The sequence below is a fragment of the Melanostigma gelatinosum genome (assembly GCF_949748355.1).
Source record: "Melanostigma gelatinosum genome assembly, chromosome: 23".
Classification (NCBI taxonomy): domain Eukaryota; kingdom Metazoa; phylum Chordata; class Actinopteri; order Perciformes; family Zoarcidae; genus Melanostigma; species Melanostigma gelatinosum.
The window spans coordinates 7,860,443-8,004,621 of NC_136656.1; the positions used below are offsets into that span (position 1 = coordinate 7,860,443).

At 42.7% G+C, this 144,179-nt stretch overlaps 1 protein-coding gene across 1 annotated transcript; it reads right to left on the reverse strand.

Annotated features, from left to right (window-relative positions):
• Positions 1–4,255: 4,255 nt before the first annotated feature.
• Positions 4,256–111,460, reverse strand: LOC306796813 (phospholipid-transporting ATPase ABCA1; the record flags this gene model as incomplete). Its single annotated transcript, XM_079295880.1, has 49 exons — positions 4,256–4,384; positions 8,600–8,843; positions 16,444–16,536; positions 17,573–17,676; positions 19,049–19,183; positions 19,872–20,013; positions 21,346–21,452; positions 22,872–22,934; positions 27,562–27,685; positions 27,928–28,057; positions 28,932–29,055; positions 33,903–34,047; positions 34,286–34,401; positions 35,488–35,665; positions 38,416–38,585; positions 41,018–41,092; positions 42,821–42,926; positions 43,557–43,651; positions 51,400–51,589; positions 52,200–52,298; positions 55,014–55,141; positions 58,235–58,374; positions 59,016–59,048; positions 59,234–59,341; positions 60,172–60,220; positions 62,080–62,297; positions 64,145–64,223; positions 65,272–65,486; positions 70,297–70,434; positions 71,204–71,343; positions 72,034–72,165; positions 73,008–73,179; positions 73,911–74,027; positions 74,287–74,491; positions 77,526–77,747; positions 80,716–80,938; positions 86,510–86,686; positions 87,486–87,691; positions 90,166–90,363; positions 93,401–93,517; positions 93,833–93,972; positions 101,097–101,267; positions 101,377–101,467; positions 104,370–104,567; positions 105,523–105,650; positions 107,491–107,618; positions 107,777–107,918; positions 108,173–108,266; positions 111,395–111,460. 49 exons carry the CDS (start codon positions 111,458–111,460, stop codon positions 4,256–4,258), a joined length of 6,744 nt encoding a protein of 2,247 aa, XP_079152006.1.
• Between the last annotated feature and the right edge of the window lie 32,719 nt (positions 111,461–144,179).

Below are 144,179 nucleotides of genomic sequence, written 5' to 3' on the forward strand. Positions count from 1 at the left end.
GTCTGAGTCAAACCTGATTTTCAGTTTCACTAAATTAGAGAGCTGTAAAGCAGTTGCCAATGATTCTCGACCACAACATCAGCTGTAGGTTGATATTAAAACACACGACTAATGCGCCTGAACACCTTGATGGCACGAGGCCTGTTGAAAGACGATCAGCCCACCGCTTGCACGGTGGAGACCTTTCAATTATGGAGTCGTCGACATGTTTTCTTTATCTTTTTTTAAATGATTGCAAATGCAATAAGGTCAAGGACTGGTACTAAAGGGTGTGCCGGTCTGTTTTACAACAAAAAATATTTGACTTTTTAACATGAAAAGTTAAAAATAGAGTTGGGTTTTAAAAAGCATTGATTGTTTCACGTCTATGTCGATATATTTTGGCTGTCACTGGTTGCTATTTCATGTTATCTAATTTCTTTGTTTCATATTGAAAATTTGAGGTCTCCATATTCCAACTGAAAAACAAGCATTTTAACATCTTCCAAGATAAAAAAGATGATGAAAGATTTATGACCTCCATCTTTCACATGGTGCAGGTTTCACATGGTTTCCCTGTGGGGGTTTCTCCGGCTTCTACTCCCCCCACCAGCGACCATGAATAGGATAAGGTTGACATCATGGTTTACAATTAGCTCAAAGGCTACGCCAGAGAAAACGAATGAAAGCGACATGAAAACACAATCACTAAAAATAAGGGTTAGAAAAATCCCTCCAGACAGACAGAAAGTAACAAGTTGCTCTGAAGAGTCTGCAGTGAGATAAACAGGCAGCATATCACAGGAAGCCTGAAGCAAGAACAGCAATCCCGGAGCACAGAGCGTGATTACAGTCTGTAAGGGTGGCAGGAGCTTTCTGTAAAGCTCGCCTGTCGAGCAGATCATTGATCACAGATCATCTCCTATAACTCCTGTAATCTTCCCATTCCGGCTGACAACGCCTTTCATTGTGTTCTTGTGACTTGTAACACAGAGACTGGCAAGATGTCGATGCCATGGGAGAGATTATCATGTACAGAATGAGCTGTGAAATCGTGTTATCGGTGCAGTAAGTGGGGGGGGTTTGCGAAACTAAACAAAATCAAAGTCAAATCATTTGAGGAAAGACGAGGATACACTGCCGACTGTGACAAACTTTCACTCCAGAAAATATTGCTGCAGCATTCAATTTACTGAAATGGAAAATACCTTTCATGTGTCATTCTGGGTGTTATTTTTCCACTCTTATCATTTCATAGCAAATCAAAAATGCTTACTTCTGCACCAAAAGAGGGAATTTTCTTTTGAAAATGGTCACCATGGACAGCTAAATAAATATTTAATGAAAGGCCACCAATGCTTTGAATGAAGAAAAAAAAATCAACTCAGCTCAAATGAATTAACAGCCCGCACACCCAACACTCCTGCTCTGTAACGTGCCCTCTGCTCATAAACCCTGGGGGTATTACACTCGGACGAGAAGTGCGAGGGAATAATGGCGGAATGTGACAAGTGAACTTACCTTAAAAGACACGAGTTTTATCGCCTCTGTGAAGTTCCCACCTGACTGATTGCCTCTGGCAGTGTGCCCCAGAGCGTGGCGCTCTAATGAGCAGAGAGAGAGAGAGAGAGAGAGAGAAGAGAGGTGTGATACATGCAGAAAGCCTTAACATTAACTCAAGACACTCAAGTGAAAGCAACAGCACTGTATGTGGGATATGTGAGCGGTGGATTTGAGGGAACAATAGAAATCATATCAGTCATTGAAGCTCACACGAACAATTGGAGGATTTACCAATTCTTTTAGGCAGTTAATGACCCGTGAAATCCAGCTCTTCCCTGAAATAATCTTAAGGAAATTCATTATATTGCATATAAAACGTGAGTATATTGTGTATATAGCCTATTGCATATGTCATTAAGTGTCTTTAGTGTCCATTCAAATATCATGACACAATTTCATTCAATCGACCGTAGAAGCCTAGAAGACATTATATTACATCTGAAGTCATCCTCCTGCTGCTTGGATATCCTACCAACACACTTTTTCAAAAATATTTCAAACTGCATGATCACTGATCTTTTACAAATTGTAAACACATCCCTTCTCTCAGGTGTCTTCCCACAAGCCCTAAAAACTGCAGTTATTAAAGCGCTCCTAAAGAAGGCTAGTTTAGACTCCGCAACGATGAAAAATTATAGGCCAATATCAAACCTCCCATTTTTAAGTAAAATAATTGAAAAAGCGGTTTTCCAACAGATGACCGACTTCTTGGCCGTAAATAACTGCTTTGATGTTTTCCAGTCAGGCTTTCGACAGCACCACAGCACTGAAACTGCTCTTGTTGAGGTTTTCAACGACATCCACTAAACTGCTGTTAAATCTCCTTTTCTTTTGCCTTATGTTTTGATGCTTTCAATGGTTTTATGTGAAGCACTTTGAATTCAGACCTCAGAGAGGCCGGGTTAGAGTCCCGAGGCGGGGTTGGAGTCCCACGCTATACAAAAGAACTGCACAATATATCGCCATTTCCTTCGGGACCGAGTTCGTGCAAGGCGTACACTATAAAACGCAGATCGGCAGAGATCTTTTCCAGACGTGGTTTGTGTGCGGGTAGTTGCAGAATTGCGGCAGTGTGTGGTTGATTGCGTACAGTTCTCAGTTCTTACCCCGCTTTGAGGAGACAGCTGCTTATCCAGGTCATCAGATGATTTATGATCCTGCGACAATGGAGCAAATCTGTTTTGAAGTTGCAGGCTTGGTTGTTGTGGAGGTGTTTTGCAGGTTTTACTTTCCTTAGCCGTCCTTGGCTTTGTCCGTCTGGGTGCAGGGGTTGAGGAGGAGTTCTGCCCGTGTGCTAGTGCAGGCCAGCCAGTCGCATCACAAATCCCAGGGCGCTGGGCTCTGCCTGTTAGACGTCCTCCCACATATTCTCTCTTCGGCTTTGCACCGAGAGAGTTCCAGGGAGGACCACCATCCGAAGATTCATTATCTGCTCTCTCCTCCTGTTTCTTGGTAGGCCTGGTTATGCTAGTTAGCTGTGTCTTAGCTAGCGTTTGTCCAGTGTTTTGAGTCCATGGTAGAGTGGTATCATTCCCACACAGTCCATTTACCTCCACGTTTACTTCTAGTCGGTGGATTTTTGTTTCCAAGACTGCAATCTTCTGTAGGAGTTTGTAGTGGTCGTGGAGAAGGGAGGCATCTTGCTGCTACTTAGCTTTAACTTAGCTGCTAGTTAGCATTAGCTAACAATCCAAATAGCTCGACGACTTTCTGGATTTGTCTTCACTCAAACGTTGAAGAGTGATATATGTGATATATCTGGCAAGATATATGTGATATATCTGGCAAATTGAAGCAAGAAAATGCAAGCAGAGGCAAGCAGAGGCAAGAGCAAGCGGCAAAGCGACTGCACTCTCTCATCAAGGTCAGCTGACGATAACCTCAATGTTGTACAGTACAGAAGAGAATGTAGCGACGAACTATTCTCTCGATTTAAATGGAGATATTCCTGAGTCAAGATTGCACAAAAAACATGACTTGACGTTTTTATTTCGTCTGAGATAAGCAGTACAGACCATTTAACAGCGATGCATTTTATAGATAACATATTATAGATAATTGTATAATTGAATTAAAATTCTAAATGACAGCGGGTGAGTAATTGATAAACAAATGGGTTTTATGAGTGACGCATTCCTTTAACATTTCTTATCAAAATCAATCATTAAAGTGCCTTTTAGAAAATCCCAACATGAGGTAGAAGCTAACTGTGGATCAATGTGCTTTAAGACAAATATTCTTACATTCGTCGCTTGTTGATATTTATTGATTCATATAAATATCAGCGTCAGTGACCTAACATCTGACCTGATAACACACACCTAAAACATCAGGGCAAGCTCCTCTTTTTTATTCAGTTTTACGTTTCAAAATATGATTATTATAAACAAAAAATCTCAAACAATTTAATTAGAAATTCAATCCTGGGATATCCTAAATATTGTGCAAAGTATGCTGCTTTCAGAAGACCATGTAGTCCTCCACTTTGCTACGGTCAGCAATATACTTCAGAGTAAATCAAAACTGGCGTAGGATGTAGGTTTGCATGTGAACGGTAGGGTTCTGTCCCGATCGATATTTTGGGAGGACAGAATTATCCCTCCCAAAATCTTAGTTTAGAGCCCATCATTCTGCCCGTGGAAATGACACCAATTTAAGCTTGTTTAAAGTGTATTGCCGGCCCCCTGTAATGGTAACGTGTGTAACGGGGAAGTTACGCCGTCTCTGCTTCTTGGTAGGTCTTCACAGACTTCATCGGCAGCTCGTCTGAAGTGTCCACCGCGTTGTCATAGGCCTGAGAGTCCTCGTCCCCTTGCTGGTGCCTCGCAAAGTTCACAAAGACCTGGAATAACAACGAGGAGAAGAAGCTAAAGGCAAATGGAAGATAAAGAACTTAGAACACACACACAATGCTGAAGGGCCTGTGGACATTTCTCCACCCATCTCATTTTTATGCTCCCCCCCACCCTCTGCCTGGAAAACAAACAGAAATAGCAGCACAGACAACGAGGCGCATGTGAATGAGTTGCCAGACGAGGGCTATGAAGCATCACGCAAGCGTCTCGGCTCACACAGTGAATGTCAGTTCGACATCTTTGACCAGCTGAGAAAGAGAATGAAACAATCATTCTTCTCTCCGTGATACCCATTTAATGTCAGACGGAATCAATCGTACGGCGTTCATAAACAGCTGCGTGTGCGTCATCGCTGTAGGTCCAGGCTTTTTTGTTCTATTTGCATTAACTGTCTGTCGTGATAAAGCCACACAAAGATTTTTACTCCCATCGGAAATAAAGCAGCAAAAAGGGTCATAAAAAAAATAATAAAAGCATTGCTTATGAAAAAGCAATGCTTTTATCATTTTTTCAAATATGTTCAGTGGCCGTGTTAACGTAAAAGGACATGAGAATAAATATTGTATTTAAACGCCGGGAAAAAAAAAATCATCCAGACAAATTGAAAACAAATACTTTTTCACAGCTACGGAGGCAATAAATGAAATGGGATATAAAGTAAATGCCTGTGAAAGGGCATCGATGAAGAGAAATGAACAATCGTGTCCTGTCAGGCTTTTGTTTTTGAGAGGCTCAGCTCATTAAGTCAGCGTAAGAAAGATCGATCCCGTCAGCCTTTGAAGCTTCTGTTTTTATTAATTAGCCAATTCATGTAATCGGTTCCCTTACATTTTAATGTTAATGACAAAGAGAAAAAGTCTAAACTTAGAAAATTCTGTTTTCTGAACAAAGGAAGAGGCTTGCTGATTACTCTGATGTATTGCCGTCGTCACTGCTGTGTCATATCTCGTCTTTGGCAGCAAAAACGTGGCATTTCCGTTCTTGCACTCTTGTAGGCTAAATGAATGCATTTACATCGGAACCTTTACAAACAGTCAGACATTTTTCGATAAGATCCATTTCACGCTCGTGTCCGTGCATATGGACCTCGAGCCCCGACACACTTAGCTTAGCTCCTTCTAAAACTAACAATAGAATGCATATCTGTGTACTGAATAAAGGTACTGTAGGCAGATGCTTTATCATAATGTAATATGTAAAGTACATCTCGGGGTGCATGGCAGTAATAAGTGAGACGATGTAGAATTGACCATCAGACAGGAAGTCCTGCTCACAGCCTTGCGATAGTGGTGCACAGTTGTGCCGCCCAGCTGAAGCATGTTGGGAGTTAAAGGCCTTGCTCAAGGGCTGCTTGGCAAATTCCGCTCGCTCACTATTCCGACCCAGTTGTTACACAGGGGACAGATTGTTTAAACTTGGGATTTCATGGAAATCCACTTTGGTGCTTCCATTCAGAATCCGCAATGCACAGATTATGGTCCTTAGTTCACTCCAATGTAAAACAGGCTTTTGCCACTTCATGTACTGTACTTCCAAAAGCTTGAACGAAATACAGACAGATACCGTTTGTTCCACTGAATTGGAATGTGGTACCTACATATGTAAAGCTTCTTGACCTCAAAGCTCGTGGAGCTGCTGGCTGTAGTTGGTTGCATTTAAAGTAAGCAGACTACCTTGTAATGGAGGAACAAGCCATGCCTGCAAAACGCCTGAGACGAAAGTATGCCTGTGTGTGTGTGTGTGTGGGTGTGATGTGGGAACATCAGCAGTATGTATCAAGGTCACAGTTGTCAAGGCATCTTATCAGGGGAGAACAAGTTAGAGGATAAGAATGACAGTAGCAACAAACACAGCCTCCACCCATCTCTCTCGGCCTCTGACCCTGCCACTGGCTGGCATTGGCTTGATGTGCTGAGGCATGCAAAGCATTTCACATTCATAGTCAAGGCTGTATATTTTTGCAATATAATTCACGAGTACTGTTTGTATTTACGTTTCTGTAAGAATCCTAATATGGTTGAAAAAAAGTGCTTCAAAAAAAAAAGAAAAGAAAAGTGCAACTTAATTCATTCCTTTGCCTTCTGACTTTCTGTATTTAGCCAACCGCTCGTGACCTGAACGTCATGCACCGGTGCCGTTGCGGTTGCCATTTTCTTAATAACAGATGGACGCCGGCATTAATTACATTGCAGAGGGAACATTCGGCTGCTTATTTGATGCCTGTTGAGGCAGAACAGAGCAGGGGAAAGGACGCAAATCACCCAATAAACCTCTGCTGTATATCAAAGGAGCTCTTGCAGAATGCAATACGGCTATTCCGACATACATGTCATCCACACATGTTCATGCTCAGCTGTTCAATACCACACCACCGGTTTTGTGTTACACTTTGAGGGTCATAAAGGGCATAAGTGTTCCACTGGACCATTGTCCCCACATGAAGCAGCAAATACTTCACAGTCCAACCACACGATCTGCTCCGAAAAGACAGCTTAGAAAGTCACATTTTCCGTTGAAATGCTCCATCTGCTCTGCACTGTCTTGGCCATCAGTGTTAATGCCTGAGCTGCAGGCTGTGTGGATCAATATTAATTGTAGTGCACGTCTTGTGTTTTACTATAGGTCAAGGCTCCTCTCTATAAATCACCAGCTGAGAGGTGACAGTCTGGGTCTCCAGTCCTCCCCCATGTGTTTTAATAACGTGACCTCCTGGTCAAGGTATGATTTATTGACTGCCTCTTATCTGGTAAATATTGACCAGTGCAGAAATGTGGGGCGAGTTGACGGAAAAAGTTCAATGAAAAAAATTGCACAAGGTTGGCAATGCGGCTGAACACCGATGATCTTTGAAGTAAAAGCAGAGTTCTGTTAAAAATCCTTCCAAAGGAACCTGACTGCAAACCGGGCGAAGTTAAAGCATTTCGCTTATCCAATAAATCCCTTCTTCATTTCTTAGTGGTGGCTAATTACCCTCTGAAGGGCATGTTCGACTTTAATAATGCGACAAAAGATGGTTTTATGTTGAATTCGGGGGTTCTCCGCTAAGACGATCAAGTTGATAATGAAATGCTTCACATTCCTGGAAGTCTTTATATCACATCATTTGATTTAATCACAACAGTGCCACAGCGCAAAGAATTGCACGGATGAATTTTGTTTTGTTTTTAAATCAGAGGAGATCCCCCCCCCCCCCATGGTGGAGTGGACCAAGAACCGTCTGGACCCCTCGGAGGTCATCTCCCGCCTGGTCTTCTGCTGCTGAGCTAATGGCTTGCAAGGCTTGAGTGGCTGATTGCATCAGTTCCTTGGGGCCATTTGGAACACAAGGTGAAGCCAGCCCGTAACCCGCCAGGGTTCAGTTTATCTCACCAATCAGGGGGTCTAGATAGTGCACTTGGACTGGAATTACAAAAAAAAAAAACAGGAACTGGCTGCGGGAGCTTTTTATATTTAAAAAAAAAAGAGACTTCAGTCCAGATTCTTGATCAATACTGGGAGCTGGCGGCTGAACTAGCTTGGCTGCACAAACTCAGTGTAGTCCTCATTGGTCAGTCTGACAGCCTAAATGGGAGAGGACAAAGCGTAGGCAATGACAGATTTAAAATCTTATCCCGAACCGAGCAGACTTGCATGAACTGAGAGCACTTAAAATGCTGCAGGCAGCGACACTTGCCCTAACTGAGCTGGCACTCCTCAGAATTACAGCGGTACAATGACCGTGGCCACGGAGACTCCGCAGTCTAAATTCTGCCCGTGTCAGAAGTGAAATTTGGAGTCTAATTGAGCATCCCCCTGCTACTGTACAAGCAGCAAAAAAAACGATGTTCTTCTATCAAGAACAATACATGACAGTACATTTGGGGAAAGGAAAAGTGTGTCACCAACTCTTTGCTGTGAACAAACCTTTTATAAATAATCAAGTGCACGGTTTGTTTTTGCTCCTTTTGTTCTTTTCAGAGCCTGCCAGGTCCCCAATGCACAGCCACAACTGTGCAAAGCATGCGTACAAGACACAAAAGCATGGATATTCTCCATAATAAGCAGACGTATATCTTATCTCAGCCTGTATATTTATATGCCGTCTATCATCCGTTCACTTACATCGGTCAGTTGAGGAGAAATGTTGAGGCAGTATGTGGGTAGACAGTGACTCCACATATCTAAGTTAAAGCGGAGCCATTTTCACTTTCTTTGGGCCTTACCTGATCGAGCGTGGTCTGGGACACGGAGTAGTCCTCCACACCCAGCCTCTGCTGATGGGCGGTGAACTGGCTGAAGATGTTGGCCAGAGCTCCCTGTGTGTGCGGGAAATGATACTGCAGCGTGTTGTGATGCTTCTCCTTCAGGACGCTGCCCAGGAAGGACTGCTGGACGAAGTCCTCCACCGGCTTCAATGCAGGAGGAGAGCCACCAACCCTCACGATCACAGTGTAGCCATCACCAAATCTAGAACAAGAAGCCACAGTTAGCCCTTATGAATCACTAGGGGGTTGTTTTTGGCTTTTTGATGTTAAGAGCATTTAGGCTGTTGCTTATGGCATTCATTTTGGCAAGGGTGTCCTTTAAGGACAGAAGAGCAAGACATCGGGTTAAGCTTTGTGGAACTGCGAACATACATGCCACGCCAGCGGCAAATTGCTCTCGGCTGGTCACCTAAATAATGAACTTTTCTTCTCTTCTGTGATCACGGCATGAATAATAAGGAGGTGCGCTGAAAGGAAGAGACGAGGCGGGACGGGAAGCAAAAAAGATGACGAAATATAATCGCTCTCATGTTGTCTGGATGGGGCGAGTTGGAGGAGCGGGTGAGCCACGAGCACCCTCAAAGCAACAGCAGCGAGACGTCAACGGTACGTCGACGCTGCCAGGACACGGATCATTTCTGTTTATAACTTAAATCCTTTTAATTGAGGGTGAAGAAACCCACATTACTCTATCAAAGATCAAACTATTAAAGAAAATATCAAAGACAAATATCAAACACAAGTTATTACAATAACTTTGTTCAATGCTTAAAATCCTTTCAAGGGGCATTTGCACAATCCCACATGAAGTATTTCATGTGTTTTAATGACAGCCACGTTTAAAGTCTTCAATGTACTCACAATACATTTATATCAAGTGTACAGCAACCAGCCAAAGAGCTGCTTCTGTGACTGTGTGTTCAGCTATCTCATAACTTCGACTTTCTATTTCATAACTTCGACTCTCTATCGCATAACTTCGACTTTCTATCTCATAACTTCGACTCTCTATCGCATAACTTCGACTCTCTATCGCATAACTTCGACTCCGGGGATATTTTTATTATCAAGTCTATCTTTTAATTCATATATTTTTTAACTTTTTTTTTTTTTTTTGCTGGCAGATTCGCAGGCCACATAAAATGACGTGGCGGGCCCGCGGGCCTTGAGTTTGAGACCCCTGCTCTAATTGTTTCTTTTGTTTTTTTGCCTCTTGGCGTTGTGGAGGGCCGACAATCTATGAAAATGCTGAAAAAAAAGAAACTAACTGTCTCAGGAATCTTTAACAAAAACTCCGACATCATTGGTAGTATATGATCAGTAATGCAGAGAGGATATAAAGGCCTGAACAGCCGCAGTTTTGAAAATGTGTCAACATGCTGTACCGGTAGAGCTTTACAACATGAACAACATTCACGGACATAAAATATTGTCACAGATGAAAACACGCCACAGCTAAGCTCTAAAGCTAATGAGCATTCTGCGTCTTCCCAGTTGTATGCGACGTCTGGCGAGTTCCAAATAAGACTCTGTGCCTTGTTATTCCGTCGTTAGCACTCTTATGACCCATTGTTTTCTGCCACATTAATTCCCTAATGTTGGATTTACTCATGGAAATGTCCATTGTGGGCGAGTACGGAGCAACACGCAACGAGAGTCAGAGGCTCCCTCAGTGGCAATTAGAGATATGGTTACTAAACTGCAGGCCCACACAATCCCTAAGGGAGTGAGAGTGGAAGTGAGGCTCTGTGCTGGTACTGAGGAGAACAATGAATGGACCCCATGGGTAGCACAGTCCCTTTAGTTAAACCCGACTGCTCGTAAATAGTGTAACTTTGCATAAATTGTATATGGGAATGCTTATCGAATATTCACTTTCATTAAGAACGCGTGAGTGTCTTTTTTAATGCTGCTTTCAGAATCATGCCAAGGCAGATTGACTGGCAGGTCTGAACCCTGCTTATCTGGAGTTTCCTCGTGTTATGATTGGACGAGCCAGACTACATCTCGTACCCGATGTCAGAGGTATTGTGACATAAATCTCGAGGGATTTGAACCAATCAACCAGCTGTATAATAATTATATCACCATGCTCAGTGATCTCTGCCTCCTATGGGTAAAACTATGGGTGCCCTGCATGCAGCAGCGTGTTGGCACTTCATTAAGCAGCTGCCCTTCAACCGTTCCAAATTACACTCCACGCTGACCTGAGCCCTGCTCTGCCTTTCTATGAAATACCTTTCTTTCGCGGGGCGTTCATTGTGTACTTAGAGCTTCGTCATCTCAAAGTGCAAATGGAAAAGCATGATTATTATCAGAGAGGCAGGGGTCTCTGCAACTCCGGTATTATCGTTCATGACAAATTACACCATCGTAGCACTGCTTTGTCCTTCTTTAGGAAGCTCCCTTCAGTTGAAACTCTTTCATTTGTTATTTTCATGACTACATTCATATTTGCCAATATAATTAGGCATAAAGGGACGATAATAATTAGGAATATTACACAGTATTTGTTATAGTGGAGAAAAATTGCAAATCTTTCTTGGCAAAGTCCAAAAGACGAATATATAATTGTTCTTCGAATAAATCTCCGATTCAAATATTGTACATTTTGAGCCCAAATTGGCTTTGCCAGGTACAGAGTAGTCCTGTGTGAAATTGAGAGTCCTGTAAGTGGAAAAAGTCAAATAATTTTCAGTGCACGCTGTCAAACCAAAAAATCAAAAAAATCATTGTGTGCAAAAATATCTTTGTGCTCTTTATGCCAAATGAAGATCTAAGAACATCTTACATGAGCTGATAGAGCTGTGGACATGAAACACAGCATTCCTTCACAATAAAACCGCTGCAAAGTCTGTGCTTTACGCCATTCAATCAACAGCAATGGGTAAATGGGACAGGATTGTGAATAACTGGGCTACGAAAAAAATTTCTGATGATTTTTTAGAAGATTCCCCACAGTCTGGAATCAGACACCACCACCAAACACATCGAAGCCACCCTCACACATCAAGCTTAATTCATCATCCAATCAAGACCATGACCATCATCCTCTTGTGTTTATTACAGCTGCCGGCTCAGGAAATGTGCTTTGTCCAAGGACTGAGCCAAGCTCAGCCAAGATGCAAAAACATTTGTATATGCAAAACAAATCCAATAAGGCCAGGATGCATTGTGGCTAAAGGGTTGGCGCTATGGTTCGGGGTGTACGTGAGTAATGAAATGCTGCTCCTCGGTGAAAGTAAGAAAGAGCTGATCAATTAGCTTTTCCCTCATTCTGTCTCCACGCCTACCTTATTTGTATGCCTGCCTTTCTTCTCCGTCTGCAGCTATACACAGGGGCTTCAGGCAGCACTTTTGGAGGAAATATCTTTCTTTTTATATTCATCATTTTTACTCTGCCTCCGTGTTCAAAACAAAAAAAACAAGATCTTTCATCTTTGATACGCATTGCCTGTCTTCGCCCTCTCCTCAAATACACTCTGCCTGTGTGAGGAAAGTTAGGCGTAGATATCTTTAAACAACTTGAAACAATTAATCAGCTTTTGGCTGGCGACTGGTTTGATTCGAAAGCTAAAAGCAAGATATTTGCAATTTGGGGTTGAATATAGCAAAAGAGGAAGTAATGAATGGATTGTGTCATTGCTGCACCACGCTGTCACGACTAATCCCTTCATATTGTTTTACATTCGGTACATGATACAGCAGCTCGACACAGCATGGCAGAGACACTGCAGTTCTCTCCTTCATTTTCATTCTTCTGCCTCAACCCTCTCCTCCAAACCCTGGTCTTCTGGAAAGCCGTTCTTCCGTGTAATTTAAAACAAACAACAGCCAGACACAGATAAGGGCATGACGGCAGCAGAAAATAATTTTGCTGCCGTCGAGAAAAGGTCACCCTCGCCACTTGCCAAACCTTGTGTTTGTGTCCGCAGGGGGGGGGGGGGGGGGGGGGCGGAAGTGGGGCAAGAGGTCACGGCGGGGCTTTGGGTGTTCCGACGCTTTGACCAGGCAGGAAGTCATCCAAACAAAAAACTCCCTTAGTTCCTGGAGGGGGAGCTAACAGAGGCTCCCGCAGGAAGTATGAGGCGAGTTGGGTGGATGAGTCACCTTTGTCCAATCAGAGAATTGTTATGATCGCGTTGATTCGTCTAAAATGAACGTGTGGAAACTAATGACGGTCATGTGCTTGCTCACCGGGCGCCTATGACGACGTAATAAGCTCATTGTGGTTGGAGCGCGTGCGTTAAATCAGGGCCTTCGCGTAATCATGAGCTTTCAATGTGAGAAGTGACATTGAATGTACCTTGGATAGTAGTTTTGCAGTCGACAGCTTCGGATAAAAGGTAGATTGGACCTTGAGTGAAGATTATTGCGTTGAAATGAAACTGTTCAAGCTGTCCTTCCTGGTAGTTTTCAGAGGTGACAGTCTGCTTTTATCTTCAAGACAAATTTATTGTGTTTGTATATTGTGTTTGAAAAGTAATTTCACATGAAGGCCATCATCTGCCCTGTGCAATTACTAACACAGGACTTTCGAACATGCACAGGTCACCCAATATAAATCATCCATGTAGCAATGTATGCAAGCTTGCCTTGCTTGTAAGCTATGATAGAAACTGATGGCAATACAAGAACTATTCTCACCAGGTGTCAAGGATATTATATATATATATATATATATAGACAGCTCTCAGATATGTACAGTACATATACAGTATACAGTGCACCATCTGTGTATGTCAACGTTCTAGCAGCCTTAATTACACCTACTTTGCTGATGCATCATAAACCGTAAAGAGAATTATTTTGTCATCCATCTCCGCCGGTGACACACACTTGAAAGCCACAAACTATTTCGTGAATGGCAAACCTGCAGAGCTGATGCAGAGTGAGTGGGAAGCAGTTTGTTGGACAACTCAACGTCAACTTCAGGGGATTGATCCAAACTTTCAGACACCACTCTTGTAAAAAAACGCTCCAGTGCCCACAGCACATTGCCTTAATGCACTTAAGCCACTTTTACCCTCCACTTTTATATCATGACGTGCTTTAAGGAAGGAGGAAATAAGACTCCAAGCTGTGGTGCGTGCTTACTCCAGGTACTTTATGAAGAGGGGATATGAATGATATCAATCAGGGGAAAATCTGGCATCGGCTAGCGGGTGTCCTTTCTAACTGCCAAGATTATAGGGGATCTTTGAAGCTGCTTTTATTGGTTCCTCCACTTCATTTGGGTTTACCTAACACCTGGGAGCTTTCATACCAGCACACTGCTGTACTAAAGCACTATTTACAGCCTCTCACACATTTCTTTTACTTCTTTATGTCAGCCTTTCATCAATTCCTAGAAGTGTGATTGAGTTGCGCGACGGAGGAGGATGTTTTTAACAGCCATGGAGGACGACAATGAAGGGGCTTTTTAAAATGGCCGCCCCGATGTTCAGAATTCACCGCCCCAAACCAATTCTTCAGCCCCTCTCACATGCCGACCACCTCATCAGCAGTTTAAACGGACTATTTGGGATCATTTGGGGGGCGTGATTGATATGCAGAGGCGGTTAAAGTAGCAGAAGGGCATCTCAGTGATAAAGAGAGGGTCACCACTGAACTAAAGGGGGCAGCACTAACAAGCACTTGGATGGCTGGGGTTGGAAGCCTTGCCACCTGAGAGTAGCAGAGGGAGGACTAAATAAGGGTAATATGGTGAGAGGCTTTTGACGGAGAGGAGGCGATCGGGGGAGTGAGGGCTGCGAATGTGGGAGAGCGAGCAATAGGGGGTCAACAATGTGAGAGCTTCCCCCGCGGTGAGATTCTGCACTTCTTTCAGGGGCCTGTGATGAAAAAGAGATGGAGACGTTGGTGGCAGGGGGAAGAAGCACACCCCCCCCCCCCCCGGCCTCGCAGGTCAACCGCTCACGCCGTGTGACGATGGCGTACACCACCCGCCTCCATCGGCGTGCTTCCCCTCGCTACTTCAGCCCCGCATGTCGGATGGAACTCTTCCCATCTGCAAGCTGGCAACAGCTCGAGCATTTGTGAGAAGCAGCCCTCACATCTCACATCATGGAGTGGGACGTGAGGACAAACACAAAACATGTTCAGTGTTTTACCCCACAAAGCTGGATTGATGAGGCTCACACCGACTTAAATGATGGCGGATCACATGCTAAACTAGTTGTGTGTGTGTGTGTGTGTGTGATGGAGGGGCAACATGGCAGCACAAACATGTGGCGGGATAGTGACGGGAAAAGAAAACAAACGGAAGACAGCCCTTAATTGCCTTTTCAGTCATTAACAGGGTCCCACACCTCATGAAACATTAATTACACCAAGCGCTGAGGAGATAGGGACGCTGAATTAGAAATTATTCACTGCGTGGCAAGAACTGAGCGATCGCATTTCAGCAGCATGCAAATCGTCCGTGTGAGATATAAAACAAGCGCGGCAAAATCTGTGTAGACGTCATGCTTATCTGGCTTCCTCTCGCTGTCTCGTGAAGTGCGATTCCCTTTTACCCGATAGCGTGTCAAGTGAAGTAGGACATGTACAAACCCGATGTTCTCCTTCCCTAATTTCCCCTAATCCCTGGCACAATTTTAAGAATGGTCTGCTCCTCCCCTCATCCCAGGTGTATTGATCTTTCTCTCCACATCTCCCTGTTGTGTGTGTGAAGCTCTTGTGTGTGTGTGTGTGTGTGTGTGGAATGTCCTTCCTCTTACGAAATCGCACAATGGAGTGGTAATAATGTCACCAGACTGTACCTAAGGTAATGGATCGGTCTCGCTGCTACATGCAGGGCCCGGGACATAAGTGCTGGCCTTGGGAAATGTCAGATGAATATCAGAGAGGAGGGCCGAGTGCTGCGAGTTAGGGGCAGCGAATATCTGTTATGGGAACGTAACAAAACCCATTAAGAGACATGCACAAAGCCTATTAAGGATGTGCATCATGACAGGGATGGTGGAAATAGAATTTATGGGTCTGTAGAGGAACACATGTGAAATTGAGATAATGGTGAAAGACTTGGGACACTAACCTGAGGCCCACAGACCTGACTGTCTGCCTCATCTATGGATCCTTTCATGTAAAATCAATACAATCATGTTGATAAGTCTCCGCGAAAAGTGGACCAAAATATATGGGCCATACAGAATATGTGGGATTATTAAAATGAAGCTTCATGGGAAGTATAATAATGGATAATAACCGCCTCATGAAACTTTACATTCACAAACTACATATCTAGGGCATGAAGAGGGTGCATGTCTTTTGACAATAAGAACAGAAGTGCGCACCATGAAATTAATCTTCAGCTTCCCAACTTCTATGTGGCATATACCTCCCCCTAAAGATCCCCTGTATCCTCCTAAAGAAGACAGAAATGTGTTTCTGGTAAATAGTGATGGCATAGAAGAGGTTAATCCATACAAAACCAAAGTGTAAAAACATGCCAGGCAAGCAGTTTTCAGTCTTTCTTCTAAGATAAGCCCATTTGTTTCTGCTAGGCAGGAAAGAAAATGTGTATACATTAAAAACGTTGACGTATTTGTGCATCTCCCACAGAGTCCTTCTCAGCTGCAGTGATAAATGATGAAAGAAGAAAATGCATCATTTCCTTTTTCTTCCATGAAAAACCTGGGTCATTTTCTTTTTATTACTAATATACATACAGTATGAACAACAGAACGCCTCAGTCTGACACAGGGGTTTCTTTCACCTCAATGTGCTTCAAAGATTTTTTTTTCATCTTTTTATTCTGCTTGGTGTCACAAACCCAGTCGCAAAAGAAGGACGCTCACCTGCTCTTCAGATGCTGGATGCTTCCGAGGCATTTGAAGCGACCGTTGACCATGATGGCCATGCGTGTGCACAGTGCTTCACACTCCTCCATACTGTTGGAAGAAAATGGGTGTTATTGTTGAGAAGCAGCAAGAATATGAGATGCTGGAGTCTCCTGCTCACCAGATGAAACTGGTCTTCTTAGTATGATGGGGGTCTTTCATCGATTTCTGTAATAACCGACATTATTTTGCTGAAAAATATCTCTACCGATTCACTGAGACCCTTTCTTCTAATTTACAGTTGAAGTTTGGATTGGAGCATTTTTACATGTCTACTTTGACACCTTAAATGGACGACAAATTTCGTAATTAGAGGGACAGGAAGGGCCCATCTGTAGTTCTTATCATCTCATTTTTTTTCTCTTTCGGCGATGGGCTGGAGCCATTTGTAGCAGCGACACCTGTGAAGCCTTTCTGAAGAATGGCCCAATTAGGATTATGACTCTGTAAAAGCTGGTGAATCTGCCACTAAACAAAACACAACCACCTGGTCATGCCATGGACGATCAGCCACATTGCCTTGGTGGACAACAAACGCTTTCATTTCTCCATGAGGGGAAAACATGAAATACAATAAACAAACAACAGCAGAGATTATTCACATGCACACTGCTAGGGGCACGAATGATTTAAAAACCGAGGCTAATTGGGAAATAGTAAAATGAATAGGCATGCTAATTGTTAAATCTTCCAAGTTTTAAGTTCCTGAAACATTTAGGAATTTCATCTTTTCCCCCTCACTCTAAACACTGCACAAGAAAATATTGGGACCAACTTTGCTCCGGGAAGTCTTGGAAAATGAAAAGACTCCAGCAAGGATGTTGACAGATTCTCTATTCAATGAGGGGAAACAAGCTGCAGTCAGTCAATACGCCCTGATGCTTCATGAAAGCTTCATATGTTTCTGGCAGGCAACACGAACTGCCACACAGAAAACAACTAAAGTCGAACTTAATCAATTTCTAGCGACAATATTTGCAGCCCACGTTCATTTTACGGTCCGGTTGCTCTGCTATCCCTGGCGAAGAATTAAAATATTTTCCTTTATCTTTGCGGGTGAACCAGTAGATGGAGAGTGACGTTGCACCTGTGTGATGTGAGAATGACTGATCGTCCCTCTTTGATGACGCTTAGGAGGCAGTCCCACAGGAAGCGCCGAGCTTTGGGGTCCATCCCAGTTGTTGGTTCATCCTGTAAATGAATGCAAACTCTTTACTTTAACAGATGTTTTTTTTTTTTAAACGTGCGTGTTTGAACAGACGGGAGAGGAAACACCTGAGTCTACCTGTGTACACATAATGGAGACACATCCTGAAGCACTCACCAACATAGCACAACACACACACAGAGTCTCAGTGACTTGCTGTTTCTTTTTCCTCAGGGCTAGTCTGTCCATGCATGATTAGAGAGTGACAGCATTCAGTCCATTGGCTGGTTTTCGTTCCAGGCCTGGTTCTCTGTCACCAGCAGAATCCTACAAATCCCGTGGGGTATTTCCATCACCGTGCCCAATGTGTCCCAATTGTGCAAACCCTACGTGGCACAGCCTCAAGGCCGCCTCGACTCCCCGGGCTAGCACACAATACTGAAGCTGACACAGACAACACGTTATCCCACCGCCTCAAAGCGAAGGCTAGCCCGGCTCAGGCGAGTACATAGCCCGATGGGCTAGCACTGAGCCAAAAAAGGAGACATGGTTGGAAAGATTATTCCGGAAATGTAATTCATTATGGATTACTCATCACCTGACTACAATTGTTATTAGCAGCATAATCTGATGGGTTACTTTGAATCACGCAAAGTAAAGCATTTATTACAGTTTACAGGCAGCAAATCCAACAGCAACAATGAGACATATTGCATGATATCTGTGCGCATGAAGTAATATTACAATCTATTGGTGTGGGACATGGGATAACAAGTAGAAATTGCAAAAACCCTTGATGAAAATTTGATTGCAGGAACCCCCCCCCCCCCCCCCCCGGAGAGATTTACGGTCAGTAAGTTTCTCCCTCACAACTACGCGGACATAACTTCCCAATGCACATTAAAGCTGCTTAATCGAAGGCATGTGATGCAGTGTATTCTGAGTCACACCTTCTTTAATCTCCCGTCAGTGAGAAAAGGCTCCTGCTCTCACGTTAAAGTCCTGATGAATTGGAATGTCATACGTGCCAATACTGTTCTGTGTGCTCTGCATTTGTTTTTTAATTGGTTCTCTCTTGAAAAGAAATGATTAAAAGATGACCAGTGAGTGACCCTTGAAAAGTACACCTCTTCCCCCCCCACACGTAATGTACTTGTAATCCTTGGGGATATTCAGTAAGGAGATAACTCCAGATAACTACTCATTTCTAAAAGCATATATTATCCCGAATTCCTGTTCTGCATCATCTCCTTACTGCGAGTCCAGTCTTGGTGTGCTTGTTAAGAGAAAATGAATTGATCTTCTCCAATCCAAACATCTGCACAGCATCAATATTCATTGAAAGTATTACACTTTTAAGTCTAAATAAAACAGCTGAGTATCACATTTCTTTACCACGTACAACACGTATCTCACCAGGAAGATGACTTGAGGACAGCCGATCAGGGCTATCGCTGTAGACAGTTTGCGTTTGTTCCCACCACTGTAGGTTCCTGCCGACTTGCTGGAATATTTGACCAGCCCCAATTTCTGGATCCCCCACTCGGCCACCTTTTTAAGAGAGACATCAGAATGATCAAACCTATTGTGGCGTCCAGAAGAGTGTTCACATACAGAAACAGACGTTGTAATACACTGGGGCTGAATTTGGATCGAGAATTGCCACCAAAACAAATCCCATCACAATGGGCCACAGTCAAATTCAGAGTGATGCCAGCAGTGCAGAATTGGGTCCCTTTTGCAGTGCAGCTACGAGATCAAAGCCCTGGCGCCGGGTCTGTGGCCTATGGCTGCCGCCAGCCTATTCCGCTTTTGATCTCCTCGTTGTAGAGGAGGGCGGTGCAAAAGGAGTGCAGAGAGGCCGCATAGGGCCGGCCACACCACTGGGCATGGTGAATAATGCAGAGCCATAACCCACAGCTGCTGCTTTTCCACCACCGGCCATTTTTCATGATGTATAGCTTCTGCCATCGAGGTATTCTATCACTTCGACATCAGCTCGCCCCTACATGTATTTTGATGGTAAAAATACAACAAAAAACACACTGGAAGCAGATAAACATGTCTTAAAGTCGCAGACCGTCTGTATTTTATTTCTTTCTGAAATATGTACAATTCTATATTTGCTCGTTATTTTCATAAAAACATAGGGCTTCACAGCACCAGCCATTAGTAGAACAATGCCTTACACGGTTTCAAATGTGACAGCACTAGCGGTGTGAAAGGATGTAATGGTTACCATGGTGACCTCTTTTTCTGGTACCCCTCGTAACCTGGCGTAAAACTCAAGATGCTCTCGTCCAGTCAGCAGTTCATCAATAGCGTCAAACTGTGGACAGTAGCCCATGTGCTGGTGCACGTCCCTCATCTCTGTTCGTATGCTGGGGAAGAGAATACAATGAGAGATTTGGCCAAAAGGCATACATGTCATCTATGTTGCCTGTTTCATTTCAAAGAGAACTGAGATTAAAAATAGAGTCATCAAATTTTCACATTACCTTGATAAGAAAGAAAGAAAAATGGGAGCCGAGTGTGTTTTACCGAGCAAAAGAGTGGTTCATTTTACACTCTGTTATCGATCTGTCCACTTGTGGTCTCAAGTCAGCGTCCCAAAAGCAAAAAAAGCAAACTAACTGCTACCAAACAAACCAAAAACTTGACATAATTTCATTTTGAAAGCTATGGCTTCATAATTTGCATTTGAACATGTGAACTGAGGAGAAAAACAATCGTGGTAAATGTGTGGCTGAGAGGCCACTGAACACACACAACAACAACAGCCCATTGAAAAAGTGTTCTTCGGTTTGCTTTCTATAACCAGAGACTGCCAATGTTACACCGGCAAGCTTTTGTCTTTTGCATTCTACAGACAGCAACACACCAGGTGGTGAGGAGATGGAGAGGAACTATTCCTTGTGATAAGAGAGACAGTTGTTGAAAAGATGCTGCTTCGCAAGAGCTGAAAACAGATGCGAGTACGCCCACTCTTCTGTTTTTTAAACTCTTCAGTTTTTCTTCCCCCTCAAGGTCTCTGGATGCTTCTTTGAGCTCCGTTAGCTACATTCATCAACATTAACGTTGTGTTCGGCCTTGCTTTATTCAGCTCTCTTTCTTTGTTGAACACAAAGTCAATTACCAGATGTATAAATGAACAACTAGCAACCGCTGTGATGCAAAACAACAACCGCAGCCTACAACGCATGCTCGGATGTGCAGCCTTAGAGATGCAGGCCGAGGCAAAGAAAACAGTTTCTTCCTAAAAATAAGGAAGAGCAAGCCTCCCTTCGCTCAAGTGCTTGACATGTACAAAGATTTCTTATGACTGACTCTGTGAGGCAGAGACAAAAACACAGCAAGGTACAGGGCGAGGACGTGGAAAAGGAATGAAATGTGTGCACGAGGCAGAACGAAAGCCAGAGCAGACGTTTCAGCGTTTCTGAGAACATCGCAGTGAGATGACATGAGAGAAGCAAAGTTGAAAAGGCAGCGATGGCAAAATGTATAAAAGATATCAAAACTAGCAAGGAAAAAAGGAGCGAGAATGAGAGAGAGAGAGAGAGAGAAAGCCGAGTTACGCAGAACAAGAGAAGCTAAGAAAGCGTGCGAGCTATAAAAAGCATCCACCTCCGTTCGATCCCCCGTATGAGCAGCCATCTTGGGTGGCTAATTATGATGAGTTACTCTCGGTGCGCTCGTGGGAGTTCGCGCCTCACCTGTATCCATTTAGGAAGGCCTCTCCACTGGAGACTGGGATGTCTCCCGTCAGCATCTTGAACGTGGTGGTTTTCCCGGCCCCGTTGATTCCCAGCAAGCCGAAACACTGCCGGAGACAACGGCGAGACGTCACGCGGCGTTTTGCAGACACAAGCCTCATTAGAAAACAGACCGCAGACAATGGTGCCGGGTGACATTTCAAATACTCTGCATGGAGATGAGCTGTCTTTTGAGTAAACACTACCCATTAACACCTTTAATGAAGTGTGTCTCTATACTGCCAATATGTGTTCACAACATGCAGAATAATTGAAACGACAATTTCTATGCACGACTGGTTCAGTGTTTAGCAAAAACAACAAATCGATGTCCTGATTTCTGTACATAAACAAAACAACACACTAAATCAACATGGCAGGAATTAATACTGTAAAAAAAAAAAAAAAACAGCCCACCCACAACTTCCTGCCTCTGTACATTTCTACAACAAACACGGTTATCCCGCTCCATCTTTTCTCCCTGATACTGCCGATTTTGACTTCCCCCTGGAGGGAATGCGGCAGGAAGTCGTCTCTACGGTCACGTGACCCGCCTTAGGCGCTCGAGCTCCGGCATCAATATTTGATTTCTGTCATTCATTGTTCCCCGCTTGTTCGTGACCTGTGCCTGTGAATGCATATAGCTGAGGACTAAGCGTGATGTAAATAATGCATGGAAATGCAGTGTGTGATCAGTAGAGCCCTGTGAATCACGATATTCCACTGGCATTTACATTGGGCTTTGAGTAAACAGTTGGCCGGGAGGATTGACACCGCCGGAAAGTCCAACGAGCACGACCGCCTGTCAGCATTTGAGATTATGTTTAAATAAAGCTTCCAGCGGTACAGTGTATGGGCATGTAATGTACAACATGTCAGAATGAGGAAGGATGCTTTACATTGACAGTACATCAATTTCACACAAAGGTTCTGAAGTCAAACACTGTGTAAAAGTTCACTTTCGTTGTGTTTGGTGGTTTCCCACTGCTAACTTGGCAGTGTTGTGAACGAAACGTCACTGGGTCCTCATTCCTCCGCTTCATAGACTCCGTTGCTCCGGCAATGCTCTTCTACGAGCCCGCGTGTGCGGGTTTTTAGCACACACATGCTTTGGCAGTAACACAATGGCAGAAAACAAAGCCCGATAAGGAGATTAGCTTTTCTCCTAACGCCTTCTCTGAGCAGCATTTGGAAGATATTTTCAATTCCACTCAGTAAAAAGGCAAGACGGATCCAAACAACAACTCAAATCTGCAAGTAAATAACTGGAAAACTGTAAATCAAAGCCCAGACAGAGTATATCTGCTCATTGCTCCCTGCGTTAACATCTTGTAAATATTATCATCAATTTCAAATTGTACTGATTTGTTGCTGGTGAATTTTGAAAGTGAATCAAATGTTCGGGAGCTAGAAAGTCGTCTTACATGGACGCCAATCAAACAGACTTATAGGCATGAAGAGGTGCGATTCAGCAGCATTTGGCTCACCTCTGCGGCGGGTACTCCCACACATAGCCTGTCCACAGCAGGGGTGCCCTTCCGAGAGTACACCTGCAGGGAGCAGACGATAAAATGAATCAACCAGCCAGAGAGAGAGAGAGAAGGCGGGGGGGGGGGGGGGCAGGGACGGGTGGGGAGCAGACAGTGAGGAAGACAACAAGAGAGGATAGCATGACGAAATATGGAGCGATCGCCCAGAGCAGTGGGGAAGAGCAGAGATGGAGGGAGCAGGTGGGAAAAGCAGAAGGGAGAGAGAGAGAAAGTGGAGGAAAAGAAGTGATCAAGAAGGGATCATTTGCAACATTTAGAGCCATCCAGATGGGAAAAGGTAGTAAAAAGAAAAGTTAAGACACTTCCACAAGAGGGGAGAAGAGGAGGACATGAACATTAGTATTTGTGACTGCATGACAGTATTCATGAGGAAATCTGTCTCCACTTTGAGTCGCACTTCAGTACCCTCAATAACCTTCAGCACACTCACAAGTCTCCCAATAGTCCATGTATGGACACCAGCTTTACTGCAGCTGCATTGAGCGGTGTCAATATACAGAGATGACTTTGGTGAAAAAGGAATGTGGTCCTTGATCTGAAACGTACTTAAATAAATCTATTACACATGCTATAAGTCTACAGCCAAACCAGGGACAGTGTAGGGTCGTGATGTTGAACTTAAACAGCTGCCTGTCGCTGCTGGAAATGCGGCTGATAAGAGCGTAAAACTGAGAGGAAGTTACGGGCAGTGAAGCTGAAACGCTCTGCACACAGCACCCTTTATCGATGTGAAAATATTGAAGATTGCAGCTGTGACAGCTAACACATTTAACATACTGTTGTTAAGCTTGTAATACCAAGATAACATAGCATATTAGCATGCTATGTTAGCATTAATCACAAAAAACAACAGACTTTTAGCTTTAAAGATATCCTGTTATAAACTGAAGTCATTTTGAGCTGTTGGTGTTGCTACAGTACATGAAGTTAGTTCATCTCATCAGGCATTAAGACACAGCGTATTAGGGGTGGGGGGGAAAAATCTATACAGCATAGTATCGCGATATTTTGCGTGAGGATATTATATCGATACTTTATGATATAAACTATTTAAAAAAAAAAAAACAAAAAAAAAAAAAAAAACATCAATTGCTTTTTCAGGCCACTAGATGGTGCTGAGTTGTTTTCTGGTGAGGTCAGCAGAGGTGCCGGGTCTGCTGCGTGATTGGTAGGAAGTTGGTCGAAACAAAGATGGAGACGTCAGAGAAAGAACTCGGATAAAACATGTTGTTGACACAGTTTTCCTTTGGGGACATCATTTGAAGTTGAAAAAAGTAATAAATCGCAATATATGTAACGCGTAAAAGTATCGTGATAATATCGTATCGCGAGATCTCTGGCGATTCCCACCCCGACAGCGTATAGTGACCATGAATATGTAAACCAAATTCCATGGTAATCCAAACGGAAAGACGGTTAGACGGATCAACATTGCCATCCCTAAAAACTCCTGCCATTGCTAAAAAAAAAGAAAACTACACCACACGGGATACAGAATCCCATCTCTCAGGGGAACACAACGGCTCACATTCTGATTATACGTCAGTATCCTGCTGAGATCATGCAGCGGCACTGGAAACGAGAGGGTGATTGATGTTGTGCCGCATCCACATCCTCCCCCGCTGACCAGCCTCGTGCATGTACATTTGCATTCCAGTCTGCATCATCGGAAAAAAAAAAGAAGAAGAAACTCCCACTTTAAGAGAACATGATTTCTACATTCAACACAATGAGGTATTTAACGCACCAGGTATTTTTCCACATCCGAGACGACTGGTATGTTCGGGTTTGACATGTTCTCAAAGTGGTTTGAAAGCAGCGTTGTCTTACTCCAGCGCAAAAAAAAAAGACAAGACAAGGCCTTTGTTGTGACAGTCAAGACATTTAAAATTCTAAATCAAGGACAGCACTGTGCCCCTTTGGGTTATGAAAGAGTGACGACTGTTGGCCGTTTCTCGATGAGCGCTGTGCGTGTTTACAAGCCCGCGCTGTATATGCGAGTGTCGAGAGACTCAAACGGTGAATGTTAGCGGCAACATACATTTCCAAGTACGAAGGATACATTCCCCGTGCAGAATCTTTCGACCGTGTTGTCCACCATTTAAAAAGCGCTCCATTCAGAATGCTACCGGGCAAAAGTAAATTTAGAACTGCCACTTCAAACCTGACAAACAATGACATTGCATATATTACACAGTTGGCACATGAAACGCATTAGATAAAAGCAGGCGTTGCACAGATCCACCATTCTTTCAGTGCCATCTGGCAGCTGCACTCAGTACTTATCAACCTGGCTTACGCGCGCTACTTTTTAGTGACAGTTTGCAGTGCTAAAGCCACATCAAAGCAGCGGATACATGTATGGAGGAAGGCAATTAAAGGATAATTCCCCTCTGACTCGAGCGCCGCAGCAGCTGCCATGATAAGCGGGCTGACGTCTAATCAAGAGACAGTTGAGAGGATGTGATGCCGGCAGTTTTGGAAACCTAAAAATATCGATTTACGTTCGAAAATCACACGCTCCGAACGCCGAATGCTTCGGCTCAGGTCGTAAACCCCGACGCTGACACTGCTTTGTTCAAAAAGAACCCTCCAAGGTCTATTCATTCACAGCAGTGTAAGGTGTGTATACAACCTTTTTTTGGGCTGATGTACCCCCACAGCCCTACACGATTAGCTCACGTACCCCTTCACAAACACCACCTGCCATTTTCCTTATCGCTTCAACCATTACTTTTAACTATTTATTCGAACCCTTCTTTTCTCTCTCGCTCACCAGATTACATAATTCCTTCTCTTTAAAGTGAATATTTTGATATTATGGACAAGAAAAAAGACCAGTATCCACTCAAAAATCCATATATACATCAATATTCTGTCCCACAAAGGCAGCCTTTATGTCACCATACAACACACGAGTCTCATCCAAACCTTTGATGTGCCCAGAGTAAATACAATCACTGGAGTTGCACCTCGGAATACTTGAAGTGTACTTGAAGTAGTCCAAGGTGCAACTCATCACTCTTTAGTGTCCTGAACTCAAACAGCTGTCGCGAGGTATTGTAAAACTTCCTCTGTCAACTTAGTGAGTGACTGGAAGGTTAAAGCGACAGCACTGGGCCTGGAAAAATGCTCACAGGCGGACACACTTCCATTACGGTCTCCATCGATTACAGCGCCGACGCTAATGCGGCAGCTACGTGGAGGCTAGCAGGTGGGGGCGCCTTGCAAAAGTCTCCTGTTTAGAGCAGCGGGAAGAGGAAGGGGAGGAGCAGGACTCTGACACATGATTGATGGGCTGTCGATCGCTTCAGAGGCATGCTTAGATTTATGACAGGGCTCAGCCTGTGGCACATGGCCACCAAAGCCAATGCGCTTATTGATCAATTTGTTATCTACATCCCAAATGGATGGGGCACAGCTGTGGTGGGAGGCAATGAGGGCACTACAGGAAGAATCCTGATGCCTTCTGCCACTGTACTGCTGTTTCTGTGTGATGACCGAGTCTCATCTCAGTGAAATATTGTCAACAGCAGACAATCAAATCTTGTTCTTAACTTTCCGGCGCCGTTTTAAGCTGTATTTACTGGGGAGATTTGAGTGTTTTCCCAAGTTTGCAGAACATTAAAAAGTTCTCTCGACAACTCTTTGCTGGTAAAGGAACCGTCCGCACCACACGGTTTCACCTTGCGAGATGATTTGTAAGACATTACCCATCCGGCTGATTTACCCAGCGCTTGTTCGGTAATTACCCGATGGAGTGCGGAGCACGTCTGTGTCCGTGAGCAACGAGTGAAAGATTAAGTATGGTGAGACTGCGGAGACCGAGGGAGTCGAGGAGCGAAGAAGGGTGGTAAGAAGCAAGATGCTGTTCGATCGCCCAGCTGTCGGCACCGGAGCTGCAAAGCAGGCTGCTGCGGTGACACTTCCTGCTGCCAATGCCGCCCGCAGGGAAGAAACACCTGCCGATGGATGAAGCGTTAATCTCGGCTGTGTTGAGGCGCGCACCGCCACGGCGCGCTTGATTTCACCTGCCGCGATGTGGGAACGGGCCAGAGCTGGATACGAGTGCGGACCTTTACACCCCTGAAATGCAATCTTGTTTCGTTCTGATGCTCGCTCGTGATGTTTGTGAAAGTCCACAGCTGCACAGCTGCAATCTGTCTTTCTCATTTGCCTTGCAAACTGAATTATGCAGTGAACAAGAGTAAAAGAAAAACCCCAGAAAGGATGAAATGGAAAGAGAAGATAAAGGAACCGTGTGGAGGTGGGCTGTTGAATTTTCTGGTACCTAAAAAAAGGTGAAACGCACATATATCACATGACTTTGTACACTGTGGGGCCAGGTGGTAGATGGGTGCTACCTCCCCTTTAACGATCAGCAGCCACACCACAAGATGGCCGCCGATGCACCAACTACAGCTCCCAGAAGGCCTCACCGCTCGCCCAGGTGTGGGTGTTTAAGCCAGCTGATTGAGGCAGGACTTAAGAGCTGCAGGAGGAGAGGAGAGGGGGAAGAGAGCACCACGGCTGGAAGGAGCGCCGAGGACGAACCTGGACTGGAGAACGGCGAAAAGGAAAGTGCCGAGCCAGACTGAGGAGGCTTGAAAGTCTGAATATACAACACCTTAGTGAGGTCGCAGATCCTCAGAAGGTCTTTCTGGGCCTTGCCTTCATACAAGCGCTTGCGTTCCCGAGCGACATCGACATCCTCCTCCTCCTCTGCAGGTAATGGTTTTCCTGAAATAAGCCTGGCAGAAAGAAGTCAACCACAGTTGGCATAACACCGTTTATTAAAATGAACATGACCTCGCATGACTAATTATCTCGGTCAACGTTTAAGCTCGATGAAACGATCTCAGCAATTTTGGGGCGAGGGCGTGTTTTATTATTGATTGAAAACACGGAACTATAAACAGTAAGAAACATCAGTCTAGTGTACGGAACTTTCCTCGGGCAGTTTTGAACGACTTTAAATCTGAAATACTTTTACCTTGGTTTGCAGAAACACTTGTACTGGATGAGGATTGTGATGGCAAACATGACGGCTCCCTGGATGGACATGGCGCAAAGGTTCTTTCCCACCATATCCCAGCTCAGCGGGTCCTGGAAACGGTCTTCCCCTGTAGCAGGGTGGGAGAAAAAAAAATAAAAAATACACAGACAATGGGAGGTAATTAAATGCTTTATCGCTGTGTGTCAATTCATGTTAACATCCAGCCCGTATCTACAAGCTCAGCGTATGATTTAGCAGACATGTCTTCAAAAAAGGAATAAGCAGATGTGTGTTTTCCTTTCATGGACAGCCAAATATGTCTGTCAAAAGTGGGAGGAGCGCTGGCATTTGTCAGGTCTTTGAAGTGCTTTTGAGACATATTCATTGCTGAAAGCCAGCTGGTTAAAATGCCACTTAGCCTTAAAAAAAATAAAATGTAAAAAAAGTGCTGTCATGTGCGGAAATCAATGATATCCTGTACTTTTCATGTTGAAGCGTCTTCTTTTTTTGGCAAATGAACCCTCAAGTAAACCGGTGACGGCACCCCCCCCCCCCACTCTGATCATTTAAAATTCTGCTCTGTCTTTCCTCCCTCTCTCAGATTCTACAACCCTTGAGCCCGAGGGGGCAGAGTAAGTAGACGAGTAAAGCGAAAGTGCTTGCAGTCTCATTCTCTGGTAAATAGCAGCTCTCCACACTGGCCCTTTTTTAGGTTGTGATTGCTTTCCCGTCCTGCCCTCCCGCCACCGTCGCAAATGATTCCTCAAGCCCCTATTTCCTGCTCCATCTCTCTACAGGTAAGACCGCTCTTCCTCTTTCATGTGCCTCTCGATGGCCTCTTCAACCTTTCCTCCACCTCCACAAACCCGGTCCCCTCTTCTCTACGTCTGCTGTGTAAATGGACCACATGTAGGGTGGAATAGAGCTCTGCAGGAGGTTTATGGAGCTGTGTGATGCTACAAACATACAGTTATGCTGTCATCGTGGTGGTGGCCTCTTACCAAAACTACTGAAGAGGGTGGCCATTGCCTGGTTCTTGGCCATGTCAATTAGACCTCTGCCCAGACAGAAATGTGGGAATATCAGCAGCACGTTTTTCACGATGTCATTGATGCGGGTGACATTCTGTCGAGGAAAAAGCACACAAACACACAAACAAGATACAAATGAGTGTATAATGTAACAACTTTGACTGAGATTGAGACTTTGACTAATTCCCCGACTGGGAATTAGTCAGGCACAAGCCTCAACATGTCTTGATTTTGAGATTCAGCAAGCATTAGGGAACATACTGTGTGCTCTGTGAGGTAGCACACACACACACAAATTGATGAGGTGGTGCTCAGGTAGGGAGATGTTCATCCTTAAAATCCGAACTAAGGGTGGAAGGAGCACCCTGAGACCAAAAAGACACAGCTGGCAAAAGACAAAACTGCGCGCGTCTGTTCTTTCTTCTGATACTGTGTACAAGAACTAAGAGACAGATACAGACAAAAAGCCAAAGCATATTGTCTGTTTCACAAGGCATACATAAAAAAAAAAGTCTTATCTTGACAGGGCATTTCCAAGCTACAACTTCTCCTTCTCCCCAAAATTGTTGCGTCCATTTCTCTCCTTTCTGAGGCTGCAATTCAATGGCGGCCGAGTAAAGCACAAAGGGAATAATGAATTGAATGAACACACAATGGACTGGGCGACAGCAAACTGGCTCAAATCAGGACGGCGGTACAGTGAGTCAGGGAGGAAGGTATGCGAGAGGGAAGACTAAACACACGACTACGTTTGGTATGTTCGAAAGCAAGTTCATGCATTATGCAGAGGCTACTGCTTCACTGCAGCATAGTCTTCAAGGCTCTTGCATACATGGAGAAAGAACATAAATTCATCATTTTTTGGTTTCATTCCAGATGATGGCAAAATATATTCATGGGTATGTGTACCTGCTCTGTGATTTATGAGTTTCACTGAGCAAGCTTTCAATTGGCAGTTGAGGAAGAGTACATGAAGCTGTCTACCTTCTAAACAAAAAGTAACTTTACTGGATTTCTGTCTTTTCAGATGAATATTTCAACATTTCGGGAGGTCTGATTATTTGCTTTCTTGCACAGTGAGATGAGATTGTGAATATGTAGCCGGAGCCAGCAGCTGGTTAGCTTAGCTTAGCGAAAAGACTGCAAACAGGGGAACGAGCCTGGCTCCGTCCAAAGACAATAAAGTGCATCAACCAGCATGTCTAACGTTTACTACTTATCATATATCTTGTGTTAGTAACTTCCTGGAGTTTGCACAGGTTGCCTGGCAACTGGTCCCTGCCAAGAAACAGTCAGGCCGTGAAATGGCTAATTGTCACTTTCGTGAATCGCTTGTGGGTGGATTGTGTCACCCTTGGACAGAGCCAGGTTCGGCGTTTCAAGTCTTGATGCTACTTCTTATGGCCGTAGTTTTATATTTAGCAGACAGACGGAAGAGTGGTCTTGATCTTCTCATCGAACTCGTCACGCTCCTTAGTTCCATAACTTCCTCTTTTCTTCTTCATTGCATTGCTTCTTCCCCATAATGGAAGAAAAGGCATGACCAGATCTGATCAGAAAAGTGACAAAGCTGTACAGTCGCTCCAAATTCGAGAAGAAAAGCTCTGCTGACGTCATGCTTGCAAAGTCTTTTTGTCTCGGCCCCATCTTGGACGGTCTAAAATTGACATTAATGCAGCAAAACAATGTGAAAAATAATTTAATCTATATTTCTTTTCATATTCCATGTCAAAAAGAAGAAAGGAATCAAACTTGAATGGAATTCAAGATAGAAAAGTGGCCACATGCATATGAAGAGATGACTCTAAATTTCTCTAAGGCACATCATGAGAGTGTGTTAAAAAGGCCCCATTGATCACGGTGTCAAATCAAACCTTCAGATGTCTGCCAATGTCTTCAACAACAATGCACCACTCCTTTTATCTTTCTTTAAATGTTTGCTTGAAGACTAAAGGACACAAAGAAATGCAATGGCAATTCATAGCGTAAGAGTAAAAAGAGCACCGTTGCTCGGACCACACCCGTCTTCAAACCCGGCCTACATTTTGCTCCGAACTAATGTAAAGTTGTGCGTATGCATCTAACGGGGTTGTGACACTAAGACGGTGACAATATGTGACCAAAGACAGACCGATACACAAACACCTGGCAAAGTACATTTTGCCATGACGACTCGCAAGGTGCCTCGGCTGGCAATATGTTTCAGATAATGCCAATAAAGCACAACGCTGACATTCTTTATGTCTAATTATTACAATAGCTCATACTAAGTGGAGCTGAGGTGCGTTCAGGCACTTTAGCAATTCCCACAAACAGATTACTCCTAAGTGTGTATTTCTCAACCAGTTTGTTCTGTTGACTTTTATCCAGTTGATATGCATTTGTCCTTTCATTACAGCAATTATTTAAAGATGGAAACTAAAACAATATTTGCGTCAGTTCAATGTAACAGAGGAAACATTCATTATTCAGAGATAAAGAAAGTCGAATGCGGAAGAGTGCGAGACCTAATATGAGATCAGCACATGAAGTAGAACATCTTTTCTTCACTGGTTGTTCATCAAGGAGATCTTAGAGGCTCTTGATTTGGGGATGATGAAATGCCAGACAATGTTCCTCCTTACGTTTGTGCTGCACGCCTATGAATCATTCTCAAATGGTTCTGACGGCGGTACGGTCTGCGAGCCGCTTATCTGACCCATATCGCTACATGTGGTTGTTCCCACAGCACGGCTTCATTCATAATGCTGGGAATCACAATGAGAGCAGTCTGACACAATGCGAGGCTCAGTCGGCTGTATTCTGCAGATGATATTCATGTTTCAGTTCTCGTGGAAAGGTGGGAGCGCTTTCAACCACCGAGCTCAAGCATTTTGATGGTAATCTCGCGAAATGATTGCTTTGCTTGTAAGACCATACTTGTTGTTTTTTAGAAGGGGTAGAGAGTTAACTGGACTTAATCAGCAGGAGCCCTTGCTTCTGTCACGCTATATAAAAGGACTGATTGTAATGCCTATTTTTAAACACCCTGCTGATAAAGGATGCAGGACTCTACACAATTACACTACATGAGGTAGGTAGTACCTGCCCACACTTTTATGTTTATCCTGGAAAATCTATCCGTGCCTGTGGTTATCTAAGAGTGGCACGTGGTGGAGGTATTGACTCAGACACTGCCTCAAGCATACAAGGCAGGCTGGGATTGATGCAATCCACAGGGAGCTGGACAGTCCTGAGGGGGGAAAACTAAATCTCCCATTGGTCTCGAGACAAAACTGGGGCAGCGCGTCCGTAACACTGCAGCTCTGTTTCCTCTCTTAAAATAGTGCTATGCCCAAAAGGGATCTAGATCCACCCCTGTGCTTGAAAACAGAGAACAGATTGAGGCCTGTGGCTTTGCTTTTGAGTGACATTGTTTAACTAATGCCACCGCTGAGGAGTCTTAAAAAGGACGAGACAAAGCTTTGAAACGGTAGACGTCGCGAGAGGGGAAAGACTCGTTTGAGCTGTCAGATGTAGGGTCTACCCTTTCTGCCCGACTTGGGCACACTGTTGTATCTAAGCTGTCTATTTTGTGAAGAGTCTTTTCCCTGAAGATGTCAACGCTGAACAGGGGACACATGGAAACTTGGAGAGTTGTGACATTGGTTGATTGATGTTGACCCGTCGGGCTCTCTTATCGGCAGTGAAATCAAGTCAGATTAGCAGAATTACCACGGACCTCTGTCCCCGTCAAGTCTCAGAGAAGCACTATCTCTTTCCCCAACGTCTTGGACAAGAGAAGAGCACAATAAATCTGTCCCCTTTACACTGCCATGGGCAACATGCTGGCCATTAAATTATTTCCAATGGCACCCTGTATGAGTAATACGCTGCTCTAACGTCGTATCAATAAATAAAGTGGATGCAGAGACAAGGAAATGGCAACAATGACAGACAATGACAGACAAGACTTGCCAGATGAACAATACAAACTGATAATGAATGTTTGTGATGATGAAATCACAATGCAAATGAGGAGGCAGCCTCGTTAGGAGACGAGAAACCTCCATGCCATCGACGAGCGGCGCCAGAGGAAACATCGAGTCGGAGGCGGGAGGCGGGGGGGCACATTCTCCCAGACAACATTACGCTCAGTCTGAAGTGTGGGCTCAGCGCTGTGGGAGACATTCCGATGAAGCATCAGATGGATAAGCAGCTTGTCAAGGGAGGGGAAACGACATTGTGTCTGTTGGCAAGGAATGACTGATCAGCACGAGGCAACAAAATAAATCCTAAAGTAGGGGATGTGTGCTAATCACGTAAATAACATTTAAGTCCTATTTAGTTCAGAGACCAAAAGAAAAAGAGAATTTTCTTAATCATTACAACCTGTGAGGCACCGAGGTCCCATTGAGAGCTCAGGCTGTGAAGCAAATTGTATAGTCAGAATAGGCTAATTTCTCACTGTTTTTGTATTTGTTTATTTAATTTCCAATCAAAAGTAAAATGACTGACAGTCACCATAACCTCTGTCTCAGTCTCTTTGTCTTCCTAAGCTCTCCATTACTTATGCAGGTCTTTTTTTTTTTTGGTGTCTTTGTCTTTTGATTCCCCTGAGACCCGAAGCAGCTTGCAGTTCAAATGAACACTTGCTGAAAGATGGATGAGGAAAGTTCTCCGAAGACCCAATTCTCACCAAACGGTTAAACATTAAAGAGAATCGGGGAAATAACTCCTTTGAAAAAAAAATCCTTGAGATGATAGAGGAAATAAATTAAAAGTTATACCAGGTGGGTATACACTTCACCCACACGTATGGAAGCCTTTGCCTTGAAAAAACACAGCGTTTATCCATGATTCAAGTCAATTAGCCATCCACTGCTATAGCCCCCAAATATGTTTTTTTATATCCGTGAGTCTCTTCCAGTATATGTGTGCACGTGTGTGGCAGCTACTCACATCATCATCAAAGAGCTCCATCACAAAGGTCGCGATGCTGCCGTTAATGCCAATGAAGAGGTTGAGGCAAGTCAGCACCACGTAGGCCGTGCTGGGCACGCTGAAGATGAAGGAGGCTGGGTACATCATGGGGGTGATGGACCACCTACAGAACACAAGACACTGTCACACACCAATGCCATGCTCGTCAGAAGTCACGAATGCAGACGACCAAGTAAATTGCACAGTTTTGCAACAACCACGACATTGCACTCATGCTCTGATCACCACCAGGACACAGCAACCAAAGAACAACCCGCCCTCACTCTTGAACTGGCTGAAGATAAAAAAAAATGTAAACAGGAAATTTAAGGTTGGACGTGTCGACTTTGTAACGTACTTACCCATAGAAAATAAGCAGCAGAATCAAAGCAGGCAGGTTAGGAGGTGAAACGTAGGCTTTTTGTTGGAAGCAGAGGAAGATCACGATCACAATCAAGCACGGGACGATGTAGTTACACTGTGGGAAGGAACATAAACAAGCACACGGAAGAATAAGCAGCTACCCCCATCAGAAGTAGAGGCCAGTGTAACATTTCTCTTCGTTAGTGGCGGCTTAAAAACATGTTCAATCATTTACATTATCCCCCCCCCCCCCCCCGCCATTTGTTTTTTTACACGGAAAGGACGTGTAATTATTAAGTAATATCATTCGCACTCAAATGCATCCCCCTTCAATTTTATAATTAATACCCTGAATAATAGACCCATCTAATTCTCGTGTTTGAGGCAAGTGGTCCCAATGATTTCGAATTGTTTTTTTCAACTAAGACTTATATTGATTTAACATCCAAAGAAGGCTGGAAACAGCTTTTACTTCTCGGTGTAATTTCCCATCGTTGATGTCGTAAATGATGTAGTATAGATTAAATACAAACAAAGCATCAAGATACAATGACACATGTTTATTTACAAATAACAGAAAAAGTTGAAACTGAAATATTAAGGGATTCTTCAACCTGGATTCCCTGTAATATCATCCTTGATCGAGTGTGTATACTAATGCAGAGAGCTTCAGGCTAGACTCATTAGACCGGCTCTTTAGGTGCATTTGTCTTCCACTCAGACAGCATTTATCCCCCATAATGATGAGCATCCTGGTGCCATTTCTTTACCAAAGGTAGCTGATAAAGTTGTTTACTCCCATTATGCCTCAGGGAAACTGTCAGAAAGCCTGTTGAGTGTAACCAGCGGGGGCAGCCAGCATCGATAATTACGCCTCGGCCAATAACTGTTGCTTTGGGGGAGCTTTTTCCCAGAAGCCAGCGGTGTCAAAGCCACATTATCAATTACTGCAAATGGGTATTTTTTGTTTTGTTACATTCAGCCTGAGCTGGATAAAAATCAGCTGGATAGTACAGCAGAAAGCATCACAATAAGGTAAATTGAGGCCTACAGCACTGAATGAGTTGCATTATCACGCATATCTTGTCGTTTTAACACGGATTTTATGACTCGCGTAAATAAATGGGAATAATATTTTGCACTTTAAGAAGTTATGATCAATTAAGAGGTGATAAAGCAGCCTGACGAAGCTGATACTCACCATGTCCCAGGCAAAATTGGCCAACCAGTAGACAGCTGGGTTCACTCCACTGACAAATTGCAGATGTTTGGCTTTGTTCACCCTCTCTTGGATGAGGAAGAGGACAAAGCTGGCCGGGATGAAGGACATGGCAAAGATAACGCAGATGGACACCACCACGTCAGTGGAGGTCGTGGCCCTGTGATTGAATGGAGCAACAGCAAACAGGAAGTTGAGTGGAGAGCTAATAGTGTGTACCGCGACACTGACAATGAAACACCAAAATAGGAGCGGAGATGTCCAAACCGTCAACAAAATGTTTGATTTCTGTGACGACTCAGACGTACAGGATGCGTTTTGGATCTGTAAATATCCTTTTTGATGTGAACAAAGAAGGCCACGAAGATGAAAATGATTCCATTACAACACAGGTAAATAGGATGATCACTTAAACAACGTTTCAGCAGCATTTGGCTCATTTCCTGTAATGCAAAAAAACACATTGCAATAATTAGGATGCATTTTGTTTCACCTTCAGAAATAATCGATATAACTAATGTCTCAGGCGTGTGTCAGTATGCATGACTTCATTAGACATAAGCACTGCATAGATTAATGGAAAGCAGTTCATATATAATAAAAAGGCTTTAAACGGTCATGAGCCTTCTGAAACCGACAGCTTCACCTTTAATCCGTATCTCCAGGTAAAGAGAATACAGGAGCAGATATTTAAAGACTTCTTATACGCAACAGTCTCCTTCTTTCATGTTTAAAACAAATGGTCCCTTTCTCCTCCAAGACGCTGACCTTCGTTTCACTCCGTGGTATTCTTTAAACCATCACCTTCGGCCCGGCATTATCTCTTCCGTGATTTCCTGCCGCGTGATTAGCATATTTAAATAAGTCACCCTGCGTGGGCAACATCATCAGGCACAATTAAAACATATACACATGAAATGACTCACCGCAGTGGGTGCCGGGCCCACATTTCAACAGGTTTCAATCGGCTATGTGCTCTGGTTGGGTGGTTTGATAATGAAGGGGACACAATGCTGTGAATGATCTAACCCTGAATGCTTGAAGCCGGTTAATTGCTGCGAAGACGAGGACAAGCAATCTGCTAATTAACTAATAATGGAAGAGCAAGAAAGATGAGCAGCGGGAGTTGAGCTTTACATGATCTATTGCTTTCCTTTAGGTTGTTTTTTTAATGACAAGGGCTGCAGGGCGCAGTCTTAAATGTTAAAGTGTAGAGGGGGGGGGGGCTGAAAGCTTGAGCTAATTACCAAATCTGAAGCTCCTGGCACAACATTCGGGTTGTCATTTGTATTATACAGTATTATGCAGATAACATAGAGAACCATTTCAATTTTGATAGAGGCATATTACAATTAATTTGGTCGCTCAACCGTAGAGGGTTTTTAAACGGGATATGTTTTGCAGATAGCGTGCAGGAATCAGAAAGACTATTCATTTGAGTGCAGCCAAATTACACATCAAATTCAATTCGGGGCGGAAGAGCAGAGGTTTTTTGTCAGTTGCCAAATTGATATTCCTGAGCAATTAAGAAGTGATACATATTGTGGATCTCCAAATTTAAATGGTGGCAAAGTCTGACATTTGTGAAAATGAGAGAGAAGTGGAAGGTCCTATTTTTGCGCCAATGCAGCTGAAACAGAGACATTGAGCAAATGAAGTGGTAACTTGGATAGTTGTACGCATCGACTTTCTTTCGAGAGATTTGACTACAAATAAAGCTGCTGCTAAAAAACAACAGTTCTTCACATTGTCATTTGATCCACTGTTCATATGAAACCAATTGAAGTGGATCTTAAAAACACCTTAATTCCACAGTGCTTAAGTCATCTGCTCAAGATGTCTCTGCACCTCTCGTCTGCAGCCTGCGCACTCATTCGCCAGTGAAGAAGTGTCCAAACCTATCTGGAAATCACCGTTCGTAAATTGCAGTCGTCACAGTCTGCGCAGAGAGAAGTGGAGAGGAAAAGAGGCTCATCCTGAATCTATCGCAGGCAGGCCGTCGTAATTATCCCTCAATTATCCCTCAACTGTGCCGCGGCGTCCCTCTCTAACTCAGGGCTGTCGTCGGGCACCCGATCACTTCATAAATACCTGAGGATTGGCCCGGAGCGACGGCGGAGTACGGAATAAAACTGCTGCTGTGTGCTGATCGGTAGCAGCCACTAGATTGCCGTTGCAATGTCAGGAGTTGTGGCTATGGCACTGTACGGCAATTTGCTGCAGTTTCTTTCCTTTAAAAGTGTTGATCAAAATATCTGAACAGACTAAATATCAACGTTGAGGAATAGACACCAGCTCAGAAGAACTGGTAGCAATCGCAAAACAGTACACAGAGATCTGTTGGATCCATATGTTGTGATTTAGCACGTCATTAATCTCTGACTCTCATGGGGAGCTGCTCTACTGCTAGCCCTGGGATAAAGCAGAAAAAAAGGGGTATATCCTCATAAAGGGCTCATACAAATCCCTCATCCATCTATCTGTCTGTCTGTCTTGCGCATTCTATTGTATCGCCTCTTACTCATCTGTTCTCCCTTTGTCTATGCTGTCGCCGCTTCTCTTTCTCCCACTCCGCTGCTCTGTCCCTCTCTCACAATGTTATGCAGCGGCGCTAAATATTGAATCCTAAGGAGGAAAAATAAGATGCAGTTTCCGTAAATAAATGCAGCACACGCTGTAGACAGCGTAGAACATTTTGTTTAACACGATTAGATGCCGAGCACACGCTATCCATATAGATTTGGAAATGTTGAATCACACATTTTAGAGGCCTGGTTCCGTCCTACCCTGTTTTCTCTGACCTGGACCACCACGAGGCGCGTGTGATGAATTAATGACGAACAGACGGGAGTTTTCCACAAAGCTAAAGCTCGTCAGCATCTCCCCCTTTAACCCGGTCTGATGACTCACATGGCTGCATGGGAGAGCTGCTCCTTGGTGAGGTTGAGGGGGTGATTGGACACAGAGATGCCATACCGGCTGGGATCCTGTCCCGCCGGCAGGTTTCCCCTCAGGATGGCGTTGTTTGCCACACTGAGGAAGGACGCCATACCATGCCACGCCTCGTTGTAGAACCACACCTGCAGAAGTAGAGGCACGCATCAACACTGAGAACAGCATGTACTGTACGGGCTGTGCGCTTTGTTACAATCAGCTTTTGAGAAGAGCTTATAAGACCTCTGTGCCACCGTCACGGCAACAGAAAGTATGTCGAATGACCTATAAAACCTTGTTTTTTCCCCCCAGATGAAGAAATGGAGAACACATTGCCAGTGACGAGTTGCCGTTGCCATTTTAAGATGCACCAAGGTTAAGGCGCATTACTGTCGGGCTACTGTGAATTGACCCATGTATTTTTGTAAGTGATAAAAATTGATTTGTGTCCACTTAGTGCACAAAACGCACTCTGAAGAGAGAGTGGTCAAAGAATCACTCAAACTATTTTCGGGGAGCCGTACTGATGTGTTGAATGAAAAAAGAAATGTTTTCTAGCTCAATTGCTTCTTCTCATAGACGAGTAAAAGGCCTGCAATGGACGTCAAATCCCAACGCGGCGTAGCATGCCAGCTGCAGAGACGGAGTAAAAAGATTTTTGCACACTTTCTTTTTGAATGCAAGTGATTCTCTGACTCTGCGGCTGCCGGGGTGGAGAAGAAAAAGAATGGATGACAGAGAGTGGGAGAGAGAGGACTCCCCGCTGATAGTGCAGCGCTAATTAAGAGTGGATGGCGGTTGAGTGTCAGCCTAACATAACACTGCATCACAGAGGAGAATGTGGAGTGCACACACACAGATGTGAACGCACACACACACACACACACTCTTGCATGGCAACCCCACATTACATTTTCACTTCTGAAACTTCAAACGTCAACTTATTTTGGGGAGGAGCAAAACTCTGGTCTCAGTATATGAGACTGAAATCTTTGTATGAGATATTAACTTGTCATTTTTATTGATTGGTTGAAGACAAAATTAAAAAAAACTTTGGGGGGAGATACTATGTGCTGGCGGGGCAAGTATCGGTATTCGCAATCTAACATATAAAAATATATTCACTTACAAAAGGCACCCACAGCACTTAAAAAACATGCAACTCAACCGTGTAGTACTTAGTGTGCCAGTGCTCCACTTACCTGACAGAGCAACGTTACAATTGAATGCTCAACCTTGAACAGACGTGAGATATACTTCAGTACATTGAGCTGATTATGTCATTGTGTTGCAATGTACTACTTTAGAGGACTACTTGGAGTGCTGTTAATAAAAGCTTTACACGTGTAATATCTAATTCAGTTCTAATATGTTGCAATGCAAAAAAAAGTAAATGTTTAGAATCCCAATATGTGATCTAATATGTTGTTAAAATTCGCTGCGATTACTTTTCGGTGCAGCTACAGGGTGCCTTGAAATCGACCGTCTGCTGGTAAAATCATGCTGAATATTTTGAACACAGCCGAGGGACCCCACAGGCACTGACCTGAATATGTGGCTGAGTCCAGCTCCGTGCAGTCATTTTGCCAGCTGCGATGTTATTAGTGTTAGAAATTAGTAGTGGCAAAAAAAAGAACACGATGGCAGAGTGGCGGCGTTCCCGTAGGCAGGCCGTTTGTGGCCGTTTGACTCCAGAGAAGTGAAGAAATGCTTGGTTGTAACGTTATCCAGAATTCAGCTTCAGAAGGCTCGACCCAGCATCCAGCAGCCAAAGTGAAATGCAGTCAACGGCCCTATCTCGAGCCAGTGTTTGGTTTGTCTGTTCTGGGCTACTGTAGAGACATGGCGGCTATAGCTCCATGTAGAGGAGCTGCTCCATCTGTAAATATACACTTTCTAAGGTTGTTATTTACGATTATTAGTTAAGATTCGTATCTTCAGTCGATTATAGCTTGGGAAGACAAAGTTATGAATGTTATAATTTAATTTCTGCTAATAGATCCCTAAATGCGACACACTGTTCCTTTAAGTCGGAATTTGAACACAGGACTTCTACTCGGAATGGGAGTATTGTTTTGCATTGGTACTTTTACTTAAATTAAGGATGTGTGTACGTCTTCCACCACTGATGTAGTCAAGTTACACTTAATACTCAGCTTTTAGACCGCATTTCATGTCATTGCGCACCCTTTCCCATTCTCTACAAAAGGTTAAGGACATAGTATTTGCATTAATAGACTGCGCCATCATGCCATACCCTACCTTTACAGCAATCTACTCATAAACCAAGGTGTCATCATTAAACTGGCCCCTCCTGATTTTGCAAGAGATTAATTATATAGGCATTATAATTTATAATTAAGTAAATTGCACTGGTAGAAAGATGAGTAGACAGGTTTTAGGTGGGTATGCACCATGACTGTCTCTGCCTATATCCCGTTTCTCTTAATCACCGGCGTTCCTCCCATAAAAATCTGAACGGCACCTTCCTTGTTTCACCTCAGAGGTCATTAAGCTTTAATCGCAACATCGTCTCAGGCAGCAGAGCAAAGCGAGCGCACCGCAATTAATATATTACCTTGAGGTTGTCCCTGGTTCCCAGCTTCTTCAGCAACGTCTCAGCCTTCTGGAAGATCTGGCCAGTCACATTGTCCTAATAAAGACGAGGAAAGCAAGACGACAACAGTTGGAGACTTAATAATTGGATACACTTGGAAAAACACCACTGCTCTTTGAAATGCAAAGCGTGAGGCAGAGGGAGACAAGAATTAAGAATTCCCGGGAGCACTTGGGTGTGCTGAGACACTTATTTTCCTCAAGACTTGGGAGAAATGCACTACGCTCATGTTGCATGTGGGATGAGGGCTTGAGATGACAGGCGATTTCCAAAGTGTCATGTCGATAACATGCTGTTCAGCCCAACCATAAGTGCACAGAGCACACTACTCATGTGATATAAATGCAAATGGACCTCCTGTTGGACCGTGCCTTCATAGTGGGGGGTGGGGGGGGGGGGATGTGGAATGGAGTGAGGAGGAAAAGTGCAGGTGACATCTGGGGAGAGAGGTGGGGGGGGGGGGGGGTAGACCAAATGAGGAGAAATATCAAGAACGACATCCCGAGAATGCAGGAGTGTGCTCAGGTGCAAGTGCTTGTCTGCTCTGTGCGAGGGGGGAAAGGAACAGACACAAAAGATATCGCCGTCCCCATGACAGCTACCCACGGACAAGGGCCGAGGACATCATACCACTTGTGTTCTGACTTTTTCTACCCCACGATCCTTCACTCAGCCAATCCTACACCACATCATGGCATTCTCAGCCATTTTGAAACACTTCAAGAGTCTGCCGAGCAGGAGAGAGCCAGACAATTCCCAAGGACAGCGAAGCACTTTAACAACGCGCAATGCAGAGCTGGGACGGCTAATGCCCCGGCCATTAGGGTTACATCATCGCTGCTGCACGAATTAAAGTCACATTAGCGTCGAGATCCAGGAGACGGAAACGGGAGTCCGTGTAGGGATGAGACGGGAGACGCCTGAGGGCAAAGCAATGTGCTGATCTCAAAGTAGTTTGAGAGTCCAAACAATTTTAAATGTTCATGAGAGACTGTGTGTATGCAGGAGAGAGAGACAGGTGCGTTGGCATGTAGTTCAAGAAACACGGTGCCGAAGAAAAAGTGTATGAATGTTCATACATGAATTGAATTGAGGTGGTGAAAGTAGATAAAAGATATAAAAATACAAGAGCAAAAAGGTTTGCAGGATTCCTCCATTTATTCAAGGCAATGCACATACAATCATAGCCTGTTGCCATGGACACTCGACTGAATGGAGTTGAAGAATCTAGCCCTCCTCTCCTCTTTCATTCTTTTTTTGTTGTCAATCATTCAAGAATACTGCGGGGGTCCAAAAGTCCCTCACACAGAACATCACCTGTGCCCAAGAAGCAAAGCCAGCTGAACAAAAGAACGCCATGCTCCAATTAAGAGCAGCTCACTCAGAGAGCTGCTGGCAAACTGCAGAATTGGCAGGATAACATCGGCTTCTGAACCACTTCTTCAGGCACGAAACCAGTTGAAACATTTCGTGGCGGAGAAAGAATTACAATGCAACACAACGACCAACCATTGCCAGACTTCAAAAAAAATAAAAGGCGTAAAAAAATAATTTTTTAAAGATTAATAACCTCAAGAACTTTTTTTTTCAGTGGTTTCAAACAACATGGGTCCCCCTGGAACGTACACTAGATCAGCACACTGGTGACTTGAGGGAGGTGTTATCGTTCTAAGTTTTAGCGTTGCAGATAAACAAATAAGACGACTCAAATAATGCTGTGGAATCAAAACGTTTGACTTGCGAATGCCAGTATTTATTACATACCTGAAAGGGACCGAATAGGTCTTTTATGTCCCTGAATGAAGCTTTGATTGCTGCCTCGCTCACACGGACTTGGGAGTTGACGGCTCCGACAGAGATGCCTCCGTACCTGGAGTGGCGGTAAAAAGCAGAAAGAGAGGGGGGTTCAGGTGGAGGTAAGGGGCATGGATTTTTTACACTTGATCTATCTCGCCACACACACACACACACACACACACACACACACACACACACACACACACACACACACACACACACACACACACACACACACACACACTCGAAATACAGACATCCTGCTTTGTCGACTTTGTGACAAGAAAAAAAAAAAAGCAACCCAAAACCAAAGTGCCTGAGCAAAGTCACTCGTTTAAGTACGACAACAAATAAAATATGTGCATGCACTGCGACACCCTGATTTTTAAAACCTTAAATGATGCAGCATATTCAAACTGGAATTACCGCCTCAGGGCTGAATGTTGCACTTTACATCCAAGTCCGTCCAAAGCATTATAATGTCACAATTAAACGTATTCATTCTTGAGTTTTGGCAAGAAACATTGGTTCAAAGTGCCGTTGACCTTTGACCCCCCAATTCAAATCAGTTCATGCTCGAGTCCAAATACGTCATGTTAACACGAATGGGACCTACATATATGGGGATGGACAACCAGACAACCAAAATAAAAACGTTAAAGAAAAAGTTGATCCTCACAACTTTCACATTGACATGTTTTACCTTGTTTTACCCGCGCTTTCATAAGTCTTGACCAAGAAGTCCGTCATGTTCCGTCCAGTTAGATTCAACAATGTGTCCGTTGTGTTCTGGATCCTCTGTCAGAAAGAGGAAAAAACGAAAAAACACAAAAAGTTGAAATGTTGGAATGCTGAAGAATAAATCAAGACTATTGGTTTGCCATTTGTCATTTTTGTAATAGTGACCTCGAGGTTAAACCTGCATACTTGATTTTCGGGGAACTTGGTAGCACAACAAGCTGTAAACACACAACTGACGTAGCATCACCTTATTAAGTTGATATATCACCTTATTTACACATGCAGCAGATACAGAATTTCGGCATGTTTCTGGCAGCATGATAAATGTTACTCCAATATTCACCCTCGTTTTAGCCCTCTTTTGGTTTCCGTCAACTCCTGAGAAAAGAAGTATCTGGCTCTTCAGCGCGACATGCTACACTAACTTTGTCTGCTGATGGTGCTGGGTCGGGAGCATACAGTGGATCGGAACTTTTTCCGCTGCCTCCTGCTGCTGAAAACGATGTTCATGAGAGCTGCGAGAGAGAATCAAAACACCGCAGTTGCCAAACCAAAACAACAAGTTGAAAGATGGCAAAATGCTCCGTAGTGTGACGCCACATCATATCATCCGATGTCATTGCAAAGTGTCGCTGAGAGCAGCTTTAAGTTCAAGATGCAGAAATTGTTTCAAAACCTTTTCAGAAATTCCGAAAATGGAAAGCTAATCTGAAGACAATGACTTTCGCAGATACTGGAGCACTTAACCGTGGCGGTAGTGTAGCACCATGAGCTGAACGGCTGACCGCAGAGAGACTCAACTGCTCAGCCACCCGTGAAAACTCACCCAGCGGACGTAAAATCAACAAAACTCAGGCGCAAGAACACTTTGCAGGCGATATCTGTTCGCTGCACTGTGGAACATATTCTCCTTATCATAATAGACAATTATGACTGGCTAGAGGGCGGCCTGGCTTAAATCTAGACCCCCCAGCCAATGCTGTGTCGCATGTCAAAGAATCCTAATTAGATGCCTTTCTGTGGATAAATGGGTACATTCAAACATCCAATTAGGGGAGGGTGCGACACACCACCCTGAATGCACTCCACGATGCGTAGACTGATACACACACACACACACACACTCCTGCCGACACCAAGCTGCTTTAGCCTTGCTTATTTAGAGAGGTGACGCGGTGCTAATTAGCGGCGTGATCCTTGATAAAAGAATTGAGACCCCCCCGACTGCAAGGCCATTTACCAGCGTACCCCCTAGTTATGCTGGTTATCTGTCCTTCTGCACAAACAGCTCGACGTGCAAGCTTTTGGGTAGACCAATTCTTTATCGCATTTAACATCCAGTAGATACATGGCACGTGGCATGGCAGTGTCAGGCGGGTGTGGAAGTTGCATTAAAGCAAAAAGAGGAGATGAGAGAAAATGCTGGAGTAAAACAAGGAGGAGGAGACGAACATAGAGATTTTAGAAGCCAGATTAAAGACAAATAGGATAAATAAGACAGCAGAGCGAGAGCAGAGCGGGGATGGAAACGCAAGTTAAACATCGGAGAGCCGAGCACGGGAGGAAAAGAAAAGGAGGATGATAACTGGAATCACAAGGAACAGAACAAACAGAAGGAGAGAGCAGTGGAGGAAGAGGACCCATCTGGCTTATGAATCAGAGATAAGGAGGACGAACGGCACATCCACCTTGGCTTATCTCTGAACAAACATGCTTCTCTTTCAAAAAGCCACAGGAACTCGGAAACAAACAAAACCAAAAAAAAAATAAGAGCTTCCACACTCCGCTGTGTGCACATTGAGTTATACAGGAGCATGCAGTCTGTGCGGGTCTAATTATTTTGGCCGTGTTCCATATCCCCCATCAAAAAGACTGGAATGGGAACATGACGCGATTGTGCAATACCCGGGCCTGCGTCTCTTGTTCATTACCTGGGAACAGCTTCAGAGTGCTTGGCATTCTGTACGTGACATCAGTTCTCCACACAACACAATGGCAGCTTGATAGCTTGGGAGGCAAACAGGGGTGAGGGAAATGTAAACTGAGGAGTAATCAAATCTGTTGAATGAGCCGGCATACTGGAGCACAGGAGAGATAAGAGACTGTGCTGTGTTCATGTTAATCTTGGCACGTCGCGCTGCACCTCGAAGGTAAAATTCAAATTTGAAAAGCAATGTCGGGAAAAGCAGATTCTTCTGTGATTAACATGTGAAGTTGCCAATTGTCCTCTGACTAGGATTTTGCAAGGGATGATCAGGTTAATTGGGTTGTTCCATGCAACGCAAAACATATCTGCAAGTGTGAAGTTTTGACTTACAGATATAATCATGACAACTCATTGTGACATGTCTCAGGAGCTGCATTTCATCGTGCTGTGTGCGATTATGTCCACTGTTGATCACATCGCAACGACCATTTCAAAACGGAGCCGAACAAACAATGGCATCAGATAATGGCTGGAGCAGTGTGGGAAGCACTCGCCGGGTAACGCTCAGTCATCAACCACTGCTGCGGGCTATTCTGTCCCAGATCACGAGAGATTGAGTTGCACACATCCACGCCCGATGACAGATTTCTCATCCGGACCCTTTCGGTTCCGTTTATTCACAACAAAGGATCAGCACCGCCTCCGTCCACCATTTGCCTCACCTCACAATTCAATGACCTTTCTGCTTTTGAGAGAACATCTCTCGCCTTCTGCTGAGAGAGAGAGGGGGGGGGGGGGCCTCCGGACAGGTAGTTTTACACTAAAATGGATATGCGGGTGTTGGGAGCGAAAGTGACAAATCAACAGGCCCCACAGCAGAGAAAGGATGTCTCAGCCTGTTGTGTTGGCCAGGTTGAGTATTGGCTGGCGGGGGTCTCTGCAGTTAGTTGGTATTTGTTCTTTGCCAACAGCTGTTGTTGGAGGAAAAAAACACCGCCCTCAGATTTAAAGTTGACAGATTCGTCATGGTTTCAGTGAATAAATGACATTAAATGGCAAAAATATGTCTGCTCTGAGGATTTTATGTTGTGAATGTACACTCCAAACAGAGGTGCATGAAAATATTGAAATTATTATTGTAGATGATGCTGCATTATAAAATAATAATTCTCTTTTCCTGAAGGTACAACAAATAGCCTCGCTGTAAAGACTTATTGACTGCCGACGCAGTTTTTCTCGCCCCCTCAAACTGACAGACTAAAGTAGATAAAGGTGTTTGTATTTCCTATGCAGAACTTCTGCTTTTCCCCACACAAATAGTCAGCCAATGCCCGACTTCAACGCACTGATTGATGACACCAAGCTAAGTCATTTGCAAACAAGCTCTAGTTAGGCCAGCCTCCAAATGATAAATACATCAATTGTAATTCCGCGAAACGCGGCGGCTTTAACAATTCCTCCGCACACATCACGGCCTGTTCATCTACGGAGGTTAAATATCACCAGTGAACGAGAGTCAATACCTCAGAATTGATAATGGGCTGACTGTTGCCTGCCATTTCCATGGAAACAAAGATTCCACACTCCCTCCTGCGGTGATGTGTCCATGTTTTTTCCCCCCTCTCTCGTCTTTTCTCTCGTTTCTTAAGGGCATATTGGGAGGATGGGCGGGATAAAAGATTTTTTTTTTTCAAATAAAGTCACGCTGGCACACTTTGTCATGATTTATTCAGCAGGGGAAGCTTTCAGGTCAAAGGGAACGCATCCTCACAATGTGCTCAGCTTCTGTGGGTGGTCTCTGCATTGAATTTATGGCCCCGATGCAATGGAACACAGTCCACAGGTAAGGAAAGCCGCAAACAGACTGCACATTTATATCAAGCACCGTGTTACAATCATATATTCATATCGATCACAATATTTATCCGACCTCACGAGCAACGGTTCTCTGCGAAATTGATATTCTCTGCAGAGTTCATGCTGTATATCTGAGCATGACAGCCACACTAACGTTTCCATCCCGTGACCTTACGCTCCATTTCAAACTGTAAACTGTGGCTTACGGCCCGCTGGCCGATTGGACGTTAACAGCAGGAAGGCAACGAAAGTTGGAGAAATGTGGAGGGGTTAGGGGTATACAGTTACACACTAAACTAGACTAACGAGCTGGGTGTCCTTTCACGAACATTGAAAAGGGAAAAAAAAAAGACCCCACGCTACCATTTCACCCTCATAATCACACTGTTTCCACCATATTAACTCACGCACTACCCCCAGTGGTGTAAATCTTTCACGGTTTTAGATGAAGAAATAAAAGGCTGCAAAGCTTGCTGTCTTTCTGTGTTCCAGAGACTGACCCCAGCCACATAAATACAGTCTTTCATTATGCAAAAAGAAGGTGATGGACAGAGAAACGTGACCACTTAAAGCCTGTGGATTGCATGCAAAATGTTTCCCCCCTTCCTCACTTGTGTTCTGCTACATTATCGTCTCTTGTAGGAGCTTCTTCTTCGAAATCTGCTTTAGCCCACAGTGGGAGATGACTGGCAATAATCTCATTATGACTCAATGTCCTCAAGGTTGTTCCAATACAAAACTGAGAGTTCATTCAATATCCTTTTACAGGATCTGGATTGGATGTTGTAAATAAAGGAGAAATGATGCAAGTGAATGAAACAAGACGTAGACAAGCATTGGCCTTTATAAATGGTCTTTTTTCTATTGAGGCTAAGTGTACTAAAAGTGCCAGCTACGTATAAAATGACACTATAAAGCAGAAATCCCGCAAAGTAGTGACAACTCACAGAATACCAAGAAATTGATTCAGGCCGAGAAACACTTAAATGAAAGAATGAGCGAGGTCGTTTAAAATGGGAGAAGCAGGTGGAAAGGAGGAACAGAGCCAAATTAAATAGAGGGTTCGGAAAAAAAAGACCTTGACGGAAAATTGCACGATAAAGAATGAGACAAAGATACAAGTAGCGCCTCAACAAATGGGGGTTATCCTCGACAGTGCTGTCATCAGCTCGGGACGAAACATCAGGGCAAAGAAAAAGGTCACACAAAGGGCACCTCTCTTGTTTGGCCGTCTCGACAATCATCCTATAAGCATGATACCTGGACAGTTGCTCCTTTAAAGGGGCCTCTGTGTTGTCTGTGTTCAAATATTTGGGGAGGGGCGGGGGGGGCGATACCATGACAATTGTGAGACAAAATCACTTTGAATATATCTGTGTGACTGTGAGAGTTTTCTTAACTGGGCCAGAATGTATTTTTTTAACACTCCCTCACTTCCCTTAATAACTGAGACATGAAGGCGCTTTGCTACTTCACAACTTTGCTTTGCAAATTAAACTTACAATGCCTTTTAAAAACGTATGTAATATGCATAAAAGAGCTGACAACTTAAAAAAACTGAACTTGTCAGGCAATTTCAGCCACAGTGAGGCATAACTTTGTAACTGTCGATTGTGTCATTGGCACATTTATTTGACATAATGGTATTTTAAATCTATAAATAAAATGATATTAACACAAAAGGCTTTAGGCCACGTTGCTGTATTTTAATTATTATGTGTAATTAAAGCAAGTAAAATCAGTTTTCTTCAACAGCGTCACTGGAAAGTCAAATCCCTTGTGAAATATATCCCCACATTACTACAACACATCTGCACTAATGTTACTTGAACATGTAAAGCTCCATCTCAGCCTAGTGTGGTTCAGACTTACAAACTAACAAAACACACATTTCCCACCGCTCTTCAAGTTAAGTGCATGTGTTTATTCACGTGAAATGTGATGCAAACTCTTGGTTTTACTGTATAATGTCGTTTATAAAGTAGCTCAAGCAAGTGAAAACCTAACAGTGACAAGAAAGGCACTCTTCACTACAGCTACTGTGTCAGAAATCCAGGTGTGCTTTGCAAATGAAACCGTGTGTAGGCTAAGTGGGAAGCGTTGATAAGGTTGTCCGCTCTTGATGTGCAATCGAGAGAGAAGTGTTCAACCCCATGAATATACTGAGTGCTGAACATGACAACTGCAAGCTGTAGAGCCAACCATCATCACATCTTCCTCTAAATAAAGGTCACCACTGTGACTGTTTATTCACTGAAGTGGATTTTCTTTTTGAACAATAGCCCACAACATCCCTTCAAAAGCTGATGAATACATATGACGCAATACGTATTGCTTTTGTTTTGCACCTACCTACACACACACACACAGGATTATCTGCCACACCCTCCCACATCTGCAATCCGATTATACTGAACCAAGGCCGTCCAAATGCAATGGTGGTTCGCAGCCAAATCTCAGGTATCAGACAGAAATCAGGCCTGACCGTGAATTAACCGCCATCGTTTTTTGTCAAAGTCGACCCGAGCCTGAACCACAGCAGCCGTTTTCTACAAGTTATTAACAATAAAACTGTGATTTGAATGTCAACGTTACGAATGAAAGCTTTGAAGCTTCAAATTACAAGTCTTTTCGGTGCAGTAAAAAGACGTGATACGATCTCCAACGTGCACCTTCTCTTCCCAAATGCATAGCACAGCCCAAAAACTGTTGTGCGCTTCATTCAAGGCCATGGGGATTGTGAGAAATTACAGCCCGGCGCGGCGGGTCGGGTCCAATTGGTTTCTGGCAGAGAATCAAAGCCCTAATCAGATAGCAGAAGTCCCCCCCCGCTGCTTTCCTCTTCATCGGGGGGAAACAACAAACAACAAATGCTTAACAGTCTCCAAGGCGGAGAAAATATTGGCAGATTTAGGTGGGGTTAGGAAGGAGACATTGAAATCTCTTAAGATGCAGGCACATGCCACAAAGCCTGAGTATACAGACATAGCCGTTTCTAATAAAATGACTTTGGGTGGAGGTGGCAATATCTCCTTACAGTCTCTCTCAAGCTTAGATTTCTCATCATCATTGGGAGACAACAGTGCAAACCATTTAGCTCCAAATGAGCGACTTTCTCTTCTCTCTGTGACGTGATTGGTTCAGTCAGCAGGTTGTGGCTAGGGGGCAGGGATGCGGGGTCTCTAACTTGCCCAATCGATCTAGGCTTGGATCAAGTCTTCTCAGGTCAGACCGTGCAACACTCCCCATAGCTGCATTTAGCCAAGCATATATTGTTCAAGCAATGGCCGATGAAAGATTGGTATTGGCTTCTGGAGGTTGGGACACGCAAACCTCCCAGACATTTTAATGTGGGCAGAAAAGGTGAAGTCATTTGCAGAGTCTATACTGGCAGTGCATGCGATGCAATGTCCTGAAAGGCGCGACAAGGTGAGAGGTCGGCATATCCCTGAATATGACAAACGATGGATATATTGTAACGGAATTTGTAGCAGGTATGGGGAACTGGCTGAATCCCTGGCAATGTCCGATTCAGTGTATTTGCAGTGGAATCAATTTTGGCCCTACTTTCATGCACGCACATTAGCTCAGAAGAGGGAGGCGGCACAAAAGGCTGATTTACATTTTGCAATGCAATGCAAATTCCTTGTTAGTAAGTACCTTTACATTTTCAAATCAAAATGATGCTGACTGGGACTTTCAGACAGCAAGCCAAAAGGCTTCCATGATAAGCATTTTTTATTGTACTGTTGTGTCATTGATTCATTTTTTTTTTTACACTTAAGACCATTCCACTCTCTTGCTGCAGTATGTCCCACTGTGACACACATACAGAGCACAGGGCGCACAGGAAGCCAGCAGCGGTACCCCTGGTTCAGGTCTTGCTCAACCTCAGACAGAGACTGACACACTGGCTGTTTGCAGAGCATTAAATCTATGACCCTAAAGTTACGTAATGCTGGCTCCATTTACCCCCCCATCCTGTCACCAAATGGTGCAAGCCCCAGATTAAGAGACTGACCTGAGGTGGAGGGAGCCCTCCTGCACCGGGTGGGCAGTCGGGTAACATGATCGTCCGTTTAGGCGTGCTGCACTGACAGGGGGGGGAGGGGTTAGACATGCTCCAATTCCCGTTGAGGAAGATGTCAGTGACGGACTGATCCACGGATGGAGTGAACCAATCAGAGCCACTGGAAGAACATGGCAAGTTCCTAAGAGCAAACAATGGAGGGGATAAGAGTGTTTAACTGGTAATAATGCCAACCACATACACACAGCAACGGTTGTGTAGGATGGAATAACAAAAAAAAGAAGCTTCAGAAGTAGTGAAGGTATATATATTTACTCGCATGCCACAGGAGTGGTGACACGAGTGTGTGGTTTGTGTTTGAAGAACTTCAATAGAGTCGGATGCACAAGCTAGTGTGAACTATGTGGGCTCCAAGCTAATACTGTCAGTCCATTTCATATTTAGGTTGATAAAGGTATTCATCATTCCACTTATTCTGATCAGGATGATCTGGAGAGTGGGCGAAAAGCGAATCATTTATTGATCAAATGGAATTTTAGAAACGTCTGTATGAATATCATGCCGAGCACTCCTTTACAATGCTCTGGGATACTTGGCTTTTTTTTACAGCTTGTTCCATTTCTGCAGCATTTCAGAAGGCATGCTCTGACCTGCATGCCTCCGTGTTTTTACTCATGTGACCACGAGCCACACATACACAGCATGTGAAGCTCAACAGTACCATTTGGCACATGACTGCATATGCATACCCGAACGCTATTCTTTTGGCTCTCTTGAGTAGAAACACTTACGGTATTGGGTCTCCATTCATGCAGCGAGTCCCAAAGCCAGGCTGGTTGACCAAGGTCTCCACCACCTTAGACACCTCCACATTAGCTGGCCCATCATTGCTGTAAATAACGGGGGATACAATCAATACAAATGCGTTGGACTTTTGTCACAGTTGACAGCAAGGATTATTTGAGATGATAGGCCCTGAAATATCAAACCAGACAAAATTATTTCAGTCAAGTGTGTGATATTGTCCACTCATGTACAGGACAAAATGCATTGTCACCATTAATTAGGGTTTTCCAAGTATTCTAATCTGTCTTCCATCACGGTTAGGATTCGACACGTTTTATAATCCGTCTCCCTTCACAGACGATGAATATTTTACAAGTCATCTAATCTGTCTTCCACATTGGCAGAGCACAGGAGTTTAGATGATCATTCATCTTAAACGTATCTCGACATCAGAGAAGGCCTGAAAGGAAATGGCGTGCATCAGGGAATCCAATGTTGTGCATTTCAAGTAAATACTCAATGGCACTGCAGCATCCAACTGGGACTATCTCAATCAGGAGCGAGAGAGAGAGAGAGAGATATTTGAGTTTGCCAGCTCTTTTCTTTGGGCCAAGAGTCAAAACATTCATTCCCAAAACACCATTGACAGTTCAGGGATTCACACTTTTTCTTGACGGTTGGAGTCCAGCTCTGTCCTCGCGAGTGTGCAAGCACATTCCGAGCTGAGCCTGTTCTGCGTACAGTCTCGGCTCTTCACTGCCTTTCATTGTTATCCGAGTCTCCTGTGCATAGCTGCGCCCCGTGTCTCAGTTAAACAATCTTCCCCCTTTCCAATTCCATTCTCATCACTAACCACACACATCCTGCCCTTTATCTTAAAGGTACCGTGGGAGTTAAAGCACAGTCTTTCATAAAGACCAACGTGATGGCCTTCTGCCAGCAGCGGGCCACAGCCCAGCCAGCCATTTGGACGAATACAGTGTTCACTGTCTCACTTAGAGGAGTCTCCATGAAGGTCACACGGTCACTTCCTTGGCCACCAGTGAGCGCAATTGAAGTGGCCCGATTGTAAAAATGGATTATGTGCAGCCATCTGTTTTACAATTAACGATGGCTGGGTTACCACATTATTCCAGATAATAAAAACTGTTGGACAGTTCCAAAATGAAGACTTGTGCATAGACACAGAAAGAGTGGAACGAGTGAATAGTTAGTGCATCGAGTCAAACATCACAGGAGCAAGAGACAACATTTGAAGAAAGTCAAATGAAGGCTACATTATATTACAGGAGTAACACCTTTGGAGAATAAACCACAGTGCCACAGTTCACATGATACAATAGTGAGCTTCAACCCCTAAATGATGTAAAGGAAGAAAAGCGCAACATTGCACTTTTAGACAAAGCTGTCTTTTTTTTTTTGAAAACCAAATGTTGTGGATCGTCTTCAGATTCTAGCTTCAACTTCAAAAGAGAGAAAACAAAGTTGTGCTTTGGAGAACCTTTTACAGAATGGATCACCACCAATGATGACAGCAGCAAAGTCCTCAAGTGTTCAAATTGCGAGAAGACTGTTTCAGCAAAAAAAAAAGAAGTATAAAAATAAATACGCCAGCAAATAGTAATGCAAGTCGCCCATTATCAGATGTCAATGTAGTGGACTGGTACTATGTGGATACAACCAAATACACAAAATAAGGGTGAAGTGTAATTTGCGTTAAGTATCATGCCATAACAATTGTTCTTTACAACTCAGCAAAGTATTCACCACTATGTTGAATGGAAACAAAAAATGGAAACAAAAGTGCATAAATAGCGTCAACAAAAAAAGTGCTAAAATAGCATCACAAATAATCAGTTTCAGGTAACCGTGTATTGTGTCTTGACATCATCAAAGTGAATTCCTACCAAGTGCTGCCAGGGGAAATGAAACACCTGCAGGGTGGATAAGCAACGACAGCTTCATGTCAAAAGAACAGAAGTGTGAATACACGGTGTCAAGATCAGTTTGATGGTTTGGACAGATGTAACCATTGATGCATATTATAATTCAACTTTTTCCCAGCACCTTTTTGTTGTTACAGAAAAGGAAGAGTGATGTTGCAGCAATTGTGAGCCAACTACTGAGAATATGGAGAGATGCTCTGTACAAAATAATATTTGAAATATCTCCACTTTTTTCTTATGGTGGTCATTATTATGCACCATACTTCATTGGGTGATATTCTATTCATAAAAAGGCATTTGATCTGTGTGATCCTTTGCAATAACTCAAGTTTGTACTCAGTGGGTGTTGAAGCCGACCAAGGCCGTGCCTTGGTCGCCAAGTATGTGTCTTCTTAATGACAGAGTGGCAAGCTGCCACCAAGGAGGGGACGCTGTCCAGATTGATGACCTCAGCAGTACAAAAACCCCTCGGTGATCAAACAGCATGAGCAGCACTGTGACATCTTTTTTTCTTTGATTCTCTGTCGTCAAAGCTTAACTTTCTTACAGCGTATTGTTCATCTACTCGTGCTACTAAAACTAGGCAGCTCTTTTTGTTATTTAATTGTTCACGCCCCCTCTGCCTCTAATAACAGCAAACATCATTTCCTATTAGAATTTTTCCCTGGAAACATCTTGTTGCCTCTGGGTAATTATATTATCTGATGTATTACACCATTCAGCAACATTACAATCAAAAAGAAAAGCATTGAAGATGGTTGTTAACATTCACAACTAAATTAAAACCAGTGCTGAACTGGGTCAGAATGCCATAATGAACTAGAACAAACAAACCTTGACAATTCATGCTGTGCGATATCATGATGTGGTTACCTGAAAAAGGTGGTTTGAGGCAGATCGTACATCCAAGGTTGCAGCTCCAGACTCGGGTATTCAGTGAATGGTGGGACGATGAGCGAGAAGATCAGAGACAGGCACACGAAAACAGCAGGCAGGACCACCTAGGAGGTAAAAAAACTGCTGAGGACATTTATCCTGCTACATCTGTCCTCCTCCAAAGTAAAATGTGACATGTGACATTTTTCAGGGAAATAACTTCCAAACCGGTTGACTTCATATTCACCGAAACCAAATGAACAAAACAGCACGAACGAGTAAAAACACAAAGTAGCTGAATGCGACGGCTACAACGATGACTCAGGGAACCTGAGAAACTCTTCTTCCTCGTGGAGCTACTGTGCATTGCAGAGTATGCTCGTCATTTTAAATGCTGAAACAGTTCCTGTCTACACGGGCGGTACAGATGTTTATCTGTGCACTGGAGGCACAACAGCACACGATTCAATGTGAGATCAATTTCATCACTCCCCCCCCTTCACTGTCATTATGTGCTACAAAATGACTGATGCAATCCACAATAACGCGCTGTGATAATGTGTGCACATTAATATGCTCGACACCCACTTGTTTGGGCTCTTCTGCACGCTTTATGAGTTTGATGAAACACTTGCAACACTGCCACCGTCATCTGGCCACTCGGATATAATTACTTTCTCAACATTCTCTTGTCTTTTGCGTGTTTGTCCTACCCAGCACCCCCCCCCCCAATCCTCTCTTCTCCATCATGTAATTCTCTTTTCATTTCATTGTTAGAGCTGACAAAAGGGTCAGCGGGAAAAATGCAAGCTATTCTTTAACGTTTAATCACTTGTAGGTCGGCAGCAGGGGGAGGTTTGCGTACACTTGATTAATTGCAGGGCATGCAATTTGCCCGGCCAATTCAAGATGCTACAATTGAAAACCCGAAATTTGCTGCTCGGAGCGACGGCCGCGGAAATGTGCTTGGGTGAAAGATAAAGAGCAGCAATGAGAGTGAAAAACTAAATGGCAGACGGCAAGAGAAAGAACGATTCGTTTTCTCTCTCTCTCAACAGTAATTGCAGGTGAAAGCTGGTATTTCTGCCATTGAGAGAAATCTGTAAAACAAAAAAAAAACCGGGGAGAGGTTATCATGCTCACTAAGCCAAGGCACTCCGATGAACAATGTATGCGTTTTCTCAAATTCAGTGGGAAGTTAAAGAGGAGGACGGGATTATATGCAAACTGGGTATAAACACAATTAAGAGGTGTTTTATTTCCTGCAAAGTCCAAAGGCTCATTAGATTCAGTCAGCTTCTGCAACAAACATTGATGTCTTCCCTCTTTCATTTGTGAATTCAATGCTGCAGCTTGCGTTACAAGTGCACAACATCATGGGATACTTTCACCGACGTGTTGATGTGGACTCTCCTTTTCTCAGCGTTCAGATAAAACACAACAAATAGTTCGTCAACCTATTGTTTCGAGCAGACGCAAATAACACAGAAACCTGAACAAATGAACGCTTAAAGAGCCAAGCTGCAGCCATAATTACAGAAAAAAAAACACGCATTCTGAATTTAAAAAACGTAAATCATCTGCAGCCCTACGGCAAGGTAGCTGCAGCTGGGAAAGGTTGTTGTAGTCAGTTCAGTTTGAGCTCCAAACACCAGAACCCATCAACTCATTCACCGCAGCACAACCACTAACTGCTTCTCCCTGATTCTGACATTGCCAGCACCCCCGACGTCCCCAACTTTCATCCCCATAAATCACTGCTTTTGTGTTACATGCCATAATCTCTTTTATATCCCCCTAACCGCTTGTATTCGAGGAGATTACCTCACCACACAATCATATCTGCCGACAATGGGAGCTGTTGACATGGGGGGGGGGGGGGGGAAACCCTTCGCCAAATGAATAAAGAGGGAGAGGTAGGAGGTGCGCCCTTGCAGAGAATGTGCACCTTTGTACATGCACACTCACATCCTGCTAGCCTGCTCTGCGTCCCCACTAAAGAGGGACGTCCAAGATTGACAGTGACTAATGGGGATCGGTACTGCAGCAAATTAGAAGAAGAACCCAGACACCTCAGAAAGGTGAAACATTGTTCTCTCTCTCTCTCTCTCTCTCTCTCTCTCTCTCTCTCTCTCTCTCTCACACACACAACAGAAGCAGCACAAAGGAGTGAGCCTTTTCAGTTGTGATAATTTCAGCATCATGGCAGCCGTCATAACTGACGGCATTACAAGACATTCACAAACAAACTCTGAATCTAGACGGGCGACGTGTCAATACAATTTAAGTCGCAACACACTTTTCAGAACTTGCGGGACAAAAATCACTCGAGTCCCTTGGAAATTGCTACTTGGCAAAATTGGTTTCGACTTGTTTAAATGATGCCCATTTATTGGTTTTGACTTTTGAAATCATGTTGACGAGGAGCAAAATGATACAGACGTGCAACTTAATCGGCTAACAGACGTCTGTCGTCTCTGTAATTGTTAAGCGATCACATTTAATACACAGCTGACGAAAACACATGATTAGCACACAGTGAAATGAAGGAAAAACAAATCATGTGTGTCACTTTGCCTTTCTGGGTGGCAATCACAGCGACCAGGGGAAGCTGGAGGTACTCGAACTGAAGCCAGCAAAAACACCTTTCATCGACTCAATGTATTAACAGCTTCCCGCCCACACCAGGCATGACTCTGGTGGGACCTCATGAATTGACCATACTTGGGATTAAACGATTCTGGTCCCCAGCTATCGACACTTTTCTGCTCACAGAAAAGTGATTTACGGAAACCAAAGAGAAGAATCTCCCCCACAACGGCAAGCAACAGGTTGCTCATGCCGTCTGCAGCCTCCGTGGTCCCTCAAGTATTCCTTTGGGAGTCATGATGATGATTGTATGTGCAGTTCACTGATGGCATTACATCATTCTTGGCGCCGCTCTTCACATTTTTCTAACTTTTTCCTTTTCTATACACTACACCTCTGTGTCGAATTGCTTCTCGCAAAACTTAAGTTCCACGACTCTGGAGTAAATCAAGATGGATGACACGGCTTTGCCCTGAAGATCTTAAATGAGCTTACTCTATCATATTTGTCATTAACCGATTCTGGGAAAAGGCAACATGTAATTCATACGGTCCTACCTCGATCCTCCCCCATGCAACCCTCCTTGTGTAACCCTTCAATTCATCAATATGACAGACTGAGGCCATTACCTGGGCAACGAGTCCCTTGCGGCTCCTTCGGGCGTGGTGGAAGCGCTTGATAAAAAGCGCCAGGAACTGCCTCCGGATCAGCTCCCATCCGGTGATGACCGTGGATCCCTTCCCACCGACACTGGCGTTCTTCTTCAAGTCTGCAGTGGACATGAACCCACTGTGTTATTCATCATTAATGCGTATGTAAAATGCCTGTGAAGCACAGTAATGGGCTGATGAAATACAACTTAAGTATTAAACCTGCCAGCTGCACTAGCTCATTCCACAGTGGAGCAGCTATTTTGTCTTTAATAGATCATGATTCTGGAATTGGTAATTGCGCATTACTAAAGGAGGGAAAAGGTGATAAACAAGGGCTCTTCAGACACCTTGGTTTTATGTCTCACACTCTCCAAGAATAGCTTTGCTATAAAAAAAAAGAACTGTCTTGCAACAGTCGTCATTAAGAGAATAAAGCATCCTCTGATTGAAAACCGTTTTCATGACGAAGACATTGTGTGAAAGTGAATTTCTTTCATACGGGCAAAAATTGAAAAAAATGAAGGGACGGGTTAGATAATGTTGTATGGGTTGGAGAGAAATTATGTTGGAAAATTCTGGAGACAGAGCCCTTGTTTGTTCCCCTTCTTTTCAAAATGGCCACTGAGGTGCAACAGTCAAATTGAAGGCAAAGTAAATGAAGTTATTAGCTGAAGAATGAAAGGCGTATGGAAAACAGACATTTGCTGGCATAAGAAAACTGTGATTGTGTGTAGAAAGGACAAAGTACAGTTCCTACCTTCCACTTTACTTGTGAACCTTTCCTTTAATTCTGCATGATGAGCAGAAAGAAACAAGCCTCAAGCAGGAATTACAGTTCATTTTAAGTTTCTATTTGAAATCGCACCCATAAATATTACTGTCACTCAACTTTCTGAGTCAATTCACAAATGTTTCATTGAGCTTCCGTCATTAAAAAAAAAAAAAGAACCGCAAGATAACTTTGGAGAGACTTGCCACTCATTCCAGAGACTTGCTCTGTTTTCACGTGGACGCTGGCGATGCTGTTCCGCTTGGATGTGCGGGAGCCTCTTTTGCAGTCTCTCACCAACGGCTCCTTTGTTGCTGTGGGAATACAAATAAGACATGTTGTTTTGGTCTGACCCAATTTAGGGTTATAAATAACAATAAGAATAGCTACCTGCCGTGCAAGATGGCGTATTGTTCCATGTAAAAGCAAAAAAACAAAACAACCACGTGTCTTAGGAAGGTGAGGAAATGGGGTTTTTAGATTAAGCTGCTTTGCTGATGGATGGAATATTTATCCACTGAGACCGATCAATGAGAAATAAGAACTGGTTGGTAAACACAATATATTTCTGTGGAAGTATGAATGCAATCCGAGTGTACAGGGGTAAGAAAAGCATTAAAGAAAAATGACTTTCCTCTTTGAAATAGATCGCAAACAGCTGCAAACAATGCCACAAAGTCTGCCTTGTCGTCTACTTTCACTGTATGATAAGTTCCACCGTGAATGCAATTTGTTCGCGTGCAGCACTTCTTGTATACATTTTTGAGACAGTTGCTCTTAGCATATTAAATGCTATTTTCAATTTCACTGCTGTAACTGCAGTGTGCATGCAAATGAAATGGCCTCTCTGGGGCGAAGGTTAGTGGGTGGAGGCAGTGCTGCTGGAGAATCATCAAGAAGATGTTCACGGCTTCAGGTGGAAATGAGCTGGCAGACGTGACGCATCATAGACTCTCACATTAAGCTGTGGCGGTTGTGCAACAGCGGCATTGACGTATTTTCTCACCAGAGACAATTCAATGTTTTAAACAGTTATGAACATTACCGACATTTTACCAGTGTGTTGATAAGTTACAGTTTGTTGTCATCCATTATACTGTTTATCCCCCGAACGTGACAGCACGCAAAGATATCGCCACCTTACTTGGTATTTCTGCATCCACTCCAGTATCTTCTGCCACTTTAAGAAATATCTGTGAAATGAAGAAATGACGTATTCATATACTTTCTCAGGGGAGCCATGTTTTCTGTCACTCACACAAGCAGGGAAGCTGATGATACAGCAGTAGATGAGCTTAACTAAGCTGTTTTAGAGTTGTTTTTTTGTTACACTTAAAAGCACACTCATAATGTATGAAACAAGTGAACAAAGATCTGATGCAGATGCCCGTTACACCATCATGTTTCTGCTCAGAATAAGATCAGGGTTGAGCATCCACGGAGACCCCCAACCTTTGCTTGAGCATCAGCCAATTGGCCTCTCTAAGAGAAGTGCCCTCCTTGACATAATTTATTAATTCAGGCCATATGTCAAAAATAAATAAATCTCCATATTTGAGAAAAAATTTCCAAGTGACCTTTTTCGATATTTGACTCTGCTGTGTTAAGCCCCGTTTCAACATCTGCCCTCTAAAAAAAGTCTCTGAGCACCCCTGGCAAAGCCGACACAATTTCTACTGCATGTGATTTTATGTGGACATCAGTCAAAAACATAAAATCTAACTACTGACATCATAAAACAGTCAAACAGTCCTTTAAAAGATTATTTATAACAATACCCAGGAACAGTTGTATTACATGACCGACTTCCATGGAACATTTATCATTTATCAGCCCTTGTATATTAGTTCCTTGAATAGAAAATCACTGCGTATTTCAACAGCAGTGTAGTTGGACTTCAAAGAAAACACGGATGGATGAAATAACCTTGTCGTGTCTGAATTTTAGAACTGCAAAAGGAATTCTTTAGATCGCCTGCAGGCCACGAGTGTCCGATTCATGTCGGAGTTACACGAAGAGCGTTAGCCAAACAGTCAATCAGCTTTGTGATCCAAGATAAGTCTGGATGGCACAATACTGCGTGAGTCACATGAAAAAATAAGACCGTAGCGACTGCAAGTAAAACTGAAATCACATGTGGCGTGAAAGCGCTTTGAGTGGTCGGTAGACTACAAAGGTCCATTTACCATTTAACACAAGCAGAATCAATCCAGAGTGTGTTTCACCGAAGTTCCTGACTGCGAGTAACCCAGACCTGGGTGTGCTTTTCAGGCACAGATTTAGTGATTTGGGGGCCATTGTCTCGTTTCCTTTTTTAGCCTTTATATTGTTCGTAATGTTAAAAGCGGCGACTCAAAAATGTCTTTCTGAAGTAAAACTATTAAACATTGATCGTAAAACGATCAATACTCCACAGTATTTTTCAGTTTCAAGTACAGAGTGAAGGAGAGGTATTATCAGCACAACGTACTAACATTTACTTAAAGCCTGTTTCAGATGGAGCCTTCAATATGATGCTGGTTAGTTCAATGAATAATAACACATCATATTGTAGTTATTATATTCTGTGAGTCAATCTGAATCTGTAAGTTCAGTTGACAGTTGACTTGCGGTACTTATTTTGGGATTCAATATTTTCTGTATCTGAACATCATAATAAACAGCTGTTAGGTTCCCTTTTCTACCTTGAATAACAGTAACGCCTGCACCTGGTGGTGTTGTTTTTTTTACCAGTAAACCAGAAAGTATTTCACCAGTGTTTCTGACCGAAAGTTGCTCGTTCTCTAGTTGCTTGTTCTACTGCACGACGGCATTTTAAAACTGCCCATCAACATTTTGGGCGGGGAAGGAGGAGAAGCAGTTAAAACAGTAAGTACGTTATAAAGCGTAAATTGTATCAATGACCAAAAAAAAAAAAAAAGACGGAAAAGAAAAACAAGGGCAATGTTGTCAGCATGTGAACTTTCATGTTCCTGTGTGTATGTAGGCGGCCGCTCTATGTGTGTGTGCATGCTTTCTTTATCTGAATCCGTCAATCCCACGCTGAGTGTACCTCCTCCAGCGTGGTGTCCGAGATGCCGTAGCTGGTCAGGCCAAGGCCAGCCATGGTCAGGTCAAGCCCTTGGAACAATAGAGCAAAGGTCCCGTCTCTAGCTCCACCATAAGGCAGTATGTAGGTGATCTCCTGACCGATGCTCTCCAAAAAGACCGCCTCAGGGACGTGGCGCCGCACTGTTTCATCCAGAGCTGTCAAATCTGCCGGACAAAGAGCTGTAAAATTACACACCAAACAAAACACCAAAGTGTGGTAAAAAAATCCGATCCCCCCCCTTTTATCTCCTTCATTAGATTCATATACCGGACAGAGGATTCAAGAGCAACCACCACTGCTGGCTGCAGTTTCTAAACCCAACAACAACAAAAAAAATGTATGTAATGTATGGAGACCATAGCATACCTAATGCTGTGACCTTTAAACATACTGAAAAAGATTAGTGGACATAATTCTCCCGTCTCATCCATTCTGAAGCGGGGGTCTTAGTGAGAATCAATCGGGACGGTGTTGCAGAACGCATCGCATCCATTATCGATCCAGAACCTCTCATACATAATTACTGCAGCTTAGCAACCAACGGCTTGGTGCTTTATGAAGAAGTAAATGGATCTGCCTCACACGTCGCACGAGTTATTTGTGAAAATGAGTGCGTGTTGCTGTCTGTTTATAAATAAAGACAAATGTGCTGTCACTCGTGGAAATATGATTGTTATAATGGAATTTGCTGTCTTATTTTCAACCACCATGTGTACAATCATTTTGAAGGTATGAGCATTGATTTTCCATCCATAATAAACTGGAACCTGCCTCCGATTTTTCCTTCCGACCATGTTTTCGCAGTCGTACTTTTGTTTACTTGATCAAGGCTAGAAAAAGGATCAAAACAAATCAAATCACCAGCATCACATGTTTTAAGCTGGCCTATACCTGTTCTGCTTCCGCTGTGTATCTACATTGTATTCTTCTTCCATGAGTCAATTCAGCAGAAAATTAAGTGAGATTCGGGAAAATCTGACCTGATCATTTACCGAACACATTTATCTGTAAGGTCAATGAATAACTGGTGGGTAACTTAGAATAATTCCATTTACCCTCCAACATTACTGTAGAGCACAGGAAAAAAGTAAATGTGTTTTATTTAAAAAATGTAAAAGGCACCTAAAGGAGAAATAAATCAAACTATATTTTAAAATCCTAGACTTTAAACCCGCAACACGATTTCTCCCAGGCCACTTGGGGCAGTGTAAACCAGTTATAAACACGACTGACATAATCATCTCTTTTTTTGCTGAATTGGCTAACTTGTTAAAAAAGAAATAGCTGCTTATTTTTACATCCAGCAGAAACACCAGCATTCATTTTGAGTCGTCTCCGTTTCCACCTGATGAATGGAAATACATTATTCACTCTCCTGTTAGCTCCGTCTTCGCTCTCCACCAACTACCTGTATGTTAATATCTGGCTCTTTAGCTACACAATGCTTTTGATCAAGAACATCATGCTATTGCAGGGAATTATCATACTTTCAGAATATCATGGTCAATGCCCATCATTTTCCATATTGTCTCCTGTTTTTCTGCACTCACAAAGCTTTCTAAACTCCTTCTCCATCACTAGAGCTAATTGTGTAGCTGCCTTACCGGGACATTATTAAAGTGCACTCTACCAGTAGTCAGAACATTTCAGCAACATCTAAAGGCAGCAGCTACTTTACTGCTCCTGTTGGTTTGATATTGAAAAGGTGAAAAAGAAATCTATGAGCAAATGAATCTTCAGACCACACATGGACCAGAGGTTTTCCCGTTTACCTGTTTTGGAACTCTTCCCAGACTCGTGTCTTGTTGTTTTAAAGAAGGCTGCCATGTAGCTGAACCTTAATCGGTGTGTGTTATGGTAACTTACACATTTTACTGGAGGTTTTTGACGTGGAGACCGAATAGATAATGACAGAATTTGTTGTCAAATTATCGCACAAACATTTTGATAAAGCATAGAATTACAGGTACGGTTCGGTGCTAATCCTAAAATACGACTGCCGGATAACAGAGATGAAAGTTTCTACCTGAGGGATCAGATTTGTCCCAGCTCTGGCTGCCAAAGCCATCATCCAGGCTGCTGTTCCTCGAAGGACAGTCTTCCTCCTGTTAATCAGAATTGGATTAAAATAGTCTTATCATGCATTACTTAGAATGATGAACAGTGCCTCCCTGACAACTCCCTTCATACATTAATGTAATAATGGACGCCATTCACGAGTTTCTATTGAATTGCCGTCTAGACAACTGTATGCATGAGACATTGTGGTCAACCGGTAACGCAACAATCTTTTCAGTCTAAGACAATACGCCCAAAGGAAAATGAGATTTTAATTCCAACAAAGGTTGAATAAACCTCACTGAGAGGACTTTATGACATTCATTAAACGGAGTTTAATCACACTAAATGAGGGCAGGACAATCAAACTTTGTCAAACTGTTTCAGAGTTATATTGGCTGTGTAATTGCAAAATCTTCCACTGAATTACAAAGTCGTCACCTAGAAAAGGGGGGTTGCTGTTCTACCTTGCCCACAAAAGGTGTTTGCGTGTTTATTTCTTTATTTCAAACAAATGACTCTGCTCACCTCAAAGAGACTGCAGACTAATGGTAATTGCTCCAGCCCTGCTGGCATCAGTGCATCGTGTTCATTTGCGCCTATTGATTAGAACTAAGTGTGCGAGGCACCATTGGCGAGAAAAAGCGAGAATCACCCCTCTCCCCGGTGACAATTAGTATCATCCAGCACGTAGGCGTTTGCCAATTCTCATGCTGGGAGAGACTAAACACAGATCATTATAGGGGGAGGGCAGCAAAGGGAGAAGGAGAGCACCCAGGGAAGTCGTGAGAGGGAGCCATGTTTAATAGCAGACGAGAGATAGGTTGCTGTTGTGTCAATGGGGCTTGCAGCTGAAGTTCTTTTCTTGATACGTGAAGCCAAAAAAAATTATCCACTTCCAATTACAGCAGTTTTATGTAAAGTTATTTCAGTGGGGATAAAACATGGCCCTCATCTCCAAATGTGTTATCTGGAAATAATGAGATCACACACAGCCATGTGCACTGGGGAAATATCCTTGACAAAAAGAATGTTGTTTTTTTTTACTTTGAAGAATATTAGTAACCAGTAACTACTTATGCTTTCTGTTCGTACCTCTTTGGCTTGATGGCGTATGATACCATCACGCTGAACTGTCATCTTCTCAGTCCCATCTCGGACCAGAGTGAGGTAGTAGCCGCTGCCGAAACGTTTCTTTAGGAAGAGCGAGGAGCCGCAGCAGCGCATCTTGCCGTTGGAGATGATGGCAATGCGGTCCCCTAAGATGTCTGCCTCATCCATGTGGTGTGTAGACAAAATGATGGTGCGACCTGAAGAGAGACTCTCATTAGAGTGCTTGGTGTCTGGAGTAGTGTCTACGTTTGTGGTGTGAGTCATAGGCATGAAGTAACGTACAAAAACACTGGATTGCAAATATAAAAAAAAAAGTTGAGGCACTAAATAGCACTTCTGAAGCATTTTTCCCTTTCGAAAATTGTTTGTTTCGACAACTGTCATGACGAAAAGGAAGCCTGACACAAAAAGTTGCTACAGATCAAAAGTGTTCAAAATCAAGCCAACGTCACAATCTGTCTCTGCATGGTAGTCACTTATCTCCTCATTACCCAACAAAGGAAACTCAGAGGAGCATGTGCGCATGAATCTGGGACTAAATTAGAAGTATGATAAAGGCCACCCGAAGACTACTTTCCAGGCCACATTTCATTTCAGCTCTCTCTTTTGCACTGCAAGTCCTTTGAATTCGAGAGGTATCAAACTGAGCACAATTGCAATGGCAACTACAGCATTCATTGCAAGGTTATCCACAGGCGTTCTAATCCGTTAACATAACGCTGTACCACATACCACATATTAATTATCACATACCCCAGGAATCAGAAAAACAGGACCAGATCTGTAATGAAGTCACAGCATGGTCGTGTCTCTGCGGTCGGCATGAAAGCAGTATCACAGAGTACTGGGTAACTTTTGATCCAGTCAATTTTAAAGCAGAAAACATTCAACCCGCTGCCTTTATCACTAAGTGACAAAGACAGGGACGTGCTTAGAAGTCAGTAACTGTGAAAATAATGTTAAATCAAGAGAATTACATTTGTTTTTACAGATAACAAGGCCAAAAGAGTCAACAAATGCTAATTACAGATGATTTTATTCGGGCATGGCTCTGTAGATAGCAATGACGGCTGATGGGTCCACCACTTTGTGAGTATCCCAACTATTGAATGGATTGCTATGAACTTTGGTACAGATAACCAGGGTAGGCCTACCCAGAGGTTGACTTTACTGATCTCCTGACTTTTCCCGAAACAAGACCACGTGTGTAATTGTAATGATTATTGTACCAATTAAGTAACACTTAGCATTCATTAGGTCAACAACCTCCCGTTCATACTGGCCATTCAAAGATTGCTACTTAATGTGCTCAGCGTAAGTGAAAGGGGGACTCTACAGCACTCGTTTTGTAACAAAGATCTTTTCAAAAGATGATTAAAAGCCAATATGAGGCTTTAACGACAGCATGTTAGCATTTCCACTGCGAGCACGTTAGCATTTAGCTCAAAGCACTGCTGTGCCCAAATATAGCCTCACTGTGTCCTTAGCAAGGCTGCAGACTCTTTTTAAGATTCTCTTCAGAGATTACAGGTGTGTCATATCAAGCATATCGACTTCAAAACAGGGAAATGAGACGTATTCTCAGTAGGCCTACGTAGCTGATTGGATGGCGTTTTCACTTTGTATTCATTGAATTTGGTGTTTTTTTGCAAAAGGTCAGGTGCTCTGCTGAGCTTTTTTGCACGAGTTAAATCACAGCTGGTTAAATCGGTATCCTCGCAGGTCACATTATCCCAGTGACAAGGACACACTCAGAGGTCATTAACTGCAGTCCAATACAGCCATCTTTCCACTCTGTCTCCCCTCCTCCCATATCCCACCTCCCACACTTGTGCACCAGCTGAGCTGCTAAATCCATCCCTTCTCAGTTAAGTATTGCTGCCTTATGCTATGCCAAGCAAGTCTGCATCCCTCTAAATACAAACTCCAACAAAAGTTGAATGAATGCCCACAACCCAGTCAATTTAACATATGTGGGGGGAAGCTATGCTTATGAAGGGGGTGGGTTGAGGATATTGCTTGATGTTTAGTTTGACTGTGCCAGCTCATTTCATACAGGATGCGCAAACTCTCAGATTTTCCTGGGGATTTGTTGTGCTTTACAACAAAGGGGGAGAAAAAAAAACAAATTACACTGCATCATCCGCGAGTTGGAAGTAAAATAAATGAGTTTAGACTGCAGATGGCCCACAAAGGTATGCTGATTTATAGTGTGTGTTGTGGTGCATTACAGCACAAAGTGATATATCAAATGAAGTTCCTTGTTCAGGTAAATTGGTGGTACTCGCACTACGTAAAGCAAAGTGAGGCTGGGAATCTTGTTTCTGTTATTTAGCTTCCTTACCTCTAAATCAAGTTGATAGAAATGGATTTCACAGTGGGTGAGTATGCCTGGTATATGGAATGTGCCAGATATTATGTGCATCAGCAGTAAGATGAATTACTGGACAGAACAGTATTAGTAACTGCAGTTTGTGGCAATCATCCATCCATCCATTAGCTATACCTGCAAGCAGGGGCTGGAGCCGATCCCAGCTGACTTTGGGTGAGGGGTGGGGTACATCCTGTCCCGGGTTGCCAACAGACAACCACTCAGGCTCACATTTGCACCCACGGGCAATTTAAAGTTGCCTATTAATTTAACCTTCTTGAAACAGAGACTGTGGGAGGAAACCGGAGCCACACGGAGGTGTGGGGAAGGCAATAGCCAGCAGGTCCGAATCCTGCAATCAATGTCGGTCAATACAACTCAAAATGATCTTGACGCCATATACAGCCTGCCTACAGAAGTAATAGATCCAGTGAGCCTGCTGTTTTGATTAAATATGACCAAATATAAGAAAGAAAACGGCCTCCTAGAAATGCAGCTGCATGGTAAATATGTTTTGTTCACTGTTTAGAGTTTAACATTGCGGTTATTGCAAGGAACCTCTAACTATTGGCTGAACGTTACACAGGTTTTCTGTGTGAGTGTTGTGTTAAATGTTATATGTTTGTCTTCCCCTCCACCCTCCACAACATATTTTATTGAAAATGTTTGCCATTAGCGTACCAAATATTTTCAGAAATGCTTTTTTTTCTCTGTCATGAAAATGACTTGAGTAAGATCACAGAGAAGAAAAAAATAGCCTGGATGCATTTTTATGCCATTTGTACTGGAACATTGGCTTCAACCCTACATTCATTTGTATTCCTGGGGAAAAAATGCATTATGTATGGTATTTCAACTTTTCACAAATCCCAGGGAAACTGTAAAAGTGCCTGCGATTGCAATCGGAGTCTACAATGAATAGCATTGCTACAAACTATATTACGTTTAAGTGCTCTAAAAATATTAACTGTTTCCCACATTTTCTTTGCACCCCTTGCTTCTCACAAACTGAATCACCTTCCTACATGTGTCAGGTCTAATCTCAGCCTAAATGCACTAAATGTTTTGTTATTCAACTGCAGAAGCGCTATTTAAAATCCCAATAATTTAACTTCAGGGACGCTAATGTTTTTACTTCCAGTGATTACATGGCTGCCGATATACAAGCTGTTAAAATGAGAAATCCAGTCTGTAAGTGGGAGACATCCGTAGATAACAACTTTCATTAGCTATGTAATCTCAAATATTTTATACTGTGTATAATGTGCATCACTGTAAAATAAAATGTCATATTTACGACCAAGTAAAGAGCTATGTAAGGTTAAAAAAATAAAAGCGGCACCAGAACAGGCTTGTAAATTGGTAAAGTTATCAATTACAATCGTTATAAGAGGTGATAAAATGATGCTGTCAGAGCTAAAACACACACGGCCGAATGTAAAAAATCCATCATATGAATAGCATCCTCAAGGCCAATTCTATAACATAACGAATGGGGTAATTTAAAAGTAATCGACTCTCAGTAGTGGATAATAATTAATTACTTTAAATCTCAACTTTCTACGCAAATTTTCTCATTGCACAAAAGAAATTAAAGCCAACTTAAATACAAAGATCGAAGGAATAATTAAATACCAACATGCGACCACATTATGCATATATGATAAACATTCCCTATTTACAACAAGATAGATTTAGCATAATTCTCTAATGTTAAACATCTTAAATGTACATTGAGGATCAAATTCAACCTATTAGCGCATGTTCCTTATGTCCATGTTCCTCTGTACTTTGAGGAAATAAGCCCCGACTGAATTTAATCAAAACAATACCCACTTAGGGCAATCCAGTCAACCATTCAGTGTGAAAAACCGGCACGCTTAATTAGCTATGAAGAACCGCAATATTAAGTTATAACTTCGGCCTTTTCATACAAATAGACCGCCTGCAGCCTTTTTCCCTTAATGACAAACCTTAGTCACACTGTCGTGCAAATAAGACTGGAGAGGCACAAAACATGAGTCATTCAAGCAGCCAGGGTGTGGGTGTTCTCATTATAACGGAGTTATCTTCGCCTCCCAATTGGAGTAAAAGGACTTGATAAGAGAGAGAGAGAGAGCGAGAGAAAAGCTAATGCCACAGCGAGGGCGGAATGTCACTCAATGCACATTAAACATTTGGACATCTGTTGAGAGTTGTGTCTTACTATAATGTCCATTTCCTGCATGAAGCCACGAGCAACCACAAAGTATATAAGGCCAGAGGAGTGACAAGCAGACAATTAGAGACTCTGTTAAACAGCAATGTCAATTAAAGCTTCTTGGATTCACTTGTCTTTACTTCCATTTCAATCTGTTCCAGTACAAATTATAATTTCTCGCCACCCACAGAGTGTCAGAGGGCAAGGCAAAAAAAAAAACAGAATTGTGCTGGCAACTCTAGATGGTTCATTACCTTAACAGCTTTCATATTGGATATATATGAGCCGTTACAGTTGAAAGTCTACCTTGAACTCAGCTTAGTTTTTGGAAAGTTTTCTCGGCTTGAAACAGACCAAACATGCACTCTGTGAATTCAAGCCAATTCTACAAACATGGAGGATTTCGGAGCCTTGGTTCTTACCACCGGTTCCATACCTTGTTTGTATTTTAACAGCAGTTCCCAGATACCCCTGCGGGCATAGGGGTCCACTCCAGCTGTGGGTTCATCCAAGATGACGACTTTGGAGCCGCCGACAAACGCGATAGCCACGGACAGCTTCCTCTGCATCCCACCTAGAACACAGAACAATCGCCATCAGATACGGTACCCTGGTAAGATATTCTGTCCTTGGTCAGGTGCTTTTATGACAAAAAGAAAAGCTAAAAACTGCAACTGACATGAAATGGACACTCATCTTTGTCCCGGGTATTCTGCTAGTTATCAGTGACAAATCCTACACAACCATCCGTCAACATTAGGTTTTAGATGTAGAACGGACTCAATATTGAGAACAGTTTATTTAATAAATGTGTCGAGATGTACCTCTCCAGGTTTTCACTGTCTTTTGCATGATGGAGTAAAAATGATTGATAGCACAGAGGCAGACACAGCTTCCTTGGTTTATTCCAGTCTCCATTCTGGAGACTGGAAGCTCTCCTAAATGCATCCACTGTAGCACTAATGTAGTGGAAATGTCAGCATAGATCAACCTTGAAAGTCATATTTCAGTGATTTTGCACACAAGCAATCCGTGACTGGGGACAATTTATCAAGCAGGACTTGCTCATGCCCCCTAGACAATGAATTACAACCTGTGACACACAGTGCATGTGTACGTCGAGACAGCTGCACGCACGTGCACGTTTAACTGGGCAGCTTTACCCTGAATAGAAAGAATAATCTACCGACGATATTCCTGCACAGGGGGAAATGAATGCACCGAGCACAGAAACCGATGAACACGTCAAAAAACGAAATTTACGTCTCTGCATAATTTCAATCAAACATCAACTCAAATACACACATCCAAAACATGTCATACACACACACATTCAGACACACCTGACAGGTTCTTAGCAAGATCCTTCCGCTTGTGTGGCAAACCGACATCCGCAATCATCTGGTCCATCTCAATTTTCACCTCGTCGCGGCTGAGTCCTTTCAACCTGCCGTAGAAGTAGATATGCTCCTCCACTGTCAGGCTACAAAAGGTGAAAATAACATCTCAACAGCTATTTGATTGACATGTGAAGCGGCACGAGGGACAAAAGAGGCCATCACCTGCCACCACTTCATATGAAAGTATTTGAAATATCTAAAATGTCACATTCATGCATTTTTGCAAGACGATCTGGCTCCAATTCTAAATGCGCTTTTGTGACGTGACGTCAAGAAAAGTCGTGAGTTTCATCATAACTGCCTCAAAGGTGGGATCATAATATGTCTATCTCTATGTTCCCATGAATATTTTAACCCGTACTTAGTGTGGATGCTTTGACTGTCTGGGATTAATATTAATGAAAGTAATTTGCAGGTGCTCAGCCATAATTATGATGTAAGACTTGTGTCGCGATGCAGGCAACCAGTTTGTGGGAGAGAGAAATAGAGGGGACTCTAAAGGTGAAATTAAAAACACTGAATAACGGTGGGGAATAATGCCACTCAGAGAAATTTGGGGAGAAAAAGGGAAAGAGATAATGATGTGTTGATGTGAAACATAAGCCGAGACTGAGCCCTCATTATGCGTATTATCAAATTGCACTATAATGATCTTTTTCTTCCCCCATGTCCTTTTTTTTTTTTTTTTTCTTTTTTTTTTTAAATACGCCAGAAGCAAAACATGATTATACTAATAATCAGTGGAGAACAGGGATGGTTTGAAATTCACTCACTCATCGAATAAGACATTGTGCTGCGGGCACATTCCCAAGTACTTTCGGATGCTGTCCATGTCAGTAAGGATGTCATATCCGTTGATGAGAGCTGTGCCTGATGTAGGTGGGAACAGTCCTGTCAGAATTGACCTCCAGAGAAAAAAAAGAGACATAAACTAGACACAAAAATCCTGATTATAAAGATAGATTTAATGCTCATCAAACAAACTGTGAAAAATGGAACCAGTGCTGCTGTGACAGAATGATTATTCATATCATCTCCATCAACTTGTCATTGTCATCTCAATAATTATGTATTAATGAGTTACTAACCTGGGCAGAACATTTCCGAACAACACTTCAAATACATTTAATATTGAGTGTTTTGGTGAAAGATAGTGGGAAGCTATATGTGGGATGTGACAAGATTTCTGCATATTTAAAAATAAAAAAATAAAAAATAAATTTAAAAAACGACAAGATGTTTGCTTGTTTTTCGCGCCTGAACTCAATTGTAACTCTGCATCTCACAGATACTGTGCTGTGGAAATGCATCCGCACAGCGCGCCGGTGTGTGACAGAGTCCTTCCTCTGTCCTCTCTGTTATTGTGCTCGGTTATGTTTCGTTACAGTGGCTCAGAGCGGTTGTCTTCCCTCCCGCCCTTAGTCTTGCATCACTTGCTCACTCTCTCGCTCTCTCTCTCTCTCTCATTCTTTCTGGGCCACTGGGTTTCAGTTATTTGCTGTCACTCTAAAGGCCTTCCAAACTTTCCCCCCACTCCCCCAAAAAAAAATGCAAACAGCAATTAGATAAATTCCGCTATCACAACAACGGCTGACTCGGTGTGATAAATGTCCTCTCAGAAGCAGGGGCCACCGCATTAATGTAGTTCCAGTACAGTCGGCATTGTTGGATTAGTTGCACCCTGTGAAAACACATGATCATTGAGCCAAGCGGCGACGCATGGGAGGAAAAAGATCACGAAACTCACATTGTGGTCGTTTTCCCGGCCCCATTGTGGCCGAGAAAAGATGTGATCTGATTCTCGTAAAAGTCCATACTCAGTCCGTCCACGGCGAGCTTCTTTCCCGTCTTGTAGATTTTAACGAGATTGCGGACTGAGACCCCTGCTGTCATATTGGGTGATGGTTTCTCCAGATAATCTTAAGAAACACAATGCATATATTCATAAACACACACACTTCTTTCCCCCCCCCCTCACATCATTTGGTGTGCATTAGTTTCTTCCTCTTCTCTCCATTTTCATCTTGTTTTCACATTGTCAAATCATTCGTAAAGCGCTTTGAATTGCATTTGATTTGTTTGAAAGGTGCTTTATAAATAAAACACGATTGTATGATTGACATATAAAAAGAGAAACAAGCTTAACAGGTAAAAATGAAATCTATTGAAGATATAAATGATCCAAATGTAAAAAAAAAGGAAGCTCTTCTACCAGAAATCCAAGGACTAACAAGATAACAACTTAATTAGTTATATTTATTGATGCTGCAAAAAGTTTTTTTTTTTTTACATCAGTAACATTTGTACCCACTGGAATAAAAAAAGTGATTATTCTTTTAATTTCTCTCTTCAAAAACACTGATTGGGCCTTTAGAAATGTAGAAAGAAACGCTGCTCAGGACTAAAAGACAAAAATAGCTTAATTGGAAGCAGTTTTTTTTTTTTAACAAGTTCCATCTACGTTCTTCACCTTCACAAAGCGCCAAACTCCATTAGCACCCACAGTGGAAAAAACAAGGTGTTAATATTTGTTTGCGACCCATCCCGAATAACCTCCACTTCTTATTAGGACTACGTTCCCTCTAATAACTCCGTCGGTTACACTGCAGTTACTCCAAAGGAGAGAATTGAAACTGATATGGCAATTCACCGTTATGTTCAGTGGAGTTCTTCAGCACGCCGGGGTCAATGGCAATCGCCGAGGCTGTCCCACACCAGTAGGATGCTGTGAATGGGAAGTACCACGGCTTCGGGATTCCATATTGGCCTGGCATCAAGTGTAGAGAGCATTACAACAGCTTAGCTTGAGGGAACATGGCACTTCACAGTGTATGTCTCCTCTTGAGAGCCGAGCACAAATCCTATCTTCTTTTAATTGGAGTTGATGAGACAAGCATTACACCTAGCCTGTTAAGAGGGCTGCATTGAGTTAAGTTGGACTAGGGGAGAGGATCTCATGCAAGAAGAGTAAAGTAGATAGTGTACAAACAGCACGATACTAGTTCATCTGCTTCAAAATAAAATACCTGGAAAGACATTCTCAATGTACCAGGTGAGCACCCAGTAAACGGCAGCATCAAAGAGCATCATGACGATGGACACGATGAAGGTGTAGCGATCTCCCTCTTCTGGACTCTTGTTGATGTTGTGCCACTGAATACCGATGCCTTGCTCCTCGTACTTGGCAAAGTTCTCACAGCCATAGCCAAAGGCCACACACGACAACAAACTCTGGGAAGGAAAGGTGTTCCAGGTTAAAACATACATAGTTGAAAGGAAGAGTTTGCTTTCCCGCTTCAAGTTTGACGATAAGATTCACACCACTTCCTTGTCTGTACGATAAATATGAAGTTGGAGCCAGAGGCTAGTTAGCCACAGCTAGCCTAACTCACACTTCCTGGAGTCTCTGCATTCCTGGTAAATGGTTGATCACAAAACCCCCGATGTAACACAGTGAAATGCCATTTTTACACTTCAGCTTTTGTACGGTTTAAACAAAAAAAAAAAAAGTATAAAGAGTGCTAACTGTTGCCTGCTGTTTCCAGTCTTTATGCAAAGCAAAGCTTTGTAGCTGCTGGCTAGCTACATATTTAATTGACATGCGAACGGTTACCATCTGCTCATCAAATTATCAGCAGGAAGGAAGATCCCTGTACACCCAAAGTGTCTTTTAAAATCTATGAAATATGGTCTCGGAGAATATTTCATGAAATAATTCAGGTGAGGACTTTGTATTACCACCCAAGGTCACACTCAACTGATCAATAAACTGCTGCTGCAGACGGAGGAGGAATATCCAACACAGGCGTCAGCTGGTTTAATTGCCAAGCTGCCTTTGTGAAAATCTCTCAAGACTTCATTTCAGACGTGAACAAAGATGGAGACTAAAATGTGTGTGCTGGAAAGAAAGATTTGTTGGCGCTTTCATACAGAAGAAAATTGCAAATGATGCTTTGCCCGTGAGACATCATCTACCATGGCCGATCGCTCTGCATTGCCATGTTGCCTGCCAGCTGTTTTCTCACGCCTCATTTGCTCGCCGCATTTTCACTCCGGTAGAAGGAGCATTTGCTGAAGCTATAGAGGCGACCAATCAGGGATGCGGTCTACTCGTCGTTACATTACCAGGCAGAGAATCCGGAAAGCCCTGCAGTGACACCAAACCTCTGGCCTGGCTTCTAACATTGCTTGCGACTTCCTGTGTTGTCCTCCACTGCCCATCTCCTGACAAGCGATCAACAGCGAGTCAGTAGATGAGGGGTGACAGCAGGGCTAGCGGGCACCCATCCTTGACCTTAGTATGAACGGCTGACAAAACCACAGGAGCCACTTATTTGGCATTTGAGAAAAGGGCTCGAGTTGGGAGGCAGACACATAAGGCCCCTATCTATTGAACACATGTCAACACTGCAAATTCAACCACCATTCAACTGGCTGCAGACCAAGAGCATTGTTAAGAGGAAGTGTGATCAGCGTTCTCGCTGCTTTTAGGAAGTCATTTTCCAGGACATTTTTCTTTAAACTGGAGCATGAATGACGAAAAGGATTTCAACAAATCAGTATGAAGAAGCTTCCTTTAAAAACCGCATGAGTCAGCGGAAATAGTCTGTTTGAAAAGTGTTTGAATTCGATATGTAAGAACAAAAGAGGCGGCAAGAGCTGCAATAATCATGCCATTAATCAATTAGTATACGGACGGAAAAATTGGCTTCAGTTTTGATAAGCGTGTAATTGTTTGGAGAAATGATGTTTCCAGAAAATTACCATTTTTTCCCCGGATTTCGCCAGGTCTGAAAGATTAATTGAAAATATTTCGGGATTTCAAAAACATGAAGAGAACTCTGGGCTCTCTCTCGTTTCTACCTCGTTAAAAACTGGATATAAAAGAGGGAGAAAATAGTCAAAGCACAGTCGATAGGTGGTTGGATTGTGACCCTGTGTTATAGTGGCCCTCTGATAAACTGTGATACTCGCACAGCTGCAATGAAAACCAGTTAATATTAATTCAGGTGATCGTGTCAAATTCTGTTCCAATTAAAGACTTCATTGTCAAGGACAATGTGGGAGTGAATTTGTATGCCTTGGTACGACGTAGCTTCATCCGAGTTAGTGGAGAGATAACCTCTGTGCACACGCACACACATCTCACACGGTGTAAGGAAGAACTGGATCGTGGTTTGGTCAGAGGAACATTGCTCATGCTAATTAGAGGGCTAGAGGGCTATCCATCTAGTTGGAGCAGGGGAGAAAAATCTCAGTGCAGGGGGAGGGCCGAGCAATATCACTTTGTGTGGAGATTAAATAAGGTTTGCAGTGCTTTATATGCAAACATGCCTGCCCAACCTGCATGCAGTCAGTTGAAGAAAATGGACTGAAACGTGTTTTTAAAGGAAAAGAATGACACAATTTTAAAAAGGACTCACTCAAAGACAAGCAATTTCAGCGTGCTATGTGTTGCCACTGCTGGCTGTAAAAAGCGAGGTCTACAAAGTGTGAGAAGACGAAAGCAGAAGTGACTGCTGTCTGGTGCCAATGTAAGATATTATTGACACGCCACAACTTCAATTCAATAAACAAGAAACACAAGACTGTTTGCCTTGCCCACCTGCACCCGATACCGCATCGCCTGAAATTGACAAATAAGAAAAACACGAGCCGATTGAAATTCTGGGGAGAACCGCTCGCAGGGCAATGAAGATTCAAGATTTTGTGTGCCTTTGTCTGCAGAAAGGACAGCTGGCGGACAAATGATATGGGCAGCGCCATAAAGGTCAGGCAGAAAGGCTACGCTGAAAGTTGAGCATTGGTGGACTATTTATCTTGATCTCATAAGATCGGAGAAAATCACCAACTTTCTCGCTGTGTCCTTCTAGTCTCGTCTTTTATGGAAACGTTTCATGTTCCCGTCTAGTTTTTGAAACAGCTCTTCTGTTCGGGAACCAAATGCATAATAACAGTATGGATCTCGAAAACTATTTCTTAATGCTTCTGTGTTTTAAACTTAAAAGACAAAGACAAATCTCTCACAGACATTATCGACAGTGGGAGTGAATTCACTTCCTTTTAGAACAACCGGCACCAATCAAATCACTCTTGTGCCTGTTTGGATTTAAAGGTAAAAGACACGGGATTAATGACCGGGACTGCAAAAAGGATGATTATGGTGGTAAAAACACAACCTAAGAACATAACTCAAAAGACAGTCACAGATGATAACAGCTGGGGAAGATATTAAAAACTATGTCAGAGCTAAAGGCGGACTCACCACTGCAACCTTGGCCTGCAAACCCATGACGTCCCTCCAGGCGTAGCAAAGGACGTGCGGCAGGTAGAGGACAAAGTAGATGAGGCCACCGCACGCCGCTGCTAAATTGGCCTTAGAGAAGAAGACGCTAATGAAGAAGCACTGAGTGATGGTGGCCACGCAGAACACCAGCAGGAAGACAAAGATCACCGAGGGGTCACTGTATTGCAGCACTTTGCCATACTGCGTGAGAAGACGAGAGAAACAATTTAATTGTGAATCTGACGGCAAAAGGACCCTTAAAAGTTGAAGTTGTGGTCGAGGAGGTTGTCTTGCAGATTTTTTTTTTTACAAAGGAAACAAAGAGATTCAGTAAATGTGATTATTTGAGTTCATTTTTACAACACAGTGGGCAGAGTAAAAGAGGTATTATTGCTCTGAATCCAGTATGTATAACATATCTGGTGCATCAATATCTCCGATTCACCTGAACATTGTTCCAGTTGACATGTTTTTACATTGTCGAATAAACCTGTCACTCTTTTACTCTGCCACTTTTGAAGGAGGACCCTTCTCCGGTTTTAGTGAGCTACTCGTGCGTCCGTCCATTCTCCCACGTTACACCATAACGCTGATGTCTTCTCGGAGCCCAATTCAAAAACGGCACTTGAACCGTTGGGATAATGGCGCTATTGTTAACGGATGCAATTACAATCCTCACAGAGGACACTGTTACATGGAGCTGTATGAATGGCCATTATAAAAACTACATTTGCACATACTAAATGAACTTCTCAAATACAACTGTGCCAGCTCCAAGTACAATTATCTCATTTTAGTGTTCAGCTTTCTCCTCTGTATGTTAAACAAAAGTCTCATCACGCCATTCAACTTGATAGACATAACTCTCCAAAAGAAGTGTTGGGTCCCCCTTGAATCATTGTTCAATCACTTTTGAAATCACCTTCAGTGTCAGGGAAAGGAGGAGAGCGCTGAAGGCCAGCGGCAGCACACTGGACACCGCCCAGCTCAGCCAATAGATGGCACCTCTGAGGCCCATGATCCTCACGGTCTCCTTAAGCCTCGCCTCTTTCTCCGCCACGATGCCCTTAACGATCATGGCCACCGAGTATATCCAGGCTAAAGTCATGTATAAGGGGAGGGAGCTTGCCAGAAACCGGAGGAACCTGAAGGGTGGAGGAGCCCAGACCACACAAGACAATGACCCCAATTACATCTGGTATTAACATGGAATCTGCATCTGGACACATGATCTGGATAATGACATCTAATGCCGGTTCATCACTATAAGCATCGCCTTTCACATGCAACACAGCCATTTGATCCATTGCCGACACATATACAAAAATATTGATCACAACTGCTTATCACACTGCGATCCATAAGCCTTCCGATTGCAATGTGCTTCGCATGCATGTACACCTTGATTATTGCGGGTTTTTTTCCCTTCCCAGAGAAGATACTTGAATATGGATTTGTTGTTAGTACCTGGCGTATATGCCGACAGACTTCTCATTATGGTGATGATAAAAAAAAAAAAAGAAGCACTTTGCACGTGACGGTACTGTTGAACATTCTCACTGTGTAAGTTGAATACATGTGTTGAAGAAAGCACACAGAGAAAGACAGTTAAAGTCATTTCACAACGTAAATTCCAGAGTAAATGTAAATTTGAAGAGAAAACAAGTGCAAAATGACAGAGGACTCAGGTGCAGGTGACAAAACCGCTTGTTGTCAACCCGTATCCAGATACAGCCTCGTGATAATTACCATTTGATTTGCTATTATTATTATTAATGTGCTGGAAATGGCCGTGAAATTATCATTGCGAACGGGCCTGTGATCTGAATACACATCATGTTTGCAGTTGCTCCTCCAAGGCACACAACTAACTCAATTTATTGTTATTAATGTTTACAAATTGTTGATGGCTTGGAAACACATTAGGCTGATGGGAAATTACATTTCACCCCAGCTGTTCAAATATCAGTTTTTATTTACCAGCTGCATTTCCCAATTAAACTGCAGAAAATTGATTAGGTCGACCTGAAAGAACAATTCTTTTTAATCTCACCAACGACGACGACAAGAGCCGTCGGAAGATGGGCTCGTATCTGAGGGAGAGCAATAATAACGCTGCCACACCGGGTGTCGCACAAAGGCCCAAAGGCGCTCCCTTTTGTGATGACTGTGCAATGTGCCTCTTCACTCATCGATCCTTAAGCAGGATCATTCCAACAGATCAGCGAGTCCATTACATCCCCACATAATCATTGATTCAACAGAGCGATCGGCAAGTAAACAACTACAAACACATGCTTCCAGTAGGTAGACATTTGCTGAACAGGAAAAACATAACGCTCACAACTGGTGCCGTTTTTCTGGGAATAACATCAACTCCATTTTGCGTTGCAAAGTCGTCCCCGTGATGACGTTCGACGCGTATTTGTTCTTTCATACTGTCCCGACCTGCGTACAGTACGCATGATTAAAGGCTGGCGAAAGTCCCGATACGATAAATCTAAACACGGTGCTTTGACGAGTACTCTGGAGTTCAAATCACTTCTGAGGGGGGTCAATTCGTTTTTTTTAGTCAGCACAGGAAAAAAAACAAGACAAATATGAATCTTGAAAGGGGCACTCGAGCCCCTTTCTTAACGTCAGGTCTTTGGGGCGCCGCTGTTCCTCCCACTTACGGTTATTACCCTGCAAATTCGATTTGACTTAATGTAACATAGTGCACAGCCTCCCAGTAGCCGACGATAATAAATTCCCATCGCAATCATGGAAATATATACAGTGCCAACGATCACCACTTAAATGGCATCACAGAAGCCGTCCTTATGTATCAGGCGCAGAGGAAGAGACGACACAATTACAGGAAATAATGGAGCGAATACTGCTGCCGTGATTTCTATTTGACTTAATTGCAGTTTTTGGCTACAAGCTCAATCAATTAGAACAAGGAAGCTGATTTGAAGTATTTGAATAATTATTTGATTTTGCGCTGATTAATTGGTTATGATTAACAACAGCAAAAATACCAAAACACAAAGCATGTCAAATCCTCTGACCTGCATTTTGCACAAAAATGCAGCCACATTGAGGATGTACGTGCATGCATCACATTCATGTTGTTTGCTTTGTGTTCTGATACTTTGATCCACCGGGTGACTCTTTTTCCACTGACCTTAACCATGACACTCATGAGCGCACAGGGAACTGCGAGCAGAACAATGTTCTCTGTGAACCTTGCACACCACAGGGCACCGTTTTGAATGCCAACAACACGCAGTACTTCCTTGAGCCGGAGTTCCTTCTCCAGCACAATGCCTTTGATGGTCATGCACACGGTGTACATGAAGGCCAGCACCAGGAACATGGGGAGGATGCCTCCAATATTCTGGATGAAGCTGGTTGTAAAAGAAAGCAATCAAAAAAGGTCAGGGCTGCACATTGACAAACGGAGTATATGTGGAGTGTGTAAGCGTGTCTATAACGGGGAGTTATTGAGTGTTTTTTCTTGTTTTAAGACAGTTGTTGGAGAATGAAATGAGATGCACGTGATGAAGAGCGATGACAAATCGGAAACGTTCCACTACAACGGTGAACAAGAAAGTTGTGGGGAGTGATGAAACTTTGTGTACAATTTTTCCTTTTCCTTTTGGTCAACATTTGTGGAGGAGTTTGCTGAATGTGCGCACTTCTCTTCGTCACATGATTGTACGAAAACACCTGATCGATGAGTCCAACAAAAAAAATGTAACTGTAACTATTTTGGTAACTGGTTTTTAAAGTTCACATGCAAAGTGAGGATTTGTTCATTTTCTTACGCGATGGTAAATTGAATATCTTTTTAACAGCAGATGTCACTTTGGGCTTCAAGGGAGTGCCACGAGTATTTTCGACTATTTTATGACATTTGAGAGAAAGAAAGATTAATTGTTGATGAAGATAAGGGCCGAAAGGATATGGAACAAATAGTCAGCTTTTTAAATGCATGCTCGCTTGTAAAGGTTGCCTTTTGCAATCTTAGCCTGTACTTAGCCCCTGTTGTGTAAAATAAATTGGAAACTATTTTGCGGACACTAAACATTTTTATCAGAGGAACAATCAAGATTTAACCTTCATAAACCTGGTGCATCAGCTCAATCAAGCCATTTAGTGCTGCACCTCATGCCGGACGTGATGTATGATTTTATGCCGTTACAATACAACAACGCGTTCTTACACTGGCTTCATAATGCCACCAAAATGCCATGTCAATATCATCTCCCCTGCCAACATAACAAAGTGCTTATTTTGCTTTATTGGACACTGAAGGAGGGATATCAAATGGATTTTGACAAAGTATAGATTTCACATGTAACTTATGCTTACGTTCCATAAACACTGGCGATATAATGCAAGCAAAGCACAGCTCGGCACGGATGAAGCACAAACTGAACACGCAGTAATTGGCAGAATGATGCTTCTCTTTCAAGCTATTTAAGTGAATGGAGATGCAACATGTTTTCAAGCACATCCATTTGAAGTTGCAGTCATGCAAAACATCGTTTCGTACGCAGAGTTTTGTCGGCAGAACTTGAATGCGAGAGAGACAGATTTATTTCCGAGGACACTCCTCCCTGCCCCTGTGGGGTTGATCACTTTCAAACAACGCCTTGATAAGCAGCAAGAAAGGAGTGGTTGGAGTTCAGACCCAGAGCAACTATAAAACCAAAATCCGTAAGAAGATTATAAGAATAAGATTGCCTCTATGAGCTTGAAATCGATACACTTCAACAAACAAAGCCAACTCGTACATTAACACCTTTTCTCGGGAGGTAAGCAGTCTCAAGTTGCAAAGGCATCAGGTTGAATACTAATTCCGGTATTATCTGCTCCCGATTCCACCCTAACATCCCTGTAACAGCTGACAGCTTGTGTGAGTTAACTCCTTCTGTGACTTGTAGCACCAAAGGGGGGAGAGATCAGTCATGCACACCGTGTCTGACACTGACAACCTTGCCACCAGATGCTCTTGAATTATACATTCGCTGATCGATCAAGGGTGCTTAAGTAATAGAACTCCCGGCAGGTCTGTGTTACGGGGCTCCAGTTACATTGGCAGCCTGACCTAAATTTAGGAAAGCTAGGAGACAGATTTCTCAGTAAATCGAGAGATAGTAGAGCACAGCTTCCCCAGAGGTTGGTGCTTCCTGTCTCATTATGAGCAAATATACGGTTGAGTTCCTCGGCTGGATGGAAATGAGCAATTCATTGAAGGGAACAGACTTTATTATTCAATGTGGATTATCTCGTCGCTGGTACAAATGATTGCTTAAGGAGAACTCTGCATGCAGTTATGGCATAAGGAGCACTTATGTCGTGTTTTTCGGGGGGGTTTTGTAACAGAAGAATCCCATCTAAAAATAAGAAGTAAAATTCTGTGAGCTAACAATGAAGCAACATGTTTAGAAAGAATTTAAATTTAAAGATTATTTTATTCATTTTATTTTTCTAATATTTCACAAAAATGTTTTAGCGAAATAGAAAATTGAAATTGGCTCAACATAAGTTTCTACAGTTTCCTTTTTTTTTAGTTTCTATTTTTTTTGCAAACGCAATGTCAGCTCAATTTAAAAAGTGCAACTGGAAAACCAACACAGACTGCTTTTTTGAAATATCTACATCCAAATTATTCTGAATTGCCATTCTGCTTGCAAAGGAAAAAACAAACACATATCGTCATGTATGATACGCGATCAAAGGTACAAGAACTTCACGTGCTTCATGTTCTTGTTTGACGTGCATTCAGCAACATCTTGATGTTTATTGTGACCATTTAGCATGTTTAAAATACAGTATGTGGGAATCCTGGTACCCAGATCGTTCAAATAAAACAATATACAGCCTGTACTATACATGCCCCTGTTACCCACTATTCTTATATAAGCAAGAATAAAGAATATTTGTAAAGATTTCATACATTTTAAGCCCTTTTTCGGCCATGTAGGTGAGGAGACAGGGAATATATACAGGGAATATTTCCACTACAGCATATCAGGGAGCAGAGGCACTAACACAACATCACTTGCAAGAGCTTCAGATGTCCCAAACATGCTTAGCATTGCTCACATGAGGTTAATTAGCGAATTTAGATGGACAAAAAAAATATTCCTCCAAGTTGAACAGTCTTCACGCTCACTGTGGCCCTATGTGATGTGTTGCTGAAAGCAGTGTTAGATCTCACATCAAGCCGGAGCACAGCCTCAGCATCCAAACAAGAGAAGCCTGTGATTCAGCAGCGTGCACCGGCGCAGAGGCCGCTGATAAAGGGCCAGTCGACAGGGCTATCAAGGCCCTGCAAGGGTCACGCTTTCTCCCACACATCATCTCAGGCCTGTGCACAGTGTGAATATGAAGACAGGGGAAGCTGATACAGGTTGGTTTATCTCAAGTTCGACATGCCAACAGGGGCAGCCGTGGGTTGAAGTGGCCCAGATTGCTGCTCGTTCATCAGGTGTATTACAGTCAGGAGGAAAAGAGGAACGCAAAAAAAGGATCGCGTTTCAAAGGCAGGCCTAAAAATCGTAGTTTTGATCTGTGTAGAGGTCGGTGCAGATGACACTGCCTTGCTCGTTGAAGTTCAGTATCAGTGAAGTAGAAATGTTGTTTTTGCGAGCGTGAAAGGAACCGAGCAAAGATAAAGAGACAGTGATGATGAGGCCTTCTCACGGAAACTAATGGTGTAGTTGGCAACAGTTTCCTGAGATTCTGTTGAAATATTTTCCGTGATTTAAATTGTAAAATTGCCAAACCTAAACAACAAAAACGAGAAATTAATTTACTGCAAGTTACGGCCAATTTCCAAAATTTATAAACTTACTGTATGTTTGTTAAAACGAGTATTTTGCATTTAATAATGCTACTGCAAGAACATATTATTAGCCCTACAGGGTATATTGTGTATATATATATATATATATACACACACACACACACACACACACACATATGGATATTATTCATCTCACATTTCCCAACTGAAGAAGATTCTTATTTTCCGTTTGGCACATCTGAACGTAACTAAATGCTGAAACAGAAACACAGTTTCAGCAGACAGCGAGCATGCTTGTCTTGAATGCACAATGTTCCTTCCTTCCTTCTGGCTGACGACACCACACAATTCGAGATCAAAATAATTGCCACCAAGGTTCTTCCCCATCCTCTCTGTGTTGTAGCACATCTTCCCTTTGTGTGATTTCACCATCAATTATTTACGAATGAAATAGCAGTTTTCAAGTGTTAATAATTGATAGAAATGCCCAAATGGCAGGCGAAAGAGTAAACGGTGGAGGGAATTGGGATATTGCAGCGCTTTATGGCTCCAATTCATCTTATGTAATTATTAATCCTTTGTGTTAGGAAGATGAAACTGAGGCTGTGGGACCTGCGTTAGCAAATAAGCTGTTTCGTGTCGAATTCCAGATCATTATCACAACAATAAGCTGCAAATGACGACGATCAGCAATTCAGCATGCCACCTCTGAAAGTGCTGTGTGTTACTAGAATATGAAGCAACTTGGTGTTTTGGTTGTTATTGTACTTGAATTAACAGGTACGGTAAGAAAACGTCTTGTTCTGACTGCAGTGTGTTTTACTCTTTAACGTATAGAGGGGGTAGTTCATTCAAAAGGCCCAAATATCTCTCAGACGAACATCTCCACTGGGCGCAATATTTCGTCCAACATCCCATCCAATTAGTACTTCTAAAGCTATCCCATTGCCTGGCATGCCAAACCAAGCGCACCCACCGCAGTTAAAATGTAAATCAGAAGGAAAGCACTTAATAATGAACCAATAGAAAACCCAGATAACGAAAGCCATATCAATTAAAGCCATTCGATTTTGGTTTTCATAGCAGGGATGTCGTCTTGTGGTACAGAATGATTATTTAAAACATGTAGACATCAGCTGCCAAAATGCACCTTCAATGTGAAGTCAGAATTCTGTGCTTCTTGTCGATTCAAAAGCTCTCTCTCGGTTTCTTTATTGTAAATTCTGTGCTATCCAAAGCACATCGTATTTTAAAATTAGATCCCTAATCTCTGGAACTGCGTTTTCCCACAGGAGAGTGACTATTTTGTGTCTCGTGAAAGAGGCGTATTGTGTTGTTGGACTTAAATCTCCCCGGTAATTACCGGCGCTCTTGATGGCATCATTGGGCTTTTCCTTTGTCAATGGAGATCATAATGTTTTGTGGATGGCAGTAATTTCCCAGACTCGGAGGAAATCATTGCTGTGGAAGATTAAGAGTGATACCCACATCATCCCGGTCCCCAGGTGAATCATCTAACATGACGGAAGCCAGTGCTGTTGATGGATGCATACCAAACACAGTTGCAGTCCCTCGACCAATCTTTGCACCTGAAGGAGTTATGAAACGTGGGGTGAAGCGCGCTCACTTTGTTGAGAAAGAAATGCCTCGGAAATACAAGAAAGGAAGGGAGTCATGGCGGTTGGTTAAATAATTTAGCGGCCATCAACTCTTCACGAATTTCCTGTGGTTTTTCTAAAATCAATAGTTTTCCGCACACTCATTCGCCTCTTGCCCCCTTCATTTATTTATTTTCCCTTGTTGAGCCTCGATTTATCATTAATTCATGATCCCCAAGGATGTTACGTTCTTATTACAGACTTTTAACTGTGACATCATACGAGGAGTTGCTTGCCTTTGTCCCTTCATAGGTAATCAGCAGGAGCATAAGATACTCAAAGATTAAAGAAAAAAGGTTAAGTTAGACAAATAAGTGGGAGCATCTTGAAGTTTCCACAGAGAAATGTGGAAGGCCCGAGTGACCGGTAACACCAGAACTCAACTACGCGTTGGCAGTGAGTGGCAACTCCCCAGAGTGAGCAGATTTGTATTGCTGTATCACCGCCTTCCTCTTCCTCTTCCTCTTTTAGTAAGCTAAAAGATGAAAAAAGCTTGTACTCACCCATCATCCACGTAGCAGGGGTATGGCATTTGCTGTGCAAAAACCCCGAGTGGTTGGGTCTTTGACGTCTGTGCTCGTATAATACCATGGTCCATCATATCCTGCAGGTAGGCGAAGCCTCCCCATATATAGCGCAGGTCGTTAAAGGAGTTGTCTCGAGCCCCGGGAGACCATGACCTTATTAAAAGCAGACGCACGATGATCGGTCTTAGCAAAGGGCAAGTGAACTACAACCAGAACGGTCAGAAATACTGTCAGAGTTTCGTGACTGTTTAGAGGTCGTATTTTGCGACAATAAACTTTGAAAGACAAAAAAAAAAAAAAAAGATCAGATCTTTTGGTGCGCAGAAAGGACGATAAAATCAAACACGTTCTTCATCTCTGGGCTTAAAAGGAATACTTTGACCTTTAGGAAAATACACTTCAGCTCTCTTACCACTTTCATACCTGTACGAAAAATATGAATTTAAAGCAAGCAGGTGATTAGATTGGTTTAGCTTAGCATAAATACTGAAAACTGGAAGCAGGAGGTAACAGCTCGTCTTGGTATGTCGAAAGGTGAGGTTAGTAGTGCCGTTTGCTCTTTAGCTGGAGCAAAGAGACGATCTGAACTTAATCCCCATCTCAACAGGGGGGGGAACAGCTAGCCTTGTCCAATGGCAAACATACATAAATAAATACAATCTACCAAACAGCACCTGTAAAGCTAAGCAATTAACACGTTTGTTTCGCCCTCCTTTCAGTCTTTATGCCAGGCTCAGTCAACCAGGATGGCTCTGGACTCATATTTAGCATAAAGATGTTGCATCTAATCTAACGCTCAGCAAAAGCAAGTCAGCACATTTCCCGAAACGTCAAATGATTCCTTCAATTCAATGTTCAATATAATGTGACGCGTAAAAGACGGTTACAGTTTGCCAGTAAGTGAATGTACTATTGTAGTCGGTGTGACAGCAATCCGAGCTGTGTCACGTACCTTTCTTTCACTTTGATGGTACGCTCTGCCTCCTCAATGTCCATGCGGATTTTGTATTTGACGTACGGAGGGGGGTGGCTGGAGTTCGGCTGGAGGTTTTCAAAGACAATGGCGGCCCAGAACGTATCGTTCTGCAGAAGCTCCAGTGCTCTGCTCACCAGACGGCTTTCGGTAGGGACCGCCTCGAACTTATCCAGTTCCAAACACTGTCAACGAATACAGAGGCATCACAAAAACAATACACGGCTTCTTTCATATAATCATTCCAGTTTCATATACATCTTTCAGTGTCCACAAAATAGGGGAATAAAACAGAGGCAGGCATGAACTTACTGACAAGATGGCAGATGGATATTTTTTGAAAAGTATCACTCAGCTATTGACTAAACCGCGCTGAGTGCAGTTCCAAATGATCTGGAGCTGCCAGGGCGGGGGGGGGGGGATGTTTTGGGCTTCAGCAGAGACAAGCAAATGAGATCCAGCCTCGCTAGCAGTCCCCGCTCTGTAGCCTTGTCCCCGTTTCGTGAAACGATAATGAGCTAGCCATCCCGGGAGGCAGTCACACCTGACAGCTGTCCACACATCCCCTGTGCTGCAATCGTTTTTTTATCATTTCTCCCCCATCTTTCTCCAGTCTGTGTTCTATATCAAGCTATGGCGGTGAACAAAATATCAACAGCAACAACAACGAGTGAGCCGTGGACCGGTTACGTGAGCCCAAAGTTACATAAACCAAGTGATAGGAGCTACAATGTTAACCGCCACGTCTGGTGACTGAAGTAAATCATAAATCGATCAGAACCAACTATAACACGAACACATATCCCCGTCTGCTGCAGAAATAGCAGTTCTTTCTCTCTGTTTAATCTTTAAATAACAGCACTATTCGGCTGGGACGACGAGCTTTACCAACCATGAGGTTTCTAAAAGAGATAAGATTGCTAGTGCATTGTGGGTGTTCTTTGGTCTTTGACCACTGGACCAGCAGCTAAGGCTAATCTGTCTGATAGCAACAATCCGACCTGGTTCTGGACTGAGAAACTGGCCCCACTAATAGCTCGCCAATCCCATCTTGGCCTCATCCAGAGGAACGTCCAGGGCCACAGATTGAGTTGTTGCGGATAACAAAAGAAATAGAAACTCGACTTTATTTACTCAAGTTGGAGAGACTGCAGGAGGTATAGTAGCTCATACAGTCGATTCATCCTGTAAACTATTTAAGTGCCCTGAATGTTGATGCAATACATTGCTAAGCTGCTGCAATGCAACATTCTCAACCATGTCATCTGAGGCCACGAAAGTTATTCCCAGGATGACTACTACTGCTGCCATGAACACATTCATAATGACCCATTATGCCGTTGACATGACTATTGCTACTCTTATTCTTTTTTTATTATTATTATCTAATATTAATATTTCCACTGTTAATATCTTGATCCTACTCAGTTGTGGGGCAGTTCATCAGTGGAGCAGGGCAGTGGCAATTTGAAAATTCTAATTAGAAACATTTACTTTATAAAGATCCAGAATCATGAATTCATGAAGTTAGATAATATACGGTGTCACGTTTGGCCTAATTTGCATGACTATATTAATTGATTTACCTTATGGCTGTTGCACCTGACCATTGCATTGTCAGTACTGAAAGTATATCCTATTCAGCCCTCGACTGAAAGGCGCTCTCTATTTCCCTAAAGATGCATTCAGCCAGACAAGAGGACACCACAGTAAAGGTTGCCTAACAGCCGTCCACATCCTGATATCCATTTTGAGCAATGCAATTTCCATCAGGGCGGGAAATAGATTGCATCATGTTGGAATTCCATTGACCATGTATGGCTAACCCCAAGGGCCCAACCTGCCATCTCACCTGCCTGTCGATTGATATAATGTGTGTGTATGCGAGTGCTACAGGGGCTTTGTACATGTTTTATCACACATAGAGAAATAAGGATTTTGCTTCAAACTGTGCCAGAGATCAATACATCACTGTCAAACTGTGTGTTCCTCCTTCGAGACACCACTTTGTTTGATACAGATTCACAATCGTCATCTTTATGTTATTTTATGATTATCATAGAAGCAATGTAGTGTTTGACAGTTCGCCATCTCAAGGACATTCAACTTTAATGAATAAAAGACCTTTTTAGCGTGTTCTTAAAAAAAAAACCAAAAACAAGAACTGCTGGAGTGCGCAAGATAAAAAGCAGACATATCATCTGGAAAAGTCCTGATTTTTGGTTTTAACAGCAGCAGAGCACAGACACGGCAAGACGAGAGCTAAGAAACCAAAAAACATTGTGCGAAACATGGACACATTCTGTCTTAGATGTTAAGCAACCTGATGTTCTGCAGCACCCTGCTGTTCTGCCAGGGTGGTGTCACAGTCGTGTACAGAAAGACACGGGAGTAAAAGAAAGAGCAGCAATTATGCCAGGGATACAGGACTTTTACAAAAACACTGTCTTACGTCTGTAGGTAACATTGTGGCAATTGCAAATTGTTTACATGCCACGGTCGGGGAAATTACCATTGACGCTGTAAAATAAAGTTATCATGATTTAATGTGTAAGATGCCGCTGCACCAGCTCGGCACGGCTTATGTTAGCTCACCTGGATCACGTTTTTGGCACACCGGCAAGCATTACATAAAAGCACAGACAAAAGAATGACATACACCGAGGAAGTCGGAGAGAAGCTTCAGGATTTCCGAAGTGGCGTTGTAAGCATTTCGCCAGTCGTACGGCGGCATGCCGGGTGGACGATCCTCTGGAGGCCCGTTGTACAGGAAGTTGGCCAGCAGCTCGCTTGTCCATCCCGTGCTGTCCAGACGCTGGTTGAGGGCAGCAGCAAACACTGGATTTGCCAGGAAAGTCTGATCGCAAAGGCAAGGAGATGGGTTTAATGAGCTACTCTGGTTAAGAATGAGCGTGACACGAATGCAATGGAATTTGAAAACCACAGCGTATTAGGCCACGGCTAATTATTTTAGAGGAGAAAGCATGGGAGGTCAGAGTTGTGCTTTGGTGGCAGTGGCATTCATTCGTCTGTAGCATTAATTAGGAGCATCAAGATAGATGGCCCCGTTGTACTTCAGGCTCCGGAGTACACATCAACTGTTCTCATGGCCACGAACGTGCTCATTCAAACAGTACAAACACATTAATTAACGTATATTCAGGGCCGAACTGTGAAAATAAACACAAATGAAGACTGTGCAAATATAACCTTGTACTTACCTACACACTGTATACATAACTAGACATGTATATGCATTTTGTGTTTTGCAAGAAATAAATGCTTCTCAGCTCCTTGAAACAATAGCTCTGGCATAATTTGATATTTTTACTCCCACATGTTTGTTTTATTGCATCGCCCTCTATTTAGGAGCCACAAACATTCATTTCCATCACTCCCACCCAGTATGTTTAAGGCTGCTATGAGATTAATGCCCAATTAGTTATACGACACTGTTCCTGTAATGACAGTGTTACTACATAAACTAAAATTAAACATAACAGTGGTAATTTACCTGTCATGTACACAAGGGAACACTGAAAAGGACCCACTGAGACAACGGGTTATTAAAATTACACAACCATTTATTATTTCAGGGGTGGAAGAAAAAAAAAAATCGCTTCTCCTTCCTTGAAAACCAAATATTCCAGTCGTTGATTGTGTGTGGAGAATTGGGCCTCTAAAGTCTGAAATCTCTTGTTGAGATTCAGATATATTCCGGCCAGTGCGCTCAGTGGCCTTTCAGTGTCAACACTCCTGATGGTATTCTGCTTAACCTTAAGACAAAGTGTCAAATTAAGTCATCTCTATGCTGCATGTGACCTTTTCAAAAAAGAAAATTAACACATCCGTCTTAGCGGGTGCTACATTTAGGACACGACCCATCAAACTGTATTCTGCGAGTCATTCTGAAACAGCAGTAGCAGAGTTGCCCGTCTGCGAACTGACTGTGACTGTTAGACAGGCTGAAATCTTTATCCGCCTAAAACTGCATTTGGCATAGATTTCGGTGGCACTCGGGTCAATGAGTTGGAGATGTGCCATTTCACCATGTGTCAAATGTTTGTCGTGGGAGGATCTCCTAGTGAGGAAGTGACATGCATTTGCTTGCCTTAAATTTGCCATAAAATAATTTAAACAATCTAAAAAAAAAAATAGATTTTTTTTTACGATTTTTTAGATCCAAAAGAAAAATCCCCAAAACATTTTTAGATCCAAACTATTTTTTGGGGGATTTTTTTTGACAAAGTTTTTTTTTTTTAAACCACAAAAAAAATGTGCCTTAAATTTACCATAAAATTTAAACTTGCCATAAATGGACATATCCTTGTAGCAATTGTTAAAATGTCAACATAGCTGACAGGTTACAGGATTGAGCAAAGGGATTCCCAGGAAACGAGACATGCATGTGACCAGTGTAAGTTTATCCGATTTCTGTATATTTATCGAATTATCTGTTGATAACAGCCTGACTGTGAACTCTTTGCTTTCTTTACACAAAGTCAAAGTTTGGCTGCACTGCAATTCTGGGACCGGTGGTATTAAACTGAGCTTGCTGTTACCATAGTAACCACGGGCACCACCAAAGCAACCGGGAATGAAATCTTAAGGAGTTCAACTTCTAACCCGTAAACACGACGCAAAGCCGTAGGTAGTTATGTCGACCATACTTTCAGACAATTACACGTGTCCTACACCCTAGATCGTCCATCTCAAATGTAGTTATGGGGGTGATGGTAATTGGTCCATCAACAATAAAACGTGTCTGCAACCTTGAAGAACCTCTGAAGATGACAGAACTCCAAAGCCACCAGCTTTGTAACCGCGAGATGTGGAGAGAGAGAGAGAGAGGGAGACAGAGGGAGACAGAGAGAGCGAGAGAGCGAGAGAGAGAGCACCGGGCTGGGAGAAAATGAAGACAAAAGAGGATTGCCGGCCCATTTGTGTAAAGGTTAGGGCTAGGGTAATGAATACGCTGGCTATATGGAGCTCCCAATGTCTGCTTCCCTCCAGCTGCCTATAAGCTCATTTGGAGTGACACTGGAGTAATGTCAGTGTCAAAGCAATACGGGGAGAGGCAAAGAGAGAGAGAGAGAGAGAAGGAGGGAGGGAGGGAGAGAAGTGGTGGCGAAGAGTCCGCGTCCTCTACTTCTATAGATAATCCTTTCTGCCAGGATGAAAATTATCCTGCACTTATCCATAATTACTTTCCTCCTTCGGTTTCCATATCTCACAGAAGGTGCAACAAATTGATATACACAACAGTTATACTCTCACCTGCAGTATATATATCATATATATATACACACATATATATATACATATATACATACACATATATATATACATATATACATACACATATATACATACATATACACATACATATACACATACATATACATATATACATACATATACATATACATATACACATATATATACATACATATATACATATACATATACACATATATATACATACATATATACATATACATATATACATATATACATATACATATACACATATATATACATATATACATATACATATACACATATATACATATACATATATATACATATACATATATACATATATACATATACACATATACATATACATATATATACATATACATATATACATATATACATATATACATATATACATATACATATATACATATATACATATACATACATATATACACACATACATACATACATATATACATATACATATATACATATACACAAGGCTCATCATTTCATTTTGTTGTGCTTTTTACCGAAAAATTATTTTTTTAAAGAGGCTGATGTTTGCCCCTGTTTACACGTTTTATGCTAAGCTAATGTGCTCCTTGTGGTACTTCTTGATGCAGTCTTACCCGCAATGCGTTGACTTGACGGCCGTTTTGAAGAAAATCCCAGACACGAGGCCCAAGTTCATCCCACGAATCAGCGAGCTCTTTAAGCATAGCCAGGGCATTGAATGTGCCATTTGCCTGAAAAAACAAAACAAAAACAAAAAAAATATTCAATAATTTCACATCAATTTGAACCACAATAGTTATCTCACCTTTCTCTGACTGAGAGCATACCCACTGAGCCCCTTCTATTCGCCGTGAGCCAATCCCAACATGAAAGTACTCCACATCTCAGCTAATCCCCAGAGGAACTCATCACATTGTACTTACTAATACGCGCAGTTGGCCTGATCCTGTGCATGGACGATAATCAACTGTACAAACAAAACATTCATCTACTTTTCAAGTGCATGAAAAGTCCGTGTGCATGTATCCAAGTTACAGCTTTCTTACCTCTTTCACCATGAGGCGAACAGCCGGCGTATCAGGTGTGTAGAGGACTTTTCCTTGCAATAACTGCTTGAAGGTGCTCCAAATGTAGCGCAGACCAGGTGTGCCCTCCAGGGTGTCGACAAGAGTCTGACAAAAAGCATCTACAGAAGAGAAGACCGGAGGGGAGAAGAGTGGGAAAGTTAAGCCGAGACCAAGAAAACATCTCCAAGTTCCTGTGTGCAAACTGTCTGGTCTTTCTTGGGACAGGATGGAGGAGGAGAAACAAGCTGTTTGATCTGTAAGAAGTCATAGAATGTGCAGCACCCAGGAAGCAAACATGATAAATATTGCATATGTGCTTGAAATTCATATGTGGCTACCTTCCACACCAGAGTGAGCAAATATGAACACAGGAAGATGAAATTAAGGATACATCGTGGCCATTTCATATTTATAACTAAACCAGACATCATATAAAAAATTGCTTGGTGTGGTGGTATGGCATGGGAAATAATATGTGAATTAAACATTTTCCGAAATCAAAGTTTGCATGTATTTTCCCATGAATAGTGTTGAGAAATAAGACTGTACAAGCAGAAATAAGAAAATCGAAATACATCAACAGACTAAGCAAAAAACATCACTGACATCGATGCGTAAACACCGTGTTTAATGCCGAGTCAACACACTGCAACACGCACAGTGCCAGAGAAATGCTGAAGAAAGTAAACAAAATGAAATATTCCGTTTATTGCAGTTTATCGTAACTGAAGCCGTGTATTTACTATTCATGATAGAGGACTGAAAAACGAACAATGAGTTTGAACGCATTGAGTTCCGACACACAACATCGCAACTCTTTTTTTTCTTCTCGATGTGTTACTCATAAGAAAGCCTTCGTGACCGTTAAATGCTTGTTCTGGTTTTACTGCTGCACCCTTACATTGTCTTGTACTTCTATAAATTGTCTTTGCCCTCGATCTGTGTTGTTTAACATTTTGTTCAGGTCAAACGCAGGCATCGGGATCTGATTCGATCTGTTAAAACACACCTTTGATGCTCCTTCTATACATATGCAAGCATCTTCCTGGAAATGTCCGACCGCAGATTATAAATTGAAAAGCTCTCATGAAATGGATACTCTGTCAGATGCTGGTACTGAATTACACATCAGCGACCGCAGAGTAAAGTGGATGCTGTTACAGAATGTTTTGGGATGATTACACACACACACACACACACACATGCAGAGGAAAATAAGGAAAAGCTTCTATGGAGAAGAGGGAAAAAGTCAATATGCTCAGCGGCAGTACGATCATTACTAATTTAACTTATCTGCCAACGACAATACTGCCAGTTTGGGAGAGTGCTGAATAGGTTACATGAGGACCTGCACTGCAAGTAATGTAGCCTGGAGTACCCTGTGCCTGGATTGTCCCTTCCCCTTGTTTTTACTCAAAACATGTGACTCTCGCAGTGCTGTAGTACCCCCTTTGTCAAGACCGCAACCTCAATCCTCCATTTCTTTTCATCTCACCAGGGTGACCATTTCGCCCCATCAGAGAGATTTTAGCGGCCATTTTCAGTGCGATTAAATGTCAGCCTGTCTGTCTCCTGGCCATCTTTACCTGGTTGCGCCTGGGAGGTCTGTGCGCGGGCAGCTAATGGCCACCCCTTAGTCGGAGTCGGGCCAGCTGTTCCCTCTACAGACTGCACAGATGCTGCTTCTTGCAATCATAACACTTGAGAGAAAATGTGTGCGACCCTGCCCAGTAGCTCTCGGTTGTTAACGGGTCTCTTGTCAGTCCAAATTGCAGGATTGTTTTGGCATTTCAGAAAAGAGTGGACTTGTAATTAATTGGACATAATGCTCTACTATGCATGTCAATACCACTAACAGAAAGGGGCATAACGTTCTGATGGAATACGACGAGAAAAAGGACCGCTTAAGGAACTGAGAGACAATGAACATGAGCGGGCAGTGGAGACTAGTCTCTTCTCTGGATGTCTGGACCCGCTATTGATTGAAGCGATGCAGCAACTAAAGCAAGTGATGAAGAAGACCACGAGCTAGCGTACATAGATGTGAACGGAGCAGGATTTAAAGTGGTGTTCGAAGAAAAGTGCTTTGCAAGACCTCGAGGATACACGCAATGTGACAGAATCGCTGAATGTAGACTCTAGTTGTATGTTTACAAGGGAACTCGAAAGGGTACCGGATTAAACAATGCTTCATCAAGCCAACAAGGATGGGAGTCACAGCCAGAAGAAAAAGGAGAGAAATCCATAGGCGCCTCTTGTTACAGTATAGTTAAATGTCTGGGTGTAAGATAAGTGACAGGCACATTTCCATTTAACCCATCACCTAAAAGTGTAATTTCCTGCAATATAGAGTCTTCAATCATGACCAATAAAGCTGCTCTTTCACTGTAAAGCTCAGTTTATATTGCACTGTATATTAGAGTGTTTCCAACAGGATTTTGTGACACTGTGGTGGGTGGAACTCACACCCCTGGAAGAAAATTCTGTGCATTTGAAAGTTGAATTCATCAATCTGGTGCACAATTGAGAGCACAATTAAGAGGCTAGATCTCTGAATAACCGTACTGTGCGTACACAGTATGATAACTAATTGTACAAATATGTTCTGATGATGAGAATGAACAACAATGCAAATGGACCTTCAACAACGTACTCCAAGACCCAAGGAATAAAGAATTCTAGTCAATAGTGGAGCAGGAATATAGATGGCAGTGACAAATCTATACCACTCAAACATTTGTATCTTGGGAAAGATAGATCAGTTTTTGATATTGTGTGTGCTAAAGGGAGTATCAGATTACAGAGGTTAGCCATTCTCCAGAGCTGTGAGCTGTGTAGTTCTTTTTGACAACAGAGCTTCACTTTTTTTATTTTTTTTTATCCATAAAACAGCAGTCGGAATAGAACAAGAGAATCTGTTCTTCACACCACTTTTAGCCACAGTCAAATAATTGCTTGGAGCCTCAAGTCAGCCCCTCAACTTACCTGGCAAATTTAATCAATTTGAGTTGCACCCTAGAGATGGGCTCGGTTCAGCACTACGGCGAGAATTGTCGACAATGCTGGAACACACACTGTCTCGCACATGCAATCACATGCGCAGGCAGGGACGTGCGCATGCCCACACACACACACACACACACACACCTAAAAGGGTATTACTCTGGTTTCACTATGCTTATATTTCAGGTGTTTCAAGCAATGCAGAATCAGAGGCACACAGGCATGTACGCCGAATGTGACACGTCAGTCTAAAGTGAACTACACCGTCTACGACATCAAATCGAGGAGCACTTATTTCTTACAAGCAGTACGAATCAAGTACCATCGTGCAGCATTCCAACAGAAAGTCAAATAAGCTTGAATAAATGTCATTGAAGTCACTCTCTCACAAGAGACGGAGAGGAGCCGCTTTGACGTTCAGTCGTATGAGACGAGCCTCTCTCGCGCCACGCAATTCAAGAATTCTGCCTTTCCCGGCTCCAGTGTATACATATTAAAAGGGATGTGCTTAAAAGGAGAAATAAAGGGTACCAATTACTGATCGTGCAAAGTGACGCCGATGGCAAATACTCAGAGGATGACAGCATGAGTCCCGAGATAATTAGGGGATGTTATGAACAGTGTCGGGGAACATCACACCAGTGAAGATGGGACAATGCTAAATGAAAGACCATTTTTGACGGATCAACAGAGGACGTGTTCATTTGAAAGGTTGATGCTTGGTTTGGGTACAAAACACATTCAGGTCAAGAACTCTGAAAAACGGTTTGAGATCAAGTCAAATCACCAGTTCCAGAGGGATGCTGTAGTGCCTTAACTCGAATACTCAATATGCTGCCAAATATTGTCCAATTTAACAACAGCGAGGAAAACAACCTCTAGAGTGAGCCGTGCGTGTCAGAGTCTACATTTACCGAATCATCGTTTTTGCTAATTTCTCCAGCAAATGCATACATGGAAGCGTTTACCATTGCAGAGCCATGTAACCACTTCTTATTCTTGTTCATCTGTTGGGCAAATACAAAAGAAAAAATGGTAATAACTTGAAATTACTGTCGAACAGATACCGCCCCAACAATTCTGTATAATGACTCAGACGTTTTCCTTTGCCGTCAACGATTAATTGGGAAGGGAACACTGCTGAGCCATTAACACAACCCCTGTGTTGGCCTTTATTGCTGCTCCTCCGCTATTCCTTCGAGTGTACTTTTACATGTATAAAGGAGTTGTAATTGGCCATTATGCCGACGCGCTGCATATCTTAGATTCATTTAACTGTACATAGACGAACGGAACCAAATGCCTTGGCAAATCCAAAACAGCGATTAGCAGGCTAACAGAGATGTTATTATAGTGCTTATTTTCTATGGGTGATACAATTGCTAATTTGAACTGGCACAAGCATGCAATTCCACTTTGTGGCGTGACTTTATTCCCAGGACATAAGGGCTTCTTATTAAAATCTAATTGTGTGCAGTTGTCTCCAAAGAACAGGCATTTAATGAAACAGCAATGCTTGGTCTCCAATGAGCGTGAGCCTGCAAGAAGTTGCAGCGAAGATCTAATTCTCAAGGATTTGATGGAACAAACCAACACGTCTCCACCAACACATACAATGGTTGTGCTACTCTTATGTCATTGCACAGCACCAGAAGGAAATTATTCATATAACCTTTTTGGAAAGAGTTTGATCATTTCTTTGACAGCGTTAACAATCATTCCATATTTTTAAATATATGGAAAATGTTTCTATTCAACTGTAATACCTCGGCAGATAATTTAACACTTTTCTATTTCATTGTATATACTGTGCATTTTTGTTTTATCTTATATTTTCTATATTCTGATATTTAAATTTGTCATACTCTGTTATTCTATTGTATATATTGTGCATTTTTTAATACTTAATATTTTGGTTACTCTGTTACTTTGCTTTTTGGTGCGTAACATACAAATTTCCCCCTGGGGATGAATAAAGTACCTATCTATCTATCTATCTATCTAGCTAATGTGTCGCTGAAGAAACCATCATCTTTACATTTGATTATTACTTTGGGATTTACTTGGGAATTATTAATACACTTAAAGCAAACAGAAATGTGTATCCCCTTGTGGAAAAAGTTACCACCCCTTTAATGATGAAAAATAGAAACAGGTGCACTTAAACAGGTGCAAATGATAAAAAAAAGTTTGTTAGTCTTAAAAGGTCCCCCCATAAATCAAGATCAGAAACATGGTCAGGACTCGTTTTAAATTTCCAGGTGTGTGATAATCCTACGGGCTCTTCAAGTCCCAAATAAATTGAAAAAAACAGACTAATTATGTACCAGCAATAACTCAAATTTGATCGACATGGTAGCTCAGGAAGGTCTGCCAGACAACAGCTGGGTGAGGAACAAGACTTCAGAAAGATCACCCGTACTCATTTGTGAAGCATCATACAGACGTTTGGGGATAACTTTCTGCCTCAGGCCCCGACCAGAAGGCCTCAGTCCAGCTTGTATCACATGCATCGCTTGAGGACTTTTTTTCAGCTGATTAAATGACACATCTCACATTGTGAGGCAGTAATGGTGAAACACCTTGTCTAATTTTAATGGGGACAAAAATTGGTCAGCATTTAGGTCGCCAGTACTGTCCCTGACCATCAGTTTACACTACAAGCAACACAGTCAACAAGTAACCTTTACAATGTGCCTTTTTACTTTCATATCAAGTCCTTAACCACTGTACAAATGTGTGCATCAGAAAGAAAATCTTTGATGCAGTAATGCCAGCAAAGTGTGTTCTGGGTTAGATCAAAGCATGATTCACATCAGTACTTGACTTTATCTGCCATCCACAAATGCGTATAGAATATATCTTCCCTCTTTCAGTCATTGAACCCTTGCAGCCATAAGAACGCTCATTCAAAACCATGCTGAAGGTGGGCGGCGCGGCGTGGATGTTCAAAGCAGTGCGAATGCGCCACAGGTTCTTCAAATGTGGCTACCTGATACACACCTCTCACAAGTAGCAGCAGGCTAAAGCTGTGGAGGATACCATGTTCATGCGCTGCTATTATCAGCCGTATGGGAGACAACAACATCAGTGGGATGCACCGGACATTTTAAAGGCAATACTGAACTCCATCGTGAAAATCAGTATTGGAGTCAGCTTTACTGAACAGGTATGAGAACACTCACCAGGAAGTTTGCTCTCATTGTACATACACAGAAAAACAAATACAGCTAAAAACAAGGACGACAAGGTTGAATAAGAGTAAAAACAATCATTTAGCTGTTGTGTACATACCAGTCGGTGAAAGAAGATAAATCTACAATTATCATTAAAAACAATACAAGGAAAAACAACATACACGTGCTAACAATATGGCTGCCATGGTTGTGTAAACCACCCTTGCTCAATAGCACAAAATACCAGTTTAGAACTCAAAAAAGTGTTTTCGTGAAACCATCTGTGCTCTGTGGGAAGTTTGGGTTGCCATATGTTCTTATTTAGGATGTTATATACTCGCACCTTGGGCCTCTGCACTACCCAGACAACATCATCAATTTCCACTTAGGATTCGTTGCTCTGAACTTTTCTCTCCATTAAGAAAACACCATTATGCCAATGTGGGGAGTGAGCGCACAGCTTTTAAATGGAAGGAGAGGGGAGCTGATTTGATCGGCTACGATTGGTGCCAGCCCCCCGACACAGCTGGCAGTAATGTATTCCCAATTAAACCCAGTTTCCAGATCTGGCACAGGTGCCAACTGTGCCACAGGTGCGTCCTGTGCACAGTCGTTGACGGCACTGTGTACCATGCACCTCTTATTTATGGTAAGAGGAACCATTGTTTTGACAGTGAAAACTTGGGTTTGCACTGAATCTGTCAGTGCAGAGTGCTTAATCCAATACAATTATCTTTTGTCTTTGTCTATAAGAAACACGTCTGACCCCCCCCCAAACTGCCGAAGAACTTTGATTTGATAAGTCATGATTAATGCCATCCTCTGCCACCTACCGATCAAGCATAACTCCCAGTCCACCCAACACAGTTATGCCTTACGCCTCTGGTTTCCACATTACCAAAAGTCTGCTCATACTGTGCATCACTGGCTTTCAGAAAAAATAAAAAAATGTCCATTTGCTGGCTACAATAACTATATACAGTACCATAAAGCTAAAATGTAGATAGAAGATTAAGACATGTGTGACAACTCTGCTTTGTAAAGGAGTTTGCTGCAGCACTTACCGGAACCGTTGGTCGTAATGGAGACATTCGCCTTGTTATCCATCCGTCGAGGTGAGCGTAAACTGATGGCAGGCTGCTTTCCACAAAGTAGCATGTTGATACTGCCAATCATGTCCTTTTGGAAATCCAAAGAACCAGCAGCCTTAAAGACCATGGAGTTCTGCAATCTGGCTATCTGAATACAAGAATGTAATGCTGGTGAATTCTTTAAAATACAGAAAGATATGCCATCATAAGAGTAACAATATGTATTCCAGGTCAGGTGACACGGTAGCAACACTAACCTCCTCAATCACTGGTAATGCATCTCGAGTGGTTTTCCCAATCAGTGCGACTGTGTCTGTTGCATTCAGATCCAGAGCTGAAGGGACCTAAAGTCGGGCGGACAGTTGGGTTTCAGAACAACACTGTAGCTACCAAATGAATGGCAAAAAAACTGACAATGTTATAATCCAATGTATGAATTAATGCTCGCCATTTTTAAAACCATTACTCCATACCCTAGGTAAATAATACCAGCTCCATTTCAGCCTTTCCACTGAAGACATATATGTTGGCAATACGCGCACTAATTCGACTGGAAAATTGTATCCCAACATCATCATCATCTCTGGCACTGGTTAATAAAAACTACATTAAAATGACAAGTGTTACTGTGTGTTACAGTGACATTCTGAAGGTACACAGCATGAGTCCAATTACTAGAACTAAATGGCATGCCCTTTTAACCGTTGTCATTTCCATGCATCAAGTGCCAAGTAAAGGCTGCACTAGGAGGGCCTGCATTGTCTTTCAGCAAATACAATGACGAAGCTTAGAAACGTTTCCAAGACAAAATCAGGAATCTGCGAGAGGTAGAAAGAAGGCTTTTTTTTAAATAAATCTTTCACAAATAGAAGCCCATTCAAGCACATCTTGGACAACAGCCTGGCTATTGATCGAGTCTCGAGGACATTCATTAAGGATCAGTTTTGGTGTGTGTGTGTGTGTGTGTGTGTGTGTGTGTGAAGAGCAGACATTAAGGAGATCAAGCCAGAAAGTGCAGGCGTGAGTCGCAGATCATTTTCAGCTAAACAGCAGAAAAATCACAGCTCGATGGAAGAGTTTTGAGCAGTGTCTCATTCGGAGGTAGATACAATGGCACTTGTTAAACTCAACTTCTAATGCACTTTGTAACAGTTGAATACATCAATGGTTTCTTTTGATAACCAGGTGATTCGAAAAAGTAATTCAACAAGAATTATATCACCATTACATATTTTGAATGGTTACAATTTTTTTTGAGTTAATGAACTGCAAAGGAGATTATGCATCAAAGACGGACAGAAAAACACACTTTTGAATGACCTGAGAGCCACATACCGGTACATTCAAATGTATTTTTGTTGACAGTCTGCCCTGTGCATTGTGCGCCGAAATGATTCCCAGAAAACCAAACAGAGTCGTAGAACCACTATCTAAATCACCCTCTGCCACTCACTACCTCAGTGATAGACCCAGACTTCTTCCCTCGTCCTGTTCTTTATATTGTTGTTGTTGCTATCACAATCACTCAGCAGCGTCACGCTTTAAGTGTGAAGGCTTGATGTTCTTTTCCATCCATTTGCTTGCGGCGCTGAAGAGCCTGTCCGCCATATCTTGTCTGGGCTTTCTGTTTCCTGCATCTGAAAATGCCTGTGGGCTTAAATTGTTCAAATGCTCTCTCCTACGAACTTCCTTCCTGATCACTTATTTATTGGATTTGCTGTCCCACGTATTTTCTCAAAAAGATAAGCTCAAAGAAAAGTGCAGGCTTTCACCACCCCAAAGGGAACTCACGAGATTTAAAAGAATTCAACAAAACATTGGTTCTAATAGGTAATTCCCACCTGATTGCATTCTAGCAAAACGACTGGAAGACACTTGGGTGCATATGACAATGACCATTGTAAATGCTTCGACCCGACGGGACAGAAACTGATTTCACACTCAAAATAAAAGAAACAAAAACTCCAATTAACATAATGGCGGAGTAATAACGTGCTGCCTGTAGGTTTTGCCTCAAAGTGGATGCATTAGCAAGTTTTACCTTTTAATTTCTTCATCTCTCTAAGTCACAGAGCAAGACAAGCATAACATTTAACTTTTAAATTGGTGACTCAATTGGATGTCACGGAAAATCATTGCCTTTGAAATCGATTTACCGCCAGCCATGCGGGAGATTCACAGTTCGACCAGACAATGAACTCCACATACTTTTGAACAGTATTAAGGTTTGGAGTTTCATCTTACTGTACATAGTTGATAGAATACCCATGCTGAAAATGACCTTGTGCAGCGACGTTTACCGTTTCTTATTTATCTCTCAATTTAGGGTGAGTATCTATCACAACCCCCAAAGCCACAAGAAGGCTCAGCAGGGAATTTTGGCACACAAAAAACATTTCTCTGGCATTTCATTTTCGCTAAGGCTTCCGCTTCACAATATAACTGAACACAATGTGAGATGAACGCAGCACTCGATTGTTCGGGCGGGCGCTGCCAATGACTCTGCAGGTGTTGAGACAACATGACCAAAAAGAAAACGTGAGAAAGTCAAGACGTCCACTTTCTTCGTGGAAGCTAATTAGCCTAGCCTGCTTGGTTCAAATTCTACCAGTGGAACAGAATCGCAACTGGACAATGGGTCACACCAAATGCATGTTGTAAAAGGATTGTTGCAAAAACTAATGTCAATCAAATCTACGTTAAACACACACAATACCATCCAAGGGATTGATGAATTCAATGATGAATCCCAGAAATCAATGGAAACTGACAAAAGAACAAATTCTTAAGGAAATGTATTTATGTTGTCCGAAGGCCACGCGGGGGGCAATGCCGTGCTCCAGTCAGTAGTGCACAATGGGAGCACACAGTGCATCTCCTAGCAACACCGGCTCTTAAAAGTAAGTCTTGGGAAATGCCTTCCAAGAGACCTGAATGGAAGATGCAGTTTCCACAAAAATGTTGGAAAAACCACACACAATAGCTTCAGTATCTTCAGTTTGACTTCAGAAATGCCTGACGTAGGGTTCACATGCATTCATAGAGACGCACAATAGCTTCAAATTGACCAGACAGTGCAATCTGTAAGCATGACCTGTATTACTACAGTGTCCAAATGCATTCCCTCTTAAACTTTTATCAAAATGAGACTGATTATGTCCGAGTTACGATGCAAAACTCGCAAGTCTCATCGACATCATACCAGACCAGTTGTGAGGTTTCTTCTCGGTATGAAGGACAGCTCACCTCAGAAAGGACTTTCCGGGTATCCAGGTTTTGCAGGAGTACTTGCTGGGCATTAATCAGCTGCTGTGGATCGCGGGAGCAGCTGACATTTTGAAAAGCCTCCCTTTCAGCTCGGCTGCTAAATTGGATATACTCGTCCAGATCTGTCCCCTCGCACAGGATGCTCTTCAGGTTGCCTGGCCTCGGGATGCCCGTCATCTGAAAAATGAACACGAACTTTGGTAGAAGTTGACTAACGAGAGAACTTTACATCTGAGCATATTCATTGTGTGTCTACACGTGTGACACGACACTCGATCAATGTTTTTCGAACCTTGTGCAGGCAGACAGTGTGCTAAATCACACTTCAAAATCAGATATAAATTAGCGTTTTGTCTACAATCAAGCCTTATTTTTCTTTGCTCATCCTTGAGTTAAGACCGATATCGTGCACAAACACCCACAAGTTCACCTGAAACAACAGTAAAAATGTGACGGACACAAATATCACCACCTCACACACACACACACACACACACACACACACACAGATGCACATACACACAGATATTTTGTATCACACTAGACGGTATACAATGGCTGCAAGAAAGACAGGATGCACAGACAGAAGATAAGAGAATGGCTTATGAACTGCACTCGCAATGTTGACTTTCTGGGCACATGGTACATTTTGCAACAGAGCCCAATGCAACCATGAGAATGCCTCATACTGTACACAGTAGGGCTCTTTGCACTGTATTTAAGCATCCTTGTCACTGACAGTGAAGCAAAATGACCTTCTTGCAGCTCAATTGGTATTACTTGATACATATGGTGGTGTCAATTGGGGAGCATTTAGAGGCAAGACATTGTTATTGCGAGTTCATTTCATTCCAAGTTACCGACTGCAGCCAGCTTCAAACAACGTTTTTTTATCAAGCAAATGCTGGAGTTTGCTTTGATTCCCGAGGCAGTTCTTGGCTGTGATATTTTACATTTAAAATGCTCAAGCACAACACTCTTGGCACATGTGGTCTTCTGAATATGTTGGCTAACACTTAAATTGCTATATTTACAGGAGGAGGTGGAAAATCATGTTTCAAAGCAGCTGGGATTCCTATTGGAGACAGTTTGCCGCTTCATCATGCGAGCAGCGTAGCAAAATGATACTCACTGGATTGAGTTTAATCGCAGCATTCAGGAGGCTTTGGACCACCGTTGGTGGCAGCGACAGGTTGTCTTTCAGATGAGCAGAGAACGTTTCATTGTCTCTGAGAACACTCCGCAGGATCACTGGTTGAGCTTCAACATAAAAGATGGAAGATCATTACGAAACAATAGGAAATATAGTGTACAGCAGCGCAGTTGATGTTTACGTGTGTGATGCGGACAACTGGTAAGCGATGGAAAACTTAAAAGGGAAATATATGTGCTTCCTTTTAACTCGAATCCTGTTTTCACAGTTTAAGCCGTCAATCCTCCTTACTCGCCATCTGCACTGCAGTCTTTCTGTCTCTGCTCTCCCTTGCTTGGCTGCCCTCCTGCGTTTTATTTCCACACCACTGTTCACAAATATGGGTCAATGTAGAAAGATGCGTGAGGCTTGTGTCATTTGCCCTCATGGACACCTATTCCAACCACGGAGGAGTGGCTGCTGTGTAACCGATAGGACAGCAGCCCTTCCAGTGCAATGGAAGGGCTGGTCTAACAAATGCACTGGAGGGTTTATTCTGTTGACAGGAAAAGGTTAAAGCAAAAGTCCATGTCTTCAATATCCCTGCATTGCAGTTGCTGAGTATATATTCTCCTAAATGACTTGAACAATGGCCAAATAAGACCTCAAACAAAAAGAAAACCCTTACTTTCTAGACGACTGCTGCAACTAAATTCTTCATTGGTGCAAGTAGCACTTGAGTTGAATCAAGTTGTTGCTTAACATGTACCAGATTGTCCACCAGACATTTTCCTCTAAAATAGCTGCCGACAGATCGTCAGGTTTTAAATAAGACAGCTTAAAAAACAATTGACTGCTACTTGTTACCCCCCCTCACAATGTCTTAACACAGCAGGGATCCCACTAAAGTAACTTCACACACCCATGCACAAACTGCATCTATTCAACACGCGTTTCCTCCTCTCTGGGACTCCTGTGTTGTGCTGTTGAGATAATGAAGGGCTTACGCGATTCAATTAAATTCGTGTGATACACGCAGCTCATTCAACTGTCACGGTGACGGGAGGAAGTGACTTTTTCTGGGTTGTGCAAGGTTCAATTAAGATAAATGTTTTGTAAAAATAAAAATCAGTTTTGTCTCGAGTTAATTATGCTGTTTGATGCAACCAACTAAAACACATGTTGGTATGCCCCTCGTGGCTGCGGGAGCATCAGGGGGGGGGGGTTAGATTATGGGGAAGAAAAACAAGCTCTGGGCTCTTCCTGAACACTGTTGCCTTTCTGATTGAAATGACCACCTGAGTCTTTTAATCAACCCATGGTAAAAACTGAAAAAGAGGACAACACAATCACTTATGCCATCCGAGTCTTTTGATCGTACTCCATTCCCCATGCTTGTTCGTGACCTTTTGTGCTCTTGCCTCCCGACAGTGAATCCCATTAATTATGCCCAGGCTTAGATCTGTGATGGATTTAATCTTGTATATTACAAGCCAGCGACCCCAAAATGCAAATGGCCCTCAAGCCGTTTGTTGAACAGCAGACCCCCCCCCCCTTGTCTCTTTGCAAATTAGGTGCCGTATGCAAATCTGAATATCATCAGAGTAAATGAGTCTAATGCAAAGCAGCAACTTATCAAGACAAACGATCTGTCAGTCTGCACAGCAAATTGCATCATAAATAATCATGCGCTATTGTTTTTGAGGGATAAAGGGGAATAACAAATCCTCCAACTTGTCATCCACATGAAGGGGATACTTTCCTTGATGGAGAGTACTTAACAAAGACATAGAGTGATTGTTGCTGAGGCGCTATTTTTCTATGCTTTTTACTTTTGGAACCATCAGCAGCAATACAACTAGTATATCAAGAAACAGCAATGTCTGTGATGATCCTGTTGCTTTTCACTTGGTGCGTTCATGACTAGTGCCATTGTTTTAAGGTCAGTGGATCAAGAACTTCTCTTACCAGCACCAGGGTTAGCCTGAGACAGGACTGAATCCCACCGGTCGAGGTCATCTGCCAGCAACTGTGCCTTGCTGAGAATAGATCTGTTCACTAGGAGGGTTTGCAGCTCTATCAACATCCCGGCAACTCTAGTTTACCAGAAAGACAAAACAAAAAAAGATCACAAACTGCCTGTAAATGTCACGTCTTAGACGTAATCTGAAATCACGACCAAAACATTCAGTTTCATCCTAATGTACGCGAATCTGAGAAGACAAGACAGAAAAGGGCACACTGCGGTACGTACATGGAGTTGTTGAAGTTGTTGACTTGGCCTGGCGTCTCCCCCGGCGTTGGGTAGTTCAAACAGGGATTGTCGATGTTGCATATCATACCTTGAAGCCAGGGAAGCACGCCAGCCGACGGCATGGCTTTATTTGGGTAGTGGCCTACAGGAATATAGATGAATACTTAGCCAGCTGCATTGTTCACACATTGTTATTTTGATGAATAGATGCAGCGCTATCACGAGGTTAGTATGTTTTGATGTTCTGTCCAGATCATATTTTTGCATTTTGATATATACCTTCGCCTTTGAGATCTGAGTTATTATGGAAATGCGCGTTAAGAACTGAGGAGTGGTTCCGCAGCTTTATAGGACTTGTGAAATAGAGTTAAACATTACAACTCTTCTTGTTCTTACATTGGCCTTTATAAATAGGATCATTGGTGGACCGCACCCACACCAGTATGATGAAGAGAAACAGAGGCCATACCACTTCAACGACCAGCCGCACCTGCACAAAAGAGAAAGCCGACTCATTTTCATGTTTCATGTTTCATGTTTATGAAATACATCTTTGGACCCTGTTGTGGCTCACAGCATTTGCATTATATTTTCATAAGTGAAATGTGACATCACTCAAAACGTCAAAGCAAATCTAAAAGCAAAGGTGAGTGGACATTTCATTGAGTCGCTGCCATTGAGACACCATTGATGATTGACTAAAATGACCTCATGAGGCTGTGTGTATCCATAGTCCACAAGCCATAGTCCATATGTTACGCTGTTCGTCTTGCTTTTGCTCTAAGCACTTACTGGATTGAGAGAGAAACCTCAGCTTATCACACACTCCCCATCATCTCCTCCACACATTTAATCCTCTTCTGGATGAAGAATTCCAACCGCTCGCTTGCTTTAAAACAACCACTTCAATACCTGTCAGCAGGGAGCCCCCCATGTGACACGCCAGGCTTTTTATTTCAACCTCTGGGGGATGGGTGAAGAGAGAAACCAACAAAGCACAAATTGATGACCTCAAGGCTTTACCTCTTCACTGGGTTGTTTCTCATTTTTTTCTACTCAGTTGGCCTTGGGGGGGGGGGGGGGTATTCTAGAGGCAAAGTACCAGGACCTTACAGTTATGAGGTATACACACACACACACAGATCCAGACTTCCACATTTACCACGCCTGCATGCTTATTTCTACCACTGTTGTTACTGTGGAAACACCAAAGTAGTTCAGTTCCTTCATACATAAGTCAAGGTAACGCAGACCTCTGAAAGCTAGAGTCACTTCATAATTCTGCATCAAACAGTAGATGACTTCCAGTGAGTTATTACAACGCTGCAGCTCATCCTTCCTCGAGTCTTCAACCCAGCACCCCCTGCCATCTCGGCTTTTACGCATCCCCAGACACACAACATCGCTCAACATCCCCCCTCCCTCCAGCCCTGCACTCACCCACCGAGCCCCCTCCCGCTAACCTGGTCGGCCTGCACGCTCAACCCTTTCAGCATCTCTGCTGGAGTGACTTGCCTCGAGTGGAATCAACTTGCAGTGAGCCAACCACCGTGCTCCTGCGACGGTAACATGTTCGGACATTTTATCTGATGACGCACATTGGCACAAATAACAAGAGAAGACATCGACGCTGACGTCGTCTTCATAATTAAACTGGAGGGCCGACAGAGGTGAGGAAACACAAAAAGTGAAAGAGGAATAGAAATACAGGGTGGGGGTTGGAGATATATTGATATTGTTTTGTATCGGCATATAGTGGATCAGGTTTATCATTTTGCGGAAAAAGGCAGAAAATAAAAATTGCATACATTTCAAAGAAACTTGAAAGATTCTTGAAATTCTGCCCTTCAATTCCTTACCGTCCAGGTGTCAGAGAGGATGTAGTTCTGCTGAGAGGGTGAATTGTCATCATGTCTTTCAAAGAAAAGGCACGGAGAGGGAACACAGAGATCATGGGGACTTTCCCAATGTCTGGCTCCCCAGGCATTTGCCATCGGGCACCAGTGTCTTTGTGAATAGATAATCGCCTCCTATGAAATTATGTGAAATACTGGACCATAAAATCTGCTTAATGCCCGTTATAAAATCTTAAAATGCTTGGTGAGGCATTCATATAATTGGTCATTAACCTCCACCAGCCCTCCAGAAGCACCATTGTCCTTGCTAACTCCCACTGGCTTTGTCTAATGCCAATATTTCATGTTAACATTGGCCAAATATCCTACGTTCCAAGCACAAAACCACCACTGTCCCCTTGAATAGTCTAGCGGGAAACCAGGAAACCAACCAGTTTCTTTCTGCCGGTTGACAAAATGAACAAGGGGAATGTCTCACAGATTTTGCAGAAAATTGCAAATGACTTTGCCTTGAGTTATTCCAAGAAAGTATGAACTTTGATGAAAGCAGATGTGGTTTTTGTGAAGATGCCTTTTGTTCTACTCTGGCAACGGGCGCGCTTGCTGGGCTCAAACCCCGAACAAAACAAGTGGGTGGATGTAACTCCTATCATCACTGCAACAATGCAAATCAAAGAGCACACTGCAGCTCTTTGTAACAGCTATATCTGCCTCAGAATGACACGTAAGACGAACCAGATTCCTTGAAATGCGGTTGCGACACATTGTGCAACTGTTATCTTCCCCCAGCATGTGACCTCTTGGCCATTGTTGGGGACATAAGAGGCAATAAAATCCACCATATATCACTGGGTGATCATGTGTAGGCTAGTGTTTGTTACATGAATAAGGAAGTAATGACTCGGGTTCAGGGAACTAGCCAGGGCAAAGGGACAATGACTCAGAGACTTACGCCTCCCCTGCAGCAGCTGTTATGTGGCGTAATATTCATGCTCTGTGTAAAAGTAGTCATGACAAAAACACCAGTTCAAAACGATATATTGACAAGCAAGCGTATGAATCGCACAAAACAAAAAACGTCTCTGCCGTGCGCCGGCCTTAAAGTGTGAAAGATGAAAGCAGGTCAGATTCAGCTGAAGTTGAGCGGCACAGATACTGAAATTGCACTGGGGAAAAAGTTGCATGTAAAGTGACAGCAGTGGAAATGTCAGGTGGACTATTTCAGCTTTCATCCGACGAGTAAATATGAACCGCCCGGTAACTGTTCGGCAACATTTTAAACTGCAGTGACACCAACACTTTGGACAGCAATGCTGAGGAAAAGCTGTGGCAGTGAGCTTGCGAGAGGAGCCAGAAAGAGCGTTTGCCCTTCAAACTAAGCATTTAAACAGTCGTCACTCCGAATCCTGTTCCATTAGGCCACAGAGGGGCTTCGTTAGAACTCAAACACAGGCAATGTGACATAACGTGCACAAGAGAAACATCTCCAAAAATTGAAGGTGACACTCCGAATTGGTCGGCATTAAGGTAAGATTGTTCTTGTTCTCTAGTGGGAGAGTTAAAGGCAGCTTACTTCTATAGGAGACAATTTTGGTAGTAAATCCCTCCCATTACCTTCCCCTCTCATGAATAACTTAGTTAACCTTGATAAAACAATCTTGGGACCGTATTCCTCGCTTTCCCTCCATTGTTGACCAATTTTAGCAGATCTACGTTGATTTGCAGAAGGGGGGGGGGGGGGGTTGGTGAGCGGGAGTTGTACCTTTTGTCTCTTCCGGAGAGTGAAGTTCTTCCACAGGAGCAGAGTGAACTGCGTCAGGAGACACATTACGGCTTATCCTGGCAATATCCTGCCAAAGCGTCGCTATGGAAACTGGCCCACTTAATAAACCCTGGAGGGAATAAAAGGCAGAGTTTGGTTTTAATACAGAGGAGCAATGCATCTTGGGGGAGTGCCACTAATCATTCACTTCCCCAGGCCATGGGGCTTATGGTGCAGCACCTGTTCTAAGAATTATTATCACCTACACTCAGCACATCCCAGGACGGGGCAATGTCTCACGTGGAGGTTGCGAAGTTTGGATCTACGGCATCGGAACCTTTTTTTTTTTTTTAAAAGCTGATGGTTGTTTTACTTAATGTACTGCATATAGAAATGATTCGGTCAAACCTAACAACTCTTTTCCTCTTTTTGGTGACCAGAGCAAAATAAAAGACAAAAGCTTCACGGGCAACTGCCAAAGATTGCTGTAAAAAATATTGATTGCAGGTTTTACGACCCACTGAACACTGATTGCACAGATAATAAACAAATAGATCTGCTGTGGCATTTCTACACAGCTACATCAAGTATGACCTTTATAAAAGCAAATCCACAACTGACAGTGTCTCCTTTGACTACAGTCCCTTCATTGGCCTGCCACGAGGTCCCATTCGTTACCACGGGCATGTTAGTCGTCTTTAAGCCGAATTACACAAGTGAGAGTTTGAACAATTTACAGTCTGCGTTTAAAATGTGTTCCAGTAAAGCATCTTTTCTGTAAACGAAGCTTTCACCCATGGTTAGGATTGTTCATATCATGTGATGTAATATATGGAACTACATTCTCCTACTACAGCTTGTAGAATAATCTATACAAAGATCCATGTTGTAGTTTTTTTCCTCGGGAGGCCGCTGTGTTTTTACACATCATTTAGTACGTATTGTGTTCTATTGTTTTGTGATTCTGTATGTCTGCTACCTTCACCAGGTCTCTCTTAAAGCATGTTACCTGGCTGTGTTTGAAACATGCTGCAAAAGCACTTCAACGGTCGCTCTGTGGAGACTTCTAAGAATTAAGTACGTGTGCAAGGTGAGTCGGGGGGTGGGGATGGGCTTTTTTAGCCCAAGGGTAGTCCTGACAAAGCGCCACCTTTTAACGCTCCATTTCCTCTTTCTGTACAGCTTCCATCTTCCCTCTGTGTGTTTACATTATTTACTGCTACGAGATGGACGTTTTATTTACCGTCATGGGAAAGTTGAGGCTTCCTCACTTTCCAAATGGCAAAAATAAGTGCTCTAATGGGCAGTTCAATAACCTATGACACAATATTGGTGAGATGTAACAGGCGAACATAGATTTATATAGAAGTATAATCAAAAGATAGTGTATGAATTATATAACGAAATGTTTAATCAATATGTAACGAATGTGTAATGCATAGAATGATTTAACAAATGTAATAAGTGTTTAACAAATGTCTTGTGTAACCAGAGCTGCGATAGAAGTGTTTGTCAGGATGACTTGGCAGAAAATAGGAACCAGATGTTGAGGGTGGGGTTAGGAGAAGACTGTTGCAAGAGATGAGTCATAGAGGCATGATACAGGATGAAGCCTGGACATGTCCGGACATGTTTGAACCCAACGCCCTCTCCAGAGGGTGGGGGGATGAGATCATGTATTGAACAGGAGGGGGCTGACAGCCCAAAAGTGTTATAAAAGAAGTGACTTGCAAACGGCAAACTGGGATTTCAACACGGGTGCCGTCCAAGTGCACCGATGAGGAGATACGGACGATCATAACTGATGTATTGAGGACTTCGTCTCTGTTCACGGAAAGAAGACCGCTGTTCGTGGACAATAAGATTTAAAGACGGAGGTTTCCTCTCCCCACTGCTCGATTCTTAACGACTGGACAACGGAGAAGACGCAGCAGCCCTAGAAAGACTTTGTACTGAGTTTTGAGGACTGTTGAACGGACTTCGCTGCGAGAGCAGGAGGACTGAGGGTCCGGCCGGACCTTCGCTCCTAACAACTCCAAAAGAACCTTTTCATCGCACCATTGGACATCCAGCGCCAACCGAGCCGTCTCGGCAACTAAAACTAATGAGTATAATCAGAGAAGAAAATTAATGCAACGAATCAAGTGTAGTGACATTTTATGTGAGCTGTAGCTTTAACCCTTGCAAACTAACTAAAATATAACCTGCAATAAATATCTAATCTGCATTTAAAGTAAATTTCTCAAGTGCATTCATTTGCTCAAGTAGTAAAAAGTTCCTCGTGGCAGTAAAAAGTTAAAGCCATTGTATGTCTAACAACTGAGTTCTGAAAGATTATCCTAGAGACCGAATCCACTTAACAACCCCTTACGGTTTTAGAAAGAAGTAATCCTAGCCGTTAAAACCTAACCTGGCATTTACCAAGAGCACGGATCCATAAGAGGGAAGCTGCCATAACCGACGCGACTGGTGGGAGCGCCCGGGGCCAGGACTGGTCTCTCGGCCGAGCGCGCTCAGACCGGAGGAAGCAGGGTAGACGTCGGGAGTAACGGCAGTTAGCGGAGCCAGGCGAGTTCCCTCGCCAGAACACCAGCTCGACAATCTTTTAATAGAGAGCTGAGTCAGTAAGTAGCCCCGTATCGGGCCAGAAGTATCCCAGGATCTAACACTATTTACTTTCCCCTTCAATGCATGCCTTACTTCATATGTCTTTGGAAGAGAATGGTGATGATGGAATTGTACACGGGCAAACTGGCCCGGGTCTTTACGAAGAGGCCGAGCGTGTGCGCACGAACACTCGGCTCCGTCAAATGCTTGTATAATTGAGTATCTGCTGCAACGGCTTGCACGGCTTTCAAGCCTCATCTTTTGAAACATGTAACGCACAGGAGAAGGACAGCTTGGCACCACCTCCACTCTGAAATCACGTCAAGCATGAAGGGTAAACACGTCTGAGAATACACTCAAGCCATACGTCAAAAAGTGTGTGCGTGCAACTTGTGTTGGTATCTGAGGAAAGAGATGCGTCTGTAAAAGATGGTGTGTGTGCGTGTGTGTGTGGGGGGGGGTGAGTATTGTGGAAAAGCCCAGCTCAAGGACTCTTTTTCAATTCCACATCTAAAGAACAGATAACAAGTAACAATAGAAGATACGATTGTGATTTGCATTGCAGCCGCGGTGTTATAAAACACAATGAACACACTTCTCCAAAGAACGAAAAACTATACCCTGTGAAGAGTGTTTTCCAGATCATCATTTTAATCTACAACAAAGAGAATAATTGAAGTAATAAGTCATTTTCGCCACTTTGTGTTCCCTACAAGAGTGTGGCCATCAGGTGCTGGCATCAGCTTTTCACGGTATCATTAGTTCCAAAGAAAACGCAGAGAAAAGCGAGAAGGGGAAGAGAATGCAGTGATACAAAAGAGGAAAGCAAAGTTTCGAGCAAAGATAAGTGCTGATGCATGCGTGTTCTAGAAAGAGACATATGTGGATAATGTGGTGTAAAGGATCCTTAAAACTGATACCTGTAGTTGTGGATGAAAATAAAAGAGAAAAACAACTTCCACAACATTGTTCATCGATAATTATTCATTTTTAAAAAAGCGTTCTGCAGCCATACAAACGTATCAAACCTGTTGCAGCTCAGTATCGCTAACTGTCGGTTCACTTTTGGTATTAAACTCAGTATAATGTGTGGAAGTACGAACATAAAGGACCACTGCTGCATATGACTGAATGAATACAACCCACAACTGGCCGATCTGCTTGGCAGACATATTTAGTGTGCCCCTACTTGTCACTAATTCAATCTTTTCGTAACAAACACTCCCTTCAATGATATAGATCTGAAGCTGTGATATTGGAGTCTGTCATTACGCGCAATTAGTTTCAGAGAAGTAATCACTCCGAGCTCTGGTAACTGTGCTTTCCTGGGGCAACCTGTCAATCACTTTTAGCAGCTAATTACTCATTCATTAGAAACAAATGAAAATTCCAAATAAAAAAAATTACAGGATGAACGTCAGCACTTAAGGAATTATTGAGACGTGTCATTCAAGGAGAAAATATTTTGCGCGTACAGTAAAAAGGTAGGCCACATGTGGCACGACCGCTTCACTCGTTCTTACAGCAGTCTGGGCTCACTGTCAATCATTAGCAGGAGCAATGTCACGTCTTTCCCCTCATGACTGAGCAAACAAGCCGTGAGAATATGAGCATGTTTGAAAATCTTCATACGTCGTCATCTATACACCAAACTAACAACTCGATTTTCTCCTGTTATTGTGCAACACAAAAGGTAACAATTGCACTCCTTGATTGCCATTCTAAACGCAGCCAGCCTGTGAGACCATGCTTTCAAGTAAGACAAGCAGTTCTAAAGGCACTCTATTTGAATCTATACTTCAGAAGAGGCAAATGGAGGAAAAAAACACAGACAAGTGTATCGACGCCCGGGCGAGCCTCGGGAGCAGAGAGCACGCTTACAAGAACAACAGCTGACGAGAGGCAGCAACACAGGAGGCTTGGCCACAAAACAAGTGTCCCGCTAGAGAAAACAAACTGTCAAAATCAACCTACCTCCCAGCTGTTTAGTCTTCACCCATCAGCACATCTTAGGGCCTGAAGGTGGATTTGACCGGTTGTGACTGCAGGAGTCAAGCAAAAAGACACGGTTTTACCATCTCTCTTCCTCTCTCTCTGACACACACACACACACACAGACAGACCTACCTATCATGTGTCTGTCCTCTTTTACCCAGAGTCATAAAGTATGCAAATGACCTCCGCCGAGCCGGTCGTAGCAACTGTAGCCACACGAGCACAGCCATAAGCACACAGGTGGTGTACATTGCACAGCGTGCTCCCTTAAGCTTTGCCCCGTAGCAGAGCACATATGCCTGCGTCGTGTCGCCTTCGTCTGAGTCGCCCGATGAAGCGAGCAGGGCGAACGGGAGCGTCGGCCTACATTTCGCTGGCCTTGTTTTTGCATTCACGGGCTGTTGAAATTCGTCTCGCGGGGTCTCTCGCGGTAAACTTTCAAATGTGGTCACCTGTTGACTGAGCACTAATTATTCATGACTTAATTAGTCCGAAAACGATTCCTTTTTTTTTTAATAAGTGAAACTTCAATAAAAGAGGTCAGAGACCGGTTGGCATCATTGCAAGGGTTGATGATAATCGACTGAATGTGTCACACGAGTGTGTGTGTGTGTGAGAGAGGTGGTGGGGGGGGGCAGCTAAGTGCAGTGACTGTAGGGTTTTATCACAACTATATAATTTGGTAACAAGGGGGCTAAGATTTTATTACGATAGGTGATAAAGAACACCACCAAAGCTGCACAGGGAAGACATCATGTTGATGAGAGGGGTTTTTAGACAGGGAATAAACAAGGACGCTTCACACTCTGGACAAGATTAATGTGTTCATGATGTCATTCATTAATTAATAGGTCAAAAAAAAAAACAGCCAGATCGTGAAATAACACAACTGTGTGCCAACGAAGAACTCAAATCATTTGATTTTTCTTTTCTTTTGTCATGATTGTTGTCAAACTCCATGAGGAAACTTTTCCGTCCCTCACAATCACTGAAGGGTTTTTGTGATTCTTGAGCTGCAGGTCTATATTCGCAATTAGTTCCACACACTCACGCCCGTGGAACCCAGGTGAAACCTCAACTGCCCAAAAGTAATTGCTTCGAATCATGAAGTGCTGCCGCTCGAAGGAGCCACGCGCGGTGGAGTACACCCGCTGTTCCCAGGTCAGTAAACCGTGTATTATTCGAGCCATACTAATGAAGAATAAGGTGCACATTTGCCACAACGCTAGCTTGTAATTTGTTTCTTGCATACCTAAAGGAACAAGTAATCATGGGAACACAACCTGAACCCGATGAGGAGAAATGAGACGAGGGCCACAAACCGAAGAGCTGGACCAGCATACAGTCGAGCAAAGCAAGTACTATGATGAGAGCAAATATTCAGCGAAGCAAAAGCAGTTCATTTAATAGTTTTCACGTATGACTGGCTCAACATCGCTACACTATTTGCAGTCCTTGGGATGTCCGTGTGGAATGATGGGCAAATGATTTATTATTCTAAAGAGGAAGACCGAAAACGCAAAAAAGTTTGCGAGCTCACACGACTACCCGCTGCTGCTCCAACTTTACCGCCCTCATCACCACTCAAGTCTTTATAGGGCACTAATGTTTGCTGTGATCTGCAGAAGTAAAAAATATTCCTTACATAGCAAACTAGGGGAAGGAGTAACGCGCTTCTTTGCAATCCTTGCTGATTTTATTGCCCGCTCAGGGGAACTCAAGTACAGAGAAGTTCTTTGACTAACTTATTCATGTGCATCGTAGTTCAAGCTGCCACTGTTACTTGGCGAGACCCGTGTGCGCTTGCGTTTAAATAACAAAACATTTGAAAAGCCACAGATTCTCAAATGAATGCCAAGGATAGTCAATATCCCGGGCTGCTGACTGAGCGCATGCCATATTGATCACAGAGACTCTCCTGGGAAGTCTTTGCTAGCGAGCTATAGCTAGCCGCCGTTCCTCTGCCCTCACTTTCTACAAATCCTCCCGCCGCTGTTGAGGAGGTGAGGAGTAAACACACAGGTGCTTGTTAGCCGTGTTCACTCGGACAGACCGGGCAGCCGATTGGACACTGCGCAGGGATACACATTCAACAGCCCTGTGTGTGTGTTATGTCTACCTCCGAGCGGGTTGGAGTCGTCCTGGGGAAAAAGAAAAACCAGCAAAGTCGAGGAAAACAAAAAACAGCCTTGCTCGACAGATGCCGTTGCCTCTTCCCGACTGCCGGCCATGGGTAATTTGGACTCGCAAGTCCATCGGATTCAAGCAGAAGAACTGGACCATTTGAGAAGACTCAAAGACACATTTGGGACATTTCTTTGGCATGTGCAAAAATAACAGCCTAATATTAAAAGGTTGCTCAAGAAGGAAAAAAGGACTTGACCACGACTTGATTCTAAGTAGAATAACCGCCCTGCAGTTGTATGCCTCCGCCATCCAGTCAAGTTGCAGTTTACATCCATGTCATAGATGTAATCATTTGGATGGATCATTTTTTATCATTATCAGCATATGAATTATTGAGTCATGGCCAAAAACACTGACCTTTGTCCAAGGTTTGTCTAATCATCTCATCCTGAAGCAGAAAACTGCCCGCAACTCAACGACTCTAAAACGGAGGTCCTAGTTATTGCTCCAGAGGAGTTTGTCCCCCATGATCAGGCAGATTATTAGTCCTCTCTCCTCTGCTGCCCATTGCAACCTGCGCAATCTTGGGATTTTCTTTGATCGATTCATGTCGTTTGACCCTCATGTTAAGCAGCTGTCCAGGTCATGTTTCTTCCATCTAAGAAATATCAGTAAACTGAGAACTGTAGTATCAACACCTAAATTAGAAATGATCATACACACATTTATCTCTTCACGCATTGACTACTGTAACACACTTTTCACATCACTCAGTGCATCTGGAATGCTCTGCCTGCAACTCTGCGCCTCGCAGATACTGTGGATACTTTTAAAAGCCAGCTCAAAACCCACCTGTTTAGGCTGGCGTTTGTGTAAAACTAAACCCATGTCCTAGACCTGCTCTTAAAATATGTTTTACATTTTTATTTTTTTTATTTTTTTTTATTTTATTTTTTCATTTTTTCATTTTCTCTGTGTAGATAATTTATTGACCCTAGGGTCACATTGTGTTTTTTATGCTTTTAAATGTCTGCTCTGTTCAGCACTTTGTGATACTACCGTCTGTGAAAAGCGCGATATAAATAAAATTCATTCATTCATTCATTCATTCATACATTTGTGCCACATTTCCCTGAGATATTGCGATCAGGAGAGAATCAGTGACAAGGAGAGAAGCTTAACTTCAAACCTTAGAGATTCAGTTGGAAGCAACAGAAGGGCTGAGAGATACTTTAAAAATGTCTATCGTTCTCTTGTCTCCTGCACAAGTCCTCTGCTGCTCCTCACATTTGACACGTGACGTCAGATTTGCTGTGGTAACAAGACTATAAAGAAGTTGCACTCGGCTAAAGGCCTGACATGATCCCATCTTTGCAGACAAATCCAGAAAGCTTCCACACGTTGCTTCTCAGACAGCTCGGTGTCATGATTATCCATTCATCGCGGCTCGCTGCTTTACTTCCTTCTGCATTAATGCAGCAAACAGCAATGGCCTAGGTTACTAAGTGTAGCAGGGCATACAGAATAAGAGTAGAAAAGCAATAGCCGGTTGCACTTATACGCTGCAACAGGCCATTAGATTAATGACTGAGAGATGTGGTTAAAAAGGTATAAAAAGCGAGTAAGTGGATCTGTGAGTGAAGGTTATTTCGTGACACATACTGGGAGTTTTCAATTTGAAGATAATCACAGAATATCTTTTCAATAAAAAGTGACAGCACCTCCAAGCCGCAGACACTTGGGACTTATTTCAAAGCAGGATGTGTCCGTCCGTTAAAACCATGAGGACTTCCAGAGGACTTCTAGCAGTGTGTGGACAGGGTGTAGAGGGTTGATATTGACATTACGCCGCCTTTTAGACAGAACTAGTTCTTACAGCATGATGTTAAAGCTTGTGTTAGGGATGAAGATAAAAAAAAGATTTTCCTTTTTATTAAAACGGGAAAAAAAAGCTACAAAATGTGAAATAATCACATCAAGTGAATTATAGCGATGTATTACTGTGGCAACGCTTCTAAGCATTCGGGTCAGCCATATCGTTTTAGCATACATTTTACATTGACTAAGCACATTCCAGTTTATTTCCATTGCCCTAAAATTGAAGCGAAATGCTCAGCAACCCTACATTTTGATCTCTTTCATGGAAGATGAATGTTTTCTGTCCAAGGTTAACCAATTTACAAATCAAGGATGACCTGTGTTGAGTATTTGTGCCATCAGCTACGATATTGTTCCAAACTTTTAACTCTGATAAATACATTTCCCAAAATGAACACATGCTGTTTTACAGTCTTCTCTTTCAAAGGGAAAAGGCCGCCCGACATTTGCAACAAAGATAAAAGCAGCTCTTTTTTTATCTCAATCCCTCATGGAAATATAAACGATTCTTCACTGTGGAATTGCACGCCTGTGTTATCTGTAAACACCTAACTTCCAGTCTCAAAAGCTTAAACAAACAGATAAGTCAACAAGAAAAGCTCCCAACACACACAACAATGTTACATTTTCGTTTAAATCCAATCATCGGGTTTTATAGCATTAGAAAGAACACGCTCTCGTGTTAACAGGAATGAAAACTGCATGTGGTTGCTAATCCAAGTGCTCATTAACCTGACAGCCAGTTTCCAGAACGCTAATATTAAGACAGACTGTATGCCATGTTAAAATATTCTCTCTCTATTCAATATGGATGTACAAAGATAATATGATGTGCATAAATACTTCCAACTTTGTATAAGTGGATTTACTTCAGTACACTCATCCCTGAACCTTAACTCTGACCTTGAGGCTCATCTGAATTGTCCATTCGGTGTTTCAGAGCTTCCCTTAAATGAGCCTTGTATGCGCCCAGCAGGTGAACTCTCAGGCCAGCAAGACCAGTCATAGGCCCAGCCTGACCGATCCACAACTCATTATCTGGGAGAGTCGCACAGATTTTGGCATCATCCACTTTAAGGCGAACTTCAGGGCTAACCCCCTTCATTTTAATCCACACGTGGCAAGCGAGCCACAAGAGTTGTGGCATTTACTCACAAGACAAACAGCTCAAACTGTACATACGTTCACATTGATACCAAAGCATACAGCACAGAACAGACAGTACCACCTAAAAGCAGGGGGTGACATGACACAAACACTTTTTTTCTCGTCTAGTGCTCATGACGTTCCAATCGTGTGACTGTGGTAGAAAGGCGTCACTTCAAATCAATACAATGTTGTGCTTTTACTTCAAGGTTTTCAATCCGATAAATGCAGAAGATCATTCGTCATTAGTCTCCTATACACAACGCAAGGCCTCCGCGGAGAGAGAGACACACACACTTATTTAGAGCTTCACAAGGCCAGCATTTATTGCAGAATGTGCCAGTTATGTTCACCCCCCCCCCCCCCTCTATATGTCTACCTCCAGTGAAAGTGCTTGCAAATCATTTCTTTACAAGGTAAAATAAAAATAACGAACTGATTGCGTATTGATTACTGCCAACTGGAACAATTCGAGGATGGCATCTTGCTCCTGATCTCTCTGCAGTGTGCTTGGAACTCATTGTGTCTCGCAGAGATAACAGAAGCCTGCGAGTGTCCTCACCATCGCATACATTTGGGAGGAGGATCAGGTCAGTCCGACGTTTTGCAATCTAGACCCTTATTAAAAAGTATGAATGGTGTTCGGCATGAGAGGAAATCAGCACACAAAGGCTGTCTTGGTCTGGGGGGGGAAGTAATTATTTGCACTGAACGGGCCACATATGTAATCGCTCGGCAAAGAGGCTTGAGTGATGCTCATGTCTCGAGGAGATCAACTTGTGTTCTCTTCAAATGAAACTCGCATGGATAAAAAGCCGCCACTGTAACTCAATGTTGCTGAGAAAAGACAAAACCAAAACCAAACATTGCAAATATCAAGGGTGCACCCTGAGGAACAGACGCAGGTAATGGAATTTCAGTCTGCTATTGGTGAGGGAAACATCACGAGTTGACTCATTTGTAGTTACCATCTTTCTTATTCTTCCAGTTTTAAGTAGGGGTAGATGGGACAATGTGTAGAGGGGTGGAAAGATGGATAGTCCGGTTATTGACACAACACATTGAGGTTTCTCCATTATTCAGCATAAAAGCACTCACAAGTGGGAACTTAATATTGTCCTAATGATATTGAAACTGGATGTATTCTAAGGGCAAAATCTATTAAGGGGCTTAATTTTCGACACAACTTAGAAATTGGCATTATTTATCATACTGTAAAGCCTTCAAAGTGAATTAGTGTTTTAATTTGGAGAGTAGTGCGCTATGACCAATGTTTATAGTTCCACGTCAAAGAAAATGCAGAGTGCTAATGGCAGGCCATGTTCCCAGTGTAAGCACTCCACCAACTCAGACACAAATAGACATGTATTGATGTCAATTAGCACAACGGTCAAATCAGCTGTGAACCTGCTTCTTATTGCGTTTCAGAAGTGAGGGACAGAAGATGGTGCGCTTCATGAATCAAATCATGTCACCTTACAGTGGGCATGTTATATTTTAATGACGTCAAAGAGAAGAAAATTAGTTTAAAAAAAAAATCGACATATCGTTGGATGTGCTCCAATTATGGGGGATTCACAGCGCTCAGCCTCGGCTGGAGAGGAGGCGCCGACCGATTGTCAAACCTCAGAACAATGCAGATTCCGTCCTTGCGGTCTTGTTCATGAGTGAGGTCAAGATGGAACGTGAGATGGAAGATGGATGGGTGGATATTATTAGATGATGCACTTAAATACAACAATAACCACAATAAAACGTATTTCTCGATGCACAGCCGATGGATTATGGCATCCGTCACATTCACAAGACAGCACTGTAATAATCTATGGCATTTAATTGTACTTTCTTGTACATTAGGGAATGAAATGTGTTCCACAGACAACCTGAGAAGCGTAAATACTGCTACTGAACAATTTTTAAATTGCAGCAAAGAAGCGAGTACATCAGTTTTCTCTCCACACAGGGCACAGCGGCTCACATTGTTGCGGTGGTTTGATTTTTCCGGAGACACCTTGAGCTATTACGTTTGGCCTTGATAAAAGGTCACATAAGAAAGACGATCAAAAGGAGGTATTCAGTGATCAGCATGAAAAATGTATTTTTTTACAATAATTCCTTGCCACGGCATGACAACGAAGTGAAATGAAATTCCTGTTCAGAGCCAAGCAATAAAAGAAATCAATTGATTTTCAAGCCTTTTTGGCTGCTAAGGCGATGTCATCCCTATTTTTTTTGAGGTTTTACGAGACGTTAATTCCTTCATGAATATCCTTTCCCTCGGAAAATCACACCCTAAATTCTCACGACAAACAAACAACAACGCAGTCATTTGATCGTCAGCCAAGTCACCCCAACGTTTCAACTTGAAGTCAAGCCAAATACTTACAGAATAAAATACAAAACAACAGGTCTAGCATGTGAGCAAATTAGGAATGAAATGACCACAAAAACTTAACATGTCGATGCCTTGCCATTTGTCTTGGTCGCCCTTAGACTTTCAGCAGAATGTCATCACATTTCATGGGTTTGCTGAAGAAGTATGGTGAACTTTTGGCATTGTCCTGCTTGCAGTGCTGCAGCCTAATCTACCCTGCACATGTTATTTTGTCTGTGAATACACATGGAATTTTTCCACAGAGGAGTCCTATGTTTGAATGCCAAAAAACTGCCACCTTTCTGCGATAAGTGAAGCAAGATTTGTCCGCGTTCCATGTAATAAAGGACTCAGGATGCAGGGCAATAGAGCTGGAATTCAAATAAGCTGTTCAATCACCACAAAACTCAACCATCCAATATCTTACCCAACCTATCCTTTACAGAATATGGCTGGAGTAACACAAACACAGGTGTTCTAAATTGATCCCAGTGTGATGTTACAGCCTTGAGCGCTAGCTGGGAATACAGGAAATTGACGTGTATCTTTTCATGCTGTATTTGAGAACAAGAGGTTGCTCTGATTCACCTCACCGCATGAGGGAAAAGAGTTGATAAAAAACGTGGATAAACTGGCTGTAGGACATTTGCACGAGCAGCATCCGTCTCTTAATAAAGACCAACACTGGAAGCCGGTTTGGAGCAGCATCTGCATGCGCGGCATTTTCCCTGCGCAGTACGTTCCTAGCATTGTACTCGTGACTTCAAAATGTAAGTCATGCGCTGACATATATGATACATCTGCAATGCACCACAGCGTTGTACTGCACCAGTAAAAGAAGAGATAAAGCATTACACAATCCAGAAGACGGGCCTTTCACGAATTCAACTCGGGGGAAAAAAAAGCTTTGAGGTTTTCAGCACCACTCTATTCATGTAGGTGACTGTTTTGCCTAATGCTGAGCTGTAAAATATCTGTTACAAGTTGGTAAACTACCATTAGATATAGCAAAAGGTTGTCATTATTGCTATCTTCCATGAGACACTCTTACAAGGTCTCTTTCTTGACATATTTTTGATCTTTCAAACTGTAAAGCTCTGGGTAACAATGGATTTCTAAAAGGTTTCAATTCAATTCAATTTATTTTTGTACAGCCCAAAAATCACAAATTTGCCTCAGAGGGCTTTACAATATGTACACGTTTGACATCCTCTTGTCCCGGGACCCTCACATCAGAACAGGAAATACTCCCCAAAAAACCCCTTTAACGAGGAAAGAGGAAGAAACCTGTGGGAGAGCAATAGAGGAGGGATCCCTCTCCCCGGATGGACAGAAGTGCAATGATGTCATGTGTAGAACAGGATAGTGCATTACAACACATTCAATGTAATTACAGCACATTCAATGTATGACACAACCACGACAGGAGGCAAGACCTGGTCCAGGTTTAACCCGGATACACAGGAACCTGTGAGGCGAGAAAGCACAGAGACTCTGGTGAAGAAGCAGGTCAATAATGTGCATTAATGGTATCGGTAGTATGAAATAGTAATGTGAGTAATCATAAAAGTGAATTCGGGCTTTGTAGGTTTGACCTTAGATTCACACCTCCGAGTGCAGACGGCTCTGGCAGACCCAAATTGCTCACTGTTCAAAGTCTGATTGGCATTTCAAAAAATAGCCCATTTGCTCAGGTTATTTCCCCCCCCCCCCGTGCGACACTCTCCCCAGGCTGTTATCCCAGCAGGATGTTGACTTGCGGCTAAAACCAGCTCGTTACAACCCATGGATGAACTGAAACAGCAGTGAAGGACAGATGCTGACCAAGACATGAAGCTTTCTCAGTCTTACTATACTTGAGTCCAACAGGCTTTTCAGAAGAAGAAATAGAAAAGCAGGAAGTGCCAGAATGCTAAACTCACATAGTGTCAATAAATGATGTGTGCTGAAACTTTTTAGACACCAGTGATGCCCAGCCTGCGTATCTTCAGGAATCCCTGACTGATCATACATCTGCTCTGGCAGTAAGGCCTTGGTATAAGGGATTGCAACAATGAGTAAATGATGCCGTCCCATCTCCCACAGGATATGGACAACACTTTATCTATGAAGCCAAGAATCCGTCTCGTCCACCCTCACATTTGAGCTTAGCAATATACTCATCTTCGTCTGCTGGCTGGCTTACAAACTTGGTCTTTTATTGTCATCATCTGACAATGTGCATGCTACACAATTCACATTAGGGTTGTGTGCGACGAGAACAGCTGATTGGTGAGGTTGAAATGAGTTATCTATGGTACGGCCTTATTTCACTACAAAAACCTAAATAAGGAGGTAGCTGACTGGAGGGAGATCGACGGGGAGCTGAAAGTTTCCTACTTGTTGTTGATAATGTCTGTATGTCATTTCCAGTAAATATCACAACATGAAACATGTTTTCTGTTTAAAAAGGAACAAACATCAGATGACAGCAAGTACTACTTATTTACATGACATCATGTAATGCTTGTCATTAGGACAGCGGGCCTCGCTCTCTCTGTGTGTGGCCGAGTTCTCCGTTATCACTACAGATGAATTATTCCTGGTTCAGCTTGATCGATCCCCACTGAAAGTGTTTTTAGGAACGTTTTTGAAGTCCAGTTCTGTGCAAGTCTCACAGAACAGATACACTTATTCTTTATCTATTTGAATACATACTGAAATGTATGATATTTGTTGCCAGCCCTAATACCCATTAGGAATATTTTTTGCACCATCTGTTTGATTGCAAAGATCACACCTTAATCTGAGTTATAGGTACCCTGTCATATGACCACTGGTAGTGCTATTAGGGATGTCAAGCAAAGTTTAGCGTACATACCGAGAATATTCTTGACTGTGAACGCATTTTGGTCCATCGGTGAATTTACATGGGTGCCAATGTAACCAAATGGGCTGTTCCACTGTGGTGCGCCCAGCGTGTGTGCGTCCAGCCGCAAAGACCAAGAGCAAATCAAAGTGCAGGTAAGAAAGCAGGCAATTGAGTATTGAAAAAGTTTGAACATTGTCGATCGGAGCACTGTGATCAAAAGGCAAAGGCTGAAAATAAAAAAAGGAAAACGTCAGCACCTCTGAATGGATAGCGCTTTGAAATGGTGCTCCAAAGCTCATGGAGTTGAAAGCAAAATGAACCCCAGCTGACATCCCTAAGTGCAAAGAGCATTTAATTTAATTGCATCACCACTTTGGGAGCCATGATGGATTTGAACTGACAGTAAAAAATACATTTCTGTACATGCCTACTCAATGTACCCTTTTGTCGTTGACTAATCTAAAGCGAGACACAATTGACATTGCTGTTGCTGTATTTTGGAAACGTCAGAGCCTCTTGTGCCCTGTGATTGCTTAAAACAAGTGCAGAACAAAGACAAGAATTTACCTGAAGTTTGAGTTTACAGAACGCTGTGTTCAAATCCAGACCGAAATGAACCTTTCATCCACATCTCTTCACAGTAAAGCCGGTGGCCTGACAAAAATATTTAGCCCTGCCACTCTCTCGATATTGGATAAGTCACCCTCCATTGCCTGTACCATGGACCAATGTCAAACTCATTTTGCCTGTGGTGATGTTCTGCACTATGAACAGCACAATAGCTTCCTAGGATTAGACCTCGCCACATGACTGGGGGGTGTGCACACATCAGGCTTGATTGACATCTTCCTCACTTACTGTGTCGACTGTTAAAATCAGGGCTATTTATACCGTTACAATTGTTATTGGCATATTGAGTTTGGTCACATAATTCCCAGCACAGCTTCACCTACATTTCACCAGAGCAGAGGTGTAATCAGCAACAATAGCTGAAAACACCTCGGTGGGTGTGCATGGCTTGTCACAAAGCAAGTTAACATGCACTGAAACATCTTTCCATCTTTATACCAATTATCAGGCTCTTAGATATTTCGCCAAAAGTGTTTCCCAATGACCCGTTCTCTGTTTGCGTTTCTATTGTCCTTTCAGCATTACCAGGACAAATACAAATCAAGACCCCTGAAGCCAAGCTGGCCAGATACAAAGACCGACAGGCAGTAGAAAGAGGAAATTATACCGGCAACACAGTGACAACCAATTTGGCCAAACAGCCGCTGCAATATGATGTGTCACCATGGGAAGGGAACTTTACATGAAATGTCAGGACAAACATTGCCTGTGACGGGCTGACCATTGAGGTAATCCATTACCGGGCTCTGATAATGGCGCCTCAACAATCTTTCTGCGAGTGTCCCTCAATACCCGTGGGGTTTGGGGGTGGTGGGGTGACTGTGAAGGATGCGAGCGATGACTGCGAAGATGAATGGATGTTAGCGGAGCCAAGACCGAGCTACGGGGAGCGCACTGACTTAATACACCATCTTTAAATATGTCTTGCAAGTCGCAGAGCCTCGATCCACCCATCTGGTTCAGTTATTGTGCCAACAGGTGCGGCATTGTTATAAAGGTTTCTGCAGAGGGATGTGAAAATTGAGTGTAATTGCATTGTGTTAATACCTCGTTAAATAAAAGTATAAAGAGATACAGGCTGGCAACACTGTCATAAGAAATTCATAGAACACTGTTCTGTTGCAGTGTGACCACGCTTGAAACACATTTTATAGCCCTACAGAAAACATAACAAAATAAAAATGTATTGAATAAATGGATCAGCTGATAGATCAAGGGACGCTTGAACAGTAGACGCACAGTAGTGCCCATTCACATTGACAGAGCAATGGCCGATGGTGTACCGTTATTACACATGTCAACCAATCATGTCATCTGTCACTCTACAACTTCAACACTCAGTCAGTGACCTACTTTAGCGTTTATATGGTGGGCCCCGCTTTGCGGCGATCGGGCCAAACAGAGGATGTGAAGTCAGGTATGAGGATAGACACAGAGGCCCCACAAGAGGTAACCAGAAAGACTTACCTCTCTCTCTCTGCTCTAGTCCACAGGATAGTGAAACAGCCCCGCCTCGAAATAAGAAGGCTAAAGACAAAAGATCCCGGACAGGAGGAATCCTTAGTTCAAGTTTGACCCCAAACTCTTTATTAAAGGACACTTTATGTTTCATGTCAACCGACTACGAGTCCCCAGTTTTATAGTGAATCTTTCCTACACGTCCCATGAGTTGCCACATTTCGGTGGAGAATGCAGGCACTTAGCTCAGCGGCTCATTCAAACCCAAACCTAGCAGGGCCAGAGCCTTGGAGCCTTACAAGATTCTATGACTACTCGGGGCTGCATTTGTTAACACCAGAGAAGCCTATCGAACCCAGTAGAGTGCTTACCAAACAGACTGTTGAAAATTAGCTCGAGGTATTTGAGTAAATAGCAGAAAAGCAGCGGCCTGAAGGAGAGTGGGCAGGTATACTAGGTCCCTTTTATTACAGGGGGACGGACCTAAACCTCACAAAAGTGAATTATTATCCACTCACATTAAAAGGTACAGATCACGAATAGCACCTTTTGACGTCATGATGGGTGTGGTAGAAAACTTGCCGGTATTTACGCATGTTTCTCAGAGGTATTAGCCTCCGAGAAACTGCAAAAGAGGTCCTAACTGATAAAGGAAGCTGCTTCACGTCTCGAGTAATGAAGATCTGTTGAAGGTGAGTCAGATAAGCACCTCAGTGTACCACCCACAGACAGATGGCCCCCACCGACAGGACCTGGTAGAATTGAAGGGTGTGTTCCCTGACCTACCTGGATGCACCAAAGTTATTCAACACGACACAAACACCAAGACAGGAAAGAAGGGTGGCTCCGGCCCTATCGCATCCCAGATAATTAGAGGGAGACTGTCAAAGAAAAGGCGGAAAATGTGGTGGAAATGGGAGTTATTGAAGGGGTTATGAAATCTCTATATGCAATGCCTACCCCATGCCTAGAGTTGATGAGATAATCAAGAAGGTTTGGGTCTAATCTTGATCCCATCAAAGGATGCTGGCAGGTTCCCCTCAAAAAAAGAGCAGAGGACAGGGCAACCTTTTCTACCTTGGAAGGCCTGTACTACTACAAAGTCCTGCCATTTGGAGTCCATGGAGGCACATTCCATCGGATGACGGGCCAGGTGCTCGGCCTCATCATGCGTATGCGATGGCCTAATTAGACGATGCAATAATCCACAGCCCTGACTGGACCTCCCATCTACGCAACCTGAGAGCTGCCCGACAGCCAATCTCAAAAAAGTGTCACCGTGGTCTCGAGTATAGTATTTCGGCTACACTATTGGGGGAGGCAAGACCCCAAGTCCGGAAGGTTGAGGCTGTCACCACCTGGCCAAAGCCAGCAACGAAAGAAAAGCCTGGGACTTTTGGGCTATTATCAATATTGTATGCCTTACTTTGCTACCATTGCAGCCAAAATGAAAAGAGTCACCCACATCATGTCCTTTGGAGTACCAAAGCAGAGGAAGGAATGTGTGGCAATTAAATGGGCTTTAACACCAAGTTGTCTTATCTCCAGGGCATTTTTTATTTAATGATATTTCTTTGAATTATGTGTAAAAGCAACATCAATAAAATAAACATGGAACAAACCACAGAGTTATGAAGGGATACAAACATACACAAATGTGCCACAGTCAACTCCAATAAATTGAATAAGAACAGATCATTAGTTATAGATGACACAAGCTGTCTGGTTGGTTGGTTACTCTGCCTCTCTGGAACAAAAAGAAAATAATAATAACCGTATGTATGTATGTATGTATTACACTCAAAAATCTCTGATGCTGCCTTTGGCTTACATACAGTACAACGCATGAAATATGCATTTCTTCTTTGTGGCACTAATTGCTCATGCTAAAAGGGCTGCAAATTCATATACAACAAGGTAAAGAAAAGTCAAATGTTGAACTTAACTGTGATCTAGAGGCATTCCCAATTTATCACCTACAAGCATCCACAACGTATTGTTAGCCTGGAGCTCTTCTACATAGTTGGAGCTGATCGTATTTTCTCTTACACCATCATTAAAGGAAGTATCAACACATTGAGGGAATACAAACATACTGAAATTAATAAATACACACCTAATATGTCTCCACCGCAGGTTTGCGGCTGCACAAGACCATTACATAGCTTGTTCAGAGCCGCCCACAGGCTCCCAGTGGATAAACCAGTCAATACTACATAATCTACAAAGCATGTTGAGCTGTCAAGGTGCTTCTCAAACAGTGATCTACATGGCTGTACTATGGTAGGGCACACACGCACAAAATTTCCTTTTAAAAATTTCAATTTGAACTGTTATTTCAGGCTGTGGATAATATCTTTGAATTTCCCGTTCCAGGAAGCAGGCAGCAAGTGCCTTGACTGACAACCTATGTTTATGACAAAGAGGACCAAGGGAGAGAAGAGACAGCCACCGAAAGAGGAGAACGTGTTCAAGTTTAAATGCAAAGTTGCCCCACCATTGTGGTTCCTGTCATCAGTATTCTCGTTCACTCAGAGATACTCATTTATTTATTTTATTCTGTCTCTCACTTCCCATTCACAAGGTCTGGGGCTTTTCATATCACCGTGTGATGGAACGTACCCATTGTTCCCCCTGGAGATTAAACTTCATGAAATGGAAATTTGAAATAAACTGTGAAAAAGGCAATTCAAAATCCAACCCAATCACTGGGGAGGGAAGGCGGAATGGAGGTGGGTGAGACAGAAGGGAGGGAACAGGAAGAAACTTAAGCAAAAAGGAGAGGAGTGTTTGGAGGCGGTTTCCAAGATGTCTTGTGCAAGGAAAGGCATAGAGAGTGTTTATGTGCCATAAATAACATTGTATTCATGACATGTATTTTACTATTTTAGAACTTGTGTGGTCAGCTGAGGATGCTTGTTTGCTTACGTTGTTTTGTTTTTGTGGTGTCATTTAATTGCACTGATCAGGAGTAGCACTCCTCATGTCGTATTCGATACTATTACAATAAAGGCTTTCTATCCTATAAAAGCGTCAAAATATTTTTGGACTGAGCCGCGAAGCAAATCATTTTTATTCCCCGAGTAAAACAGCCATATTGGAAGAAAAAGTGCTTCATTCCTGCACGTTTTCTGCTACGGGAGATTGGACAAACCAGCAACCAATACATCGTAAACGTGCCACAGGAAGCTTGGGTGAGGAAGGTTAATGAACCAACCTTTTCCATCATCCCAGTGGTGCGTTTTTAACGGGAGAAAAATTAATTACTTGTGACAAATACATCGGTGCTTGGACTGCCATTTCTGCCTGGCGACCTGTGAACAAAAACATTTTTCCAACGCGGTTATATTAGCCATGGACTCGCCTAATCAGGGCCCGATGCAGAAACTTGTGTCAACACACAGAAAAGCGAATAACCAAAGCTCCGTCCCTCGACATCACTGACAAAACATGACAGCCCATGAAAAATGCAACGTTCACAAGCTCTGACACTGATGGCATGCCGTTTCGAGAATAAAACACTGCACACACTCTGCCATTCTGCCTGTAATCTCTGGGGGAACAGCCATGTGAAATGACAGACATTCGGTCCTCCTGAGCTCACAGCTCAGTCTCCCGTCCCTGGCAATCCTGACACAGGGAAAACTGCAGGGCTTTCACATTCCTTTCTTTAAGCAGCGCCGCAAGATGCTCTGAAATGGTAATGAAATCATTTGTTCCCGTCTTATTGCCGTGGAAATAAAATGACATGTTTTAGTATCCCCCGTTAGCGGCATATTGACCCCATTAATCACGACGCTAAACGCCGTTTCCTTTTTCCGTGGTGGTCACTTTGAGGAACTGTCCATTGGCCTAATGTGTTGGAGTGTCGGTGTCTGGACCAGAATTATTAAGCTATTAAAGCATAGGGAGTTTTAATAATTAAGATCATGCAGGCTTATGATTGCATTCATTGTTTCCATTAGAAACCACGGAGACATGATATTGCATACAAATGAAGCACTAGCTGTTTGACTAAATATATATAAAACAAAACGTTTAAAGATCACCTGGCACCCAAGGAAGCAGCTATGAACTATGTCGGGAGTGCTGCCTACAAAATGAGGCAAACTGAGTATGTTCTCTTTGATGATCAGCCCACTGACTATCAATACATATCCATATGGCCCGGCTCACCTCAAATCCTTTGAGCTGGCCAAAGAGAAGTGTCCCCGAAGGAGTGCATTAATTCTCACGTGTGAGTCATACCGTTGCATGATCCTGGGAGAGAGAAACAGGACGACAGGGATAGATATGAGCCAAGAAAGAGAGAGTACAAAAAGGTGAAGAATTTAATGTGGATGTCAGATTAAAATAAAGCAGAGGCGGTGATTCAACAAGGCTTCAGACGCTACGGTCATTGAAAGCGCTGAAGTATAGCCACAGCAAGACAATTAAATAGCGATCAATTTCCTCCAATGGTCGCATTTGGTGGAGGAATGACAGATTAGAATCCAATGAAGTTGTACTTATTATAGCTGGACGCTTGCCTTTTAATGTCTGTGCGGTGTCACGCTGAACTCGCAGACAAATTACCCAGAACACCACAGCACTGAATGAATTATTTATTATGTTGTACGGGATGACGGACACCGCAAGTTGAAACTTCCCCAAGAAACAGGCGGTAGACATTCAAAAATGGAACTCAAAGCACCAAATCAAGATATGAGCACAGAAGTTATTCGTCTATTGTTTTAACATTGCATAGTTCTAGCTGTAGAACTGTCTGACTACACAATTAGTGTGCACCAGTGGCAAATGAAAGCAGCTTCTTCTGTGTAATTTCATTTTCAGCAGTGCTGCAGCTTCCACATGAAGCATGAAGCCCAAAGACATTGTTGTTGGAATCATCATGCAATTTGGTGCAGCAAAACATACCGTAAAAGCACTTAGCATTAGTGTGTATTGCTGTATAGAAAGGAATCAGCATATTGTTTCATACTCCAAACATCAAGGTGATGATACGATAAGAAGACTGTATAATATAAAAAACTAAAATTCTTGCCAAACTGTAAAAAGGCATCAATCTGCCAGAAGATAAAGTAGAAAAAATAAGCCAATAATTGCATTGCCAGTGCATGCAAACAATAAAAAAAAAACACTTGAATCTACAATTGAATCAATCCACTCACTGTCTAGGTGGCCAGTTGGGAAGCACACTTAATTGACAGTGTTTGTGCAGGAATGCTCCATGAGCGTTGGCAGAGATTTGCCTTTAAAGCTCTCTTAGTGGGACATGCATAATTATAGAAAGAGACACAGATGCTCTCGGTGATATGATGGCATCAGAAGGCTCACTTAATTTAATGCAGGCACATCATTTGTCCTATGGGAGCTTTATCCTAACACAGGAGCTTATTGCAGATTTAGTTAGATACTAATTTCCGTCATCACTCACTTATAGGACAACTGCCAGAATTGCTCCCGCATGAAATGGATGGGACATTTACCAAGGTTCTGATTGTATATTCAATATGTTCCCAAAGTGATGGAGGGCATGACCTGCCTGACAGACTTGTTTGATTATAGGTTTATGAAGCAAAGAATAATTTGCACGCACATGGTTTAACAGTTTAGTAAAAAAGAAAATCCCCCCAAAAATAAGTAAATGGCAACAATATTTTAAGTGTAATTGTATCCCCTAAAACTGAGTATTTTATTCAGGAACAAACCTACGTATTGGATAGTTATAAAAAGACATGTGGCTGTATTCTCCTCCAAGATATGACAATACCTGCAAAGGCTGAAGTCAACTTTCGATCGGGGAGGTCATTTGTTGCCTGAAATTGCTCCCAAGACAAGGCCGTTTGGTTCACTCAGGTATGATCGACTTGAAATGGTGCAATGTCAAAGGCTTGGGAGACTTGTCTTGGTTAGCCTTCCGGGGGAGGAGAATACCACAACTGTCCATGATATCAGATATAAATGAGCAGATGCACTTCTGGATTGAGATAGGTCTTGATAAGCTATGGGGTCATAACTTTAAGTCAGATGGGGGGAAAAAAAGGGGGATTTTGACTGAAACTCATATCTCAAGAGACAATGTAAGGTCATGGCAGTAACACGGGAAGGGCCGCGTGTCGTAGGGTTGTGGATCATGTGCCTGGTTTACAAGACAACTGTGTTTTGATGACAGAGAAAAGTCATGCTTCCAACGGGACAAAATGTATTACAAAACAGGATGCTGGGCAGTGAAAAATAAAACAAACGATAGAAAACATATCTACAGTACGGGACTACAGGATGACACCTACTCTAAAACAAGGTGCAACATGATATCTGTTAAAACAGGATCCCACTAGTTTACTTGCCAATAACTAAAAACTGAGGATGCATCAAAAGCGAAGAAGAAAAGGAAGCCAAAAGACACAGACTGAAAAAGACATATGCTTCCAGCAAAATAGGAGGGACTTATGTGGCAACCTGCTGTTTATTTGAATCAGCTGTTCAGAAATATGAAAAGTGGCTTGAGCTTTTGATTAGTGCGTGAAAACACAAACATGGCGCGAAAAGTGTCACCGACATGCTCGGTTTTCAACATTACTTTATTGATGCTGTCGAACTGGATCGGTGTGACGTGACGAGCTTTCAAATCACGAAAACGGGAATGATGTGAGGGTGAATCAGAGAGCCAACAAAAGAGGGCATGCTTGTCCAATGCAATGGCCTGGAGGAAAGTGGAGTTCAATGACTGTCAAAAAAACCTCAGTTTTTAAAAGCTGCAATTCTGTATCAGCACCTATACGTGAGAATTACTGCATCACAGTGCACATATTTTCCAATTATTACAGCAAATGCATTTTATGTCGCTCGTGTTTTAGCTGGAGCGAAGAGCTCAACACACAATCGCACAATAATGCGCGTAAAGCCGAAGCTTCGGGTCACAGCTATATTCATGTACAGCACAAGCCTTCAGTGTCGAATCAAAACATGCACCATTGTATTCATGGAATACACTAAACACTGCTCTTTCAGATGACACGGTGCTGCTGGAGCTGTACGCACATATTAGGGCCTTCCCTCTTCAGCAGTAGGACACAGAACGTGAAGGATTGGAGCACTGTACTCAGTAGACTCAGATGTATTAGCCTGAATTAACATCAACCATAATTGCAAACATCATGCTGATATAACTTCCTAATGAACGGAAAATGTATTCGTCATGCCACCACTGGACTGCTCTCGTCTCTGCCTCTCATGTATCATTTTCCTTTGTCTCTGCATTTCCACCATTATTCACTTTTATTCAAACCAGCATTCGAGTCAGTGTACTCTGACTTAACGGCTTGCTAGTTACAAAAAAAAAAAAAAAAGTATTAGCCTCCTTTCCAAATACAGTATTTCATTAAGAAAGACTGGCATTTGCATAAGCAGACCCTCAGCAGGAAAATCAACGACATTACAAACTGTCTTTTTCTCCCCCGCCATCTGTGCGACAGTTCAATTTCCTGTGCGAAGCTTTAATTTGGAGCATCCTCTCCATAATGGATCTTGGATTGAGATCTTACAAGGTCACCCAGGCATACAGGAGAAAAAGGGCCACCGCGCAGATATTCATCTGCAAGGTTGATTTCTTATTTCACCCTTGTGCCCCTCAAACCCCAGTGCAGAACAAAGCTTATTTGCAGGGGATCACTTTTATCAGTCTTATCTTCAAACAGCCAGGGGCCATTTAGTTCTGACAGCTGCTGGTCAGAGCTGAAAGAGTGATTCCACAAATATCAAATAACTTAAAGGCCAGGAACATCATCCACCGATGCCGTTGGTCCCATTGGACCACTTCTTCTCAAAGAAGGCGACGAGGTAGGCAACGACAACTGAAGAGCAATCTGTTTTGTAATGCTGACCAAATGAAATACTTCAACCGTATTCAGAGCCCCAAAAAAAATGAAGGTCAAATATTGGACAAAAAACAACATATCTAACACAATAGACTTGAGCGTAACATGGACCAAAGATGCGTGAAAGCACTACGCTGTCCATCACACACACAAACCAAATTAGTTGTTATTGATTGAGGAATGTGCTTAAATGAATTGCCTAAGGTCAATCTATCAAGATAAACTGTTTTCTTGCTTCATTAAAGGAAACAGCAACTTCTCCCTCAGTCATTAAATGTGAGTTATTGACTCCCAGTCCCGTGACATTTTGAGACAAAAGAAAAGTCCCACTGATTGTAGATAAACCGATTGGGTTTTGCTGCCCTTTGTCTTGAAAAGAAATGTCTTTATCGGACTTACTCCCATTTTGTTACAGACTGGACGTCTGTAAATGCATTTATTTTCATAGAGGATGGATGGATATGACTCACAGCTTGACAGACTGTATATTCTTCAGACCTGTAAGTAGGACGGGAGCTACTTTAGTGTATTGTATAAGTCAAATTAGTGTCATGTTAGAATACCATTTAATTCCGATTTACATTTTTACATATTTTCAGCATTGCCTAGGCCACACGTATGACAACTTTATCTCATTCAAAGTTTTGTTCCTTTGTTGTTCTGAATTAATTCTTAATTGGATGCCACAATTGATACTCCACAGCAGCCTCCCATCGCACAGCCACTGTAAGACCCTTTTCTGACAGTAGAGCAGGATTAAAATGAACAGCAGCATCAGCACCTCATCGGTGTGCTCTCTGAGGCTGAAGAAGTGTCTCCCTCTTCATCACAGCACTCTGAAGTATGACATTATAATTATTAGGCATGTTATTATCTGCTGTATGTATTAAATGAGATCACCCTTTGTGTCACTTTTGTGCCTATTTGTGTGTGTGTAACCGTGCACCAGCTCATTAATACAGAGCATGCATGACACCATTACAAACTGAAAGAAATGCTACTTTTTCCGAAAACACGAGACTCGTATGAACACTGCAAACTGAAATGACAAAAAGGCTTTGCCTTTGCGTGCTTGTAATCTCTGACTCTACATGGTGCTTCCTCACATTTGTACACTCAATTAAATCCACACTTATCAAGCCCTGCCTGGAATTTGACTTTCCGAGAGAAATTGATTGAAATTAAGCCAATTAAGAATGTACAAGGAGAGCCAGGCAATTAGTGATTTGAATTCGTTGTTCAAAGCCTGAAATCAAACAACTTAATCATTGCACAAATCCCCGGCCTTTCAGAAACAGTCGTCTACTGTGAAGCAGGCAATTGCAGATTTCGACCAAAAAGTCTACTCCTGCGACAGCGGTGAGAACCGAGCCCGTTTGCACTGTAATAAAACGTAATTTAAGCAGAATATAATCATGCCCTGAATATGAGAACGCGATTATTTATCATTCAAACATTCAAAGAAGACTTGATGAAGCTCGAGCCTGTAATTTCCACACAGCTTCTCTGCGTCTCCAACTAGCCCCAGACTCCGACGCTCAGCGACCCAATTAGAAAACATGGCACTTTACAACTCCATCATTCGTATCTAACTGTGTACAGCTAACATGCCAGCATCCACGACACAACCCGTGTTGGTATTAGCATCCAGCCATATCCGGCCCCTGTGATGAAAGCAGATGTGTACACATTAGTGAGAGCAGTCCCTTTAGGATATCTCATTAAATTGCTGAATCACAGCAGCGTCCAATCAACAGCGTCCACAGAGAATCCAGAGGAATATATCTTTGATTAGCTTAGCCGCGGTTGCGCGTATAGAGCTTATTTTTGGGGTTGCGCGCTCTACATCTGTCCGTTGCCTGTTGAAACACCGGCCCACCACAATAGGAAGCCGTATCTCTGGTCTCAATAGCATACATTTGAAGGAACACTGATCATAATCAAGCAAGGTCAAGCGATTAATGGATCAGTGAGCTCATTCGACCCACACACAGAGTGATCTTCTGAACTAGCATCAAGAAACTGTACGCTTTTATCTCTCACTTTTCAAAACCAAAACAGCAGCCACAAAGAAAAAAAAAAAAACAGATCTGCAAGTTGGACGTGTGAAGAGACACAGCCTGTGTATGTTTGAAGGGGGGTTTTTTTTCGGATGCAGCTGGTGAGTCTGTGACCAGCGCCGCTACCCTGCCGTGACACTATCGCCAGAGTCAATCTACGATATGCTGATTCCATCATAATAAAGAAAATTGGCTCAATCCCAGAGGAGAGGGGCCCTAATAGAAAATAATTCTGCCCTTGAAACACTCTGGGCCTGGCTTTGATTAGATGATGCTATCTTTGTTTAGACTTGAGCATCTGGGGCAGGACCATGTGTTCATATATTTAATTAAAATAGCATTGCCTGCACTGACAAAGGGTACTTATCTCATCAATGTGTTCACCCTGGATTTTTTTTTCCTCTTAATTCAAAAAGATTATCTTGGTTGATTGGCCATAGACGTGGGACGGATGTGTGGGGGGGGGGGGGGCGACGGTATGGAATCTTATTGGCTTGTCAGAATCCTGGCTCGTCTGCTGTCCACCTTGACCGCGAGCCAGACCTCATCTCCGCGAGCCATCTGGCACGGAGACAGGACTATTTTACCGTTATCGCCGCAATTTTATCATTCATCTGGAGGGTTGCGAGAGCATAATTACAGTGTCATTACGGCTGTCACAACCTTGCAGCAACATTTGTGTCGCTGACCCCACCAGATATGACCTTTGTATGCTTCTACAACAAGCCTCGGCTACAACTGACACAAGCTGCGGGACACATGGGACACTTTCTTTTCTTGTTATTTCTAAGTGGGGCTGCAACTATTGTTTCTTTTTTTTCTGATTGATCCGTCTATTATTACGTTCTCTTTTATTTTCACAACTTATTGAAGTGATCAGTTGGTCTATAACACATCAGAAAACAGTAAATAGATAATGTTATAATTCCCCACAGCCAATGTATTCATAAGTCGTGCTGTGTTTGACCAGCAGTCCAACGTCAAAGAAAAGCAGTTATCGTGCTTCATAATAGCTGTCACGAGTGTTAGTGACTAGATTTTCTAAATATTGACGGTTATAAGTTACGGTAAATATAGGAAAATCATATCCCAGAGAACCAAATATACAAATATAATAGCGGGAAGTTTCAAAATAAAATAAAAAGTCTAATCTAATCACAACATGTTATTGGAAATCAGCTATGATCCAATGCAGTTTCTCAAGGCTGTAACATCTTAACTCATGTCCAGACTGACTGTAAGCAAGACCACAGCAAGAATGAAGTAACAGCTGAACTGCATCATGCTGCAGCAGTCTCTCTGGTTATGTATACAGTAGCACACTCCATCCTGTGTGACCTGCAGTAACACACACAAATTCCCTGGGTGGCCATTACCACTTTCCCAGGTAGCAGGGCTTCCTTCTCCTGTGGCCTGTGCACTGAGAATTACCCTCTAAATTAACTCACAGAGGATCCTCGTGAATGTCACGCAACCTGTTTGCCCGTGGCATGAGGGGCCCGTTTGCTTCTCCCAGGCGAGTAAGTGTTGTGATACTGTCAGGCATTAAAAGGGGGTACGAGGGTTTCGCTGCTTTTCCCTTCCGTCATAAAAACAAGGCCGAGATAGGACACGGCGCGGTTGTATTTATGAGGGAGCACAAAGTGACAAGGGGAACTGGGAGTGTGTTTAAGATACAGAGCAACGCATGAGGGGAATTACAAAAGAATGGCTCAGGATGACATTTATGTGATGCATGCAATTAAAAGGGCTACACGGAAGAGGCCAAATATCAACTTCCTGAAACAAACTTTCCAGTGACTAAACCACAATGCAGCAGCATTTACCAACTCCTGTTAATATTTGGAATCAGTCAATTTCTCAATTCGTTGATCAGCACTAAGCAGCAAAAACAACTCATTTATTTGTTTTTTTAAAGCTAATATTCCCAAAATTGACTTTATTCCAGCTTCTAAAATGTGAATATTTTCAGACTTCCTGTATGGCAGCTAAATTGGGTTTTCTGTCGTAAAAAAAAAAGTGAGATATTTTTATATATATTTAGTTATAGATGCACCTACACTATGGCCCCACGTGATTCTGCACTTTTGTGCTGTCAGCTGTCCATGTTGTTTTTGAAACACTGAACGCATTCGTATATTGACCCCGTTGTAAATCGACCTAAAGACAACCTTTGCACCACATATAATAGGAACGTTACCATTTTGAATAAGTAAGGTAAATAAACCATATTTAACATACTGTGATATCGAAATAAGCTCATATTTATTCAGTAAAATAAAAGAACCAACAAAATAAAAACAACCTCATTGATGGAGTTCAGTGAATTGACTCAAAATTAAATAAAAACACTTGATTTAATCCAAACTACAGTGAAGTCAAGAGACACCAGCTGGTAATTAATGACGTCGGGCCCTTTTTGGTACCGATGCTGAACTAACAGACTCATTTAGCATATGGCAGTATTCACCTGTTATTCGTTGCAGCTGGGGATGTTCACTCACTTTTCACGACACCAAATTCAACTGTGGTCTTTAAACCTCTTCTCGAATACAAGCACAGAAACGGCTGACGTGACTGTGTAAGTGGAAGCCAACGTCGCATGGCGCGAAAAGCTCACCTGTGTGCGTCTTGTCCAGGGAGGTTTTTTGGAGAGCAGCATGAAATCCTGCGTTGTGTTTTCAAAAGTCACAGAAAAGGTGAGACGCGCGCTTCTCACGTCAAACTCACGCGACAACTTGCGTTTGGACTTCTATACTCGCCACTTTGGAGGCTAACGAACGAGCGTAGAGAAGTTCCACAGGTTGAAACGTCAGAAGCAACCCATAATGCAACACGTTCTTATACTCACGAGGGACTAACGTTACGTTTTTGGGCACATTTCGTATTCACAAATGATGTTGAGCAACTCGAACTATTATATGTATTTGCAAAATAAGGAAGCACCAAAGACCAGTTTTTAATTAATATTACATTTACTAATGCTTTTATTTACAAGGATATTGTTAGAAATTACATGCATATTTTAATATTTCTCCCCATAACTTGTTTCCAGCATGTTCTATCCCTCGAACAGAAAGCTTTCATCCAATTCCCAAAGTGTAGTTTGTGTCTTTTTTTTACTTTGTGATCGGCTCTTTCAAATCAAGATTAAAAACATAATGCAACACACAATTTGTTGGGAGGAAAAAAAAAACCCTTCAATTCTCAGCCCAGTGCTTTGCCTAATTATGTAAGGTCCAAACATGATAAATGTGTGATTTGTAACACACTAACAGGAAAGTGGGGCGGATGACAACTATGCCAGCAAAGTCCTGAGAGATTGTCTAATCAGCCATAAATAAACACAAATAAATACGATGATGTGGCTCTGTAACAATAAATAGCCCATTCATTATTAAAGGTAGATAAAAACTCACACTAAACAAAAAAAACAATCTTTTGAAATACATTTTGAGGTCCTGGCTCAGAGCTTGTAATACAAAGCTGATGAGGAACACAGGTTATCAGGTCCTTTAAACTCAGCTGTATCGGTTTATACGGCATGCAGGACCTGTAAGATGATAACCCTGATGTTGCTTATGGATATGCTTAATAATAATATACGTTTCTCCAAGTTTGTTGACCTTTCTTTTTTTATTGCAGTGCAGACCAAGCTTTAATATCTCAAGTACAACCACAGCGCAAAGTCTTGGAACACTTTGGGCCCCAAAGTGGCAAACATTGACCAAATCCTCGTCTCTACCTTCAAATCAATGTTATCTTGGCTAGAAAAAAAAAAGCCAGAGAGGTATTTTCTCTTATGTGCTAAGGCTGTCAAGTTGTCCCAATACACAACGCTGGAGATGACATTGATTCACCTTTCATTTTGGAATTCTGCCAGGCAGGCATTTGGCCATTGATTTTTCACGAGGGGGCGAGATATAAACAAAAAATGCGCCATCTTTAGTATCACATCTGAGACGCTCGTACGCTGCCGTTCACATTGGCATGCACCTTGCACTCACGTGTGTGCAAACGTCCTCGAACGCCAACACGTGAGCACACACACGCGCATCATGCTTACAAACACGTGTGACGACACGACAGCAGTTTTCCAATACGTCCTTATCAGCACATCCACAGTGTCTAGCCCCCTCATGCTGAAACATGTTCATCGAAAGCTGCAAATAAATTGTGTGATTCTGAATGACATGCCATTGGAAACGTATCGGATTATTTTGATTATTTTGAAAGGAGAAGCACATCGGACGACTTTAATGTTCAGTAACATTAAAGCTGAAATCAAATAAATCTGTCATGGATTAGGAGGCGGAATGATTGGAGATTGGGGAAGAGCTGGAGGTAGGATGGAGAGAAATCGCCCTTAACTGTCAGCAGCAAGGATATCCTCCAGTCAGGCAGGGATTGTGGAATGAAACAGCTTGCCAGACAGCTTCCTCAAGGGGCTTGAAAAGTTCTTTCAATCATAAGCTCCATTGACAGTTAAAAGTTTTTCAAAGTGTAAATAAAAGTTTTTTTCTGTACTTTAAACTGTGAAATAAGGACACAGTTGTGAGTTCCTACAATAATCGCTGATTATCCACCAGAACATCTTGAGACCGGAAAAATAGCACAAATACGATGAATTAATCATTTATTTGGGATCTCCTTGGAAGTGCTCTACTTTAAGAAGCACATGTCATTACTTACTTTGTGGTTCGGGAGCGAAGCGGAATTAAGGTTTTCAGTCTAAAGTCTGATGGCAGTAAAAATAAATATCCACTTGTGCAGGTCAGAAACTGTTCTGCGTCTTTTTATGTACCAGTAAACATCTGTATGCCGTTATAAGTCTGCAAAGCCAATGGGGAAGTGACCTGCAGTGCTGCTTATTCAGTGGCATTTTGTGCCGCGCAAGCATGTTTCCTTGCCAGCGTCAGGGTAGCTTATGAGCTTGCGTACCAACTTATTAATAAAGTGGATAAGGAGCCAGAGTGGCATCTTCAGCACATTTCATGAACTCGCCCCAGTTTGTAAATGCCATTCAAGATGATGCGGCAGTGACAAACGGAGCTCTTTTCTGTCCACCGAAGCCACATCTTAAAGTGAAGATCCATGCGTTGAAGGGACAGTTCACCCCAAAAGCAAAAAAATACAGATCTGTCCTCCTATCTGTGGGGCTGTTTATCAATCTTTGGTTTGGCCTTATCTCCAATATAATGCTACGATATTGGCTCTGGAGTTGTAGTGCTCAAAGCGCCAAAAATAATACATTTGTAAATATCTACAGCGATGTCTCTCTCCAGAAATCATGACCCAGTTTCTCAAAAATAATCCAAAGGCATTATGAGCAGTTTCACGCAGGAACTATTGTCTGTCAACCGTATCGTTCCGACATGAAGCTGCAGGATTTCTGGAAGCATACATTGCTGGTGAAAGTTATTCAAAGCCGGTACTATGTCGTCCCGTTATGTTGGAGAGAAGGCAGACATCTCTATGGCCGATATCTCGCACCAAAACAATTAGATCTATAAATACAGGTGAGTGGAAAAAAAAGACGTTTTCCAGGCTGTAATAAGAGGAGCCCTGAATTAAGGGTATGTTGTCTGTTTGCTGATGAGAGCGGCTGCTCCATCATGAAACAATATGACTTCATATTTACATGATAAGACGGAGCGTACTTACCTCTCCTCCTGCCCTCTTCCAGGATGAACGGTCCGGGTGACTTTCATGTGTCCTGCTGAGTTTTATCAAACTAATGTAAAACATACAGTGTCTGTAAAGAATTAATTGGTTCCAC